This window comes from Delphinapterus leucas, chromosome 8 (assembly GCF_059928025.1).
Source record: "Delphinapterus leucas isolate spDelLeu-1000000601 "Yukka" chromosome 8, BTC_Dleu_Yukka2, whole genome shotgun sequence".
Taxonomy (NCBI): Eukaryota; Metazoa; Chordata; class Mammalia; order Artiodactyla; family Monodontidae; genus Delphinapterus; species Delphinapterus leucas.
This window is the reverse complement of record NC_143136.1, coordinates 14,486,891-14,590,056: the sequence shown is the minus strand read 5'-3', so window position 1 is coordinate 14,590,056 and position 103,166 is coordinate 14,486,891. Positions and strand designations below refer to the sequence as shown.

Below are 103,166 nucleotides of genomic sequence, written 5' to 3'. Positions count from 1 at the left end.
TAAATGTAAACTATTTCACCTTTCTTTTGAGAGTAACTGCAACTTCTAATAATTCAACACAGGGATAGAGGACCAAATCCAGTAGTAAAATGCTACTCTTATGCTATCATCCATGACAAGTAAACCTGACTTGATAAGCATCTCATTGACACCATAGGAGGAAAGAGATTATAGAAAGTTTCTGGGACGCAAAAGATGGTACCTGTCCTCCAACCACTTAGTCATCCAGCATGTGCAAAATGTCAGATTCCGGCCTTCCCTGGTGGCGCAGTGGTTGAGAATCCGCCTGCCGATGCAGGGGACACGGGTTCGAGCCCTGGTCCGGGAGGATCCCACATGCTGCGGAGCAACTGAGCCCATGTGCCACGACTGCTGAGCCTGCGCTCTAGAGCCCGTGAGCCACAACTACTGAGCCCGCGTGCCACAACTACTGAGTTTGCGCTCTAGAGCCTGCGAGCCACAACTACTGAAGACTGTGCACCTAGAGTCTGTGCTCCGCAACAAGAGAAGCCACCCGGGCATGGCAAGGAGGAGTAGCCCCCTCTCGCTGCAACTAGAGAAAGCCCCGTGTGCAGCAACGAAGACCCAATGCAGCCAAAAATAAAATAAGATAAATAAATTTAAAAAAAAAAAAAAAAAAAAAAAAAAAAATGTCAGATTCCAGCTAGAGCAGTGTTCTAATTTTATTTTAGTTGAATATTTTTTTGAAAAGTCTGGAGAACTCAGTTGCAGACTCAGTAAAATCCTTTTTCCCCCCCATAAATTTGTGCTGATATTTCTCCTGTTGAGGGCAGTTTGTAGGACCTTAATCTACAAGGTTGGAGGGGAACTATCCTCAGGTTTTCAAGCTTCTAAACTTGAATGCTTTTAGATTAACATGTGGAGCAAATCTAGCTCTAGTTCATGAAAACTGCTTTGCAAGAGATCCAAACGCCTTGAAAAAGAATGATTTCAACACAATTCTAAAGTCTTAGAACCTAAATTAAGTTACACCTCTTAAAAGCACCCATTAAAACATGATGGACTAGAACACAGAAAACAATATGCTTTTGAAACACTTCTGTGTGAAATAGCTTGAAACTTGGAACCAACCTGGACAATTACTTAATTTGCTGTATGAGAATAAATATTGCATAAGTTTGATGTGTGGGCAAGAGGAACATGTGGGTGTGAGGGTGTTGCCAAAGGGGGTTTGTACCCAAGAGCATTCAGTGACCATTCGGAGAACTCCTGTTTGACTAAAGTCTAATCCACGTTGAGAAGACAGTCGTTATGACCATAGGAGTTGGTGGGATATAAAAGCACTGATGCTTGACCTTGGCAGCAGAGACAGACATTTAAAGTCATTTGCTTTGAAATTCTGACACTTTCCCACCCTCCAGTTTCCTAAGCCCAAAATACAATTGCTCCAAAAAGGTTCCTTAGCCAAAAATGTTAAGATTGGTATCTACAGACTCAATTATACAAGGCTTATTCTTTTTAGTTCATATTATGTTTTTATTATATACATATGTAAAATAGGGCATATTATTCTCAAAAGTGTTTTATATGGCCACGAGAAAGTATTACTAGAAACTAGTAAGCTATTATCCCAAGTAAGAACGGAACAAATGCGGCTTTTTGTGTTCAGCATGTGTTAGATTTTGGCCACAAGGTGGTGCTCTAACCCTACTTGCAGTGAAGTAATATATAAAGTGCTATTATGGGGAGCACCATTTTCTCCCTATACAGGAAAGATTGATTACATTTGATTACAGTGAAACATGACTTTTCTAGGCCCCTTACGGCTATAATATGTTATGACTATTTCTGCAGAAGCTAGTTTACCTCTCCCTTCAGGACGTAAAGTTAAGAGTTTCATGTATGAACAATTCATTTCTGATGCCAAGGTATGGATGTTTGAGCTCTTTTATCTTTACTGGAAAGGGAGAATTGCAGGGCTGCCATGGATAAAACATTGAAAAGACTTTTTTTCCTCTTCTCTTTTTATGATGGCAGAAAATGCACTGCAGAGGCAAGGGAATCTCACTGTCCATCTTGACACTTCATAAAACCAGATGTGGACATTCTTCTCATGGGGGGGTGGTCCAGCTCACAACTTTCCCCAGCTGAGGGTGGCCCCATGCTGCCCACGTCTGCATCCTTAAGCCCACTTTTTCTCTTCCCGTCAGCCGACCCCTGAGTCTTCTCTCAGTTGGTAAAGCCCTCCACCATTGTTGCTAGGCCCTAGAGCTGCGGTTCGCAACTTTGGTTGACTATCAGAGCACTTGAAAGCCACAGTTCTCTCTGTAGGATACCAAGACTGATGGCTAGATTGAATCGCATCTTGCAAACAGAGAACAATTTTTCCAGGAGAAAATTCATGCAGTCAAAAATAATCACAAGCACACACGCTCCTGAAAAAAGAAAGCTGTCTCGGCATCAGTAGTGTCTGTGCTTTCCACTCAACGCTCATTTGCTCCTGTTCAATGATCCGGCTGCCTGTTAGTGCTCACCGATACCAGAAGACTAAGGGTTTTAAGAAAATTTTCTGAGAGAAAAATGATTGAGAAAATTAAATACATTAGCTTATTCCCCCTTCAACTGAGGAAGAACCCCATTAATTTGATGATCCACAGAACACCGTTTTACCATATCTGTCGTACATTAAAATTGCACAGTGAACTAGTGAGTTTGTTTTAATGAGTTTTGCAGGAGAGATGAGTAATGTCATTGTCAGCTAGAGAAGGACATTTCTAGTCAGAGGAGGAAGGGTTTATCTGACTTTCTGATAACACTTCCTCTACATAAATTATTGATATCAGCGCCTCCACAGCAAGAAAACATGTCAGCAAGGGCCAGGAGATACTTACCAGCAGACGTTACAGTTAACAAGACACATCCAGTCAAAAATTAGCTGACCATCCACAGATGAACTTGGCAATGGTGACCATTAGTTAGGCCCCAGACAACCTGCCACTAGGACTCAGGTTTTGGTCCTGGGATTGTTTTTTGTCTAGAAAGGACAAGCACAAGAGTCTGCCACCCTTCCCTTTACCTTTGGTAGCTGGGATTTTAAACTGCAGACGAAGGAGGTATAACATTAAGGGATTAAAAAACTCATTTCCATTTTACTGCCTCATATACAACAATTTAATCTGCAAACAACATACCTGATATTATGTAGAGCAGTGGTTTCTCATTTAGCAAATTTTTCCTTTAAATCACAACATCTGCATCCTTTTTTCTTCAAGGTTTGGAAGAGGGTCAAAGGGGCAGTTTGGGGAATCTTGAAAGAAACAGGGCTTTGGAGCCAGTGGTGTTGTCCACTCTTTGGCCACCCGAAGTGGACTCTTGGTTGGACACAGTGTCTTTCAGCATTCACGGGAGGTCAAGGACATAGAGGTCGTCCAGCAGCTCACCCAAACCTCACCTCTACCGGGCAGTCACCGCCGACCACATTCACTCTGCCGGCTCTGAGCAAATCCCTGCCCTTCCTCCTTCAGTTTCTTAAGTCCCTTAATGTGGAGCACATGTGTCCTTCAGTTTTTTATTTTCAGGAAAACAAAGAGCTGCGGGTACAAAAGCCACTCCCTTGTGTCTTTCTGTAAAGTTCTCTTATGATTGGCATTTTTTCCAGGTCACCTGTCATCATTTCCTTTTTAGAACAAAGACTCGAAGGCCAGCAAGACATAGCACTTTCAACTTATTTGGGTCAGTGCCTGCTCTTTGTTTTCATTGTGTCTCAGGCAGAATTGAAAGTCCCAGCACTTCCCTGGTGGTCCAGTGGGTAAGACTCTGCACTCCCGATGCAGGGGGCCCGGGTTCGATCTCTGGTCGGGAAGCTAGATCCCGAATGCATGCCACAACTAAAAGTTCGCATGCTGCAACTTAAGAAGCCTGTGTGCCACAACTAAGACCTGGTGCAGCCCAAATAAGTAAATAAATAAAAATAAATTTTAAAAAAAGAATTGAAAATCCCCATCTCATTAAGTGTCAGAGGAGTGAGTTTACTGGCCGTTGTCTTCAGCTTTTCCAGAAGTCTACCATTTTGTTACTTTAGGGAAATTGCAGTCTGTCTCCTGTCCGAACTCAGTATGACATCTAATCCACGTGTAGATTGTTTGCTTAAATATCTGCATAGCAAATAAAGATTCTGACACCCAATTCCAGTGTGTGTGGGTTTTCCCTACACCAGCTGGGTGTCCTACAATTCAACTCAATTCCGACACTATCTACCCGGAGAAGGTATCATCAGATTCCATAGGTTAAGGGCTCAGGCCAGTAGGACTGTCTCCCACCTCGGATGCCAATTGCAAGCCCAGGTGGTTACCTGGGCTTCTGACCCACTGGCTATAAATCAAAGGTTTCCATGACCCCCTCCTTGGGTTCGATGAGTTGGCTAGAGCAGCTCATACAATGCAGAGGAACATCTTATTTACTAGATTACTGGTTTCTTACAAAAGGACATAACTCAGGAACAGCCAAATGGAAGAGACAAATAGGGCAAGGTCTGGGGGGAAGGGCAAGGTCAAGGAGCTCTCAATGAGCATGCCGCTTTCCCTGTATCTCCATGTGTTCAGTTCACCAACCCAGAAGCTCTGCAAATCGTCATTTTGGATTTTCTCAGAGGCTTCATTTCATAAATACGACTGATTAGATCTTTGGCCGTCGGTGTGAACCCCTAGCCCCTCCCCCTGTCCCAGGAGGTCATGGGGGTGGGACTAAAAGTTCCAACCCCCTCCAATCACGCGGTTGGGTCTCCTGGCGACCAACCCCCATCCTTGGGAGCAGGAAAAGTTACCTTATTAACATAACAAAAGACCCCTTTTTTGTGTTCCTCACTTAAGAACTTCCAAAGGTTTTGGGAGTTCTGTGCCAGAAATGAGGATGAAGACCAAATATATATTTCTTATTATAAATCGCAGCAGCACAGCAAACATGATCTTTTACCCCAGGTATGTCATTTTTGTGGCAGTCTCCATATTTTAAATTTATTCGTTTCCCTCAAGTAAAGGAGTTTTCATAAACTTTATCATTTTTAAGACAAGGCCGACAGACCCACTAAGTATATCTAAAGATAAAAGTTGAATTTTAGAAAAATAATAATTTGAGAGGAAATTTTTCCCCAAGTCCAGAGATTATAAACAGGGTCTAAGAGTCAGCCAGGGTCAGAATCTGGGTGTTGACTGATAACTGTAAAAAGTTAATAAACAGAAACTGCAATAGAGGCTGGAGACCAGAAGGGGGCGCTCTCACGCCCTGTGAAGACAGTTGAGTCCAACAGGGAAAAGACAGACTCCTCTTCTTTCCCCGCAAGGACTCAGCCAATGGGAAGCCATGAACCCTTTGTTTATCACAGCCGCTCAACTTTCTTTTCTCCTCTATAAAAGCACTTCCTTCTCTTGCCATGGGGGTGGACTGTACGAGGCTCCCCAAAGTTGCAGACCCCGAATTGTAATTCTCTGCTGATCCCAAATAAACCCATCTTTGCTGGAGAAACACCTGGCATTCTATGTGTTTTAGGTCAACATGAGGAAAGGCTAAAGATGAGTAGGTTGGGAGGATCAAATGAAAAATAGGAGATATATATATATATATATATATATATATATATATATATAGTCTGAGAACCTTCGTATTATGAATTTTCCATGAGATGTTTCCAAGTTTTGTATATCATAAATTTGAAATGCTATAATCTATTGAAGAGGCATTCAGAAATGGGACCAGATACTTCAAAATTTAATGTGGCCAGTAAAATTTGACTAATTATTTTACTGGGGAGCAGACTACCTGTATCATGTAACAGGGCCACTATATTGAAAGGCAAACTCTTCCGGTCCTTTCTGGAATGAGCAGTGCTGGAGTCAAGAGCCCAGGGATCTAGTCTTGACCCTGCAGCCACTTTTATATCCTCTCTCCTGGACTAATGACCACTTGATCCTACTTCCACATCTTGTAAATACACTTGCAATAGTTAGATATTTTGCTGGGCTAGGATTCTCTCTTTCCCTTCCAAAATCAAGTCACTTAAGGAAAGGACATATTTGTCTTTGTACCGCCTGGTACTTGGTACCCCAATAGGTATATAAACGAATGAATGAATGAAGTGTATAATTCTCAAATTACTGCTAACACTATGCCTTTTTTAAACTGTTCAAAATAATATAACTGAATGGGATCAGAAAACTGGAAAACCAGTAAAACTACTTTAGAGGCATTAATAACTATACTAGCATGTTTGCTAGAATGCAAGTGGCCTCAGGTAACCCTTCAAAATAATTTTTGGCATTTACTCTTAAATCAGGAAAACAATTGCCCCCTTTCTCCATTCTCTCTTGGTTAACCAAGGTATCCACACTTAAATAGTTGCAAACAGCAAAACTCAGTCCACTTGACGAATAAAAATTACAAATGGCAAACTGGTGGAGAGCTGAACGTGAGGTTTAAATGTATAAAGAGAGACGAACAGAGCTCGAAGGTTAAAAAAAAAAGTTCAAAGTTTTGATAAGAAATATTTTTAAAAGCATTCTGATTTAGATAAGACTTCCCAAATCTTTAGGAAATTAGTAACAACAACAACAAAAAAAAAAACAGGCAAATAAAAAATGGTAACATTAGAATTGTGATGAGTTCTCCAAAAACACAAAAGACCAAAAGCTTGTCATTTCAAAAAACAAAAGCTCCGGCCTATCATCAAAAATGAAACAGTCAGGGCTTCCCTGGTGGCGCGGTGGTTGAGGGTCCGCCTGCCGATCCAGGGGACACGGGTTCGTGCCCCGGTCCGGGAGGATCCCATGTGCCGCAGAGCGGCTGGGCCCGTTAGCCGTGGCCGCTGGGCCTGCGCCTCCGGAGCCTGTGCTCCGCAACTGGAGAGGCCACAACAGTGAGAGGCCTGTGTACCGCAAAAAAAAAAAAAAAAAAAAAAAAAAGAAAGTCACTGTTCACTAGGTAACTTCTTTCTACTCTTGCTACAAAATCCCTACCTTTGCTGAGAAGCCTCAGCCCTCACCTGAGGAACCGCAGCTGACATCAGAGATGGATTTACTGTGACAGTGGCTCTCCGGAGTGATCTGCAAACTGGCGAGTGCTGGGGCAGGGAACAGTGTCTGATTGCTAGGTTTAGAGGGAAGGGAAGGGAAGGCCAGGGGTTTCTTGCTGTTTGCCTAAGTGCAAAGGTTTACTAGAAGAGGCTGAGGTATTTTTAAAAGGCTATTTCTTTTGTTGTATTTTCAAATAGCAGAGAAATGGCTTTTTTTTTTCTTCTACTACTCATAACACTTTATTTTTACTTTGTACAAAATACAAAAATGCAAATCCAAAGAGTACAGAACAGTAGCGACAGGCACACTGCACAACAGCAAACCTTGTCTAGCAAGACATTAGTTTTTTAAACTTTATTTTAGTGAATACATGCATTATATAAAACAACAACAACAACAAAAACACACAAAGAGCCTAGAGATTTCGCTATTTCTATCCCCAAAGTAATTCTTACTATCAAGACTTTGGATGAGACAAAAAAAAAAAAATTTAAAAGGCCAATAATATTTTTTCATATAACCGTAAGAGCTACCATAAAATGTCCTTTTTTCCCTCCCATCACACTGATTAATTTTTTTTCTGAAAAGCCACACATATAAACAAAACAAAACAAAGATCCTGAACTGGACAGTAAATACTCAAGAGGGTTGTTGACCTAGGTAACCACTCAGTAGTTTAAAGAATCTTTTAGACATTTTGAAGCCTTCTGTTCATTTCTCAGTACAGTGTTCCAGCCATCTTGCCCTTTTTTCCCTTAACGCCTCCCAGAACAGAAACACTGCATCACTGAGTCTCTGTTCCTAAGAACTAGTTTTTGAAAAGAAAGTAATGTACAAAAATATTTAACAGAACTATGAAAGATGTAGGAAAGGAGTCTTTTCTTCATAGCAAAGTAGTCTTTGCTTTGCATGGTTCCTTTTGTATACTCTTCAGGGTTTGTTTATCTGCCCCATGAATAAAACAGCACCTAGAGAATTAAAAGGAAACAACACATAACTCTATAAAAAACAATCCTTAAAATAAGATGGAAGGTATATTTAAGGGGAGGTTTCTGGGCTGTGTTTAACCCACTGCTCTTAAGCAGTGCTGTCCAATAGAACTTTCTGCAGTGATGGGAATGGAATGTGTGTATCTTCATCGTCCAATATGGTAGCCATTGGTCACATGTGCCTACTGAGCCCTTGAAATGTGGCTAGTGTGATTAAGACACTGAATTTTTAATTACATTTCATTTTAATTAATTAAAGTTAAAAAGCTAAGTATCCACATGTGGCTAGAGGCTCCCATATTGGACTGTTTGGCTCGGGAGCACACTAATTATAACAATGAAGATGCAATGAGATAAAAGGATAAGGAACTAGCTTATGTTATTGATTAAAAACAGAGTAAACGCTAGACTATGTTAGTTTCTACTCTGTACCAACATGACGACAACGTCTCCACAAAGACAGTCTTAATTATTCTTCATAACTGTATTAAGAGGTAGGAATTATTGTTATTCTAATTTTAAAGGTGAAGCTAAAGGACAGCCAATTTTGAACCCATGACTCATGGAGCTTAGACTGAATGAACAATTCTCAGGTCATAACCGCAGGGTGCCCTTACAAAGGTTGAAGACAGGTAGCTTCCTGCAAAATTTACCTACTGCATTTATAAAAACAATCAGTAGACGTCAAAATGCCCCAAAGGGTTGTAGAGCTCTCGAGATGTTAACAAAACCAAACCAAACCTAAAATCCTGTGTTTGAAAAATGCCATCACGCTCTGTAAAAACAGCCTGACTTTCCTCTCTCTGCGAGGGGCGTGGGTACATTACTGAAAGTGCTGGCACTTGCTGACACACGGGACAAGGATTAAAAGCAGCGCTGCTGGAGTTAACTAACAGCTAGCGAAAAACGGAGGAGGAGAATCACTTACCTGTAGGATTATGTCGGATGAAAAATAGAAAAGGTCTGTCTACTATGAACCAGGGAGGCGATGACCTTGCAATCAGAATCGCAGCTGTGGGAGGAAAAGGAAAATACATTGTACGCCCAGCATGAGGCCAGCAAGGCAGCACGTAATTCAAGGCAGGACATGATTCCTGTCCCACAGGCTAGCCATGTAATAACAGGCCCAGTGGTCACCACTGATTGCACACCTGCCATGGGCCAGGCCCTTTCCATCCTTCCTCGTTTAGTCCACATAAGCCCCATCTCCTTTAATAAACGTACTTACTCCTTGTAGGGTTTTTATTAGGATTAAATGAAACATATTACAGCTCTTAGAACAGTGTTTGCCACTTAATAAACACCCAATGCATATTCACCGTTATTATTAGCTGTTTTTCATTCATGCCATCTTCCTAGCTGATGCCTGGTCCCCTGGGCCTTTTAGCTTATCCAAATCCTGTATCAAGGACCCACTCACTTCTCATCCATTTTGTCTGTGCCTTCTTTGAGCACATCATCTAGACTGTCCTCTCACTGGCAGTGTAGACTGATCATCTGGGACCTACTACCTTATACTGCTGTTCAACTCATCTGGCGTAGACATGGGGCTTAGAAAGCAAACTTACTTCGGCTTGTGGTCCTACACACGTTTACTCTGCTGTTTACCAATGGCAGCTTTGATGTATAAGCCAGTGATAAGGCCTTGCAGGAGGGTAGTTATGGACTGAACTGTACCCCCTCAAAACCTGTATACTGAATCCCTAACCCCAAATGTGACTGTATTTGGAGACAGGGCCTTTAAGGAACTCTTTAAGCTTAAATGAGGCCATGAAGGTAGGGACCTAATCCAATAGGACTGGTGTCCTTATAAGAAGAGAGGGAGACGCCAGGGATGTGAGCACACAGAGAGAAGGCCATGTGAGGACACAGTGAGAAGGTGGCCGTCTGCAAGCCAAGGAGAGAGGCCTCAGGAGAAAGGAACCCTGCCAACACCTTGATCTTGGACTTCTATTCTCCGGAACTGTGAGAAATAAATTTCTGTTGCTTAAGCCTTCTAGTCTGTGGTACCTTGCTATGGCAGCCCTAGCAGGCTAATACAGCAGGGCTGACTTCAAGCGCACGTGACCTGGGCAGTCACAAGAGCCCCACACTCACAATGGCCCTGCACTTGGTTTAGTGCTCTGCTACTGCTGTCTTGAAATTCTTAATCAGCTTTGAACAAAGGGCTCCGTATTTTCATTTTGCCTAGGGCCCTGCATCTTAAGTAGTCAGTTCCAATAGTTATACCAACTGGCAAAATTGCTCAACGACTTCGGCAAAATTTAGATATCCCTTTCTAGGTCTTTGTTTTAAACCCTATTTTAAAGGAATAAAAAATAAATGTTTATTCTAGAAAGGCAATAAAATGTCTATTGTGAGTATAAATGATGCCTTTTAATGACCAGAAATACTTGACCTAGTTACAGGTATAGCTAAGACATTCACTTTATGAATTCACAGAGTTTGGCCAGATCTATTCATCCAATCTCATGTGGATAATTAGGGGGTACAAAAACCAACCTAAAATTGTTCTATTTTCTCTAGCTTAATTATATAAGCTATTGAGGAGAAAGCAAACGTGGATGCTCTAATTATCGAGGAAGGCTGCATCATAGTTGCTTGTTAATCCTTCACTTTGTCCTTCGTCCAGACCCAACTGGCTATGTTCCTATGAGTAGTTGCTATTATTTTATGTTTTAATGTGAAGATGGGTCTTTTCTGTCGATAAGAACACACAACATGTTTCATCCTTCTGAGAGCGGGGTCAGTAAACTACCATCCTTAGGCCAAGTCTGAGGGGCCCTGCTTTTATGAAGAAAGATTTATTGGAACACAGCCATGCGCATTTGCCTGGATAGTCTAGGCTGCTTTCACACTGCAAGGGTAGAGTTGAGAAGCTGTGAGCAGCCCTGTACAGCTCACAAAGCAGAAACTATATACTATCTAGCTCTTTATAGAAGAAGTTTGCCAACTCCTGTCCTAGAGGAATTTCTACTGAAGTGCTTTCCTTAATGGAACAGACTCTGAGCTTCGTGGGTGCAGATCCTCCTAAAGTCACCACTGTCTCCCAAGGATCAATCCACAGTGCTTGGCTAGAAATAGGGCTCAGGACACATTAGTTAAGTTGATGAGTGGACCAGGGTACACTTGCTCCCTTCACCAGGACCAGTCCTGCCCAGGGCTTACTTACTTGCTGACCCAGGGCTTACTTGCTGAGCCAAGGCTTACTTACTTGCTGACCCAGGGCTTACTTACTTGTTGCTGCTGAAGCTTTGGTTCCATCTTCACTGACTTCAATTTTCGCTTTTTGCAAGATGTGAGAAACATGAAGGTTTTCGGACCCTGTTTCCAGAAAATAAAACAAAAACGGCATTTATTTGATACGCAGGCCATCGGGTTAGTGGGGGAAGTAACCTCAAAGCCATGGCAAGCTCCAATTCTTAAAAGGTGTCAGAAGAAGTGACCTCTTACAGTCCTGGTGATTGAAGGCTGCATGTAGGGTGAGGGTCACCCACGGTTAATTTCAGTCTCTGCTAAGTGAACTGTGACATCATCAGTTCAGAGGAGGGAGTCCCGGACCCCAAATGTGTTAGTGACTCTACCAATTCAACTCTGATCACTAAGAATTTTATTAAAAAATGAAAAGAGCAGGGCTTTAAAAAGGTAGCCTAGTTTTCCAGAAGAAGCAAGCCAACAATATTATTTTTCAATTACAGAATGTCAGATCCAGAAAAAATATGGCACTTACAGATGGGGAAAGCGAGGACCAGAGTGTTAAGAAATCTGCCCCCAATCACATGGCTAATTAGTGGTGTGGTAAGTGCTGTCTTTTCATAACAAAAGTCACTCGTCTTACGGGCATATTAGTGAAGAGGAGGAGCAGAGGGCTTCCCTGGTGGCACAGCGGTTGAGGGTCCGCCTGCCGATGCAGGGGACACGGGTTCGTGCCCCGGTCTGGGAAGATCCCACATGCCGCGGAGTGGCTGGGCCCGTGAGCCATGGCCGCTGAGCCTGCGCGTCCGGAGCCTGTGCTCCTCGACGGGAGAGGCCACAACAGTGAGAGGCCCGGGTACCGCAAAAAAAAAAAAAAAGAGTAGGAGCAGAGTTTAGGCGCTCTGGAGGGCCAGGCTCAGAAATGCAGCCGTGCTTCCGGGACCTCCTAGTGAATTCACTTTCCTTCTCAGCAAATCTTACCATTCCAGCAACGCCCACTGGGGTTAGCATTCGAGGAGAATGCAAACAGAAGTTAATGGTGACCTTGATGGGACACAGGTCTGATGCAAATGGAGAAAGTGCTTTTTGGGTCATCTGCAATGGTCAATGCTCAGCTCTAATGTGACCAATCATGAATGAGAGGCACGTTCGCAGAGACCACATCACCTGCACGGTGAAACAGAACCTCTCAGGAGAATTTCTGGCACCTGGTCCTCCCTCTGAGCACCTGTGAACGCCCTGAGACTGATATCTAGTATTTAAGCTACAAAGCTAATCCTGAAGGGGAAAGGGCAGGTTAAAACAGTGCTTCTCAGGGCTTCGCTGGTGGTGCAGTGGTGACGAATCCGCCTGCCAATGCAGGGGACACGGGCTCGAGCCCTGGTCTGGGAAGATCCCACATGCCGTGGAGCAACTGAGTCCATGTGCCACAACTACTGAACCTGCACTCTAGAGCCTGTGAGCCACAACTACTGAGCCCGAATGCCACAACTACTGAAGCCCGTGCGCCTCGAGCCTGTGCTCCACAACGAGAAGCCACTGCAATGAGAAGCCGGTGCACTGCAAGGAAGAGTAGCCCCCATTTGCCACAACTAGAGAAAGCCCGCACGTAGCAGTGAAGACCGAATGCAGCCATAAATAAATAAATAAAGTTATAAAAAAAAAATCCAAAACAGTGCTTCTCAAACTTCATTGGGATGAGGAATCTTGTTAAAGCGAAGACGCTGATTCAGTAGGTCTGGGTCAGACCCAAAATTGTGAATTTCAAACAAGGTGATGCTAATGCCACTGGATGGGGGAAGAGAGTTTGGTTCAAAAGGGATGAGAGTATCAGAACATCCACGGAACTTCAGTTTCACCAGGGAAGTCACCTTAATCCCCAGGACAGGTACTCAGGTGTTCACTAGCAGGCAAGTGGGGTTGGTAATGAACTGTTTCCTTATCACTCAGGGGAAAGATACAACATGGAGCACAAATCATGTTTAAGCCATGCCTTTGGCAGGAGGTGACTATGCTCTAACTTAGAAAGACAAAGGACCGACCATTCAAATATGACTCTAGGAAAAAATTACATGTACTGGCAAATGAAGGGATATTATACCAGCTGTGTCCTAGATGGTTTGACAAAGGAAAGCTCTAATCAGACTCCTTTGAATTTATATTAGTTCAGATTAACGGGTGATGAGATGCCAAAATACCTATCTAAATATTGTGGTACCTGCTATTGTCTGGGGGAAGTAAGCATTTGGGAGCTCAAAAATCTTGATTTTGAAAATTTGAAAATACAGGGGAAAAGTTTGCATTTGGAAAAGGAAGAGACATATCTAACTAAGAGCCAAATGTTTAGGTAACAGAGGCAACACGTGAAATGCTTCTTTAAATGTGTGGGATCGTGTGGGCTTCACATGAAATGTGCATGTGAAATGCAGGGATGGATGACATGCTGATTTAAGGGATGAAGGTTCAACAGCATCATTGGGTGATTTTTCAGATTAAACCTTGGAGAGTTTTATGGCAGCACGTTCCTAAGTTTGACCTTTTCTTTCTGAACAAATCAGAGGCTCAATTTGTAACATATTCCACAAGTTTCAGAGCAAGTTTTAAATTGAACATACTTGTTATTTTTGCAAAATTTGCCTTTGATGGATCAAACATATCGGTGATGCCAAGGACCTTCAGCGGCTCCTTCAAATCTGTCTGTGCTACAGCTGTGAACCTAGCACGAAAGCAGAAAATAGGGAGAAAATCAATATACTATAAATGATATAAAATGATGTAATCAGTGCCAGTGGAAAAAAGGTGTACAAACAGATCCTCTTTAAAGTACACTCTGAACACCTAATATCTTTAATTTTAATCCCAAGATTTAAGTACCAGGTAAGTAGAGAACAACTCATCTCTCAAACACATACCTGGCAAAATAGCACAGTATCAGCAAGTAGGGGTGTCCTCACCCTCATGGGCAACAGGCTCCCCATTCCAGTCCTAGGAAGATCTACAGAAGCACTTTCTCTTATTCTGATGAGGAGATGCAGGGTTGCAATAGGGAAGAAACTTTGTATGCTATTGCAAGTTAATCATTAAAGGGATGTTGCCTATAAGCTTAAATTACACATAAATAGCCCATCTCTGGGAACCCTGCCTCCCAGGTAATGAGCATTAAGCTAAAATACTTCTGTTTAGCTCACAGTAACTATCTTGACCAGGCCCACCTGTGAACGACTGCAGGAAGGAAGAAATGAACACATCCCCTCTGGAGGCTGATGGGAACCAGGAAATGTTTGACTTTACTCCCTCCTCTTTTAGTATAAAAGAAGCCTGAATTCTAACTCAGGCAAGATGGTTCTTTGGGACACTAGTCCACCATCTTCTCAGTCTGCTGGCTTTCTGAATAAAGTTGCTATTCCTTGATATTTCTTGATTTACTGGTCTGTCATGTGGCGAGAAATACAAGCTTGGACTCGGTAACAGGGTGTTGATGAGTGTCTGGTATTCTGGAATATCTACTGTTCTTCCCCATACCCAACCACAGAGCCATGATCTTGGCTGCTGTAAGAGCCACCATACTTACTGGGATTGGGGATGGTCAAAAGAGAGGAAATACATTCCTGCTAGTTCGTGTTGGGATTCTGGAAGCATTTTACCATTACATTTTACCAAACAGGGGCAAACATTAGGAATGGTATTCATTTGGGTGTGATATGGATTTCTTGGACATTTGTGGACTATCTGGCGTTATAGCTATAGATATGTAAATGTCAGTTATTAAATCTATCATCAGAGGACGTTTTACCAGATTTTATCACATCCTGTGGGAAAGCGGCAAGGCTAAGTGAGCAGATTCTCATCACAGATGGGCTATTATGGTAATTTATATGGTAATTTACCATTATAACTATAATTTATTTACATCACCAGCTTCTTCATTTATGGCAAGCACTGCCTATGTGAAGGCTTATTTTACAACAAAAAGAAATACTCGGGCTTCCCTGGTGGCGCAGTGGTTGAGAATCTGCCTGCTAATGCAGGGGACACGGGTTCGAGCCCTGGTCTGGGAGGATCCCACATGCCACGGAGCAACTAGGCCTGTGAGCCACAACTACTGAGCCTGCGCGTCTGGAGCCTGTGCTCCGCAACAACAGAGGCCGTGATAGTGAGAGGCCCGCACACCGCGATGAAGAGTGGCCCTTGCTTGCTGCAACTAAAGAAAGTCCTCGCACAGAAATGAAGACCCAACACAGCCAAAAATTAATAAATAAATTAAGTAATTTTAAAAAGAAAAGAAATACTCTTGGGAGAATTACTAATACTAATAAGAATTACTAATACTTATTATGAATGTACTCTTCTGATTACTTAACTCAGTGGCTAGAGAATTAAAAGCTATTAGAACTGGAAGGTATTGCCACCACCACTGAGGCCTGGGTGGTTTAAAGCCCTGGGTACTGACAAAACAGTAATGCTGAAAAGTTTATTAAAAGGGGACATTCACTGCCTGCCTCACAGATCTGGGCAAAGTATTCTCTGACCTGTTAGAAATTTAGGAATCAGACAGAATTTGGGATTCCTTTCCCCTTGGTTTCAAGTCCTAACAGTTCAGGTTTCATTTATATTATACTTTTAGGGTATAATAGAAAAACTGCCCTAGATACTAATGTAAGAACTCTGCCTGGGTGGCTTCAAAATATTTCCTTATTACCTATCTTTTGGACCTTGGCCTTTAGCAACTTGCAGCTAAAACTTAAGTACCTAAGATGAAACTCCTTATCAAAACACACGGAGGGGCTTCCCTGGTGGCGCAGTGGTTGAGAGTCCGCCTGCCGATGCAGGGGACGCGGGTTCGTGCCCCGGTCCGGGAAGATCCCGCATGCCGCGGAGCGGCTGGGCCCGTGAGCCATGGCCGCTGAGCCTGCACGTCCGGAGCCTGTGCTCCGCAACGGGAGAGGCCACAACAGTGAGAGGCCCGCGTACCGGAAAAAAACAAAAACAAAACCAAAAAAAACCCCAAAAAAACCACACGGAGCACTACTAAGCTTTCTTGTATTTTCAGCATACTATCAGATGATGATATGCATCTGCCTTTCAGTCTTTTGAACAGTGACCTATATTAAAAGCCTTTGTCGTGGCACAAGAGCTGTAGTCTTGTGGAGGCTTAGAGACCAGGCTGCCTTCTTTCCTTCCCCATCATCACTATCCTGCCATATAAGAGGCACAGGGATTGAAAACCAACTTTCACAAAAGCACAGCCTTGTAGTCCCACCATGCAATTTCTGCAAAATAAGGCAGGTTTCATGATATGTCTATTTCAGCCTTCAGTTGTCCAGTAACTGACACAATCACTCCCAGGGATCGAGTAGTCCTGTTGTTTTCTCTTTTAGGGAAAGGGGCTACTTACTTGGGCAGGATGACCTGCACCCTCTTGGGCACCATGGTGCTCATCCAGCTGTCTATGGTCTTGGTGCTGATGTGCGGGATGATGGCTGAGAGTGGGGTGGAGCTCTCTGTCGGCAGCGCGATCAGCATGCTGATGCTTTCCCCGTGGTAGGGCAGCTCGATAAAGTTGTACCATAAGTCACTGGGGGTGCTTGTAGACCCTAAAGAAATCAGAGGCAGGTTCAGTGCATCCTTGGTGACTTCCAGAAGGGGCATGAACGGTTGCTGATCACCAGGGTGGCTTCAGAGGGAAGACAGCAATTCAGGTTGAGAACTTTCCTATTCTAAAAATAGCTTGCTTGAAATATCCTCAACAAAATACTAGCAAACAGAATCCAACAACACATTAAAAGGATCATACACCATGATCAAGTGGGATTTATCCCAGGGATGCAAGGATTCTTCAATATACACAAATCAATCAATGTGATAAACCATATTAACAAATTGAAGAATAAAAACCATATGATAATCTCAATAGATGCAGAAAAAGCTTTTGAAAAAATTCAACACCCATTTATGATAAAAACTCTCCAGAAAGTGGGCATAGAATGAACCTACCTCAACATAATAAAGGCCATATACGACAAGCTCACAGCAAGCATTGTTCTCAATGGTGAAAAACTGAAAGCATTTCCTCTAAGATCAGGAACAAGACAAGGATGTCCACTCTCACCACTATTATTTGACATAGTTTTGGAAGTCCTAGCCAAGGCAATCAGAGAAGAAAAAGAAATAAAAGGAATACAAATTGGAAAAGAAGAAGTAAAAGTGTCACTGTTTGCAGATGGTATGATACTATACATAGAGAATCCTAAAGATGCCACCAGAAAACTACTAGAGCTAATCAATGAATCTGGTAAAGTTGCAGGATACAAAATTAATGCACAGAAATCTCTTGCATTCCTATAGAGTAACAATGAAAGATCAGAAAGAGAAATTAAGGAAACACTTCCATTTAGCATTGCAACAAAAAGAATAAAATACCTAGGAATAAACCTACCTAGGGAGACAAAAGACCTGTATGCAGAACACTATAAGACACTGATGAAAGAAATTAAAGATGATACAAACAGATGGAGAGATACACCATGTTCTTGGAGTGGAAGAATCAATACTGTGAAAATACTACCCAAAGCAATCTACAGATTCAATGCAATCTCTATCAAATTACCAATGGCATTTTTTACAGAACTAGAACAAAAAATCTTAAAATTTGTATGGAGACACAAAAGACCCCAAGTAGCCAAGACAATCTTGAGGGAAAAAAATGGAGCTGGAGGAATCAGACTCCCTGACTTCAGACTATACTAAAAAGCTACAGTAATCAAGACAATATGGTACTGGCACAAAAACAGAAATATAGATCAATGGAACAGGATAGAAAGCCCAGAGATAAACCCACACACCTATGGTCAACTAGTCTATGACAAAGGAGGCAAGGATATACAATGGAGAAAAGACAGTCTCTTCAATAAGTGGTGGTGGGAAAAATGGACAGCTACATGTAAAAGAATGAAATTAGAACACTCCCTAGCACCATACACAAAAACAAACTCAAAATGGATTAAAGACCTAATGTAAGACCGGACACTATAAAACTCTTAGAGGAAAACACAGGAAGAACACTCTTTGACATAAATCACAGCAAGATCTTTTTTGATCCACCTCCTAGAGTAATGGAAATGAAAACAAAAATAAACAGATGGGACCTAATGAAACTTAAAAGCTTTTGCACAGCAAAGGAAACTACAAACAAGATGAGAAAGACAACCCACAGAATGGGAGAAAATATCTGCAAACGAATCAACGGACAAAGGATTAATCTCCAAAATATATAAACAGCTCATGCAGCTCCATATTAAATAAAACAAACAACTGGATCCAAAAATGGGCAGAAGACCTAAATAGACATTTCTCCAAAGAAGACATACAGATGGCTAAGCAGCACATGAAAATCTGCTCAACATCACTAATTATTAGAGAAATGCAAATCAAAACTACAATGAGGTATCACGTCACACCAGTTAGAATGGGCATCATCAGAAAATCTACAAACAACAAATGCTGGAGAGGGTGTGGAGAAAAGGAACCCTCTTGCACTGTTGGTGGGAATGTAAATTGATACAGCCACTTTGGAGAACAGTATGGAGGTTCCTTAAAAAAATAAAAATAGAACTACCACATGACCCAGCAATCCCACTACTGGGCAGATACCCAGGGAAAACCATAATTCAAAAAGACACATGCACCCCAATGTTCATTGCAGCACTATTTACAATAGCCAGGTCATGGAAGCAACCTAAATGCCCATCGACAGACGAATGGATAAAGAAGATGTGGTACATATATACAATGGAATATTACTCAGCCATAAAGAGGAACGAAACTGGGTCATTTGTAGAGACATGGATGAATCTAGAGACTGTCATACAGAGTGAAGTAAGTCAGAAAGAGAAAAACAAATATCGTATATTAACGCATATATGTGGAACCTAGAAAAATGGTACAGGTGAACTGGTTTGCAGGGCAGAAAGAGAGACACAGATGTAGAGAACAAAGGTATGGACACCAAGGGGGGAAAGCAGTGTGGGGTAGGGGTGTGGTGTGATGAATTGGGCGATTGGGATTGACATGTATACACTGATGTGTATAAAATGGATGACTAATAAGAACCTGCTGTATAAAAAAATAAATAAAATAAAATTCAAAAATTCAAAGAAAATAAATAAAAATAGCTTGCTTACAAAGTCAAAGATAAGGGCAGTTATTTCTTCCTTCCCTGGTAAAGAATTCTTTAGTCTAGACATGTCTTAACAGAATGCCTTTGGCCATCACTAAAGTCATACTAATTCTGTTGAGTAGAATTTAACTAGATCACACGGCACTTAGCACACAGTGCTTTGCAAGTTGACCCTTATCATATGGATGAAGGAATGAATCTGAGCTGCCTAAGAATGATTCTTTTGGTGGTGTCTCTGAATGCATGTGAAGAGGAGGGAGGAAGGGTGGGGGTAAACAGCTTCCACTGTTTAGGGTCCACTCTGTGCCAGGCCCACACCAACCACCCCAACGCAATTAGCCTCTACAGCGCCCCACGAGGTAGGTATACGCAGTCCTATTTTACAGCTGGGGAGGCTACAATTCGAGAAATTACGTAACTTACCAAGGGACACATGGCTAAAAGGTGGACCAGGACTCAGTACGTCTAATGGCAAAGATGATCCTCCTTCACTGCCTGACTTCCTACTCACTCTTCATTCATTCCAGTAACTACCATTAGGGCTTTTTGATACTTTATGGTACTTGTGCTTACTGATGAAGACACAAGAAGGATTTAAACCAGCATCTCTCAGAATGTCGTCTAGAGAACACACATCCCCGCAAGACGTCCGGTAGACAGAACAGATTCCACATCCCAGGAAGTTGAGGAAGCCCAGACACTCGATTCTTCCTGCAGATTCAAAATATACACCAATGCTAGAAAGGCTCTGGGATATCCCGAAGAAAACTGCTTAACTCTAGTTATTCTCAGGTTTCCAAAACTTATTTGATCTTAGAACCCTTTTATCCCCACTTAAAATGTTCAAAACATTTAGCAACTGAGCAGCACAGCTGAGCACTACCCGTCCGAGTGGACGCAAGTGCAGACATGATAGGCGCTGGAGAGAAGCCCAGGGCATGAGCATGGGGCCCAGAGGGGCCATGAACTCCCGGGAGAAAAAGCCTTCCACAGAGCATGCCTGAGGAGCCCACAGAACCTTTACATTAGACATGAGATGGGAGAGTTGTAAGAATTAACCGGGTGAATGGAAAACCAGCATTTCTAGATGACGGTGGATGTCTGAAATGTCTTCTGAAACACTTCCAACTTTTGAAGAAGACCTCGGTGATCTTGCTGAGGTTACTTAACCTCTGTGTGCCTCCGGGTTTGGAGCATGGAGAGACCAGGGATATTGCAGTTGTGATGATGAGATTAGAAGACATATGCATATAAGGTACTCAGCAGGGCCTGGCCCACGGTGGGTGCCCAGTGAACACTGGCTCCCTCTCCCTCCTCCCCTGAATGACCCAGAAGGACAACATATTTAAGAACGAGAGAAAAGAGAAAGTGAGTTTCTCTCATGATTGTCACTTGTCTTTTCTTTGGGGATGACTTTGCTAATCACTGCAACTGAGACAAGAAACTTCAGTAAGCCAGTTGTCCACAGACAGGGGTTGGGATGGAGGCACCGATGGAGAGAGAGAGAGAGAGACAGCGTACTGTGTCTTCGTTATGCAACAAACAGTTTTAGCTGTAAAATATGATAAGAATGGTGAAGCTCTTAGAATACATGACACTACAGGATGACATGACAGCTTCTCCTTGAGGAAGAAATACGCGGGCAATTCATGGGGGTGCTCAGTGTCTCAGGTCCCCATGTGCCGCCCTCGCCTGCAGGGCTGCTCAGGTACCCAGGGTGACTGGCCCCAGCTCCGGACACACGTGGACTCTCCTTCTTGCCCGGGTCCCGTCTTGGGGCTGCCTGAGGGTCCAAGATGGGAGTCTTCACCTTTACTATTACCCTGCATGATAAAATGGTCTCAGCAGGAACTGAAAAATTGATTGGAAAAGTGAGAAAAAAACACACTTCCTAATAAGCCCTTTAATCCTCAAAGGAAACATTAGGTTCCTACACTGGTAGAGCTCATTTTTAGAAACTGCGAAATAAGGGACTTCCTTGGTGATGCAATGGTTAAGAATCCACCTGCCGGGCTTCCCTGGTGGCGCAGTGGTTGAGAATCTGCCTGCTAATGCAGGGGACACGGGTTCGAGCCTTGGTCTGGGAGGATCCCACATGCCGCGGAGCAACCAGGCCCGTGAGCCACAACTACTGAGCCTGCGCGTCTGGAGCCTGTGCTCCGCAACAAGAGAGGCCGCGATAGTGAGAGGCCCGCGCACCGCGATGAAGAGTGGCCCCCGCTTGCTGCAACTAGAGAAAGCCCTCGCACAGAAACCAAGACCCAACACAGCAAAAATAAATAAATTAATTAAGAATCCACCTGCCAATGCAGGGGACACAAGTTCGAGCCCTGGTCGGGGAAGATCCCCCATGCCACGGAGGAGCTAAGCCCGTGCGCCACAACCACTGAACCTGCGCTCTAGAGCCCGCGCTCCGCAACGAGAGAAGCCACCACAATGAGAAGCCCGCGCACCACAACGAAGACCCAATGCAGCCAAAATAAATTAATTAATTAAAAAAAAAAAAAAAGAAACTGCGAAATGTGGGAAGTTGTTAATAAATGACTGCTCCGGGGCATGACAGCATGAAAGTCCCTTTAATTACCTTCTACTACAAGCAGTTTTGTGGATTTCTGAGTCTTAAGGAACTGTTCAGGCTATACTTAAGTAGAAATTGGAATATACATTTGAAAAAAAGAACCACAACAAGTAGACCCACTGTATATAGTAGTCTGTATTCAGGCTTCAGTGGAAAGGGAGTTTGGGGAGAGTTGATGGGGAAGGAGGAGTGATTTAAGCAACTGGGTGAGTGTTGGTGCCATTTGCTGGGTGAAGGAACACTGCGGGGAGAACTAGATGGCGAGGGCAAGAGTATATTTATCTGTGGAACCAGAACTTAATAGACAACTAATTAGAGACATAATATGGATATGTAGGTATGAGTTGGAAACTCAGAGAAGAGTAGAAGCTAGAAACATACTGTATATTCATAGATACACATGTATATACACATACATATGTATGTTTGAAATTCTTTGTGGTCTTTTTCAAAGCAGAAAAGTCTCTTAAATCTAAATCCATAACCATAAAAACAGAAAATTTGTAACAACTTTGATTCAGCAATTCCTATCCAAGGACATTACCTTTAGAAGTTCTGACACAAATATCTAAAGATTTATGTACAAGAATGCTCACTGTAGTGTTGTTATAGGAAAAAAGTAAATGGCCATCCCTAAGGTATTATGATACGTTTATAACAGTATGGGGTGTAATGTAGCTGATAAAGGATCAAGTAGTTCCACGAGGATTGACAATAAAAGGTTTTCCAAGATAGCCTGTCTAATGAATAAGCAGATTACAGAAGAGAAATTATGGTGTAACCCTATGTATGCAAAAAAGTTGGACGAATTTTACATATGCATAGAAAAAGCCTCAAATGATATGCATAGAAAAAGCCTCAAAACGCCTAGCACTTAATAGGGCTTTTTATGCTGGGAAATGGGAATATAGAGTGACATTTACTTTCTGCCTTATATACTGTTGTATTTGAGGACTTTGCAACGAATATGAAATACATTTCTACTAATTTTTAAGGCTTTTTTTTTTTTTAATGGAAAAGTCTCTGCCCTCAAAGTGCTTACACTTTATGGGGCTTAAGTCAGAAGAGTTTTCTCCTCCTATTTTCTACCCTCTCCCTTAATGTTATTAAGGAAATCCTCTCAGAGACCTTGATGATATCTTGGAGGAAAAGTCAGGAAGGCTGAAAAATAGTAAATGGAAGGACAATGTTTCAGCAAAGTGACCAAAGGTGGCGAGGCTTGGCTGAGGCCTCACGAGGCGCTGGGCAGGTGGCACCAGAGGCTGAGTGAGTGAGTTCAGGCAGCCTGGCCTGGCTCAGCTATCAGGACCACCTGCCTCCCATCCCTGGCTGGTCGAGTGGGCCATACTGCGATGAGACAGGACGAAAATGGGTGACTGGCTGTGTGGTCTATGCTCATGAAAACAAATGACTCCTTGGGGCCACCACAGGTGGCTGAGCTTTCTCCACAAGACAAACCTGCCTCGTCTTTCCATGAAAAACTGCTCTGCTGGCCAAAGAGGGAAACCTGGGGGCAGATGACATCACTGGACTCTGTCTCCTGGCCCACGAAGGAGCTGGGTTCCAATCCCAAGTTACTCAGTAAAAACCCATGACACCGTAGAAAGTGGGGGCAGGAAGGATGGTCCCAGACCACCTGCAGTGTTTACTTGGCAGGGAATGAGAGCAAGGGGACTTTCATGTTCTGTTCTGAATTCAGTACAGATCAATCAAGGTCTGACAGCTAACAGACAGGACACCAAACTGGGTCAATTCAGCAGAGTTTAATGAAGGGACCACTTATAAGGCAAGGATAGGGTACAGAGGAGCCATTAAGGATGGTACCCTGGGCTACAAACAGTGGGGCACCATTACCAGCTTTAGCCTTGGAGGGCCAAGGGTAAGGGCTGGTGGCCCAGAGAGAAAGAGCCCTTGGGCAGGTCCTGATGGCAGGTGACCTTGGGTGGAGGGATGCTGCGGCCCTGGCGATGCAAGGAGAGGGCTGGGAAGCCAATGTCCAAGCCCGCTCTCCTCCCTTACCCCATCACCTGCTGGTTCACACCACTAGCCAACCAACAGGAAGCCAGGGGAAAAGGGAGCCCACTGATGCAGTCTCCTGGGGGCTCAGAAGAGGGTGGAGAAGGGAGGGCATGAATCAGGGAAGGTGGGGGACGAGATCTCCCACACTGTGGAGCTGTAGAGTTTGAATCTTGGACCATAAGAATGTATTTGTGTCTTACTTTCCATAAGGCACACCACAAATTCTTAGACAAATCAGTTCTTAATTGAAAAGCCACCTGGATATGTAACTCCCTCTCTGGGAACATCCTATATACTCAAGAAAAGCATCTTCCATTCCTACAAATACAAACATTTTAATCTTTCATGGGAATGCCTATAGAAGCTTTGCTGATTTATTCTTTACTGACTTATTCATTATTTTTCAGCAACAGAAACATACAGTAAATGAGGCCTTCTCGCGTTTTGTTTTATTAGAATGTGTACAAAGATTGACCTAAAATAAAATAACTGTGCTTCGGATAGGAGCTGGTGGCCATGATAGCATTCCATGACGTCTTCCTGGGCAACGTAACCTGAGAATGAGTTCTGGACAAAAAGAGCCTTTCGTTGGTCTCAGTTGTTTAGCATGCTACCTTTCTACAGGACTTTTTTCTTTTTTTCTTTTTTTTAATATTTATTTATTTATTTGGCTGTGCTGGGTCTTAGTTGCAGCATGCGGGATCTAGTTCCCTGACCAGGGATCAAACCAGGGCCCCCTGCATCGGGAGTGCAGAGTCTTAACCACTGGACTGTCAGGGAAGTCCCTCTGCAGGGCTTTTAAATACATATTATCTTGAAAAAATTTATTGAGCGAATGACAAAATTCTACCTGGAAGTTAGATGAAAGACATGGGGGAAGGAAAGTGACTTTACTGTGTCCCTAGCATGAGTCATTTCTTAATTTAAAGAATTAGGCAGCTGGAGAAATGTTGAGCAATGCTTGATCTAACATATACTGTATATGCAAAGGGAATACTTGGGACCCACATGTCCACATATAGATTGGAGACATAAAGGCTAACTTATAGAGGAAAAAGAAGTTTAACTTAAACTGGACCACTGATACTTCAATGAAAGTAGGTTTAAAAAACAGTCACCAGCCTTAGTTACCTATGTGTGGTAATGACTACAGAGATGGGTCATTTTCTTTTTCCCCCAACTGTAAAACTGACACATGTTCCTTAAAAAAAATTTCAAACTCAAAGAAAAATAATCCTTTGAAATACTACCACCTAACATTTTATTGAACGTCCTCCAAGACGTGTCTGCATGAATATATAGAAAGTATTTTACATAAATGAGATGAAACAGCATCTGCTGTTCTGCAACTTGTTTTCTGAAATCAACCACATATTATATAACTTTCTGCTTATATAAATCTAATTATCATGTGTGTTCCACTACATGCACATATATGGCTTCTATTTATTTGCTAGTGTATGATTATCTTCATATTATAAATTCCTTGGCGTGAGACTGCTGAGGCGGGGCTTCTAGAAAGTCCTCCAGACCACGGTTCCCCACCACCAACAGCACCCAAGGGTGCCCACGTGGCCCCCACACCAGAGCCACGACTGGGCTTTGTCAATCTTCATAATTTTTGCTAATCTGATCAGTGAAAAAGAAATCTAATTTTTACTTTTATTTTTGATTTGGTAACGTAAGATTGCTAATGATGACTTGATAATGCATGCAATATGTTTCATGTCCATTTATACTTCTCATTTTGTGAATTGTCCTGTCATCTTTAAATTTCAACCTAAAAGCGTTACATGTGTTATACATTAATACATAACCTTTGTAAATAATGCAAAGACTTACCATGAGCTTTTAAAAAATCCTGCCGTCTCCTCCCTGCCCTTTATAAAAAATAAAAAGGCAGATCTGCTCTTGAGCTAAGTGGCAGCACCCGAGGGCCTTTCTGCGGCTGGCACATTCTAGGACAGAGCCTCACTGAGTGTGAACTTACCACACCGGAACACGGAGAGCTGGGCCAGCATCGGCACTTGGTAGGATTTCCCATCAGCTGGCACAAACGTGCGCTTCTTTGTGTTCTCAGGCTGAAAGCGTGATTTCCATAAGCCCTTAAAATACACTGCATTGACCAGGACCAGTCTGGTGAGGACACCGTCGAGAAGATCCGGGGACAGCAGATTGTCGATCATACCTGTGCAGTCAGAGAACAGACACAGAGGACACTCAGGACGGGCAGTCCGTCTGGGGGCAAAAGGCAGCTGCAGGATCGGGGGGAATGAAAAACCTGAGAAATTTTAAGATTCAAAGATTTGTAACATTTAAAAATTCAAAGATTTTTAAAATTTCAAAGATTTATAAAAGAACTTTTACAATATCCTGTTGTCCCTTCTAATTTTTTTCCTCACTAAAAATTAAAAGCTGAAAACAAGCTAAAAATCAGAGAACCAGAAAAGACTTCAGAGACCCTCTATTTAGGGTTAACAAACTTTTCATCCAGAAATTCTTTTATAGGGGCTTCCCTGGTGGCGCAGTGGTTGAGAGTCTGCCTGCCGATTCAGGGAACACGGATTCTTGCCCCGGTCCGGGAAGATCCCACGTGCCGCGGAGCGGCTGCGCCCGTGAGCCATGGCCACTGAGCCTGCGCGTCCGGAGCCTGTGCTCCGCAACGGGAGAGGCCACAGCAGTGAGAGGCCACAGCAGTGAGAGGCCTGCGTACCACAAAAAAAAAAAAAAAAAAAAAAAATTCTTTTATAACTAATTCCCCATAAACCCCATATTTTAAGAACATTTTGCTCCTCTGCATAAGCTATACTTAATTCATAATTAACTTCTCTGTTTTTGATAATAACTGACACGTATGACTGCCAGTGAGGGCTTTTGGTCGGCACAAGATAAACAGTTGTCGTGTTGCTTTGTTGTAACCACTGGGATGATTTAATCCCAGTTAAAGGAACACTTCAGCCTGTGTAATGTTATCAAAGGCAAATGCTTAATTTCTCTTAAGATTTTAGGAATGTTGAGCATTAGTTTGGAATCCCTGATTATTATATAGCTACTTAAAGAAGAGTTGAGACTAAAATCGGTATCTATATTTATGGGTCAGGGGTCCATTTACGCTCATATTATAGAGATAAAAAGAAACGGGGTCTCTCCTAGAATAATTAATTGTTAAGGAAGATGCTCTTCACAAGATATCAGGATGGTTCAGCTTGTTTGTGCAGGAATGAAGCACACACAACAGTTGCAATTTCAGGCTGTTCTTGTGAAGTCACAAAGGTCCTTCTAAAGTGCCACCTGTGCTTGAAGCTTTGAATTTTCATTTAGGTTCCTTTTGCTTGGTTTCTGAAGATTCAACTGTGTGTGTGTGTGTGTGTGTGTGTACGGGTTTAAGAGAGATCACTAACACTAAAGCTATTAAAAATTAGTTCAGTGTAGCTTTTAGTCCAACTTTTAAAAAATGTTCATAATGTAAATGCAAGTTACAATACATTAAATGGTGAGAATAAAACCAACAGCTTCTGAAGAAGCAAGAATATCTGATTCAGCAGAGAGAGCTTTAAGTTCTTTGAAATGAAACTCAAGAAGATTTGGAGGTACAATAAACAGATGTTTACGTCAGTCATGGTAAAGAAGCACACTTGGAGGATTCCCTGACCCACAGGGCGCCTGGCAAGTCAGTGTCATCATTGCTCATTACTTACACAAGGGGGCACCAACGCCACCTTACATCAGGATCTGGAAGGAAAATACATGCGATATAAATAGCCATCGCTCAAAGCAAAGCGGCATCTGTGCACAGACTCTGTCCTGCGGGAAGGAAGTGAGAACTCTGTGCTCCAGTGACAGCAAGCTCTTGAGAGTTGGTTTCCCAATAGCGAAGGCTGTGTTTTGCCTTTGCTGGGACCATTACCCAGTCCAATTCCTACTTGCCTTTGAGACATAGCTCAGTGGTCCCCTCTTCTTATATCTCTTCTCTGTCACTCCTCCCTATCTCCTGGAGTTTCCATAAAGCCCAATGCTCAGCACCACCGTTACACTGCGGTATTTTATTCTAGCCAAATGTAGCATCTGTCTCCCTCAACTAAACTGTGAGCTGCACAAGAGCAAGAACCCTGTCATTCATTTTTTAAAAATCACACCTAAGATTCTATGTTCACTATTCTGTTGTTGCACACCGAGAGTCTGAAGGAATCTCTTCTGCCCTTTTTTCCTAAGGTAAATAAAGCCTCTTATTGCCACTGGTAGAACTAAGATATAATAAGGGGGCACAAGGAAATAAAAAGAAAGGATAAAAGAGAAGTGTAAGAAATGCATGGTTTAGAGGCAAGGAGGCACATGGGGGACCTGCCATCCATAACTGCCATAAACATGCATCCATCACCCATCCACCCATCCATCCATCCATGTATCCAGTCTTTGATGTCTACCTGAGAAAACAAAACAAAATAAAAATAAAACCCGCCCTTCCAAAAGCTATAGATTAGAGGGAAGTGGAGGCTGATATAAGTGACTTAGAAATGCAATTGTAATAAATATCTTCAAGTGAAAGTACTTAAGGATGTGAGGGCAAATAAGAGGGGGATCTGATCTGGTGGATGAGGTCAGGGATGGATGGATTCCTTGAGGAAGTATTACTTGAGCCAACGGCTATAAAAATAGCTCACATTCGTTGAACATTTGCAAAGTGCCAACCACCTTGCTAAATGACTTATGCTTATTATTTATAGTCCCATAACAACCTTAATGTTATTATAACAATTCTAGTAGGTACCACTACTATATCTCCATTTTACAGAGGAGAATGCTGAGGCACAGGGAGGTTAAGTAACCTGCCTAATGGTACACAGCCAGCAGGTGGCAGAACTGAGGTTCAAACTGGGCACTCATGCTTGTAACTATTATTCCATTCATGACATAGTGTGAAATGAATAGGCAAAGGGCAACGGGGAAGGAAAGCATTCCAAGTAGCAGGATGCACCGGGGTGGGGGAGGGGGGCGGGGGGCGGGTTCTGTGATTGGAGAGAGGATGGTGAGTATGAGAGTTCGGAGGAAGCCCGCATGGTTGGGGCTGAGGCTGCAGAGAGGTGGCAGGGCAGCCCCAGCCAGGCCATCACTACATCTCTAGCACACTGGAAAGGCTCCCCCACTCTCTGCGGGGCAGGATCTGTCATCATGCAGCAGTCTTCCACACGTGGACAGTTTGATCACCAGGATCCTTCTGACACCTCACATATACACAAGCGCCTCTGAGCGGGCAGTTTGGAAATCTGTGGGAGTGTTTCTGGTTGCAAAGACAGTGGCCAGAGATGCTACACATCCTGCAGTGTTCAAAACAGCCCAAACAACGAACTATCCTGCTTTCAAATGCCCCGCTGCACAGTCACGTTCTTGAGAAACCTGCTCCTTGTCATCTGAGCCCAGAACCTTATTCTTTTTCCGGTGTAAACACAAAGTATCTTTTCTTTTGCATACTTTTAATGTATGCTGAATTTGTCAGGAATGTGACTACCACGCAAACCAAGTAGAGTCTGTTACTTGTTTTGCTCGGAAATTTACCAGGAGTTTTGCAGCATTTTAGAAAAAAACTGCCTCAACGATGGTAACACAGCCCGTGGTTTTTGTGTCGCCAGTGCAGTGTGCCTGTCTCGGTCTGCTTTTGTGGCTGTCAATTCACAGTCAATGTGAATGTCAATTCTTATTCTAAGAATCTGACTGTTACGTATTCAGGGGTGGCTGTACCCAAGGGTTTACCTACTGAACTACATCTATAAATAACTTTTGTTTTTCCTGGTATTACAGTTTGGCATTATATTAATTTTTTTTGTGTGTGTGTGTACATGTGCATAGGTTATATGAGCTACGAGTTTCATTTCAAGAGAGTAAACAGAGTGAAAATCTTTGTTTAACAGAGGGAGTTAGGTCTGCAGGGTTGAAAATCACTTTTCTAGCCTCGTCGCTTTCCCTTCCCCGGTTGCTGTGAGAAATGCATTGAGTCAGTGTGTGTTCAAGTGGTTTGAAATGGTCGGGCGGCATCCTGAGGGACTTACCACTCCCAGGACACAGCAAAGAAGAAGGCTGGGTGGGCGCTGACACGTCACATCATACAGCTACCAGCATCTGAGGGCCATCAGCTTCCTACCTCTGTTCTTAGCCCTACAGGCTCAGAAGAGCCCACTAACCCCCTCCCATTTGCTGGTCTCCTGCATTTCTGTTGTGAAAGGCCTGGACCCACTGACTGCTCCGCCCTTTCTCTCTCAGAGCCCCACGGCTCAGTCCGCCTGATCATTTTGTGGTTTCAGGAAGGGAGCCCAGGTTGCACCGTGCAGGATCCTGTTGAAAAGGGATTTCACAGGTTTACCAAAACCACACGCTGGCTCTCCTCCACCCTCCAGAGCATTCCCCATCCGGCTCTTCTCTAGCCCCTCACATGGTTTGCAAATATTCACATCTACAAGTCTGGACGGAGACCGGGGGAGGACTTACTTTAGTGCAGAATACTAGGTCCCTGCCTCAGAGATTCTGCCTCAGTAGATTGGGGTCCAGAGATCTGCATTCCTTTTTTTTTTTTTTCTTGGGATCTTAGTTCTCTGACCAGGGATTGAACGTGGGCCCTCAGCAGTGAAAGTGCCTAGACATAACCACTGGACCACCAAGGAATTCCCCAGAGATTTGCATTCTAAACACGCGCCCCAGGAACCACTCTTTGAGAGACATGACCCGAAAGGCCAGAGTTCCCCCAAGTTTTGTCTTTGGGCTTACTCTCCTCATTGAGTCTCTTTTGCTTCCACTCTTGTGACTTTAACTCTCCCCTTCGGTGAAAAACGGTTCCCAAATCTCTATTTCTAGCCTTAACTTTCCTCTGATGTTCTGGACCTACTTCTCCCTCTGAATGTTTCCGCCTGAACCTGAAGTTTACAACGTAACAGGCTAAAAACACTGATGTTAGACATTTCTTCAGTTTCGTGGAGGGAGAGATGCACGTACACAAGTAATCACATAGTGTGGATGTGCTCTAAAAAAGGGTGCAGTCGTGGATAAGCATATGCCCATCATAACCGGGGGAGCCACCTACTTCCTGGGAGGACAGAAGCAAGAGGTGAGGAAGGGGAGGGGAGAGGGAAGGGGGAGGGGCATCACAAGGGCAGGGGGTTCAGAGGAACAAACGATTAGGTATAAAACAAGCTACAAGAATGTATTGTACAACACAGGGAATATAGCCAGCATTCTATAATAACTATAAATAGAGTATAACCTTTAAAAATTGTGAATCACTGCATTGTACACCTGTACCTTATATAATATTGTACATCAATTATACGTCAATGTAAAAAGAAAGAGACAAGGAAGGTGTGGGGAGAGCTCAATCCCGAATCTTAAAGGCTGAGAAGCACATTCTGGGCAAAGGGAATGTGGATACAGAAGTAGGAAGGAATGAGCACTAAAACCTTCGAAACAGACAAGGGCCTGTGGGCAGGGGCTCTGGAGATGAGATGCTGCGAAGAAAGAAGAGAGTCTGCAGAGCGGTATTCCGCCCTGCTGCCCGAGAGCCACGGGGAGACAAGTCCCCAGGGGGCACAGGTGATGGCGGCAGGAAAAGGGTAGGAAGGCGGACTGAGCCGCGGGGCTCTGAGAGAGAAAGGGCGGAGCAGTCAGTGGGTCCAGGCCTTTCACAACAGAAGGGCCACCGGACACGCAGGCCCCAGTGACGGTCTCAGAGCCCAACTCACGCTTTCATTCACAAAGTGGAAAATCACACCCGCTCATTCCCGGGAGCCGTGGCCACTCACCCCTGGTCTCGTTCCTAACCCACACGTTGATGGAGTCACAGGCAGAGGCGGGGTCTTCGAAGTTCGCGTTCCGGACTTCACACTGAAACACGTCTTTGTTCCTCGTGACGAAAGGCACTTCCATCTTAAAGCCATTCTTCACAAACACGGCATTGGCCACCGTCACAATATCTTTATTCTTCTTGGAGACGATGGCTTTGTTGATCTTCTTTAATACTTTACCCACTCCTGAAGGAGAAAGGAGAAAATGCAGCAATATTTCCGCAAGAATGTAGGAAGGTTATTATTTTTTTTAATATCTTCTATATTATGGCAAATAAGAACAGTAGAAACAAAACTAGTACGCGTAGCAAGAGACTAAGTCATCTGCTTTCTCAGTGGCCTTCTGTTAAGAAAAGGGAGGGTGTAGAATGAAGTATAACTATTAATAGCCCCTAAAGATCAATTGCGCTTCTAGCCTCAAAGCAGGCATCTTCGAGGCCTTCTCCACAGCTTCCCCAAGTAGACCTGGCTCTCCTGGAAGACTTTCCTGGCGCCAGGTCAATAGCGAGACTGGAAAGCTCTTCAGTTATGTAGCCATGGGAGAATAAACCAAAGGACTCTTCCTAATGCCGTCTCTCTTTCTTAACAATCTTAAGCGCTATTTCCTTTCTTGCCAAAGATTTAACAACACGATTTTTCTCTATTTTGGGGAAAAAAAGGTATAAAGTTGAGCATCAGAAAGACTATAAAAAATGGCCATGTGCCACCATCCAAGAACAAGGTGATTTTTATTTGATACGAAGCTCACAATGTAAGGGAATTCGTTTTATGGCAACGTAAGCTTTATTTTACACAGACCATTCATACATGCTCCATTTAGTTTCAGAGCATGGAAAAGAGGGAAATAAGTTGTAAAGGATGAAATGTGTTCCTACAGAGAGCTCGAATTACAGATCTGTCTTACTCGCTTGGGGTCCTTTCAAAATGACACTGTCCTAAAACAACCGGCAGAGTCACCTTGACGGTCCCCTGGAGAGCTGACCTGTCCTTCTTAAATGATGGCAGGTAAGAGCCCCACGGTTTGGCCCTTTGTGAGGCCTCTGGAGACTGCACCCCTCACGGGTTCTGTGGGGGCAGGCCCAGCAGGAGTGGGCAGGCACGTTGTACAACGAAGGGACCAGCAGACTTCACAGCCCAATCCCGGCACTTGTCCCTTTCAGCTCCTCCACGCTCCCCAGTCTCCTGCCCAGAAAAGATCAGGGCAGATCCTCCTGTGCCCCAGACTGTCCTGCCTCCGCCCTCAACCAGAGTGCCGCTGTCTTAAGTTCTCAGAGTCTGAGCCCAAACCGGGGCCTGAAAACCCACCCGGGCTCCCCCAATGTGTGGGAGTTCACATGATCTCCCTTCATGTGAACTGAAGTCATTCCACAACTCGACTGCTAGTGATTTGGGAGGAAGAAGAGATGGGGGTTGGGGGGAGTTGCCAACAGACCAATATTGTCAAAACTTTAGAAACACTAGTGAAAATGAATGTGGTTCAGCGGGAAGACAAACAACGACAATCCAGTTGCTCTTTGGGAATGGTGCTGGCCGACACGGCCTGGATGGCGCTGGGAGAGGCCAGGAGCCCCGTAGGTGATTCACTATGAAGTTATAAATCACCAGGAGTTCTGTGGGCTTCCAAGCAAGGGCATAACGGTGTGTTCCAAATATTTAGTGTCCCAGTGCTTCCAACAGGTAAACAAACTGCAAACTCATGCAAAAGTTTAATGCCCTGTAAACAGAGCGGGGCGGGCGGGCATCTCGTGCTGGCAGCCCCCGGGGGCTACACTGAGAAGGATCGAACTGGGGCGCAGAGGGGAGCCCTGAAGTACGCACACCCCCATCTCTCCTCCTTTCCCAGCAAAGGCGTCAACGTGGTCAAGATTCCTAGAACTTTATGGCCAGTGGGAATGGAGGAACGTGGGTGGGAAAACGTCCTCGCTTCCCAATAAAGCAACTAAAACCTGGACGTCAGATGTGACTTGTCAAGGTCACGGCACAGGCTGGTGCCAAGGAAGGGCTCCAAGGCTGGCGCTGGCCCATGCCCAGCACTGTGGAGGGGGCAGTGGAAGGGGACTCGGGTGAGAAACCTGAGCTAAAGCTGAGTGACAGAACTAGGAGATGTAAGCTCTTAAGCTTAAACAGGTAATTACAATGGGGCTTTCTTTCAAGAAAACGAAACCATTCCTATTGGACCTTACTTTTCTTTTTTAATTTATTTAATTAATTAATTTATTTATTTATTATTTTTGGCTGTGTCGGGGCTTCCTTGCTGCGCGCGGGCTTTCTCTAGTTGTGGTGAGTGGGGGCTTCTCTTGTTGCGGAGCGTGGGCTCCAGTAGTTGTGGCTCGTGGGCTCTAGAGCGCAGGCTCAGTACTTGTGGCACACGGGCTCAGTAGTTGTGGCTCACGGGCTTAGTTGCTCCGCGGCATGTGAGATCTTCCTGGACCAGGGCTCGAACCCGTGTCCCCTGCATTGGCAGGAGGATTCTTAACCACTGAGCCACCAGGGAAGCCCTGGGCCTTACTTTTAAACAAACTTCCTTTATAGCTTTTTATTTTGAAATAATGATAGAATCACGGGAAGTTGCAAAACAATATACAAGGTGGTCCCGTATATTTCCACTTTTCACCCAGTTTCCTGCATGATGGTAGTACAGATCCACAACGAGAAAACTGCCACTGGTGCAGTCCCCAGAGCTCATTCACTTGTTTTACATACGTATGTGTGTGCGTGTGCGTGCGTGTGTGTATGGCTCTATGCAATTTTACCCCCCATGGAGATTCGTGTGTCTGCCACCTCAACTGAGACGCAGAGCGGTTCCATCAGCATAAGGCTGCCCTGGGCTGCCCTCCATGGTCACACCCACCCACCTCCCCAGATTACGGATTTAAAAGTACGTTCACAGCCATGATGCATTCTGAGCCCTGTACAACATAGAGGGGGGGCAGACGGGAAGTTTTCTTGTTAGAGATGAGAAAACAGGGGCATTCAAGGGGTCAAGTGACTGCCCAAAGCCCCACAGCTACCGAACGGAGACCAGAACCCAGCTCTCCTAACTCCTAGCATTGCCACTGTGCCTTAGAGGAGACTGGCCCTCAAGCCCAGGGGGCACCAGCAAGACCCCTCCCAGCTGCTCTGCTCCTCTGTGTGGTAAGCAAAGACCAAGCCAGGGGCCCTCCAGACTGGGACTCCTGCAAGTCCCGCCAGCCAGGCCCAGGCGCACGCACCATTCACGCCGTATCTCATCACTGTGGTGAGCTGCTTCTTGGTCCTGCCGTCGGCTCCCAGCTGAAGCATCCCCAGGACGGACGCAATCCCGTGGGGGGAAATGACGATGTTGTCATGAGGCCGGGACTTGACAATCTGATTGAACACCTGGATTCCTGTGTCCGAGCCTAGTTCCTCCAGAGACAGGGGGTTGAACTGGGAGCACACAGAGGGCAATGTCACGGTGGCCACGAGGAAAAAAGGAAAATGCCAATTCATGGTTCCTTCTGGCAAGGACAACCTGAAAAATGAAATCGAGAAAATATTTACATTCTACATTTAATGAATACTCAGCTAGATATGATTTACTATACTCAGTGTAACTGAATATCTTTAATATATTCAAGACATAACAGTGTAGATTAGATTGTTTTCCTTTATATATATTTTGTTAGGGGGATGCGGAGCGAGAGGAAGGAAACTTCCACTTGCTGGTCCCAACTCTGTGCCAGACACAATTCTAATCATTCCATCCTTGCTACCGCCCTTCATCCAATCACACCAATATTTACTGAGAGCCTACTGTGTGCCAGGCACTTGTCTAAGTGCTGAGCATAGAAATGTAAGTAAGATGGCCAAGACCCCTGCCCTCCTGGAGTTTATATTCTAGAGGGGAGACAGAAAATAAACCAGGAGGCAATAAAGCCATTTCAGAGACGGATCAGGCCACAGCAATAAGACACGGCGATGTGAGTGAATGGAGTGGGGGAGCATGGGACAGGACAGGCAGGGAGGCCACCTCTGCAGAGGGACACGCGTGCTGAGAGCTGAGTGACGAGAAAGGGGGGAAGGATGTGCCAGGCAGAAGGACGGCAGGGCGAAGCCCCTGAGGTGGGAACAAAAGTGGATTGTTGGAGCAATGTAAGGGACATGAAGGGGAGAGGTTGGGGAGGAGGTGAAGAAGAAAAAGGGGCCAGATCCTGAAGGGCCTGTCACACCAGGTATGGCTCTCGCATTTCATTCTAGGGGTCACGAGAAACCACTGGAGGGAGCTCCCCGCCGGCGCAGTGGTTAATACTCCACGCTCCCAATGCAGGGGGCCAGGGTTCGATCCCTGGTCAGGGAACTAGATCCCAGATGCATGCCCCAACTAAGAGTTCACATGCCACAACTCAGGAGGCTGCATGCCGCAACTAAGGAGCCCGCGAATGAAAACTAAGGAGTCCACGTGCTGCAACTGAGGAGCTGGTGAGCTGCAACTAAGACCCAGTGCGATCAAATAAATTAAGAAAAAAAAAAAAAGAAAGAAGGCACTGGAGAGTTTGAAATAAGGGAGTGAATCCCTTGGGTTGCTGTGATTATCTTATAACTACACACTTTCTTTTTCTTACCATATATATAACTTTCTTAATTAATGAATTGTTAATGAAAATAAATTTAAGTGACACCCTTAAATCTACAAGACGGCAGAACAATTGGCAAATTCATCAATTGTGAAGATGGCGTTGTTTACACTGATATTCTCAATTACAGTGATTTTTTTGAAATATGCTTTCTTCCTTGATTACCACTTACTGAGCTTTCTTTGGCTGTGACAAGCAAGAGGTAGGAAATTTACATGTGTTTATGGAAAAGCAAATACTTTCATTAAATAAGAACTTAGAAGCGGCAGCTGGTAAAACAAAAGCAGAATTTGAGATGTGGCTAATTTGGTTCCTCCCTTATAGACCCAAGCTTCTGATCAGCACAAGTTTCCCCAGGAAACAATTTGTCCTCCTGTTATGTGCATTTACATGGGGGAAGTTGGGGGTGTCTGCAGAGAACAAGAAAGAGGGGAGTCTTTTAGAGAGGAGACCTGGAGCGAGGGGAAATAACGTCCATGTGCTCCAGGGAAAGAAAGGGCACCAGGACAGCATCGGGCAAAACGGGCACGTGTGTTCCCTTGTCTTCCTCTCTACGTACTTGTCCTTCTTCCCACCCAAGTAGATGTTCAGTAAATATGTGTGGGATCAAACCTGATGGCTGATACACTTTCTATTTTTGTTCATTCTTTTTCATTGCATCAATATAAAGTTTACTGAGCGTGACTAATTTAGTCCTGAGCCTCAGTCACTCTTAGCTCCAAACACTTCTCAAGCAGAGTGAAATTCACTGGGGTGGGAAGAGGCCTGTCAGCAGAGGCAGAGTTCCCCGCCAGCGCCCTACCAAACACTCAGGGCCCCAAGGTGAACCATTAAGGCCATCGTTCAAGGTGATGGTGCAATTTTCTTATATGTTGGGAAAAAAGCACATTATAAAAAATTTAGAACATTCAGAACTTATCCGGCGCTTAGTTGTAAACTGATTGTATAAACGCAGCCTGTCTAAATTCAAAACATGTAAGTGACCTACATACACTCCCACTTGGGGCTTTCCTATGGCCAGAGTGGCCTGTTTTGACTTTGGCACCTTGGACTGTCTCTAATACCATGACAATCCCCTGAGTTACTTTCAGCCTGTTGGATAATGGAGAGCTTCCAAATCCTGAATGGAAGTTCTACTCATTTGGTCTAAAAATTAGACATTGTGTCCGCTCCCCTGCTTCTTTCTTTCTGGAAATAAACTTCCTCTTTAACGTTTAATATACTACCAAGGCATCATAAGTATAAAACAATTTGTACCTTCTTTGTTACAAATGGCCAAATTCGGTGACTGGCACCAACTTCATCACTCTGAACTGTTGACTCTTGCATTACGATGGCTTCTGGCATCTGCCTTCAGTATGCCATTAGCTATTCTCCCCAAGCTTCCCAAAGAAATCCTCCTGGATCAGCAAATGTTTGAATAAATATTTGAATCTGCATACTCATAATGGACATCATATTGGTTTTGCCTCTGATAGCTTAAAGTTGATTCACCCACATACTATAGACTTATGTAGAAGATTGTAAAATGGGTAGAAAACAACAGTTACAAGAGAAAGCTAAGTTCCAAGGTCTTGGAAATCACCAAAGACGGTCTCCCAAATAAATACCCACCTTATTTAGCAGAATTTTTCTTGGTTGTGAATTTTTTGCTAAAAGAACAGTTTCATTATAAAGTGAGGGAAGGCTGCCAGGGGTGTTTTTCTTAGCTCCTTGGATTTAGGAAGTTTTTGTGAGATGTCTGTGTGTAGTTTCACAACAGTGCATTGGGACAGTGTCAGGGGCTGTGCAGAACTCGGAATCTGAGCAGTTTTTCTTTCTTTAAATTTTTTTGAATTTTATTTATTTATTTATACAGCAGGTTCTTATTAGTTGTCTATTTTATACATATTAGTGTATACATGTCAATCCCAATCTCCCAGTTCATCCCACCCCCCCCCGTGGCTTTCCCCCCTTGGTGTCCATATGTTTGTTCTCTACATCTGTGTCTCAACTTCTGCCCTGCAAAACGGTTCGTCTGTACCATTTTTCTAGACTCCACATATATGTGTTAATATACGATATTTCTTTTTCTCTTTCTGAATTACGTCACTCTGTATAACAGTCTCTAGGTCCATCCACGTCTCTGCAAATGACCTAATTTTGTTCTTTTTATGACTGAGTAATATTCCATTGTATATATGTACCACATCTTCTTTATCCATTCATCTGTTGATGGGCATTTAGATTGCTTCCATGACCTAGCTATTGTAAATAGTGCTGCAACGAACATCAGGGTGCACGTGTCTTTTTGAATTATGGCTTTCTCTGGGTATATGCCCAGTAGTGGGATTGCTGGGTCATATGGTAATTCTATTTTTATCTTATTTATTTACTTTTTAAAATTATTTATTTATTTATTTATTTTTGGCTCCATTGGGTCTTCGTTGCTGCACACGGGCTTTCTCTAGTTGTGGTGAGTGGGGGCTACTCCTCGTTGTGGCGCACGGGCTTCTCATTGCAGTGGCTTCTCTTGTTGCAGAGCAAGGGCTCTAGGTACACGGGCTTCAGTAGTTGTGGCACATGGGCTCAGTAGTTGTGGCTCGTGGGCTCTACAGCGCAGGCTCAGTAGTTGTGGTTATGTGTCCCCTGCATTGGCAGGCGGATTCTTAACCACTGCATCACCAGGGAAGTCTGGTAATTCTATTTTTAGTTTTTTAAGGAACCTCCATACTGTTCTCCATAGTGGCTGTGTCAATTTACATTCCCACCAACAGTGCAAGAGGGTTCCCTTTTCTCCACACCCTCTCCAGGATTTATTGTTTGTAGATTTTCTGATGATGCCCATTCTAATCGGTGTGAGGTGATACCTCGTAGTTTTGATTTGCATTTCTCTAATAATTAGTGATGTTGAGCAGCTTTTCATGTGTATCTTGGCCATCTGTATGTCTTCTTTGGAGAAATATCTATTTAGGTCTTCTGCCCATTGTTTGATTGGGTTGTTTGTTTTTTTTAACACTGAGCTGCATGAGCTGTTTATATATTTTGGAGATTAATCCTTTGTCCTTGATTTGTTTGCAAATATTTTCTGAGGGTTGTCTTTTCATCTTGTTTATAGTTTCCTTTGTTTGTCATATATAACCTTTGTTATGTTAAGGTAGGTTCCCTCTATGCCCACTTTCTGGAGAGTTTTTATCATAAATAGGTGTTGAATTTTGTCCAAAGCTTTTTCTGCATCTATTGAGATGATCATATGGTTTTTATTCTTCAGTTTGTTCATACAGTGTATCACATTGATTGATTTGAATATATTGAAGAATCCTTGCATCCCTGGGATAAATCCCACTTGATCATAGTGTATGATCCTTTTAATGTGTTGCTTGATTCTGTTTGCTAGTATTTTGTTGAGGAATTTTGCAACTATATTCATCAGTGATAATGGTCTACAATTTTCTTTTTTGGCAGTGTCTTTTTCTGGTTTTGGTATCAGGGTGATGGTGGACTCACAGAATGAGTTTGGGAGTGTTCCTTCCTCTGCAATTTTTTGGAAGAGTTTGAGAAGGATGGGTGTTAGCTTTTCTCTAAATGTTTGATAGTATTCACCTGTGAAGCCATCTGGTCCTGGACTTCTGTTTGTGGGAAGATTTTTAATCACAGTTTCAATTTCATTACTTGTGGTTGGTCTGTTCATGTTTTCTGTTTCTTCCTGGTTCAGTCTTGGAAGGTTATACCTTTCTAAGAATTTGTCCATTTCTTTCAGGTTGTCCATTTTATTGGCATAGAGTTGCTTACTGTAGTCTCTTAGGATGCTTTGTATTTCTGCAGTGTCCGTTGTAACTTCTCCCTTTTCATTTCTCATTTTATTGATTTGAGTCCTCTCCCTCTTTTTTGTGATGAGTCTGGTTTTAAAGGTTTATCAATTTTGTTTACCTTCTCAAAGAACCAGCTTTTAGTTATATTGATCTTTTATTGTTTTCTTTGTTTCTATTTCATTTATTTCTGCTCTGATATTTATGATTTATTTCCTTCTACTAACTTTGGGTTTTGTTTGTTCTTCTTTCTCTAGTTCCTTTAGGTGTAAGGTTAGATTGTTTATTTGAGATTTTTCTTGTTTCTTGAGGTAGGATTGTATTGCTATAAACTTGCCTCTTAGAACTGCTTTTGCTGCATCCCACAGGTTTTGGATTGTCATGTTTTCGTTGTCATTCATCTCCAGGTATTTTTTGATTTCCTGTTTGATTTCTTCAGTGAACTTTTGGTTATTTAGTAATGAATTGTTTAGTCTCCATGTATTTGTGTTTTTTACATTTTTTTCCCTGTAACATTTCTAATCTCATAGTGTTGTGGTCTGAAAAGATGCTTGATATGATTTTAATTTTCTTAAATTTACCAAGGCTTGATTTGTGACCCAAGATGTGGTCTATCCTGGAGAATGTTCCATGTGCACTTGAGAAGAAAGTGTAATCTGCTGTTTTCAGATGGAATGTCCTATAAATATCAATTGAATCTATCTGGTCTATTGTGTCATTTAAAGCTTGTGTTTCCTTATTAATTTTCTGTCCGAATGATCTGTCCATTGGTGTAAGTGAGGTGTTACAGTCCCCCAGTATTACTCTCTTACTGTTGATTTCCTCTTTTATAGCTGTTAGCATTTGCCTTATGTATTGAGGTGTTCCTATGTTGGGTGCATATATACATATACATTTATAATTGTTATATCTTCTTCTTGGATTGTTCCCTTGATCATTATGTAGTGTCCTTCCTTCTGTTGTAACATTCTTTATTTTAAAGTCTATTTTATTGATATGAGTATTGCTACTCCAGCTTTCTTTTGATTTCTGTTTGCATAGAATATCTTTTTCCATCCCCTCACTTTCAGTCTGTATTTGTCCCTTGGTCTGAAGTGGGTCTCTTGTAGACAGCATATATATGGGTCTTGTTTTTGTATCCATTCAGTGAGCCTGTGTCTTTTGGTTGGAGCATTTAATCCATTCACATTTAAGGTAATTATCGATATGTATGTTCCTATTACCATTTTCTTAATTGTTTTGGGCTTGTTTCTGTAGGTCCTTTTCTTCTCTTGTGTTTCCCACTTAGAGAAGTTCCTTTATCATTTGTTGTAGAGCTGGTTTGGTGGTACTGAATTCTCTTAGATTCTGCTTGTCTATAAAGCTTTTGATTTCTACGTCAAATCTGGATGACATCCTTGCTGGGTAGAGTAATCTCAGTTGTAGATTCTTCCCTTTCATCACTCGAAGTATATCATGCCACTCCCTTCTGGCTTGTAGAGTTTCTGCTGAGAAATCAGCTGTTAACCTTACAGGAGTTCCCTTGTATGTTATATGTCATTTTTCCTTTACTGCTTTCAATAATTTTTCTTTGTCTTTAATTTTTGTCAATTTGATTACTACATGTCTCAGCATGTTTCTCCTTGGGTTTATCCTGCTTGGGACTCTGCGCTTCCTGGACTTTGGTGGCTACTTCCTTTCCGATGTTAAGGAAGTTTTAGACCATAATCTCTCCAAATATTTTCTCGGGTCCTTTCTCTCTCTTCTTCTGGGACCCCTATAATGCAAATGGTGGTGCGTTTAATGTTGTCCCAGACATCTCTTAGGCTGTCTTCTTTTCTTTTCATTCTTTTTTCTTTATTCTGTTCCGTGGCAGTGAACTCCACCATTCTGTCTTCCAGGTCACTTATCTGTTCTTCTGCCTCAGTTACTCTGCTATTGATTCCTTCTCATGTATTTTTCATTTCAGTTATTGTATGGTTCGTCTCTGTTTCTTTGTTCTTTTATTCTTCTACGTGTTTGTTCTTTAATTCTTCTAGGTCTTTGTTAAACATTTCTTGCATCTTCTCGATGTTTGCCTCCATTCTTTTTCCGAGGTCCTGGATCATCTTCACTATCATTATTCTGAATTCTTTTTCTAGAAGGTTTACTATCTCCACTTCATTTAGTTATTTTTCTGGGGTTTTATCTTGTTCCTTTATCTGGTACATAGTCCTCTGCCTTTTTATTTTGTCTTTCTGTAAATGTTGTTTTCATTCCACAGCCTGCAGGACTGTATTTCTTCTTGTTTCTGCTGTCTGCCCTCTGGTGGATAAGGCTATCTTGTGCAAGCTTCCTGATGGGAGGGAATGGTGGTGGGTAGAGCTGGGTATTGCTCTGGTGGGCATAGCTCAGTAAAATTTTAATCTGCTTGTCTGCTGATGGGTGGGGCTGAGTTCCCTCCCTGTTGGTTGTTTGGCCTGAGGCAACCCAACACTGGAGGCTACAGGCTCTTTGGTGGGGCTAATGGTGGACTCCGGGAGGGCTCATGCCAAGGAGTACTTCCCAGAACTTCTGCTGCCCATGTCCTTGTCCCTGCGGTGAGCCACAGCTGCCCCCCACCTCTGCAGAAGACCCTCCAACACTGGTAGGTAGGTCTCGTTCAGTCTCCTATGGGGTCACTGCTCCTTCCCCTGGGTCCTGATGTGCACACTACTTTTTGTGTGCCCTCCAGGAGTGTCGTCTCTGTTTCCCCCAGTCCTATCAAAGTCCTGCAATCAAATCCCGCTAGCCTTCAAGTCTGATTCTCTGGGAATTCCTCCTGCCATTGCCGGACCTCCAGGTGGGGCTCACAACCTTTACTCCAGTGCGTGAACTTCTGTGGTATAATTGTTCTGCAGTTTGTGAGTCACCCAGCCATCAGTTATGGGATTTGATTTTATTGTGCTTGCGCCCCTCCTACCGTCTCATTGCAGCTTCTCCTTTGTCTTCGGATGTGGAGAATCTTTTTTGCTGAGTTCCAGTGTCTTCCTGTCAATGATTGTTCAGCAGTTAGTTGTGATTCTGGTGCTCTTGCAAGAGGGAGTGAGTGCACATCCTTACACTCCACCATCTTGAACCAATTTCCAAATGAATCATTTTTGATTTATGTTCTGGGCATAACTTCTTCTTGGTCTCAGTTTCCTAGGCTAAATGCTCAGTGGTCTAAACTCACCTGGCTTGTGTACATGTCCAAGACTAAGCTTTCACTTCTCTCCAAAGTTCAGTAGCCAGGAAAGTGGGTATTAATCCATACATTATTATAGGCTGATAACATTCCTAATATTAACACATATTCATGTCCAAATAGATAGTCTTTTACATGAAATAACTGTTGGAGTTATCAGGCTTTGAAATGCTTATTCTCTAGAATGAAGAGATTCTCATTATGGGAAGAACATAATAACATCCTGTTTTATTTTTTAAGAGAAATTACACTTTAAACTTTCAAATAAGGGAAGGAATAAAGATGTTGCTCAAATGTATTATATAGCATTAATATGGACAATCATAATCTATATAATATTTCAATTTCTTGAATAATCTTTTCTTAACAGTGAAAAAGTCTCTACTTTAGGCCATCCTTGGAGGGAGATCATATACCTATAAATAAAGCCATTACCACAGGCATATCCTTCCATATGTGGGCTTCTCTTTCCCCATGGACTTCTAGTTTCTCTTACTCCAAACCTTTCCTTTCCAGTGTGGGGAATGTTTTTGAAGTATTTGGGTGCTGCTTTGAGCTTTAAGTAAGATTTAGTGTTATAAACAATGGGTTGGTAGCTTTGAAATGCCAGACTCAGAGAGCATCCCTACCACCTATATAAATGTACCACCTGCCAATGGCAGGCATTAAAGAAACACACTCTCTACAGGCCCCATGACTTCAACCATCACTTCTAGAAAGATGATACTCTGATCTGCTGCTCAGATCCTCAGCTGAGTTTCAGTGCCATGCTTTCCACTGTTTGCTGCCATTTTTACCTGATTGTACAGAACACAATCTTGTCTTGAAACATCCTTCATGCGTGGGCTATGGAGGGCCACTGCCTCTCCTCCCAAAGGGTTGGTTTCCTGTTGCTGGGCCTTGCTCTTGCCCATGTCCATGACATTGCTTCTCTCCCTGGCTCTCCACCTAGAACACCAGGGCTTCCCCCAACTCCTTCTGTGGCCTGTGGGAAGCTTTCCCTAATTTCTCCAGATGGGGTTAGCCACCCCCTTCTCTGAATTCCCATAGCATTTCCTATCTACACCTCTCATTTTGTTTTTCAAGTATGTTTTTTTTTTCCTCCCAACTAGACTGGAAGCTCACAGAAAGCAGGGCCAGGGCACTTTAGAATCCTGGTGCCCACAGGCTCTCATTTAGGGCCCTGCTATTGGGCAGACGCTAAATCAGAGGTCTAATCCAGCTGTGCAAGTGTTTGGTTTGGAAGACAAGGCATTGTAGAAATATTTTAAGCAACTAAAAGTTAGACAATGTCACATACAATCTAGATTTAGAGTTCTTCTCAGGAAAAAGGAAAGTGAATGGGTGTTCTGGTAACACAGGCCCTCATTCCCACGGCAGACATCCTGCATAGCAACTGCCCCAGGAGCTGGGCGCCTGCTTTCCTACATGCCTCCTCTGCTCCCCACCAGTTGCCATCACTCACATTACCGCCCCAGGCTGTGAAAAGCCCTTGTAGCCAGACTCCTGCACTGAACAAACGCTCATCGATTAAACAATGGGAGCCTAGTATAGTTGGTCACAAAAGATGAAGCTTATTTTCAACCTTATAAATTCTTTTTTTTACAAAACAAAATGTCTGTTACATAGAACCCATGAGCAAATGATAAATAATATGATATCTGTCAGCTCAAATGATAAATAATATGATATCTGTCGAGTCTATTTAGAATAACAGATAAGATGTATGAAAACAGCTTTGGGGGGAAAAAACACCGGAAAGACTCTTCTGGCACCAACTCTTAGCCAGATAATTCCCACCAGTTTTAGGAGGACCCAGGGGTGCCTAACAGAAAATACTCCATCCCTTCTTCTTCTCTAAAAAATGTTTAGGGCTTCCCTGGTGGCGCAGTGGTTGAGAGTCCGCCTGCCGATGCAGGGGACACGGGTTCGTGCCCCGGTCCGGGAAGATCCCACATGCCGCGGAGCGGCTGGGCCCGTGGGCCATGGCCGCTGAGCCTGCGCGTCCGGAGCCTGTGCTCCGCAACGGGAGAGGCCACAACAGTGAGAGGCCCGCGTAACGCAAAAAAAAAAAAAAAAAAAAAAAAAGTTTAAAGTGATATATTTTGTAAAATGTACATATTAAAATTTTTTTATGTCATAAAAGATTTCAAATATATGCAAGAAAAACCCTCAATACCCAACATCCAGAAAAAATAATTATCAACTTGTGGCTTATTTTATTTCTTTCAGAATCAAAGATTATTTTGAAGCAAATTCTAGATAGCATATAATTCAAAGTATTTTCAGTATATACTCTAAACCTAAGGAATACACACACACACATAATATCATTATCCCATTCAAAAATTAATAACTCTTTATTATGTTAAATATCTAGTCAGTGTCCAAATTTTCCTGATTGCCTTCTATTTTACAGTTTATTTGAATCAGGATCTAAATAAGCTCCAAACATTGTAACTGGTTGATATGTCTCTTGTCTTTTAAAAAATCTTCCCCTAGTTGCTTTATTTTTAACTGAAGAAACCAGCTTATTTGTCCTACAGAGTTTCCCAGTCTAGATTTTGCTAACTGCACTCATGTGATGCTGTTTAACAAGCTCATCTGTCTTCCTTACTTCCTGTAAACTGGTAGTTAGACCTAGAACAGCAGTCTGCAAACTCCTGGGCCAGATCTGGCCACACTTTTTGTTTTGTCTCTGGCTGCATTCAGGCTCCTACAGCGAGTTGAACAGACAGCTGCCCAGTTGGACTGCAAAGCCAGGAAACATTTACTACCTGGCCCTTCACAGGAAGTTTGCCAACTTCTGCTCTAGAGGCTGATCAGATTCAAATTTCTTTTTTGCAAGAGTATTTCACAGAGGTACTGCCCAGGGGTCTGGAATCAGGAAACAGCGGCTGTCTGTCTCTTTTTTGTGATGTTGGCAGTTACTCATGATCATTGCCTAAGTGTATTGTTTTATTATGGCTTGCCAAATGGTGCTTTTGTAATCCTTTCTTTCTCCATTTATTGGTTGGAATATTTCTATAAAAAGAAATTTCCCATAACCAATGATTTGGTTGTCTTGAGGTTCAGTTTGTATAGCAAAGGCAAGATCCATTCCCTGTATCATTCTCCAAATAATGACTTGGTTACCCAGAATTCTTAGTGTTGACCAGAGGGGGTTTCTTTGTTTGTTTGCTTAGTATAATTACAAACTCATGTTTTTCAACATATTTTAAGGGTTTTGATCTACTAAAATGTTACTACTTTTATTGATGCTCAGAACGAGCCTCTTCAGGTTGGCTCTTGAACCTTTTATGTGACTCTGTAGTCTCAATAGCTTCCTTGTTTCTGGTTTGGCAAGATGTTCCAGGCTCATTTTGCATACCCAGCTGGAATCAGACACTTCTCTAGGGAACTCTGGTTCCTTTCAGTGGGAGACAGTATTTAGAGACCACAATCTGAGTATCATGACCAAATAAACCCTAAGTTAACCGTGGGGATACTGGGCAACAGACATGCAGAAAAATCCAAAATCCACTTACATCCCTCTCTGGACTATAGCCGAATACTGAAATTCAAGTTATGGAAGATAGACTGCTACCCTGTGAATTGGTTTGCCTCCCAGGGCTGTATGGCACAGGGGAGGCACCCTAGATAATGAAAATATGGGGGAGTGAGCTGGGCATTAAAAGTTGGGCTAGGATAATCACAATGAATCACCTTCATGTGAAGGTACTGAGTCTCCTGGATCAACCCCATCCTGAGTGAGGTCCTAACAATGCAAGCTCCTGGAATGAACAACTGGCCCACAGCATGACAAGGAGAGAACCCCAGTTTATCTTGGTGGGGGGCAAGGTGTGACAACCAGTTCCCTCCCGTCAATGAAAGCTGACATGTTCTCAGGCCCTGAGAAACTGTTGATATCCTTCTGGTCTCTGTGTTCCTAGGATCCTGGTTCTTGAAAACTAAGATCCTTTATTAATCTACCTCTTGATTAACTAGTTCTTCTCGGGGGGGGGGGGGCGGGCTACAGGAGGAGGAGAAAAAATAGCACATCAGATTATATTAGAATCATGGCCTCTCCCAACAGCTTTCTTGACAGAGCTTCCCAAAGAAGTAAATGTGAAGGAAAGGCTGCCAAACTGAGACTTCTAGGTGGCCTTAAGTAGGACTGTGCTGCCCAGCAGTCAGGCCAAATGTTTCTCACAAACACTCTGCCAACAGGCAAAGGCCTAACTGTTAAGGGTGTTTGGCAATAGGCATTCTGGAGACCTTCAGGAGTTGACCTATGGAAGTGAAGGCTGTATCTGCAAAGTGACTGCAGTTGCTAATGAACAAATAGCTGTGATTAAGCCTCAGGTCTGGTCCTATAATGGAGAGAGAAGGACTCTAGTCCCTCTAGCCTCTGCAAACATTACTGAACTACATCCACCAGAACCTGTCCTCATTTCCAAATATCTACCACATTCTCTTAAGCCAGAAAATAAGATGAACAAGCAAAACTAAAGGGCCTCTTGATACCCTTGGGAAGTGTACAGAGTATTATCTGAATGACTTAGCATTCCTAAGACTTAAGAGAACAAACAGGAAATGCCAACTGATCAAAGTGACAGTAGCTTGGTGGTTCTAAAATGTCTTCTTTCAGGTTACTGGAGAGAGACTTAGAGACCTCTTTGGACTTTTTTCTTACATTTTTATCAGACTTCAAAGTATATGCTTGATCTATGACACTAATTAATTTTGCCAGAAAGGAACCTAAAAATACCCAGGAAAGAAATGTTCAGCTACTGAAATATATAGCAACAATGTCTAAAAGGTTCCTTCAACAAAGAGATATAAGTACACTCTAACTGACATCCAAGTGTCTTTCATCCACATACCATTCATTCTGAAATCTTTTTTTTTTTTTGCGGTACGTGGGCCTCTCACTGTTGTGGCCTCTCCCATTTCGGAGCACAGGCTCCGGACGCGCAGGCTCAGCAGCCATGGCTCACGGGCCCAGCCGCTCCATGGCATGTGGGATCTTCCCGGGCCGGGGCACAAACCCGTGTCCCCTGCATCGACAGGCGGACTCTCAACAACTGCGCCACCAGGGAAGCCCTGAAATCTCTTTTGAGGTGAAAGGGGAAGATTAGGAGGAAGAAGGCAACTGGGGCTTTGTTAGTTGTCCATCTTTTTTTTTTTATGGTCTTTTTAAAATTGAGAGTTGTCCATCTTTTAAAATATAAGATTATGGGTCATTTATTCTATTTTCCTCTAAGTGTCAGGGGAAATTCATGTAAGGTTCAAATCCCAATTTTCCCATCTACTAACCAAGGCAAGTCATGCCCTTTATCAACCTCAGCTTTCTCCTTTACTGTATTAGAAATCAAATTTCAGGGGTGGTCATGGGAATTCCATATTCACAACAGAAAGGCAGACAGGAACTAGCACAGTATCTGGCTCAGAGTAGGGGCTCAGTAAATGTCACCCTTGTCTTCCTCAATGCTCAGGACCCGAAATAGTCTTTGATTTTTACTTCAACAGCTATTTAGAAAGCCTCAAGGATCGAGCTAAGAAAACAGGTCAAACAATACTTCCACCTTGATATAGCCCTGTCTGTGTCTTTATAATTTCTTTAGACTATTTAAAACACAGAATAAGACAATGCTGGTGCGTTCCCTTACCCCTATAAGAGAAAGAAGGGGTTCTATTATGGCGGGGGTGGAGGTAGGTAGGTATGTTCCAAAAAACCTTTAATGGTTCTGAGATGTGCTTTTTAGTCTGTTGACTTGGTCATTAAATCTGCTTTATATGTATGGTGCCAAGTCGTATAGACTTTCTTACTGACAAATCTTTAAGACAAAACAGTTTATATGGGTGATTTTCTAATCAATAGTCAAGACATGTCCTAAGACATCTTAGTGATATTGACTCGTAGTTCTCAATCTTTAAAACAAGGTAGCACCTTTTTGAGACCTAAAAAAATGTATTACAGATGCTTCATGACTAGTTATATTTTTAGTACTGGTGAAAATACATGATGAAATGCTACCGTGAATTCATAAACGCTAATAAAATGCAAATGCTTTTTATCTATACATAACAGCATCTTGATACATTTCAAAACAATCATATTTTGAGATATCATTTATTCAGTCTCTACTCAAAGCTAGACCAGGAACATGACTTTTCTGATCCCTGAGAATAACTCTGATGTTGTCTACAGGTCTTCAGTTCATAGGTGAGAAATCAATGCTCTCTAGACTGTTGCTAAAAAAGAAAATGAACAGTAAGTGTTGGAAGTGTAAATTGATAAAAATATTTCTGGAAGGCAGTTTTTCATATGCATGTTTTTTAAAATGTATATACCTATTGGAAAAGTAATACTCCTTCTATCTGTCAATTCTAAGGTAATAATAAAAAGAAAGATTTGAGTCTGAAAATGTTCACTGTGGAGTTATTTCTAGCAGCAAAATCACTGCAATATTCTTTGCAATAGATAAATCGCAGTAACAATGATCACTGCAACCTAAATTTCCAATGAAGGGACACTGTGGGTGTCCTCCTATCAGCTTTGTGCACTTCTCCTCTAGCGTCTGTGTGCTTTGTTGCTAATCATTTGCACCTGCTATTTTCAGAGGCTTGCTGTTGTGAGTTGGAGCCCACGATCTTAGTGGGTTCTAAGTGGCTGGGAGTTTACATACAGCATTCTGCCATCCGGGAGGTCACCAGCCACTGACTACTGGTCAGGAGTACAAAAGCCCAGCTTCTGTGCCTCAAGGTGGCACAGACACCTGAAGGTGCAGTAGACTCTCTAGAGCTCCCCGTGGGATTGGGCTGATGTAGGGACTTCCCCTGATATTGCCCCTTGATAGGCTGCTTCCCTTTCTAATTCCCACTTCTTCCATTCCCTTACTGTTTCACTGGGAGCACTTCCTCCATGAATCAATTACACTTTATCCTTGACTCAGGGACTACGTCTGGAAGGGCACAACTTATGACACCCAACAGTAAAGGACAGTTCATGACATCCATCCATCATAACATCCATCCATCCACAGTATCGTTCAGAAGCTAGGAAATTATCCTTGAAGAAAACTTAAAGATATGGTAATATATTCCAGATAGCTCAGCTGAGATGTGTACTAAGAGGGAGCAGAGAAGGTTATAGAACACAGTTAAATCACCGTGGTTGAATCACAGGATCATAAAAACTTGAATAAAAATTGGTACTTATTGGGAAATGAGAGAGTTGAGAAATATGGTGGGATCCTTTTACCTACACTAAAATGAATGCTACACCCCATTACAACCCATGGACCATTTCGTGTTGAGCTTTTTCAGTAAGCAATGGCTTTATTTTGATGAACATGATTTGACCCATTTATGTGGCTAAATCTACATAGTAGATATTTAATGGCAGGGATTACAGTTAATTTTTTTATTCCCTGCATATAGCATAGTACCTACTATATAGTTGGAACTCCATAATGTTATTGAAATAAGCTGTAATTCTACGGAAATGAACTGTTCCCGTTACTATTTTAGGTAGCAGCAACAAATGCTATTGCTAACTCAAAAACAAATCCAATTTGTTTAAAACTTGTAAAATACATTCTTAAGTGCACGAGAATACTAGCCACCATTTACAGAATGCCTACCATATGCCAGACACTGTACCTGGAGCTTTATATATTCAATGTCTAGCTGAATCCTCAAGTGAAGAAGTAGGCATTAGTACTTTTATTTTACAGATAATGAAAACTGAGGCCCAATTAAATGACCTGCCCAGATCATACAAGGTGAAGAGACGTCTGAAAACCAACACTTTTAGTCAATATATCACGCTGACTCTTGTGCGGGAGTTTAAAGGGTCAACCAAGGAAAAAGTAAAGAAACACTGCCTTCTTTCTACCTCTCTGTCCTGTGCTTAAATCACCAAATACTTGGAGTAAACAAGTGACCACAGCTCTACAGGGCACAGGCATTGAACAGAAAGCTTGTTACTCTACTGCAGTGGTTCCAACTGGAAGGGGGAGCGGCACTGCCCCCCAAGAGACATTTGGCAACATCCGGAGGTGTTTTGGGTTGTCACACCTGGGATGGAGTGCCACCGGCTTCTCATGGGTTGAGGCCAGGGATGCTGCCAGACATCCTACGGTGCAGGAGACGGTCACCACCTCAAGGAATTATCCAGCCCCAAACGTTAGTTGTGCTGAGGATAAGGAAGGCTCTTCTAGAGCACAAAAAAGCACACATTTCCACTCTTCCCCAGTGCGTCACAACTGACTTTCCTTAACTTAGAATCGAGCATTCAGTCTGAAGTCACAGACCGTTTCTTGTCAAAGCAACAACTGTGCTGACACCGTCACAGTGTTTTTTTTTGCGGTACGCGGGCCTCTCACTGCTGTGGCCTCTCCCGTTGCGGAGCACAGGTTCCGGACGCGCAGGCTCAGCGGCCATGGCTCACGGGCCCAGCCGCTCCGCGGCATGTGGGATCTTCCCAGACCGGGGCACGAACCCATGTCCCCTGCATCGGCAGGCGGACTCTCAACCACTGAGCCACCAGGGAAGCCCCCTCCCTGGAACTTTTGACCCACGAGAGGGGAAGGGATGCAGCCCATCCCTTTTGTGAATCCCAGAAGGGAAGGTTTGTGGTACCAGTAGTTAAAGCTTTGGCCTGTCAGCCCACCTTATCAAATCAGGTTCTTCTACAGCCCGCGGACGTTCTGTGGCTGGAGTGGAGGATGCCTGCGTCATGCAGAGCCTCCTGCAAGAGATCGGCAGGGAAGGAGTTTACAGCAGGCCCAGCTGTTCCTCCACGGCGGGGGGAGGACCAGCCCCGGCCTCCCTCTACTGAGCCAGTGAGACCCCTCCCATAAAGCAGCAGTAGGGAGCCGAGGCTGGCATACCCAGCCATTACCCCCATCGGGCTCTCCTCCCCACCCACTGCCTGCTCCCCCATGCCCAGCAGCCCTTTTTTTCCCCCCCTAAAGCAAAGCCAACTCTATTATTCAGGGAACAAAACTGCCAGGTACAGAGAAAAACCTAAAATGCTCACACATCCCTAAGTTACTCTTAACGACTACTGTACTTACTCCCTGGGAACTTTCTGAACTAATTATATTCAGTTACATGCTTAGTTAAGCAAAACCGAACCCAAATCTCTCTTTTCCTCCCTTTCCTCATGAAAAGGGAGCAGAGGCCAGAGAAGGAAGGAGACTCAGCAGACGAATGCTGAATTGCATCTCCAGCAGAGCCAAATTACCTGCCAAATGCCACCTGCAGGAGGTTCCCTTTCTGCCGGCAGGGATGTTCAGAGATCGTGGGAGGCCTCCCAGCCCTGTGAATGATGGAGGTGCTCTGGCAGTGTTAACAGAGGATGTGGGCTTTAATCAGGCAGGAACTCGAAGACTCCTGCATCTTTATTTCAGGTAGCACGGGAAGAGGGCAAGGAAACTGTACTCAACTATGAAAAGAGGAACTCCAGATTTTGAGGCTCAGATTCACAATGAAACCCACTTGATTCTTTTGAAAGAATCAGGTGATCTTTCCAAGGTTACCAGGTAAAGAACTGTTGGATAACAGGTACTGTTCATCCATTCATTTATTTCACAAATATTAATGAAGCACTAGTGTGTCAGGCACAGGGCTGGGGAGAGAACACGGACAAATGGGCTTGGTGCCTACTCTCCCAGAGCTGAGAGTCTAGGGCCGTGGTTCTCCACCTGGGCAGTTTGTCCCTCAGGGAACATCCGGCAACATCTGGAGACATTTTCGGTTGTCACAACTGGGCATAGGGGGAGGGTGCTCCTGGCATATAGTGGATGGAGGCCAAGGCTGCCGCTCAACACCCTACGAGGCTCAGGACAGCCGTGCACAACAAGGACCTGTCACCTCCAAAATGTCAATAGGGTTGAGGTTGAGAAACCTTGGTCTAGAGGGAAACAGACTTTAATGAAATCATCACAAATACTGAATGGATATTTACATTCATTTTGACACATTTGCTTGCAAGTGGTATGACAGCAAGTGGAATTTACAACAAAGGGAGCCGAGACACACCTGCGGGGATGGGGGCAGGCAGGGGTTGATGAGGTGCTCTGAGAAAGGGCCTGGTAGGCCAGCTTTGGAGGAAGAACTTTATATGACAAAGCAGGAGGGGGCTGGGGGCAGGGGAGAGTGCTCCAGACAGATGATCTCATGTGCAAAAAGGCCTTGCGTTAGAAGGTACCATGTATGGCCCTGGAAACTGAGATTTTGAAAGTTTTGCTTTACACCATCATCATCTTACAGTCTTTGTAGGACCAGGTCTACCCTGGGGCCATAACCTTGAGCAACAACTCATCAGGACACACACCAGAGTCCAAACTAGACAGAGGCTGGAAGAACAACCCTTCACACTCCAGTGTCCATCCTGCCCCACTGCCTTCTTTCTCATGATCAGACACTGCACATTAGATGAGGCAGAAATCAAAACCCTACTTTGTCTTAGACTTGATACTAAAAGTCTGACCCCCCAAAAGGAAAAACTGATAAATCAACCTCATCAAAATTAAAAATATTTGCTCTACAAAGGACTCTGCAAAGAGGATGAGAAGACAAGCTACAGATTAGGAAAGAATATTTGCAAACCACATATCTGACACAAGGCTAATACACTATCTAGAATATACAAACAGTTCTCGCAACATAAAGTGAAAAACACCAAACAAGTCAATCAGAAAATGGGCCAAAGACACAGACTGACATTTCATTGAAGAGAACATACAGAAGGCAAATATGCCCATGAAAAGACGTCCAACATCATTAGCCGTTAGGGAGATGCAAATTAAAACCACAACTGGCTGTCAATACACACCTACTGGAATGGCTCAAATAAAAACTAGTGATAATACCAAATGCTGGAGAAGATGCAGAGAAACTGGATCACTCACACATTGCTGGTGGGAATGTAAAATGGTACAGCCACTCCAGGATAGTTTGGCAGTCTCTTCCATGCATTCAACCATATGATCCAGCAATCTTAGACATTTACTTCAGAGAAATGGAAACTCATCTTCACACGAAAACCTGCACCAATGTTGGTAGCAGCTTTATTTGTAATAGCCCCAAACTGGAAACAACCCAGACATCCTTCAACAAGTGACTGGTTAAATAAACCGTAGCACATCCATACATGGAACACACTCAGCAAGAAGAAGGGATGAGCTATTCATATATGTATCAACTGGGATGGGTCTCAAGGGAATTATGCTGAGTGAAAAAGGTCAGTTCCCAAAGGTAACATACTGGGGAATTCCCTGGTGTTCCAGTGGTTGGGACTTGGTGATTTCACTGCCGGGGCCCAGGTTCCATCCCTGGTCAAGGAACTAAGATCCCTGCAAGCCTTGTTGCACCGCCAAACAAAACAAAACACAACAACAACAAACCCTCCCCCCAAAAACCCAAAAGGTTACATACTGTATGATTCCATTTATAAAATATTTTTAAAATGACAAAATTATAGAGATGGAGAACATATTAGTGGCAACCAGGAATTAGGGGGCCTGAGAGGGAGGTGGATGGATGTGACTATAGAAAGCTTGCATGAGGGGGTCCTGGTGATGAAACTGTTCTGCGTCTTGACCGTGGTGGTGACACAAATCTACAGTATGATAAAATTGCATAGAAATAAGTACACATACACACACACACACACACACACACGAGTACATGTCAAACTGTTGACATCTGAACGAGGTGTATTATACAATGTCAATGTCCTAGTTGTGGTATTTATTGCTGTGTACTGGTTGTGCAAGATGATACCTTTGGGGGAACTGGGTGAAGGGTTATATGGGATCTCCCTCTACCGTTTTTTATTACTGCATATCAATCTACAACTACCTTCCCACTAGCCATCCATTTTACATTTGGTAGTGTATATGTCAATGCTACTCTTCCACTTCATCCCAGCTTCCCCTTTGCCCCGTGCCCTCAAGTCTGTTCTCTACATCTGCGTCTTTATTCCTGCCCTGCCACTAGGTTCATTAGAACCTTTTTTTTTTTTTTTTAGATTCCATATATATGTGTTAGCATACGGTTTTTGTTTTCCTCTTTCTGACTTACTTCACTCTGTATGACAGACTCTAGGTCCATCCACCTCACTATAAATAACTCAATTTCATTTCTTTTTATGGCTGAGTAATATTCCATTGTATATATGTGCCACATCTTCTTTATCCATTCATCTGTTGTGGACACTTAGGTTGCTTCCATGTCCTGGCTATTGTGAATAGTGCTGCAGTGAACATTGTGGTACATGGATCTTTTTGAATTATGGTTTTCTCAGGGTATATGCCCAGGAGTGGGATTGCCGGGTCCTATGCATAGCACAAGGAGATCAACTCGATGCTTTGTGATGACCTAGAAGGATGGGATAGGGAGGATGGGAGGGATGGGATATGGGGATATATGTATACATATAGCTGATTCGCTTTGTTGTACAGCAGAAACTAACACAACACTGTAAAGCATTTACACTCCAATAAAGATGTGAAAAAAAAATCTACAACTACCTTCAAATAAAAAGTAAAAAATAAAACCCTTTATTTAAAACTTTTAGTCAGCAAACAAATACACCTTAAGACAGATCTTTTTATTATTTACTTTCTTTTCCCAATTACTGCAGGCACATTAAAAATGTCAATGTTCTAAAAAAGATACCAAAAATATGTTTTTGCATAATTGTGCCTTTTAATAACTCTTTGAGAGAGCACCGATTCTTAGGCATCTTGGCCTCTGTAAGGCTCCTGAGACAAACTACTCAAGTTCAGACGAGGTCCCCCACCAATTCACTGCATGGCTTTTGACAAGCACTACACTTCACTGTGCCCACTGTACAACAGGTAAAACAGTAGTCCCTGCCTCAGGGGCTGATGTGAGGAATAAAAATGGGTGATACATCTCAGGTTCTTTTTTTTTTTTTTTTTTTTTTTTGCGGTACGCGGGCCTCTCACTGTTGTGGTCTCTCCCGTTGCGGAGCACAGGCTCCGGACGCGCAAGCTCAGCGGCCATGGCTCACGGGCCCAGCTGCTCTGCGGCATGTGGGATCTTCCCGGACCGGGGCACGAACCCGTGTCCCCTGCATCAGCAGGCGGACTCTCTACCACTGCGCCACCAGGGAAGCCCCATCTCAGGTTCTTTGGACAGCTCTCGAACACCAAGGGCTCAACCAAACTGGCTCTGCCATGACTGCCGTTATCACGGAGGGTCGAGGAGTCCTGGGGTCTCTCTCCTCAGCCTCTGAAGGTGGACTCGCCAGCCCATCCTAACAGTTTCCTCAGAGGCAAAATTTCCCCAAATTCCAATTTCTGAAAGTCAAAGGGAATTTTTAAGCTGCCTTTTCTATTTACTCTTGGTCTTTTTTCAACTGTGGCCCATGTCCTTCATGTTTCTGCTGCAGGTGGGCTTCAAGGGTCTACCATGTGACTTTATCAGAGTTTCACCTCTGGTCACAAGTCCTCAGGGAAGGTGACCTGAGTGGCCTTGTCCTGCCGAGGCAGCAGCTGGGCCCCATGCAGCCTCCTTGAATGGCCCTGGCGTTGGCGTCAGAAAAGGACCAATGGTTACTGAGGAACCCAGGAAACGGGCATCAGGCTCTGATGATTTCCTGGTGCTTCTTCCGAGACTGCCAGACTCATGAATAAGGAAAAGTGTTTCCTACCAGCTGAAAATGGAATAGGGCAGGATTAGACTATCACAATTTTTAAAAAGTTTTAGTGTGGCAAAGCCAGACAAGCTGTATCTCAGAAGCCTGGATGGTGTGCAGAGTCTCATTACTGTTTAATTTGCTTAGATGGAGAGGATATCTCACAGAGAAAATGCCTGATGATTGCCCAAGGAAGCCATTTAGAAATAACTCTGAGCTACGTTGGAAAGCCAATTATGATGGGAACTGGAGAGAAGAGGTAATCCAGGGAAATATCTTAGATTTTAGCTAACAGAGCTGACTCTAAAGCCCAATGCTTCTTTTCAAAAGAAACATTGGGTAGAAAGATATGGAGAAGTGCCCTTATCGGTTTTCATGGAAATTCTGTAATGGGAGGAAAGAGTATTCCTCCTCCCTAAACTTGCTGTTCCTCCAGGATCTACATCCCCGTAAGTGCGGCTCCCCACCCACTCAAGAATCTAAGCAGAAAGTCTGGGAGTCATCCCCCAGCCTCTCCCCGACCCCACTGAACCATCAACAAGCTCTATCTCTCCACCCCTGAGACGGTTCCTGAATGGTCTACTCTCTCTGCCTTCTTTGTGCTAAGCAAGCCACCGACATTCCTGGAAGAAGACATCAGTCTCCCACACTGAACCCACCGTCTGCACTGCCCAGTGACCTTGCTGATACGGAAGGCTGACCTTGACTTTTGGCACCAAGACCTGCATCAAACCTGCAGTGGCTTCCCTGAACTCTTACCCTCCCACAGCCTACGACCTGGCCAGCCTGCTCGGATTTGGCTTCCTTTGACAGATACACTCTCCCCCTGGCAGTTTGTAGAAGCTGCCAGGCTCTTTCTCACCTCCAGCCTCCATAATCCTGCTCTTTCTGACTGGGGGTGGGGCGGGACATTTTCTGTTCTGTTCACCAAGCTTCCCCAGTGTCCAGCGCAGCACAAGGGATACCAAGGGATTCTCTATGTAACCAGGGCATCGATGAAGAAGCCAGCCCTTTGGCGAGCACCTGAATTCACCTCACGTACTAATGTCGATTGCAGAAGCCACCATCTTACAGGCAGGTTGGGATCGAAAAGTCTTTGGGGAAGATATTTCTTTTTTTCTAAAGCAAGCTTTCACAGCTTGGCACTATTGACATTTGGGACTGGATAGCTCTGTGTGGTAGCGGCTGCCCTGTGTATTGTGAGACGTTTAGCTGTATCTCTGGCCTCCCCATTAGATACCAGTAGCACCACTCACCCAGTGTGACAACCAAATGTCTGCAGGCATTGACAAACGTTCCTGGGAAAGAGGGGGATAGCCCCTGGCTAAAAACTGTTGACCCAGAGAAAAATTAAAAATTGGTGGTTAGGATTTTAATTCTGCCCACAGAATGCCTAAGTAACCCATGCTTTGACTGAATCACAGGAGCAAGAATGCATTTTAATACAGCGTTACCTAACTACCATTTACAACATCCTTTCAGCGGGAACACGTATCCCAAATTCTTGGTAATGTTTATGAACCACCACGGAGGGGCTGGTTGGTCCATCCTGAGAGTCTCAAGCTAGCTTTCTGCCTTGGTGAGTTGGGTGACAGCTGATGTGAAACAGGGGGCAAAAGCATGGTAGGGAAGAAACAGGTAGTCGGTGAAGAATCAGGGGAAGGATGGGGCTCCTCACATATGATCGGACCTTCCATCTGTGTCTGGTACGTGAAAACAGGAGAGAGAGACAAGAGAACACCTTAGTGCTTTGGGTCCTTGCTGAGAACACCCTCTCACAGCATCCTTAGGCCAGGCGGTCGGTCTCTTTCTTTCCATGGTGTAGCACAGCCCGGGAATGAAATGGGAAGGATCGAATCTCAACACTGCTCTCACCCGCTGTCCACTGCCCGCCCCTTGGGCTAACATAGGCCTATTGAGCTTGGAGGAATGCAAAATGACTTCCTACTTTTATCTGCCACACTGCAATAATATTTTCAATTATTGGTTAAACTGCAAATGCCCCGTGAGTCATTTAAATAAATCTCACATGTATGAAATAGTTTTGTTTTCAGGGCAATTCCCAGCTGTAAAAATAGACCCACACCGAAGGTACTTTTTTCTGCAGCTAATTGAAAATACTGCACATATAATGCATGAGTTAAAGCACCCAGGAGGAATTTCAACGTGCATCCCCTGTTTTACAATGTACAATCAAGCGTTGTCACCAAGTGTTCTGCACACTTAGGTCAACATTGCTTGGTGAGCCTCAACCATGCCTAAGTTTTCACACTAGGAACTGAGGTTTTTAATGCTCCAAGTGACTTTTAAAGCAATGGATTTAAAAGGAATACAAACACTCCTAGACTTGACCCATTCAAACTTCTGTGGCCCGGAGAATATCTCCCAAAAGGAGAGCGAGATGAGTTTGTAAACAAATAAAATCCCAAAGGAATATTTAAGATGACCACTCTCTACTTACATGTTTTTGTTGTTGTTGTTTTTGGTTTTTCTTTTCCCAGCAAGCAAACATCTAACCAGCAAAGTTCTGCAAAGCTTAGAAACCACCTGAAGTTATGGGAAGCACAATTCCAAACTTGGCTTTAGTTACTCAAATACCAAGGTTCTTCCTTTAGCCTGACTTGATTTTTCTCACTGAGGTCTCCGCTGGTGCCTTCCGAAGGGATCTGGTAGGGGGAGGGGAGTTGCTCTAACCTGTGTCCACTTTGAAACGATGGTGGAATAGGATTGTCTAGCCCTAGGCCTGCCTGTGTAGCATAAATCCCTGCTCTGTGTCTCAGCTTCCTCATCTATCAAATCAGTGATTACCCCTCTCCCCCATTCTGTACCTCAGAAGGTACACACATGAAACACTGTCCTGAGAAGCGATATGACAACTCTCAGGTCCCACAGAACTCTTCCTCATAGGAACGGCCTTTATACAAAGCTCAGGTAGAAAAAGGATTTCAGGAATTAAAAATCAATGACTTACAACGTTGCATTAGTTTTTAGTTTCAGGTGTACAGCACTGTAAATCAACTGTACTCCAATAAAATTAAAAGAAAAAAAGAATCAATACCAGATATACAAAAAAAAAATCAATGACAATGAAAGTTCTCACCGTTGCCTAACCTCTGCTATAAGGCACTGCACTGAGGAATCCTTCGGGATAGGAGGCTGAGCTTCTCTTTGTCATGAAGCCACAGTTTGCAGGGGGAGAACGCCTCCCCCGTTTCTCAGGGCCAGTTATGGAGACAATGCTCACCAACAGTGGAGCCGGCGAGTCTCTGCACAGGAGACGGGAGGCTGTTTCTAAAGCTCTTCCTGTGTGTACAGCCCTGTGAGCACATCGTCTTACTAAATCTCACGTGAGCCGTTCGGGATACGGTTGAGGTAACAGAAATGCAGAGAGGTTGAGGCATCTGCCTCACATCACACAGCAAGAAAGAGGCGAGGACCACGTGGATATGCCCACCTCGGCGGGACGGATGTTGCCAGAGGTATCTTCCAGAGAGAGGGCAGAGATGCTCCCGTCACACTGTCAACTGCCTCCCCCTTTGTCCTATCCCTCCGGGTCTTCTTTCACCCATATCCGCCCCCCCCATCTCCCCCCCGTCAGAGCTCAGGATTGGCGTTGATCCCGTCCCCCAGCTTCGCCTCGCCTTCTGCTCCCGGTTGCAGAATGGTGCTCTGAGCACACCTGACGACCCTCTCCCAAGCTGCAAGAGGCGCCCCTTCTTCCATCATGAAAGTCTTTCTTTTTTACGTTCTAATATGTGCTTGAATATATGGTATCTCCCAAAAACGACAGCCCTCTTCCCCAACAAGAAGATCCTGACACCTCCTCCCCAGCCCAGCCAAGTTTTGGTCCACAGGACTAAGTAAACTTTATGACTAACACGTGAAAGCACGCATATTATGTGACTCTAGAAATAGAACCTTTCTTTCCATTGCCACCTTCTGTGAAGCAATTTAGTTCAGCATTTTCCCCAGACATCTTCTACATGCCTGTCATCGCTTTTTGTGTTGTCTAACGATTTCCCCGAGCACATTATCCACTTTTCTTCCAAGTTGCCTGTGATACCGCACTTTCCAAATCTATGTGTGACACTGCCATGGAAAAATCTATCCTAAGCCATAAGAATCCCTTCACAGAGCATCAGCGCAGCGGCCCTCATAGGTAAAAAATATATCTGTGATCCCCACAGCATATTACTGTGTTCCATTTTAAAATGACCCTTTGTGGTTTTGATAAAATTTCATCTGACAGAATAGCTACCTGCTCAGCAAATCCATTTCCTCTTCTTCTAAAGATAGGACTGTAGCCTGTGCTATGTGACTGTATGACTGAAATGCCGTCAGCGAAATGGGAGTGGAAGTGATGTATGCCACCCTCAGGCCTGGCCCATCAAGACCTGCCACGTGCATTCTGCCATGACCTTTCTGCTTCCACCAGCTTCTTGCTGACAAGCACCATGCCCTGGGAACCCACATGTTAAATGAAGTAGAGCCACATGATGGAAGGAGGCTGGGTCACTGAATCACCAGGTCCGTACCAGGAAAGTGACGCACCCATTTGGGGCTTTATGCAAATGGAGAATAACCTTCCATCATGTTTGAACCACGGTACACGTTTGGGTTTATTTGTTACGGCAACTAGCATGACCTTAACTAATACAACATTCAACATTTGGCGACTGTGAGTCATGACCTCTGCAGTAATGACTAAGTCTGTATTCCATTTCTCTGCCTTTTTTTTTTTTAACATCTTTATTGGAGTATAATTGCTTTAAAATGGTGTGTTAGTTTCTGCTTTATAACAAAGTGAATCACCTATACATATACGCACATCCCCATATCTCTTTCCTCTTGCGTCTCCCTACCTCCCACCCTCCCTATTCCACCCCTCGAGGTGGTCACAAAGTACAGAGCTAATCTCCCTGTGCTATGCGGCTGCTTCCCACTAGCTATCTACCTTACGTTTGGTAGTGTGTATATGTCCATGCCACTCTCTCACTTTGTCCCAGCTTACCCTTCCCCCTCCCTGTGTCCTCAAGTCCATTCTCTACATCTGCATCTTTATTCCTGTCCTGCCCCTAGGTTCATCAGAACCTTTTATTTTTAGATTCATATATATGTGTTAGCATACGGTGTTTGTTTTTCTCTTTCTGACTTAACTTCACTCTGTATGACAGACTCTAGGTCCATCCACCTCACTACAAATAACTCCATTTTGTTTCTTTTCATGGCTGAGTAATATCCCATTGTATATATGTGCCACATCTTCTTTATCCATTCATCTGTTGATGGACACTTAGGTTGCTTCCACATCCTGGCTATTGTGAATAGTGCTGCAATGAACATTGTGGTACATGACTATTTTTGAATTATGGTTTTCTCAGGGTACATGCCCAGGAGTGGGAGGCTGGGTCATATGTTAGCTCTATTTTTAGTTTTTTTTTTTTTTTTAAAGAAGATGTTGGGGGTAGCAGTTTATTAATTAATTAATTTACTTTTGCTGTGTTGGGTCTTTGTTTCTGTGCGAGGGCTTTCTCTAGTTATGGCAAGTGGGGGCCACTCTTCATCGCGGTGCACGGGCCTCTCACTATCGCGGCCTCTCTTGTTGCGGAGCACAGGCTCCAGACGCACAGGCTCAGTAGTTGTGGCTCACAGGCCTAGTTGCTCCGCAGCATGTGGGATCCTCCCAGACCAGGGCTCGAACCCATGTCCCCTGCATTAGCAGGCAGATTCTCAACCACTGTGCCACCAGGGAAGCCCTATTTTTACTTTTTTAAGGAACCTCCATACTGTGCTCCATAGTGGCTGTATCAATTGACATTCCCACCAACAGTGCAAGAGGGTTCCCTTTTCTCCACACCCTCTCCAGCATTTATTGTTTGTAGATTTTTTGATGATGGCCATTCTGACTGGTGTGAGGTGATACCTCATTGTAGTTTTGATTTGCATTTCTCTAATAATTAGTGATGTTAAGCATCCTTTCATGTGTTTGTTAGCAATCTGTATATCTTCTTGGGAGAAATGTCTATTTAGGTCTTCTGCCCATTTTTGGATTGGGTTGTTTATTTTTTTGATATTGAGCTGCACGAGCTGCTTGTAGATTTTGGAGATTAATCCTTTGTTAGTTGCTTGGTTTGCAAACATTTTCTCCATTCTGAGGGTTGTATTTTTGTCTTGTTTATGGTTTCCTTTGCTGTGCAAAAGCTTTTAAGTTTCATTAGGTCCCATTTGTTTATTTTTGTTTTTATTTCCATTTCTCTAGGAGGTGGGTCAAAAAGGATCTTGCTGTGATTTACGTCATAGAGTGTGCTGCCTATGTTTTCCTCTAAGAGTTTTATAGTGTCTGGCCTTATATTTAGGTCTTTAATCCATTTTGAGTTTATTTTTGTGTATGGTGTTAGGGAGTGTCCTAATTTCATTCTTTTACATGTAGCTGTCTAGTTTTCCCAGCACCACTTATTGAAGAGGCAGTCTTTTCTGCATTGTATATTCTTGCCTCCTTCATCAAAAATAAGGTGACCGTATGTGTGTGGGTTTATCTCTGGGCTTTCTATCCTGCTCCATTGATCTATACTTCGTTTTTTGTGCCAGTACCATACTCTCTTGATTACTGTACCTTTGTAGTATGGTCTGAAGTCAGGGAGCCTGATTCCTCCAGCTCTGTTTTTCTTTCTCAAGATTGCTTAGGATATTCGGGGTCTTTTGTGTTTCCATACAAATTGTGAAATTTTTTGTTCTAGTACTGTGAAAAATGCCAGTGGTAGTTTGAAAGGAATTGCACTAAATCTGTAGATTGCTTTAGGTAATATAGTCATTTTCACAATGTTGATTCCTCCAATCCAGGAACACAGTGTATCTCTCCCTCTGTTTGTATCATTTTTAATTTCTTTCATCAGTGTCTTATACTTTTCTGCATACAGGTCTTTTACCTCCTTAGGTAGGTTTATTCCTAGGTATTTTATTCTTTTTGTTGCAATGGTAAATGGGTGTGTTTCCCTAATTTCACTTTCAGATTTTTCATCATTAGTGTATAGGAATGCAAGAGATTTCTGTGCATTAACTTTGTATCCTGCTACTTTACGAGATTCATTGATTAGCTCTAGCAGTTTTCTGGTAGCATCTTTGGGATTCTCTATGTATAGTATCATGTCATCTGCAAACAGTGACAGCTTTACTTCTTCTTGTCCAATTTGGATTCCTTTTATTTCTTTTTCTTCTTTGACTGCTGTGGCTAAAACTTCCAAAACTATGTTGAATAACAGTGGCGAGAGCGGGCAACCTTGTGTTGCTCCTGATCTAAGTGGAAATGGTTTCAGTTTTTCACCATTGAGGACTATGTTGGCTGTGGATTTGTCATATATGGCCTTAATTATGTTGAGGTAAGTTCTCTCTATGCCTACTTTCTGGATGGAGGGTTTTTATCATAAATGGGTGTTGAATTTTGTCAAAAGCTTTTTCTGCATCTATTGAGATGATCATATGGTTTTTACTCTTCAATTTGTTAATGTGGTGTATTACACTGATTGATTTGCGTATATTGAAGAATCCTTGCATTCCTGGGATAAACCCCACTTGATCATGGTGTATAATCCTTTTAATGTGCTGTTGGATTCTGTTTGCTAGTATTCTGTTGAGGATTTTTGCATCTATGTTCATCAGTGATATTGGCCTGTAGTTTTCTTTCTTTGTGACATCTTTGTCTCTTTTTGGTATCAGGGTTATGGTGGCCTTGTAGAATGAGTTTGGGAGTGTTTCAGTCATGCAGTCTGCATTTCAGTCATACAGTCACTCCCATCTATAGCACAGGCTACAGTCCTCTGCTATATTTTGGAAGAGTTTGAGAAGGATAGGTGTTAGCTCTGTTCTAAATGTTTGATAGAATTCTCCTGTGAAGCCATCTGGTCCTGGGCTTTTATTTGTTGGAAGGTTTTTAATCACAGTTTCCATTTCAGTGCTTCTGATTGGTCTGTTTATATTTTCTATTTCTTCTTGGTTCAGTCTCAGAAGGTTGTGCTTTTCTAAGAATTTGTCCATTTCTTCCAGGTTGTCCATTTTATTGGCATATAGTTGCTTCTAGTAATCTCTCATGATCCTTCGTATTTCTGCACTGTCAGTTGTTACTTCTTTTTCATTTCTAATTCTACTGATTTGAGTCTTCTCTCTTTTTTTCTTGATGAGTCTGGCTAATGGTATATCAATTTTGTTTATATTCTCAAAAAACCAGCTTTTAGTTTTATTGATCTTTGCTATTGTTTCCTTCATTCCTTTTTCATTTATTTCTGATCTGATCTTTATGATTTCTTTCCTTCTGCTAACTTTGGGTTTTTTTTGTTCTTCTTTCTCTAATTGCTTTGGGTGTAAGGTTAGGTTGTTTGAGATGTTTCCTGTTTCTTTTATTTGGGGAGGGTGGTACGCAGGCCTCTCACTGTTGTGGCCTCTCCCGTTGCAGAGCACAAACCCGTGTCCCCTGCAACGGCAGGCGGACTCTCAACCACTGCGCCACCAGGGAAGCCTGTTTCTTGTTTCTTAATGTAGGATTGTGTTGCTATAAACTTCCCTCTTAGAACTGCTTTTGCTGCATCCCATAGGTTTTAGGTCATCGTGTTTTCACTGTCATTTGTTTCTAGGTATTTTTAGATTTCCTCTTTGATTTCTTCAGTGATCTCTTGGTTATTAAGTAGTGTATTGTTTAGCCTCCATGTGTTTGTATTTTTTACAGTTTTTTTTTTCCTGTAATTGATATCTAGTGTCATACTGTTGTGGTCAGAAAAGATACTTGATACAATTTCAATTTTCTTAAATTTACTAAGGCTTGATTTGTGACCCAAGATATGATCTATCCTGGAGAATGTTCCATGAGCACTTGAGAAGAAAGTGTATTCTGTTGTTTTTGGATGGAATGTCCTATAAATATCAATTAAGTACATCTTGTATAATGTATCATTTAAAGCTTGTGTTTCCTTATTTATTTTCATTTTGGATGATCTGTCCATCGGTGAAAGTGGGGTGTTAAAGTCCCCTGATATGATTGTGTTACTCTCTATTTCCCATTTTATGGCTGTTAGCATTTGCCTTATGTATTGAGGTGCTCCTATGTTGGGTGCATAAATATTTACAATTGTTATATCTTCTTCTTGATAGATCCCTTAATCATTATGTAGTGTCCTTCTTTGTCTCTTGTAATAATCTTTATTTGAAAGTCTATTTTGTCTGATATGAGAATTGTCATTGCAGCTTTCTTTTGATTTCCATTTGCATGGAGTATCATTTTCCATCCCCTCACTTTCAGTCTGTATGTATCCCTAGGTCTGAAGTGGGTCTCTTGTAGACAGCATATGTATGGGTCTTGTTTTTGTATCCATTCAGCCAGTCTATGTCTTTTGGTTGCAGCATTTAATCCATTTACATTTAAGGTAATTATCGATGTGTATGTTCAAAATACCATTTTCTTAATTGTTTTGGGTTTGTTATCATAGGTCTTTTTCTTCTCTTGTGTTTCCTGCCTAGAGAAGTTCCTTTAGCATTTGTTGTAAAGCTGGTTTGGTGGTGCTGAATTCTCTTAGCTTTTGCTTGTCTGTAAAGGTTTTAATTTGTCTATCGAATCTGAATGAGATCGTTGCTGGGTAGAGTAATCTTGGTTGTAGATTTTTCCCTTTCATCACTTCAAATATGTCTTGCCACTCCCTTCTGGCTTGCAGAATTTCTGCTGAAAGATCAGCTGTTAACCTAATGGGGATTCCGTTGTATGTTATTTCTCCCTTGCTGCTTTTAATATTTTTTCTTTGTATTTAATTTTTGATAGTTTGATTAATATGTGCCTTGGCGTGTTTCTCCTTGGATTTATCCTGTATGGGACTCTCTGCACTTCCTGGACTTGATTAACTATTTCCTTTCCCATATTAGGGAAGTTTTCAACTATAATATCTTCTAATATTTTCTCAGTCCCTTTTTTTTTCTCTTCTGCTTCTGGGACCCCTATAATTTTAAGGTTGGTGCGTTTAATATTGTCCCAGAGGTTTCTGAGACTGTCCTCAATTCTTTTCATTCTTTTTTCTTTATTCTGCTCTATGGTAGTTATTTCCATTATTTTATCTTCCAGGTCACTTATCTGTTCTTCTCCCTCTGTTATTCTGCTATTGATTCCTTCTAGAGAATTTTTAATGTCATTTATTGTGTTGTTCATCATTGTTTCTTTGCTCTTTAGTTCTTCTAGGTCCTAGTTAAACGTTTCTTGTATTTTCTCCATTCTGTTTCCAAGATTTTGGATCATCTTTACTATCATTATTCTGAAATCTTTTTCAGGTAGACTGCCTATTTCTTCTTCATTTGTTTGGTCTGGTTGGTTTTTACCTTGCTCCTTCATCTGCTGTGCTTCTGTGTCTTCTCATTTTTCTTAACTTACTGTGTTTGGGCTCTCCTTTCTGCAGGCTGCAGGTTCGTAGTTCCCATTGTTTTTGGTGTCTGTGCCCAGTGGCTAAGGTTGGTTCAGTGTGTTGTGTAGGCTTCCTGGTGGAGGGGACTAGTGCCTGTGTTCTGGTGGATGAGGCTGGATCTTGTCTTTCTGGTGGGCAGGTCCACGTCTCGTGGTGTGTTTTGGGGTGTCTGTGGCCTTATTATGATTTTAGGCAGCCTCTCTGCTAATGGGTGGGGTTGTGTTCCTGTCTTCCTAGTTGTTTGGCATAGGGTGTCCAGCACTGTAGCTTGCTGGTAGTTGAGTGGAGCTGGGTCTTGGCGTTGAGATGGAGATCTCTGGGAGATTTACACCATTTCATATTACATGGAGCTGGGAGGTCTGTGGTCGACCAATGTACTGAACTCTTCCACCTCAGAGGCAGAGGCCTGATGCCCAGTGAGAACACCAAGACCCTGTCAACCACACAGCTCAGAATAAAAGGGAGAAAAAAAAGAAAGAAAGAAAGAAAAAATAAAATAAAATAAAGTTATTAAAGTAAAAAAAAATTGTTAAAAATTTAAAAAGTAATTTAAAAAAAGGAAAGGAAGAGAGCAACCAAACCAAAAGACAAATCCACCAATAACAAGCGCTAAAAACTATACCAAAACAAAACAAAAACCAAACAAACAAAAAATAACGGACAGACAGAACCCTAGGACAAATGGTAAAAGCAAAGCTATACAGACAAAATCACACACAGAAGCATACACATACACACTCACAAAAAGAGAAAAAGGGAAAAATACATATATAGTTGCTCCCAAAGTCCACCTCCTCAATTTGGGATGATTCGTTGTCTATTCATGTATTCCACAGATGCAGGGTACATCAAGTTGATTGTGGAGATTTAATCCACTGCTCCTGAGGCTGCTGAGAGAGATTTCCCTCTTTGTTCTCACAGCTCCCAGGGGCTCAGCTTTGGATTTGGCCCCGCATCTGCGTGTAGGTTGCCTGAGGGCGTCTGTTCTTCACTCAGACAGGACGGGGTTAAAGGAGCAGCTGCTTCAGGGGCTCTGGTTCACTCAGGCCGGGGGGAGGGAGGGGCACGGAGTGTGGGGCGGGCCTGCGGCGGCAGAGGCCAGCGTGACGTTGCACCAGCCTGAGGTGCGCCGTGCATTCTGCCGGGGAAGTTGTCCCTGGATCCTGGGACCCTGGCAGTGGCGGGCTGCACAGGCTCCCCAGAAGTGGGGTGTGGATAGTGACCTGTGCTCGCACACAGGCTTCTTGGTGGCAGCAGCCTTAGCGTCTCATGCCCGTCTCTGGGGTCTGCGCTTTTAGCCGCGGCTCGCGCCCGTGTCTGGGGTCTGCGCTGATGGCCGTGGGTCGCGCCCGTCTCTGGAGCTCCTTTAAGCAGCGCTCTGAATCCCCTCTCCTCGCGCACCAAGAAACAAAGAGGCAAGAAAATGTTTCTTGCCTCTTCGGCACCTCCAGACTTTTCCCAGACTCCTTCCCGGCTAGCCGTGGCACACTAACCCCTTCAGGCTGTGTTCACGCCGCCAACCCCAGTCCTCTCCCTGCGCTCCGACCGAAGCCCGAGCCTCAGCTCCCAGCCCCGCCCGCCCCGGCGGGTGAGCAGACAAGCCTCTCAGCCTGGTGAGTGCCGGTCGGCCCTGATCCTCTGTGCGGGAATCTCTCCGTTTTGCCCTCCGCACCCCTGTTGCTGCGCTCTCCTCTGCGGCTCCGAAGCTTCCCCCCTCTGCCTCCCGCAGTCTCCGCCCGCGAAAGGGCTTCCTAGTGTGTGGAAACCTTTCCTCCTTCACAGCTCCCTCCCACTGGTGCAGGACCCGTCCGTATTCTTTTCTCTGTTTATTCTTTTTTTCTTTTGCCCTACCCAGGTACGTAGGGAGTTTCTTGCCTTTTGGGAGGTCTGAGATCTTCTGCCAGCGTTCAGTAGGTGTTCTATAGGAGCAGTTCCACGTGTAGATGTATTTCTGATGTATTTGTGGGGAGGAAGGTGATCTCCACTTATTCTTCTGCCATCTTCTCTGCCTTTTTTTAAAAAACCCTTTCTCATCATGCAGTCGCTAAAAGCATTCATAATAAGAATTGATACAGGGGATCTCAGGCTAATACGCCTTCCCCATGTGTTCTCATGAGTCTCGTCCATCCAGTGCTTTTGGTGAACTCTGACCAAAAACATATCAGGATCTTTGTAAAATGGAAGATTTTGTAAGGACCCTAATATATAGCAAATCTCTCTTTCTCTGAGGGACAATTTCAGATAAGTTTTTCACTTCATATTCATGTACACGGTTTTTAAACTAGGACACTCTCATTTTCACAGACAAAATTCCACCATTTTAGTGCTTTTCAGTGACTCATTAAGGCACCTCTCAGGCACCAATTCAGTGTGCATGCCTGACTCGGAAGAGGGCGGGCCTTACTGCAGCTCTGGACACTCCAGTGTCTTGTAGTCTTGAGTATTTAATGAAAGTAAAAGTTCAATGCAAGTAATGTTTCACACTTTCCAAAGCTGTGCACTAAAACTGTCATATTTTTTATGAGATCTGATTTCTCCTCCATGGGGAAGTTATCTCCACATCTTTAGGCATAGAGAGCACATGAGAGACTAACCGGCCAATTCATTATTATTGATACAAATCAGTAAATAGCAATTCTACACAATTTAGATCAAAATGGTTTTCATGGAGAGTAACATGAAAGAAAAAGAAAGGACTGCCTTACCCCCGAGGGCTGTCTGGACATTTGTGCTTATTAGCTACGAGCCAACGCTTCACACTGTGCACAGACTTACCTCTACACACACACACACACACACACACACACACACACAATCTGCGCGCGAACACGAACACACATGATTAGTAGTGACTGACATTTAAGAAACTCCTATGTGTAAAGGGCTTTAGCATCAGCACGGCTGAGCCTCCCAGGCTCCTAGAAAGTGGGCATCACAGCCCTCATTTCACGTGGGAGGAAATCGAGAACTGGACACCGTCCATCACTTGCCTGCATTCCTGACCCTCACGGAGGCTCCGGTCCCTCATCCATAGAACGACCTCGGGCCTCCAGCCTTTCAGGGCTGCCAAGTGGATTTAGGGAGGCAGTGCATGGCCGTGGCTTTGGGCTAGCACCAGTGGCCGCTCTGGTCACCAGGGCCACACACGGCGCTCCTAGAGTCCCTTCACACCAACAACTCAGCACACACCAACCAGTCCAGTGGGACATCCTGAGCATCTCATCCATGGCACTCATTACATAGCAGTGGATAAGTGACCCAGAACAGTAGTGAGGGGCAGGGTGATGGTCTGGTCCAGGGGGGGAACAGTTTATCACCATGGCACACAGTGATAATAAAAAGCAAACCAAGCCTGAGTTAACTTCCCTATTACGTTTAAATCCTCTACAGACAGTGCTTCCCCCGAATGCCCCTGCTGCCACCCCACTACGGTGTACCGCTGTTCTAGACTATCTTCAATTGCTAAAGTCTCATGGATATGCCTTTTCTACCTACATAGAGAAGATCCTCAAAGGTCAACCTATTTTGTGGCTACTTCTGTGTCTCTCAGAGCACCTATCACTGAGTAAGCGCTCAAAAAGTAGCTCTCACACTGCATGCCACCCAAATACAACAGAGCTGCCACATCGTGCTCCTTTGAAGTCCTGTGTGGGGCAGATTCATCAAGAGTAAGCATTGGGAAACCCTTTTTCTCTCGGGGAATAATCCTCTTTGAGAACATGGGTGTGAACAACAAAGAGAAAGGGAGACATGAACCAGCCAGTGGCCCTAAGGAATGAGTGGTAACAGTCCCCAGGTCAGTGGGGGTACTCTGGGGGCTAACCAGGGGTGAGTGACAGGTCATGGCGGCCTGTTACCAAACTGTACCTAGACTTGCGTCTGGAGAGGTGACAAGTGATAGGAGCAGAGAGGTGAATCCTCACTCGGCCACAGCCCTGACCTTGCCAAGTGACCTAAGTCACAGCCCTGACCCAGTGACTGACATGTAAGAAACTCCTATGTGTAAAGGGCTTTCGCATCGGCATGGCTGACCCTCTCAGGCTCCTGGCAAGCCAGGCATCAAAGCCCTCAATTCACATGGGAGGAAATTGAGACCTGGACACAGTCCATCACTTACCCATGTTCCTGACCCTCATGGAGCCTCTGAGTTCCTCATCTACAGAATGACCTCAGGCTTGTCAAGTGACCTAATTCATGATACTTCCTATTTCCCTGTGTGTAAGACAGGAACAATACTATCTCTGCAAGGAAGCTGCATCCTCATCACCTCCATTCTCTAGCTTTGGAAACGGAGCACACTGGGGGCAGGTAGTATTTTGCAGACACAAAACTACTAAGCGTAGAAGCACAGAATATTCATTTAAACCCAGGTCCATCTGACTCGCCAAGTCATTCTCCATCCGGCAATGGTCTGTGGTTCCCTGCACTGTTGCTCCATCACCACTGTTTAGCCTCAGTCATTCCCTGAAAAAAATGTTTCAGAATCAAAAATCTCCTCTGCAAGGCACCCAGCCCTGGAGAGAACATCCCCATGGGCGGGAATCTCAGAAGGGTACTCCACACACCTGAATCTCAGTTTTCTCACCTGTAAACTAGGACTAATTTCTACCTCACAAGGGCTGTTTAGATTCAACAAGATCATGTATAAAATGTGCCTCACAGCCCTTGACACCCTGATGATCCAATGATCTTGCACTTCATTCTCCCCTTTCAAGCGTCTTTTGGGCTCCTCTGTGTCAGGTACTGTGAAAGGAGCCCAGAGGAGTAAGAGAGACCACAAAGTCCTGGCGGTTTCCTAGTGGGGTGGATAAGACACACACATAACTAGAACACACGGTAGAGAGTAAGAGAAAAGCACATTTTTGCCATTGTATACATAAAAAATATACTGTTCTCAAAGAAATTTGACACCAATAAGTGATACACATGCACGGAACAACTCTGTTTTCAGCAATTGCTGAATTAATTCACATTATATGATTACCACTTTGATCGTCATGATTTACCACCTTGCTGCGCAAGAACAGGTTCACTACGGATACTTCGGCATCTCTGGCCAATCCTCCAAGTTGCTAGAAATGAACACAGGTTTGGCAAGAGATGATATGAGTCTATCAGGTAAATTAATTTCAAAAAGAAAATCCACACCTTTAGAAAGAAAACTCTCTTTATAATTAAGCCATCGCATAGAATCTCCCTGGCATCTCCCATCCCGTTGTCTGAGCCATAATTCACGTGTGGGCATACACTGAGTGCTGTATAAAGTCCCATATGGATATCTGCCAGTAAAATCCTAAAATAATCATACTAATGGCAGCAGAAAATACATTTCCTATCTAACGATGTTGGCAGTGGGTAATCCAACATTCATAGAACTCTTTTGTATATTGAAGGAATAATTAAATGTGTTTTAAATACATTCAGCGTGTGGTTAAAATGGTTATTTCTAGGTATATGGACATCACTGGATACAGTAGAATGACTTTTTCTCAATCGGAAAAATGAGAACAAAAAGAGAAGACTCTGGATGCTACATCTGCAAAAACCTAAATAGATTATTTTTCCTACTGCACAGACAATTTATTCATTCTTCATAACTAACAAAAAAACAAAACAAACAAACACAGCGCCCAGCCTGACAGGGCTAGCCTGCAATGTGCCTCTAGAAAGAACTTCTGGTAAACTGCTGCTTACATTTCCTCATAAGGTGGAGTAAAAGGGAGTTTACTTCTGGCATCAGCCATCCTTTGCTCCATGGCCAGTACTGGAGGAGCTGGAAGCCTGTGGAAAGGACAGATGACCAGCTGATCACTGGGAGTGCTACCCACTGAGAGTTTTACAGAAAAGGGGTCTGGCAACTAGGTATGCAAACACAGAGAGCAAGCCACTCATTCTTCAGGTCAAAGGCGCAATGAAAACACCAGTCCCAGAGGAGTTAAATGTTTGCCTGGAACCCCACTGCCACCTCGTGCCCTGGAAGTCAGCTCCATTCTAGACCCTGTGCTCAGCACCTAAAGCATACTCTCCACGGCACCCTCACAACACTTAAGATGTGGTTACCTTCATGCCCAACTCACAGATGATGAAACTGAGGCTTGGAGAAGTCCAGGCAATTGGCTATGGCCTTCTGGCCTCCAACTAGTAACCAATATAATCTAGATTCAGGCCAAAGCCCGTCGGTCTCTACATCCTCCATACTCTTAATTACTACACTAGACTAAGGAAGAGGGGGAGGAAGAGAGCACGTACCATTTGATGTGACAAACTTTGAAATAAAGTTAAATGTAAAAAAAACTATAGGGGCTTCCCTGGTGGCGCAGTGGTTGAGAGTCCGCCTGCCAATGCAGGGGACATGAGTTCGTGCCCCGGTCTGGGAGGATCCCACGTGCCGCGGAGCGGCTGGGCCCGTGAGCCATGGCCGCTGAGCCTGCGCGTCTGGAGCCTGTGCTCCGCAATGGGAGAGGCCACAACAGTGAGAGGCCCGCATACCGCAAAAAATTAAAAATTAAAAAATTAAAAAAACAATAAAAAGAAAAGTTAAACCTCCATGTTTTATGCTAAGTCTCCACACATTTGTGGAGTTCAATTAGACATCTTTTAAAAATCATGTCACACTTGTTCTTCAGTTGAGTTTTATCCAGCTCAGCCTAAGTTATTCCCCTGGACTCTGGGTATATGTACTCTACCTTTTCAGTCCAAAGGTCAGTACTAATTTTAGCATCTGAGTCCCAGGAAAAAAACAAGTATCTAAGGAACAACTGGGCCCAGGGGCCAAAAGGCATAAAAACATTACTTCAATCATAACACAAAAATATTAGTCTGTTTCCATCTCTGTTTTGGTTGTCTTACTGAAGCAGATCATACAGCAAGGTGAGAAGCTGGTCTCTTGAAAGGAGGCCCGTTGTTTGACAGGAATTTCCTTTCGAGAGGTTATAAATATTGACGAGTCGTAAATCTCTGACAGCTCATGGTACCAGCTCACAGCGCACACATTTACAGACCTGGGTGCAGGCTCTGGCATTGACACATACAGGTTGTATGAATAACCATGGACACCTGGGCAGCTCCACATTCTTCTCCACAACTGTCTGAGTGGGAATATTAGTATCTGTCCAACAAGCAAACATGAGGCTGGAGGAGATAGCACAGTGCCTCTATCAACTGCAAACAAATACTAATGACAGCTGAGCTAACTTGCCTGTCCAGCACACCCTCTCAGTACTCCCTCCTCCCCTGACTGCAGGCTTGAACATGTGACTCAGAATCTGGCCAGTCATAGCATCCCATTCCCCTGACCACAGCCATTGGTCCAGGGAAAGACACATGACCCAACCTGAGCCAATCAGAGCGCCTCCATACGATTTTTCCACTGGAACTGACAGGAAGTTCATCTTTCCTCTTTGATCCTAAGGCTGTAGGGAGATAAGCCTGAAGGTGCCTGCAGTCATGTCATGGTCCAGAGTCAAGAGACATGGAGGGAGAGAAAAGAGGCCCAAGGCCCTGAGTCTCTAGTTCCAGTCACCTCGAAGGCCAAAGCACCTCCGCCATGGCTCGGGCTCAGCAGCATAAGCCAGTAGTTCCCCCCATGCTCTCCGTGTTTCTGAGTCAGTTATTTTGATTGGGGTTTCTGCCCTTATAACCAAAAGATAAGACAGTAGTTAAAGCTCATATAATCCAATCAGTGACCAAATCCTCAATAAAAATAATTTCTTCCTAAGTGGATTCCCCAGTTAAAAAAAGAAAAAAAACTCTTTAGTAGAGGATGCAAACACTGCCATTATCTATATAGCATTTTCTCAAAAGAAAGAAAGAAAAATCTATTTTCATTTGCAGTCACCGTATACATTTTCCAGCGGGCTTCGTATTTGGGGTTAAACTCTCCTGCATACCCACACCCACTTTCAAGATTTGGTCCATAAAAACTTAGGCCAAAAACAAGTAGTTAATTTTTCTATAGCTGTATTAGTTGGCACTAAATGGAGCGGGGAAGGGAAGGGGGAGAAAGTACTGATGCTGTTTTTAGTATGTTCTTAGAAATTCCCCAGGTTACCGGACTTCTCACTGCTGCAAGGTGGGGGAAGGCATCACAAGAATGAAACAAAGTACATTCACCAAGATTTGCAGTCACTAAAAGAAATCCTTTCTGCCTTTTCATAAGAGTCTTTCTGTTTTATATTAAGACCCCTCCACATTATCTTTCTCCCAAGAATTAACTGATAAAAATAGAAAGGCACAGTGGATTCCAATTCTCCAATTATCTTCTGAGACAAAGGGCAAAGTCTGAGGTCAGACTGAAGCAGGAGCATGGGGTATTCCTCATCTGATCTTGAATTAGGGTGTCCACCCCAACCTGTGAAGGAATTCAAGGATGAAGTGGAGATGAAATGTTTGTCCAGATGCATGAATGGAATTACAAATAGAGGATTGCTTAGGCTCAGTGGCCATCCCCATGCACAAAAAGAGTCGCAGAAGGAACGCCAACTTCTGTGGGCTGGGCTTCCATCCAGACCTAGAAATCTAACAGCAGAATAAGGGGAGAATCATTTACTGTGTAAATTGACTTGTCCCATTGGGTGAAAGGTAGCATTTCTCAAAAGAGAAATAAAATTGTCCTAGTATTTCAGTGTTCTTAGACAAACTGTGAACTTATAGAAAAGAAATAACCTAAAGATGTAGTTTATTGCATTTCACTCCATTTCATACCTAAGGGTATTTTTTTAAAACCCAATATTGATTTTTAGATCAGGCGCGCAATCTACTCACAAGGAAAGATGGTTTTGGAAAGAGAAGACGGGCACATTTATGGTTGGAAACAGTGGTTTGCAAAGAAGATCCAAGTATATGGGACCCAATCTATTTAACATTTTTATAAATGCCTCCAAGTGGGAATACAAACTAAATAAATCTTCATGTTGGGCCTCAATGCTATTTCTAAGTCCTGAAGAACCAAACTGAATATATATTTCTTAGGTTTAAAAGAGAGGGAAAATGAAAGAGAAGAATTTCATGTAGATAAACATAAAACAATGCATTTAAGAAAAAATTTCACCTAGGCCTGATATTTATGAGAAAGCTGGATCAGAAAGGAAAATAAGCCAAGAAGTTAAATTGTTTTTTAAAATAAGGCAGGTTTGAGATCACTATTTCAACACACCCATTGTATAGGCAAGGAAATTAAGTTCTAGATAGTCAACTATGTAAATCGCTTGTGGCATAGCCCAGACCCTCTCCCAACCCAGGGCTCTTTCCACCAAACCCGGCTTAAGACATTAGCCAAAAAACTGCCCTGGCAAAAATTGAAAAACAAAACAAAACGAAAAACAAGGGTCAGCAAGAGTGCATGTATCACCCTCACCGAGAAGGTTAATGGAAATAAATCAGAAGGTATTCTCCTACCTTGCATAAACTGTGAAATACGAAGTACAGCCAGTGGACTTCAAGGAAGACAGAATGAAGCCAAAGAGGGTTCGGATGAGGGTAACTGAAGTGAACACAGACACAGAAGCACTTCTGTATTAGACTTCTGCTTTTTTCTAAGTAATGTTCTGTCTTTTAGAAGACATGGTTGATCAAAGATTTTTTTTTTTAATGTGAAGATATATATTAAATGCAGAAGTACCTGGCACCAGGGGTAGAGGTCTGGGAGGAGAGCTCCTCTTTAAGCCCCAAAGACAAGCTCTCTTTCATAAAGTGTGAAGCAAACTTATGAAAAATATGAATATGGTTTAGTTCAACATCCATTAAATGCCTTTGGGTCACGCACCACTGCTGGTACGAATGAAACCAGAACACAGGCACGACTTCACGGCACTAAGAATCTGGTGGGTAGAGTATGTTGCTATGACACAGTAACCGCCGTCAGAGAGGCATCCACTTGGTAGGATGTACATGTGTGTGCACACACCACACGGGTGCCACAGGGGACTGGGAGATACTGGTCTTCAGGAAAGACTTTTTGGAACAGGTGATACTAGACATGAGTCTTGAAAAAGGGGAAGTTGGCCAGACAATGAATGCAGAAGATGGAGAAAGAGAATTCCAGGCAGAGGTCCCATAGGAGCCAAGGCGGGGAGTAAGGGCACCGCCATGGTGTGAGGAGTCTGCAGGGAGTTCAGTTTTGCAAGAGAATAAAGTTTGCGGGAGGGTACAAGGCAGGGAGGTGGGAAAGGGTTGAAGAAAGCTTGGACTCTGTCATTACAAATGGAGCAGTCTGGGGAGTTGCTAGGGAGGAGAGCAGGGCACTGTGGAAAGTTCCCTGGCTGAGCGCTGAGGAATTCTGGGACAGGACTGCCCAAAGGCAGCTGAGTGACCTTGGGGACATACTGTATGACTCTGGGCACCATGTGAAATGGGCTCCGCCATGTTCCAAGGGCTGAGGTCTTCTGGGGCAGCCCATGCCTTGGGATGTGGAATCAACCCTGCCCCGTCTCCTTCCAGAGTGGTTATGAGGCAGTGGGAAGGTGGTGAGGCCTGTGGAAATGGTTTATAAACAGCAGAGACTGCATCTCAGTAAGGGTGAGCTAACACTGGAATTACATATTAGCGACCTTCCTTATAGAGGTTCAAAAGCATTTTGAGAAATGCAGGTACATCACCTTAAAAAGTCAATAGAAAGCTCACCTTTCTACCTGAGATACCTAGCTTGTGACGCAACACAGCTACTCCTTCAGAGTCGGGGTCTGTCCCCAAGGCAAGAGGGAGGCACTGAGTTTTTATCAGGAGGGGCACAAGCAGATTCGGATTTGAGGGCCCTGAGGAAGTAGCCCCAGAAGCAATGTGGATGATGGTTTGAAAGGGGTGCAGAGCTAGTGCAACAGACCAGGCAGGAAACGGTGCAGTCAGCCACTCAGCATTCCCGGGCTGTTGACGGTCCCCCAGCCTACGGTTGGAAGCCCACGGGAGCTAGGAAGCTGCTGTAAATGGGAACCGCGGGTGCAAGAGGAAGCGGAAAGCAAGCAGCCTCCAGCATGGCCAGGCACTGGGAGCTCCGTGCCGGCCAAGCACTGCCACGTGGGAACGTAGGCCTCCTGTTCCAGGCCTCCTGGTTTTTAAGAGGAGCTATAAATCCAAGTGATATCGTAACATTTCCAAATATTCACACGATTTTTGTATACTTGTGTTCAAGCCAGTAACACATCTGCCAGCTGGAATTGGCACACTGGCCACCATTTTGCCACTTCTGGGCTCTAAAGCAGGGCAGGGCCATGGTGACTAGAGCAGAGGTTTATGGGATTTCACAGCACGAGAAGGACTCGGTGACTGGATGCGGGCAGCGTCCCTGGGAGGGAGGTTCCTGCTTTAGCACCTCGGTAAACAGCCGAGTCACTAGCAAAAAAAAAAAAAAGGATAAATTTTGGTCAAGGCTGAAACAGGTACGGAGTGGGTGATGAGAACTAAAATCAGTTTTCGACTTACTGTGGGTTTTTCTGCCTGAAGGGCATAGACTGTAGGCAACTAGCTGCAGGTACCAATCTGGGACTCACTTCGTCCTGGTGAAAGTGGAAGCTGTGGGAATGTGGTATCCCAAACGTTCTGCATGAAGCTGAAGAGGGGTAAGAACAGAGCCCTGGGTCACCCCAGGAGGTAGTGGAGGTGCCAGGGTGGCAGAAGGCAAACCAGGAGGAGGTGGCAACTAGGGAAGGAGAAAAGCATCCATCAGAAAAAGAGGAAAGATCCGTATCCAATGCTGCAGAGAGGTCTAGGACACATGCTCAGGACCACTCATGCAGGAGTTGTGGGGTCTTCTCCTACTTTGGGGAGTCTCTGGCCAGCTTGCAGAGAGTTAAGAAAAAAGGGAAGCCTGGGGAAGTGTTAACTCATTTAAGAAGTCTGGGAGACAGGTGGTGGCTGTAGGTGAGTTGGGGATGCATTGACAAGGGAGGTTATGGCATTTTAAAAACACTGTTAAAAAAGAAAAGAGTTCACTGGGAGACATGAGGCACTGCCACAGGAAAGTCTTCTCTCTAACCTTCTCTAAGTCCCCGCCCCAACTTGATTTCTCTTCTATTATTCTGCCTTATTCTTATTTTATTAGAGCATAGTTAGGTTTCTTTGTGTCTGTTTGCTGCCACAGGAAAGACTGTTCCAAGAGAACAGCGACCGGCTATATTTACCATACACCAGGGCCTAGCAAAGTGCCTGGACACAACAGATGCTTAAGGAGATTTCTTGGATGTGGGTAAATCTGGGAAAGTCTGTAGGAGGCAAATGGGGTAGGACGTGGCGAGACTTCAAACCGGTGACCCCTACTTTCTCATTAGAGTGGGCCATGAAAGTCACCTGCCAAACTGGAAGGAGGGAAGGGAACAGATCTCTTGTGTTCAAGAAGAGTTGCCATGGGAGTACCAGTTTGCAACCTGGAAGGAAGGAGCCTGTGGTGCAGAGACACTGAGATGCTGATTTCAGAAGCTGAGCGTCTCTGGGTGAGGGCAAGACTTGGATGTAGAGGACCCAGTAGCTGGAGTGGGTGGGAGTCACTGGAGTCGAGATGGTTAAGGAAGCAGGAATCGGAAGCATCCCCTGCATGGATTGTGGGACTAGGGGAGGAGAGAAAGCCCACGGGCCAAAGTCTCCCATGCTGTGGGAGAGTGACTAGCTGGCAGAGAACGGCCACAGAGAAGTGTAGCTGGGACCTGGCTAGGTCACCACTCATTTCCCACTCTGCCACCTCAAACAATCTCTGACTAGTATTTAATCACTCGTGTGGAACTGAAAATTACTGTCCTTTGGAGACTGAATCATTTCTGTCCTTTTCAAATTACACTAATATGTGAAGTTCATGGGAGGCAGAAATTTTCTGCATAGATTCTTTTTTTTTTTTAAAGAATAAGAGATAGGCGACATCTTGATGACCTTCAGTAATTGCCCTGCACTGTACAATATTTTTGAACATGATTTTAAGAAAGCATCAAAACTTGGGGTTGAGAGAAGCCTTCGATGATTTAGGCTAACACCTTCATTTGCATAGCTGAAGAAAATTTTTTGCTGAAATACTGCAAACAGCACATAATTACTGATTTAGATATGCAGTCAGCATTGAAAGTATCTTCAATTTTTGAAGTGTGCTTTAGATATACAAATTAGCAACGCTTACATTTTTTTCCCCAGTTATCTGTGTTCAACTTTCCGATATAAAATCTCCGAAGCATAAAATTATCACGTAAATTGTTCCTGAACAGTTCAGAGGAGCAAACTGCTTCCTGGCTTGAAAGAGGAAGTCAAACCTTCAAACAGCTTTTTATGTTGATGCTAAATATAAATAATATAAATATAAAAACGTTCCCTGCGAAGTAGTCAAAGCAAGACACAGCAGCATTCGAGATTTCTCAAGAAAGACGCACACGAAGACTATTTTTCGCTCATTAAAATACTAAAACCTTCAATAGCATCTTCCATAATACCTGAAGGTGGAGTCCTGTCTTATGTAATAGAAGCCTTCCCTCCTCACTCAGTTTGTAGGCAAATTAAACACCTAATTCCGCCCAGAATTTCTGAGTACTTTCACCTTACCTGTAGGCACTGATCAGCATTGCAATTCCCACTTCTACAGACGATGAAAATGGCAAAGATCAGCTCCATGGGGTTACATCGGTTGCCAGAAGCCAATTTAAAGGCTCTCCCCCAAATCACCGGTTACCCCCAGCCCGCTCAGGCAGCGGTAACAAGTAGGAGTCCGTTTGTCTTTCGCGAACAGGCGGCGCACACGCAAAGTACGGGGTAGGGGACGCCCGCGAGTACCTGGGTATCCCAGGTTCAGGGTCACGGGCGTCCGCTAGGCTGGACCGGCGGCAGCAGCAGACACGCTGGCCCCAGGACTCCCGGCCGCGCGGACACCTGGCCCGCCGGCGCGGCCCCTCCGCGCCCCGCCCGGGTCCTATTCGGGCTCCCCGCGGGCCGGGCACGGGTGCGGGGCGCGCACGCAGCTTTGACCGAGGCAGCCCGGCCGGGGGAGGCTGAGAAAGTTCCTCCTCCTCGACACCGGCGCCCCCGGCCCCGCTGGCCCCGCAGCCTCCCGGCCCGGCGCAAGATCGCCGCGCGGAGCCGGCGGCGCGCCGAGCCCCGGGACTGTCCCCGGCGCGGCGGGCAGCGCCTGCTGCGCCCCTCCCGCCCCGGGCGCTCGGGATCGGCCGCGGGGCGCGCAGCCCGTACTCACCGCCCCTCGCTCGGGATCCCCAGGTGGCGGCCGCGGAGTGCGGCGCGGCCCGAGCCGAAGCCGGGTGTCGGTGGGGCGGGGGAGTCGGAGGAGGAAGAGCGGCGGCGGCGGCGGCGGCGGCGAGGAGGGGCAGCGGAGGAAAGAGGCGGCGACGCCTGCACACGCCGCGCAACCCGAGCAGCCCGGCAGCCCCACTGCGCTAGCGGGCCCGCCCCAGCGGCGGGGGCTTTATCGCGGCGCCCGCGGCCCCCGCCCCTTCCTGCCGCCCCCGCCCCCGCCCCGCCCCGCCCCGCCTTCCCGCCGCCTCCTTTGTGTGCCAGCGGCCGCCGCGTCCCCGCGCCCGCACTCCGGGGCGCCCCCGCTCCCGCCGCCGTCCCGCCGAGGCCGCCCCCCGCGGGTCCCCGTCCCGGGGCTGCGCCCAGAAGAGCCGGGAGACGCGCCGACCCCGAGTTGCGGCACCAGCCCGGCCCGAGCTGCACGTGGGTCGCCGGGCTCGGAGGCGGGGGGAGGGCAGGGGGGGGAGGTGTGGGAGGGGGAGGGACCCAAGGGCTCGCGGCGCGTCCCTGGGACGCAGGGCTGGTCGTCTGGGCTGCCCCCCTCCCCGGGAGAAACAGGGGGACGCCCCGGGACAGTGCCTACCGGTCCGGGTGATGGGGATAACGGTGCCAGGTCGCGACCGGGGAGGGACAGATCACCCCTCGAACCTCTTCGCCGGGTGCCCCAGAGCCGACTTCTCCCGGCCTCGCGAACAGAGGAGCCGCAGCTGGTCGCCTTAGGCAAAAGGCAGACCAGGGGATCCAGAAAACTGGATTCCTGGTTGCGGTGACAGCGTGAGGTACCCCGCAGAGACCTGGGAATCCGGCCCTTCCCAACCGGTTACTACAGCCGATGGGACCTCGTGCGCCGCAGAGAAGCACAGACCCCAGAGGCCGGCGGCAAATTACCGTCCTGCCCCCAGCTGTATGACCCAGATCCCCCGCATGCGGCCCGCCTTTGCATCAGCTTAGTTTTGTAGGTACCCAACTTTAATGGCATAATTTATGTTGCCCTTAGACAGTGCAGAACCCTCACCAGCAGGCCCACGGCCCCGACTGTGAGAAAGAAATATGGTAAATCTCCTAAGACACAGCCTTGAATTAAGCTTGCATCTACGCATTAGAGCAACTTGGAATCTTGGAAGGGTATTCACAGCGTCTCATATAGGGAAACATGCTATGGGAGTTTGGGCCCTAAAATTAAAAGGAATCACAGTCCACAAAAAGAAAACCCACTTCATTGCTTTACACTCATGCCCAGTATTCATATTCAGTTACAGGCAGGATAAAAATCCTTTTTCCTGTTGTTGCCTCTGCCTGAAATGCTTTGTTTCTCCCCACCATCTTCCTGATGACTGCTTCCTTTTACTTCAGGTCAACAACTCAAATGTCACCTTCTCTAGAAACCCTTTCCTGGTCACTTGAGCTAAAGTCACCTGCCTTTCTCCAACCCATGACGTTCTTCATGGTCCTCAGCATGATTTGATTTTTTTTTTTTAACTTGTTTCTTGACTAGTTTTTTCCACACTTCCTCATTAGAATGTATGCTCCCAGAAAGGAAGGAAGAGAAACCAGTTGAATGTGGTTTCTAACTCACCTGGTTCCTGGTGCCTGGAGCCAACACTCCACCTATAGTCTTTGCTCAAGAAATATTTGTGGACAAGTGCCAAGTGACTGTTAACATGGTAAGGACTGCTCCAGGGACAGTGTTATCATTTGGTCTCATCTGGGAAGGCAAGCTGGAGCTGGGAAGAATGAGGTGGGGATGGGAGAAGCTATAGGAGAAAGCCCAGAGGTGGGATTGAGCTTGGTGTGTTTGAGAAGCTAGGATCAGCGTCTTTCAGCTGGAAGGGAGTCATTCAGGGGACTAGTGGAGAAACAAACTATTATAGAACCAAGAAGTGGGTGAAGCCAGGTTATGAAAGCCTGCCCGATTCCCTGCATCCACTTCTATCTTTATCACTTTTTAAAATTGAACATTTTTATTGAGATAATTGTAGGTTCACATGCAGGTGTAGGAAATAACACAGAGAGGTCCCTTGTATGCTTTGTCCCGTTTGCCCCAAGGGTAGCATTTTGCAAGACTACTGTGTAATATCACCATCAGTATATCAACATGTATACATTGATTCATGTCTCAAACACCTTGGGTAATTATTTGCCATTTCAAATTTTTAGTAAAGTTACTCTAAAATTTTGAAAGAAATGAACAAATATTATTTTTATAAATTTATTTATTTTATTTATTTATTTTTGGCTGCATTGGGTCTTTGTTGCTGCGCTCAGGCTTTCTCCAGCTGTGGAGAGCGGGGGCTACTCTTCGTTGCCTTGCACGGCCTTCTCGTTGCAGTGACTTCTCTTGTTGTGGAGCACGGGCTCTAGGGCGCATGGGCTTCAGTAGTTGCAGCACGTGGGCTCAGTTGCTCTGCGACATGTGGGATCTTCCCGGACCAGGGCTCGAACCCATGTTCCCTGCACGGGCAGGTGGATTCTTAACCACTGTGCCACCAGGGAAGCCCAGAAATGAACAAATATTATGTTAAAGGGTTTTGGTCTCTTGTTTTATTGGAACCAACTTTTTTTTAAAGGGGAAGACTGTTTTATTTTCCCAGTTAAAGCATAATGAGGGTCCAGATTCTTCATCTGTAAAAGACAGTCAGAAATCTTTGGGACTTACCTCTGACTATTCACTTCCCTGCCCTACCCAGTACTGTTGAAGGAACATTTTGAGCATTCCTGTACATGACTTGTCAATTCTGAAATCAGACAGGATGCAGTGTTAACTAATATGCTAAACTATGCCTAACCACTAATGGGCCTTTCTCTCTCCTTGGACATTGGATGGAACTGCCACTGAGTGTCTCCCAGAGGGAAGTGATTCAAGACAAAGACCCATTCTGCCAGTGGGCTATGCTGGGAATACCAACTATGCTTGTTACAGAATGTGCACGGCGACTGCTGACCGGCCTTCCCGATGCCAGCAAGAGGGTACAGAAGCAATCTCCCAAGCTTTCCACGACATTCAAGTGACCAGGCACTTTGACCCCCATCATTAGGGGCTGCCCCAAAGAAGCTGTGTTCCTACCTCACTTGGTGCCCCTAAGCGGCAGTTCAGACACCAGAGGGTGTATGACCCTTGTTGAAATGGATTTGTCATAGGTGTGTGCTTTCAATTGGCATTTCCCTCCTATCTTGTTTGAGAAATCCAAATCGTTTAATGCTCCTACCTGCTTCTTTTTGTACAACTTCACATTCACAGCAGAATTTCATTTTGTCCTTCAATTGTGTGGCTTACCTTAATCCTCTGATAGAGCTTCAAATGGTTTATTCCTTAATTTTTTTTTTTTTTAAGTGACCTGGAGTTTAGCCAGCTCCAGCCAGTCTCTGAGTTTGGCTTTGTGTCCATAAGCCGCAGTTGGGAGAAACGCAAGAAATGCCCAAACAGAATAAAACAAATGATCTATTTAGTCTCATTTCCTCTCTTGGAAGAGGTCCAGCTTTGAGTGCTTTGGAAGAAGATGAAAATCCCCCCCACCCCACCCCCACTGCTCCCTCATACACCCAAACAGTATGACCTTGTGTTTAAGTAAAAGCTATCCTTAGCTCCCAATGGGTGATGGTGTTTTGTCTGGAAGAGCTACTGATGTTTCTATAATAAGATAATAATAGTTGCTCCTCTCCTATCTAACCCCTATTTAAAATGCATTTCACCACAAGACGACTTGTTACACAACTTTATAGATGCAAATGCTGTTTCGTAAGGTTGTTTCAACCAGGGGAAAGGAGACTGGTTATAACAGTTCACTTAGACAATTAGTTTCTGGGACTGTTGCATTGGTATGAATTCTTTTTTTAAGCTTATAATAGGTATTTTTTTGTCTTTTTATTTCCCTTTCAAGTTGGCTTTCAAATAATTCCAGTTTCCTCTTTATGTAACTTCTGAAACAGATTCAACCAGAGCATCAGTTCACACTTGCCCACTATCGTCGCTACTTTTCACCAAGGGCTTCAGAGAAAGGACGTCAGTAAGTGCTGGGCTGGGGATTATTTTCTACTTACATTTGCACCAAAGAAGGTGGGAAGCCCTGGGTGCTGAGGCCCACTGCGATGCTGACCCCTTCAAACAACAACCTAGCTCTTCTTCTCTTCTTCCTTTTACCACCAAACAAGGATGCCGCCTTCCTTTTTTTTTTTTTTTTTTTTTTTTGCGGTACGCGGGCCTACTCACTGTCGTGGCCTCTCCCGTTGCGGAGCACAGGCTCCGGACGCGCAGGCTCAGCGGCCATGGCTCACGGGCCCAGCCGCTCAGCGGCATGTGGGATCTTCCTGGACCGGGGCACGAACCCGTGTCCCCTGCATCGGCAGACAGACTCTCAACCACTGCGCCACCGGGGAAGCCTGCCTCCCTTTCTTTTATACTCTCTCTGCCCTCGCTTCTTACCTGCGTCACTGTCTCCTCCCTCTCTCTCTTCCTCCACTCCGCCCCCATCTCTCTCAAAGGTTACTAATAACTTCCAATGCCAGCCCCAGTGGTTTTTCATCATTCTTTATCACCCTTGATCTCTTGGCAGCATATAACTCTGGTGTTTTGCCCATTTTTGAAATTCCTTTGCCTGTTTTCTCTCTTCTCCAATTCCTTAGCCAGCCTTTGTCTTTCCCTCATCAAATCCTTCTCCTCCCATATGTGGGTGCTATATTATTGTCTGCCCTCAGCTCTCTCCTCTCCTTCACACACTCTCTCCCAGTGGAGTGACCATTGATTGGTTTGTGGCCACCAGCATCTATTCCCTGTCTTTTGATTGCCAGATCTGTTTTCCTTTGGAGAATCACGTCTTCTGCTTTATGTCACCCTGTTGGGAATGGATGACAAGGTGTGTTTACTTCTTCTAGCCAAGGGATGGGCATATGACCAAGCTCACTGGATCCCCTCCCAGGACTTTGAATACTTGAGGGGAATGGGGAAAGTAGTTGGAGCTGACTCATCCTAGCTTGATAAGATTGTTTATGAATCCTTCCCACCTGGATCCCCAGAACCACCATGGTCCCTGCCTCTTCTGAGTAGAAGTCCACACTGGACTCTTTTCTAGCCAGATTTGGTTTCTGTTGCTTGTAATCAAGAATCTTTAACAGATACATCCTACATGCATGTAACTTTGCTTAGTTCTGGATGAGTTCCAAGCCTGTATTTACAGATGGCCTTGACCTCTGTTCAAGTTCCTACTCACATATCTCCAAATGCTTGGCAGATAACTTCTACGTAATATCCCACTGTCAGGGACTTCCCTTGTGGTCCAGCGGGTAAGACTCCATGCTCCCAATGCAGGGGGCCCAGGTTCGATCCCTGGTCAGGGAACTAGATCCCGCATGCATGCCGCAACTAAGAGTCTGCATGCCGCAACTAAGACGTCAGCATGCAGCAACTAAAAGAACCTGCGTGTGCAATGAAGATCCCGCGCGATAAAACTAAGACCCAGCGCAGCCCAAATCAATAAATGAACGACTAAATAAATAAATAAATATTCCACCATCACCTCCTACCTAACAAGTCTAAAGCAGTTTATTATCTCCCTCCTGAAGCAGTTCTTCCTCCTGAACTCCATAAGGATTTTAGAGGGATGAGTGCCACCTCAGTCACTGAAACCAGAAGGATGGGAATGAGTTCTGATGACTCCTCTTCCCTTTATCCTATATCCAGCCATTGCCTGGTGCTATTAGTAGTTCCTTCCCTAAGTCCCTCTTATTCATCCCTTTCCTATTTTTTTTTTTTCAGATTAGTTCAGACCCTTATCACTTCATCCCTGGACCACTGCAGTATACCCTAACTATTCTTTCAGCTTCCAGATTCTATCCACCACTGCCAGCTTAATCTTTCTAAGGCACTGCTTCAGTTATGCCATAATTTCATGTTTATCACTAAGGTCTGAATTCATTGGCTTAGGCAGTCTTTTGTAGAGGTTGGGGTCACAGGTTCTGGAGTTAGATTGCCTGTGTTCAAATACCAGCCTCATCACTACATAATTTTTTTTCAATTAACTAAACCTCTGAGCCTCAGTTTCCTTATCAGTAACATGGGGGATACTAATCATATAACCTACACATAGAGTTATGTGACAATTAGTTAATCTGTGAAAAGGGTTTAGCTGAATGTAAATAGTAGGTGCTCAATAAAAAATTATTACAGTGAAAGCTTTCCACAGTCTAACTCTAACCTACTTGTTAGCCTTGTCCTCTCATTTTCTCTAATATGTTCATAAAGGCTTTACCAACCAGAATTACTCATCAAAATTTCTATTGTAGTTTTCTACTATTGTGCCATTGTTTAAACCATTCTGCCCCAAATATCCCTTCTTTCACTCCACCTGTATCGATATCTAGTCTTGCATTATAAACTATCCCAATTTTAATGGCTTAAAGTGACCATTTTATTTGTTCATGATTTTATGGGTTGGCTGGGCAGGGTTCAGCTGGGATGGTTCATCTCTGATTCACCCAGTGTTGTCTGACCTGCACAGCTGCAGGATTCCAGACGGCTCCAATCACATGTGTGGACCCTGCACAGGCATGGCTGGAACTCTGTCTTCTCTTTGCTCCAGTTTTTTCATCTTTATGGGCCTTTTCCCCCCTTGTCATATTTCAAACTGAGAGGCTTCTCTCTGCATTGGTTTTCCAACAATACACAGACTGCCTTTTTGTTTGTTTGTTTTAAATTTTTTGTTGAAGTATAATTTACATAGCCACTGTTTTATTTATTTATTTACATTTCAGCCACGCTGTGCAGCATCCCCAACTAGGGATCAAACTCATGCCACCTTCATTGGGAGCACAAAGTCTTAACCACTGGACCACCAGGGAAGTCCCTACACAGACTTCTTTACAGGATAGCTCAAGACTCTGAGACGGTAAAACCAGAACTTGCAAGACCTCTTGAGGACTAGCCTTGGATTTAGTATAATGTCATTTCTGTTGGATTCAAAGTAGGTCACAGAAGTATCTCAAATGAGGAAGGAGATGTAGTCTCTACTTCTTGATGAGAGATGTAGTAGTCACCTAGGGCTGCCATAATAAGACAACACAGACTCGGTAGCTTAAACAACAGACATTTATTCTCTCACAGTTCTGAAGGCTAGAAATCTGAGATCAAGGTACCCTTAGGGTTGGTTTCTGGTGAGACCTCTCTTCCGGTCTTCTAAGCGGCTGCCTTCTCACTATGTCCTCATGCAGTCTTTCCATGCACACATAGAGAGAGAGAACTCTGGTGTCGTTTCTTTTTATAAGGACACTAGCCCTACTGGAGAAGAGCCCCGCACATTTGTCCTCATTTAACCTTAATTACCTCCTTGAAAGCCCTATCTTCAAATACAGTCACATTGGGGGTTGGGGCTTCAACATATGAATTTTGGAGGAACACAGTTTATAACAAGAGAAGTAGAAAAATCGCATTGCAGAAGGGGCTGCAGGAGGGGAGGGATCATTGCACCAATTTTTGGACATAATTCACCACCCTTCTCTGCCACTGAAATAATAATTTTCATGCTTCACAGTTTTCCCCTCTCAGCCTCGCCAGTGTTGATATCTCCTCACTCAGCACTCCTGTAACTCTAAGTATGGGTTGTTTATTTCACATGACCACAGCCTTCCTTGGATGTAAGCATTTGGTTTAGGCTCTAAGCTCAAGGCAGTAGCCATTTTTTTTTCATATCTTTAAGTTTTCATGTGGTGCCTTGCACAGAGGAGGCCATAATAAATGTTTATTGAATGAAGAAAAATACAATTAATTTTACTGTTCCCTAAAGTGACAGCCACTCACAGATCAACTAGGTTTGGCACCTGGGCAGTTTGCACACTTCACTGCTTCTTCTGTGTCCTCAGTCCTCTACCTCTTCCGGTACCCTAGACAACTGCATGTGGAAGAACTAGAAGACGGGACACTGGGAGGCAAAATGCCTAGGTTACTGTCCCATTCTGTCACCTCTTAATTGTGTTTGTGAGCAAGTCATTTGATTTCTCCAAGGCTCAGTCTAATAGAAGAAGAATAATACTTTCCTAAGGCTGTCATGAGAAAGGAGTACGATATTTAGGTGAAAGCACTTTGTGAAATCCAAAGAGCTTCACAGATATTATTACTTGCATTAGTCTAGTGGGGCTGTCGCTAACAAAGTACCATAGACTGGATGGCTTAAAGAATAGAAATTTAGAGCTTCCCTGCTGGCGCAGTGGTTGAGAGTCCGCCTGCCGATGCAGGGGACACGGGTTCGTGCCCCGGTCCGGGAAGATCCCACATGCCGCGGAGTGGCTGGGCCCGTGAGCCACGAGGCCTGTGCGTCTAGAGCCTGTGCTCCGCAACGGGAGAGGCCACAACGGTGAGAGGCCCGCATACTGCAAAAAGAAAAAAAAAAAAAAGAATAGAAATCTATTTTCTCCCAGTTCTGGAGGCTGGAAATCCAAGATCAGGTTGCCATCATCGTCAGTTTCTGGAGAGACTCTCCCCTCCTCTGGCTCTGGATGGCCTCCTCCTCACTGTGTACTCACATGACCTCTTCTTTGTGCGTATGAATGGGAGAGAGAAAGAGAGAACTCTGATGTCTCTTCTTATAAGGAAACTAATCCTATTGCATCAGGGCCCCACCTGAATGCACTTAACCTTAATTTCTTCCATAAAGACCCTGTTTCCAAATTTTGTCACATTGGGGGATAGGGCTACAACAGATAAAATTTGCAGGGACAAATATTCATTCCATAACTTTGCTGTTGTTAATTCTGAGGGAACATAAACCTTCAGCCATAACACTACTATTGTTACTTCTGAAGCACACAATTGATCTTCATTGGTCTATCTTGGTTCCTTGCAGATTCTGCTCTATACCAACCCTTCTGGTGTGCCTTCTGTAGTGCTTGGCACATCATAGAAATCAATAGATAATAGCATTTATTATTGTTTTCCCAGTCCCTATGGACAGATGTTGGGGGAGTGGAAAGTAAAGATAAGTGTTCTGAGATTTCCAGTTCTAAATAGAAGGAATGAATTTGTCTGTTTAGGTTCCCAACTTCATACCAGGTTAGAAAGCTGTCTTCAAATGCTCAGGAAGACCCCCGAATTATCAAAGGCGGCTCAGATTGCAGAGTGAGAATAACCAGGCTTTGAAATCTCAAGAATGGCTTCTGAGTGAAAAAGAAAAAAAAAAAATTTTTTTAAATCACAGGTTGCTTAATCTTTTTTTTTTTTTTGCCACGTGGCACGGCGTGCAGGATCCAGGAATTGAACCCATGCCCTCTGTGGTGGAAGTACAGCATCCTAACCACTGGACTGCCAGGGAAGTCCCTGCTTCATCATCTTTGTGGTGGTTACGGGACAGGAGCTGATATGCTCTGCATCTTGCCTCCCCTTAGAGCAGTTCTCGCTGTTCCAGGCCCCCAATATCTCCATTGTGGGAAGGATCCTGTGTTCCACCCTCTCTCAGCTTCCCCTTATCACCTCTTCTTACACACCATTTTAGATTTAAGGAAGATAACCATGCCCCATCCTTATGAAACCTTTAGAAAAGACTGGTTATTATTAAAGAAAAAACCAAAGCCCAGACATAGAGATCCATTATCACTTTTTAAGCAATAAAGGGCCACTGGAGAACCCTCTTTAGTCTCTCCAGTCTACACTTTGTACATTTCTACCCTAAACGATCTAGGAACAAGTGACTGAACCTCGAAGGAATCTGTAAGTGTGAGCTTTGTCTAATTGTATCTATTAACACACGCTGTTCATGCCTGTGTCATTTTAGCATTGAACATCTCTTCAAAGATTTCTAAAGTGAGGAAGGAACCTTATAGATCAACAGCCCAGCATTTCTTAAAGTGTAGTGCAAAGATGGCCTGCAAGGTTATCTTTGAGATTCTTGTTAAAAGTGCACCTGGGAATCCATCTCAAGATCTACTCATTCGGCAGCCGTTTATTTCTCACGGTTCTGGAGGCTGGAAGTCCGAGATCAGGATGCCAGCATGGTTAGGCAAGGGCCGTCTTCCAGACTGCAGATGTCTTGCTGTGTCTTCACATGGTGGAAGAGGGTAGGGAGCTCTGTGGGTCCTCTTTCATAAGGGTACGAATCCCATTCATGAAGTTTCTACACTCATGACTTAATCACCTCTAATACCATCACCTTGGTCATTAGGATTTCAACATACAAATATTTTTTAAAATTTCTATTGAAGTATAGTTGATTTACAGTGTTGTGTTAGTTTCAGGTGTACAGCAAAGTGATTCAGTTATACATAAACACACACACAGATATATGTGTGTGTGTCCTTTTCTAGATTCTTTTCCATTATATTATAAGATATTGAGTATTGTTCCCTGTGCTATAGAGTAGGCCCTTGTTGGTTATCTATTTTATATACAGTAGTGTGTATATGTTGATCACAAACTCCTAATTTATCCCTCCCCCACCCCCGCCTTTGCCCTTTGGTAACCATAAGTTTGTTTTCTATGTCTGTGAGTCTATTTCTGTTTTGTAAATAGTTCATTTGTATCATTTTTTCTTTTTTTAGATTCCACATATAATGTGGAATATCATGTGATATTTGTCTTTCTCTGTCTGGCTTATTTCACTTAGTATGCTAATTTCTAGGTCCTTCCATGTTGCTGCAAATGGCATTATTTCATGATTTTTTTAATGGCTGAGTAATATTCCATTTTATATATATATATGTATACATGTGCCACATCCATGGACATTTACATAGCTTCCATGTCTTGGCTATTGTAAATAGTGCTGCTATGAACATTGGGGCAAATGTATCTTTTTGAATTATAGCTTTCTCCACATATGTGCCCAGAAATGGGATCACTGGATCATACAGTAGTTCTATTTTTAGTTTTTTGAGGAACCTCCATACTGTTCTCCATAGCGGCTGCACCAATTTACGTTCCCACCAACAGTGTAGGAGGGTTTCCTTTTCTGCACACCCTCTCCAGCATTTATTATTTGTAGAGATTTTGATGTTGACCACCCTGACTGGTGTGAGGTGATACCTCATTGTAGTTTTTTTTTTTTTTTGCGGTACACGGGCCTCTCACTGTTGTGGCCTCTCCCGTTGCAGAGCACAGGCTCCGGACGCGCAGGCTCAGCGGCCATGGCTCACGGGCCCAGCCGCTCTGCGGCATGTGGGATCTTCCCGGACCGGGGCACGAACCCGCGTCCCCTGCGTCGGCAGGCGGACTCTCAACCACTGCGCCACCAGGGAAGCCCCCTCATTGTAGTTTTGCTTTGCATTTCTTTAATAAGTAGCAATCAACATACGAATTTTGAGGGGCACAAACATTCAGACAACAGCAATACCCTTTAATATGAGTTTTCTGATGGTAATGACCGTCAGAAAATTTTGTAACGGAGAGAGTGAAGGCAGAGTAGCAACACCATTTGCTTCAGGAACCCAGGCAATCCAGTTCTTTGATATTGTTGCCTAATCCAAGCATAGATTTTAGAGCAATTGTTCTCAACCTGTTTCTTTAATTACACTTTAAAAAAATTAATTTTGAACTTTGGAATAATTTTAGGTTTACAGAAAAGTTGCAGAGATAATATGGAAAGTCCATCTTACATTTGTGGAGACATAGAAATTAACACGGGCACATTATCATTAACTAAACTCCGGACTTTATTTGGATTTCACGCGTCCCGCCACCTCCTCTTTCTGTCCCAGGATCCCGTGCAGGGTATCCATTGCATTTAGTTATCATGTTTCCTTAGTCTCTTCTGGTCTGTGACAGATCTCAGTTTTTCCTTACTTTTCATGACTTTGACAGTTTTGAGGAGCCCTGGTCAGGTGTTTTGTAGAATATACTTCTTCTTGTGTTCGTTTGATGTTTTCCTCATGATTAGATTGGAATTATGGGTTTGGAGGAAGAGGACCACATAGGCCAAGTGCCCTTCTCATCACATTAGATTAGGGCTGCGTTCTTCAATATCATCAGTGAAGTTAACCTTGATTATGTGGTTAAGGTGTTATTTGCCTTTTCTCCACTGAAAAGTTACTATTTTCCCCCTTTCCATGTACTATTAGGGTGCAATTCACTAAGTCCAGCTCGCACTCAAGGAGGTCAAAGTCCACCTCCTGGAGGTGGGAATGTCTCCTTATATTAAATGGGATTCTTCTGAAGGGAAGGTTTATCTCTTCTTCCCCAGGTATTTATTTAATTCATTTATTTATTTATATCAAGATGAACTTATGTATGTTTATTTTACATTTTGGATCATAATGCAATACCACACTAGTCATTTTGTTGCTCCAGATTTAGCTCCTGGGAGCTTTTCCTGTGTCCCTTTGATATGCCTCCATCTTTTTGTCTTTTGATTACTTCTTAGCTTTCTGGAACTACAGGATGCTATAGACTCATCTTATATTTTCTCTCCTCAGCCCTAGAATCAGTCATTTCTTGAAGGAGCCCTGATTCCTTTTATTAGGGAACAACATTTATTGTAGAAACCAAGATCTGGTTAATGTGTATGTTTGTTGCTACTGAGGCATGGGGCACTCCGAGAGCCCCTATGCTGAAGTTTTAGTGCATAAGTTATAACCATATGTTTGATCAGGCCACCCAGATAGCCGTTCTGTTGCTCAGTGTACATCCCCTGCTCAACCAGCCCCTGCTTCACCTACACTCTACTCTCTACTCACTTGACTGAACTTCGCTCTTACTCATAGAGCCTAATCAGTGAATGCCAACACACTTGCCCTTGACCTCAGCTAGTGATTGTTCTAATCTTTAGATCAGAACTGTCTCCACCAGGATAGTTTATCAAAGTGGCGTGCCTCTCTGTTGGTTTCCCTGGCATCAATTCTCTCTATAACTGGTACCTTCCCTCTCCCCCTTCTCCCACTCCCCAGCAAAGACTACTGCCATGTCCTGCCCACCATTTGCTGCACGCGGGTGGAGTGTCACTCCGAGACCTTGCTTCCGATGTGTAAGATCCTCCTTATCCATTAAAGTGTCGCTGACTCTGGCTCTTTGTTCGGGCTTGAGGCTGGGCAAGTAGAGCTTGCAGGCCTGTGGGGTGCAGCCCAACACCATAGATAGGAAATAATCCACTTGGTGCCTCTTTAGACCTATGCCTCCATTGTCCTGGACATGTACTCTGATTTACTCATGAGAAAAGGTTTTCATGTGTTCCAGCACACATATCTTTGTAACATTTGATGCCTCCTGACTCTTATTCATGTGAAAATATACCCTGTACCGTACCACAGCAATACAATTAGCTCAACGTAGCATTTTTATCTGACACCTATTAATATATCAAGATAAGTATTCATATAATACATTCTATATTCAGATCAAAATTTGGCAATACATCTGTAAAGTTGCCAACCAACGTGTAGCAGATATGGTTGTTTATCTGTTAATGCCATCCCTCTTTCTTGCTAGCAGAATCTGGATTTTGGTCAGACACCCATCCATCTATCTGTTACCTGTTTTAGGAGCAAATCCTTATTAATCTTGACCAGTAATAATAATTTTATTCTCTTTGCCAATGCTTGGTTTAGAGGTAGAAATGATCTGTAGGGAAGTCAGTTGGCAGGGAAGCATCTGAAAAAGGTTGTCTTGATGATAAAAGAGGTTCGTACTGAGAGAGGAGATCACTTCTTCTACTTGTTTCCCAGAACTACAGCAGCCACCTTGTGACTATGGGAGGAAATAAGCTACATGCTGAGGGTGGAAGAGACAAAAGATGGAAAGAACCTGGGTCTTTGATGATGTCACTGAGCTGCTGAATTAACCAACCCAGGAAGTCCCCTATCTAAGAAACCCTCATTGTATAAGATAGTAAATAGCCCATATTGTCTTGGGAATTTTGAATTGTTATTTCTTTTACTTGCAGCCAAAAGCATCATAATGAATACATCTTTTAGAGTACTTTAAAGCAATTAACTTTTTGGGGAATCCAAAGTCTTTTTCAGAATTTACCCATTCATTCATTCATTTTTAATAAATACAATATTGCTGAGAAATGGCAGCAAAAAAGAGAGAATGATTAAATAATCACATGCACATAGAGTGACAAACTACGATAAGTAATAAGAAGGGCAAGCATAAGAAACTGTGTGAGAATAACTGAAGGATACAATTTAGACTGGGAAGGAGTGGTATTAAGGTTAAGACTTTACTTAGCAAGTGGTGTGTGCGAACTGAGGTCTGAAAGCAGGTGTAGGAGGAGGAAGGTATTGGGATGGAGCACTGTGTGTGCAAAGCAGCAGCATAATGCCCTGGAGGAAACTGAAGAAGATCTATGGGATGGGGAGGAGAGACTGGGGGAGAAAGTGTCACATCTAAGACCAAAGATGTCGGCAGGGTCCGGATGACATAGGATAGATCTTGGAGAGCATAATGATTTTTCTCTTTCTCCTAAGAGAAAAAAAGAAAGAAAATAAAGGGCTCTAATCTGGGAATGACGTGATTATATAACCTAACCAGTCCCTTCTGGGCACCCTAGGGCTCAGTCTTGCCACAGCACCTCATTTAAATGCAACATACTGTCAATGAAATGCAACCAAAGGTCCTTCTAGTCATTACTTGTGCCTTTAAGGGGGATCTTTGGCAGAGCATTAGAGGTCATTGGGTATGCTCTCCTCCATTTTCCAGCCTGCCTTGCAGCTTGGTTGGGACCATGAGACTGGGTTTGGCAGTAATGATGGAAGTCATTTTCAGGTCTGGTTTTCAAAAACATTTTGTGTGATCTTTCAGTCCTCGCTTTACCAGCAACAATGATCTTGGAGGTCATCTTTCTGGAATGTAAGATGGAAGAGGGCTGGGGACCTGCCTCAGACTTTGGGTAAGTAAGAAATCACCCCCCTTTTAAGGCCCTGAGGCTTCAGGGTTTGTTTCTTGCCACAGTGTAATACGACTGTATTAGCTTCCTAGGGCTGCTGTAACAAAGTACCACAAACCCAGGGGCAGCAGGAATTTATACTCTCAGCTCTGGAGGCTAGAAGTATGAAATCAAGGTGTCAGCTGGGCCAGGCTTCCTCTGAAGGGTCTAGGGACAAATTCTCTCTTGCCTCTTCCCAGCTTCTGGTAGCTGTTGGTAATCCTTGGTGCTCCTTGGCTTGTAGTTCGCCACTCCAAATTCTGCCTCCATCTTCACATGGCCTCTTTCTCTGTGTGTATGTGCATCTTTCTGTGTCTTCAGATGGCCTTCTTATAAGGATACCAGTGCTGTATTAGAGCCCACACTAATCCAGCATGACCCCGTCCTAACTAATCACATCTGCCAAGACCCTGTTTCCTAATGAGGTCATATTCTGAGGTTCTGTGTTGACATGCATTCTGGGGGGACATTGTTCAACCCACCACAATGACTAACACACCGTGTAATTTATAACACACAGCAGCCCTTCTTAAAACCACCGTGTCTATCCTCCACAGTTCCAGAGCAGCTCTGGACCCCCTCACCTCTTCATTCCCCCTTTTTCCTCTTTCACCCTTACTTTTTCCCAGCTTTCAGCCTATAGGGCCATGGCTTTACCATGACCTCACCTTTTTCTCCTCCTCTCTATGTACCATCTCTCCAAATAGTCATCTTGTTTCAGGATCACAATAATCACGGGAATTAGGCTGGCAAAAGCAGAACACCCATAGAGGGTAGAGCAAAGGGGAAGAAATAAAGCAGCAAAAGCAAAATATTTTAGTGGATGACTGGGAGTGGAAGGATAGAACCCTCTAAGTTAACAGGCGGCTCCCATCAACTCTGCATTTTAAAACATCATTCTGGCCCTAGTTTGAGTCTGATGGTTGAGTGTGGGCAAGACCATAGGTCAGGAGGCCACTGGGAAGTTATTGTAGCAGTTTGTTTGTTTTTTTGACCATGCCACGTGGCAGGCGTGATCCCCGATCAGGGATCAAATCCATGCCCCCTGCAGTGGAAGCACAGAGTCTTAACCAATGGACCACCAGGGAAGTCCCTATTGCAGCAGCTCTGATAGCTTGGACTAGGGTGATGGAGAAGGAATGCAGGTGCAGGTGTAGTCCAGGAACAATATTGATAGGACGTAGGAAGGATGGGTGAGGGGGAGAATCTGATCAAAGCTGTGGACCCTATTTTCAGGAAAATGCACATTCAAAACATTTTATATAAATACAGTTATTCCTGTTGCAGACTCCTGAAACCCACTCTCATTTCTGAGGTTAACAGTCCTGGCTCAAGGGGAAGAGTTACAGACCTTTGGAAAAACTACTTCCTTCGTCTGAGCTTCTGATAAGCAACAGCCAAGCTGACGTTATTCTTTGTGAGGTTTGCCTGGAGTGGTTCAATGTTGCCTGACATGAGCGAAGCCATCAGCTTCAATAGCCCCGTGCCTGAAGTACCAGGGCCCCACCTGCGTGGAGACCCTGTCTAAGGGGACAGCCACAGAAAGGGCTTTCGTAACTATTTTTTTTTTCCAGAAACAATACTCATTGAAGAAATGCAGTTTCAAAATGGGAAAAGCCAGTGGGTATCTAGGGGACTTCTGGGCAAGGGTAAGAGAAGGCAGGTCCTCAATAAGAGAACATCCAGAAAAGATGCCAAGAAGTGGGAGGGCATGCAATAGGGAGTGAGGTCACGTGAGGCCCCGTGACTCCCAGCCCTGCTTCTGTGGAGCCAACTAGCTCACCATGGCCCTTATCCTGGTGACCTGTGCTTCAGGAGAGGGCATCAAACCGGGCTTCTGTTTTGCAACCTGTGTTATGATGACGTGTTCCAGCTTGGTTCCCAAGTATGTGGGGACCCCATCCATAGGCTGGTAGGGAAGGGGAGTAAGCAGACTCAGACTGGGCTAGAGCTGCAGGGACTGATACAATTGGGAGTGACCATTTGGGAGCTCCTGCCCAAGAACGTAGCCAGCCATCTTAATTACCAGAAAGACTGGGTCTAATCACGCCTGGCATCAGCAGCCAGCTGGCCCAGTTTGGGGACCGAGAGTACAGTAACAAGATCTCTGAGTAGTCGTGGTAACCAGCATCAATGGTTAGTAGTATGTTGAATCCAGGGGGGATGTATTTGGAATGAAACAGTGTTACTGACAAATAGATGCTGGGTTAAGGAACAGGGTTCAGCTCACTGGAGAGAAAAGAGGACAGGAAGGGGCTGAGCAGGTTTTTAGGGTTCTGGTCAGCAGGGAATGGATCGGGACCTGGCTGGATACAGTGACTGGGCACACACGGTACCGGCTGTGAGCAGGGCTGGAGGGAGTACATAGGTTCTGGTTCTGGCTCTGATCTCTTAGGTGACTGTTTATCTAGGCTCGGGGCCAGACACTGAGCATGGCCCTAATGGTTTGCAACTGGATATGTTGCCAGGCTCGTCTCTCATTGGCTTGTGAGCTTGGCTTGAACAACACCCATCAGGTAACAAGTCTCTGGTCTTCAACCTGGACTTGCCTGAGGCAGTCAGACATGGACCCTGGCATATGGATTTTTGCTGAGACTTAACACCAGGCTCCCAGCCATTTGACCCTCCTCCCTGCAGGATTTCCCATAGCCTGCCCAGTCCAGAAATACTCCTCTTGTGGTGCTGGCCTTTCACCTGCTTCCCCCAGAACCCTCAGGCAGCTGCGCGCCACAGTGGGCACTCCATCTCCACCTCCAACCTTGGGTATCACCCTTGTGGGGGCAGCCATTTCTAATCTGGGTCCTGGAGCCAGATTATCTGGTCTGAATTCTGGCTCTGATACTTCCTACAAAGTGTAATCTTGAATATATTTCTTCACTCTCTGAGCCCTAGTTTCTTCATCTGTAGGTGAGAAAAATAACCTGAAAGCCAGGGTGGATAAGAGAATTAAATGAGACCATGCATGTAAATCACTTGACCTGAGGTCCAGCACATGTGAATACTAGCTGATATTATTATTATATTTCATGATTGGCTGATTTGGTTGGGGGCTGCTTGCTGCCCTTGCCCCGGCTCCTTCTTATTATGGCTTCTGTCCTTTCTCCACCAAACTAGGATGCTGAGATGCTAACATATCTCAGGCTGAGATGTCTTAATGTGCTCTAGAGAAGCTCTGCCATTGCATTCGTGTGAGAGGATATTCACATGCATATATCTAAAAGGAAGGATGGGGATCAAATTCCATCAGTTCAGTATGATTCTTCCTTTCTAAAAAATCATTTCCGGGGCTTCCCTTGTGGTGCAGTGGATAAGACTCCACGCTGCCAATGCAGGGGGCCCGGGTCTGATCCCTGGTCAGGGAACTAGAGCCCATGTGCACGCTGCAACTAAGAGTTCACATGCCACAACTAAGGAGCCGGTGCAACCAAATAAATAAATATTAAAAAAACAATAATTTCCACTCTGAACGGAGAACAGATAGACCTCTGCCTCTTCTGAGAACCCAGTAAAGGTGACACCTCTTCTTTCAGAAAAGCTTGTTTAAGGGCTGAGTACATAGGACTGATGGGAGAATGTCGTTTGATCGTTTGTCTTGTTTCACAGCAGGGTTGGGATTGGTTTAAGAATGGTAAGCATATGAGGAGATGTTTATAGGAAGGGTAGTACCATATTATTCTCTACCATCACTAATAATAGTACAAGATTAAGTTAAATTAATTATAAGAGGAAAAAGTCAGTTTAGGTACAAAGAAGAGAGGACAGAGATAGCTCTAGGAGAATCAGTTTAGAAAATGCAAAACTCGTAGTTGTTCTAGGTATCTTTGAAGTCACATTTAAGCAGCAGAATGCAGCGATGTTACCACAGGCAAGCACCCATTCTGGTCTCATAGGGAAGGAGTAACTATCATGGCATTTTTTTCCCTCATAATGGATTTATTTCCTTCCACTCCACTTTTTAAAAATTAAATTATTTTTAAATTTAAGTATAGTTGCTGTACAATATTATATAAGTTACAGGTGTACAATATAGTGATTCACAGGTTTTAAAGGTTATACTCCATTTATAGTTATTGCAAAATATTGGCTATCTTCCCTGTGTTGTACAATATATCCTTGTAGCTTATTTTGTACCTTATAGTTTGTATCTCTTAATGCCCTACCCCAATGGTAACCCCACTTGCCTCTCCCCACTGGTAGCCACTAGTTTGTTCTCTATATCTATGAGATATAGAGTTATCTCCTTCACTTTTCATTGTTTATGTGTGTTTTTGCTTCCCCATATTCTCTACTCCCTTTTTCACTTTGCCTTAGTGACTAAAGCAAGATCTTTTTTATGCCCAATTAAGCTGAAAGCTAATACCCTCTCTCCTTTCAAATTGCCCTTAAAATATTATATCTCCCACCTTCACCCCAGGCCTTGTCTATGGAGTGTTTTTAACAATATTTGTAAGCCTCTACATAGAGCTGAAGAGGATAGAGCAATGGGGAGGGACCTTTAGGTTTTATTCAGCTTCCCAAAGTGTTTTAAGCATGGACGTCTGTGTAGACGTCTGTTGTTTGATCTCTCAGCACCCATTTTTTATTCTTCAGATTATGGAAACCCTGATGTTGCTTTGGGGACCTACCTCCTTTCCTTCTACACATACTCTGTCCCATTGGATGCAGTCCTGATGGGACTGTCAATTGACGTGGCCTAGCCCTCCCTTGGGCAAAATTGAGTAGGTGATACAAGTTAGGCCAAGTAGATACTCTTTTCCTGGAAATGAAATCATAAAGAAAATGGCACAAAAAGACAAAAACAGCCAGAGGTTGTTCATCATGACAATGGCAATTTGAACAGGTGACTCATTAAATAGTGCCTGACACCTCATACCGGGAGCCTACTCTGTTCCCTGTCCTTTCAGGTGTCTGTGGGGTTTTTCTGTTTGTTTGTTTTAGCTTTACTTTTGATTGTGAGGGTCATCCCATATTCTTCTCAACAAGTTCCTTTTTGCTTAATTTAGTTACAGCTGATTTCTGTGTTGTAAGCAAAGAACTCCCAAAGACACTCCGATACACTGTTCTTTAATAGATTATCAAATATTACAAAACAATTCCCATATGTCTCGTTAAAAAATCATCTTTTCTTGCTTTAAGGCACAATAAATTGTTGATTATTGGCATGGAGATAGTTGTAACATTTTGGGGACGTCACCAGATGGTGACATTACGTACCATTTTCTAATCCAATTTATCTTGGAATGTGTGTTTGTTAAATCTTGAGGAAATGCCTTATCATCATTAGTATGTTATAGCTCTGCTTTTTTTTTTAAAAAAAAAAACAGCTATAGAATATCTCATGGGGATAGAATTTGGATGTGATGGAAGCAGTCCTTTGGCAATATCTCAGAGGTATGTACCCTAACTTCAAAACAATTTATGTCCAAAATGTCTGAAAGCAAACAAATATCCTTAGAAGGGGAATATTTCCTAAGTGGATGCAGCCAATATGTAGATTTTATTACAGCTCTGCCAGGAACCAATGACTTATACATTGCTGTTGCTCACACATAAACCTTTCACAGATTATGATAAATGCTTCTTTGATATGTAGGCGCTACTCTCAGCAAAACCCTCAAGCAGTGGACTCTGACCAGAAGCCATGTGTGTGATAGAAAAAGACTTTTGCTTTGGATTATAAGGAAAATTGCAGATTAAATTGTTATGATCAAATGGAGGCTAGAGAAGATTTTTACGTTTGTAATAGGAAGTCCATGGATACTTTTTTTTTGACCAGAGTTATTTTGGTAGATTGGACCAAAAGAAGAAGAAAATGATAACACTGAAGCCAGTATCGCTGACTGTTAGAAACTCTCACAGATAAATATCAGCTTCTGCCAGAAGGAAACAAAATTTATTTATGAGTATTTTCTATTTCCCTTCTGCTTCCAGCTTTGATTTCCCTCTTTCACTAATGCATCAGTTAGCTATTGCTGTGTAACAAAGCACTCCAAAAGGCAGTGGCTTAAAGCAGCAAACATTAATTAGCTCATGAATTTGAGTGTTCGTCGGGTGGCTCTTCTGGTCTTGGCTGAGCTTGCTCGTGCGTAGGTGATGGGTTGGTGGGCTGGCTGCTGGCTGGCTTTGCTGATATTGGCTATACTGTCACATGTTTGGTGGTTGGTTGGCTGTATGTTTGTCTAGAATGTTCTCAGATGGAACAACAAGGCTCTCCTCCAGTCATCTTCCAGAAGGCTAGCCTGTGCTTGTTCACATAGTCATGTCAGGGCTGAGAGAGAGAGAGAGAGAGAGAGAGAGAGGGAATGGACAAGGTAATTTTTGAAGTCGAAACTTGGAATTGGCACACAGTCACTTCTACCTCAACAAGAGGAGCTACAAAATCACATTGCAACAGGTACAGATATAGAGAGGCATAAAACGTTGTGGCCAGGACTTCCCTGGTGGTCCAGTGGTTAATACTCCATGCTCCCAATGTAGGGGGCCCGGGTTCAATCCCTTGTCAGGGAACTAGATCCCACATGCCACAACTAAGAGTTTGCATGCTGCCACTAAAGATCCCACATGCGGCATAAAAGATCCCTCATGCCACAACTAAGACCCGGCACAGCCAAAGAAATAAATAAAATAGTTTTTTAAAAAGTTGTGGCTATTTTTAATTT

The 103,166-nt window shown here is 44.0% G+C and overlaps 2 protein-coding genes across 6 annotated transcripts; one reads left to right on the top strand and one right to left on the bottom strand.

Moving 5' to 3' along the window:
• Positions 1–7,098: 7,098 nt before the first annotated feature.
• Positions 7,099–82,343, bottom strand: SERPINE2 (serpin family E member 2). Of its 5 annotated transcripts, XM_030760410.2 has the most exons (10): positions 81,618–81,819; positions 52,035–52,112; positions 35,021–35,301; positions 31,767–31,994; positions 25,973–26,170; positions 16,605–16,803; positions 13,825–13,925; positions 11,252–11,338; positions 8,943–9,026; positions 7,113–7,993 (listed from the first exon to the last, which is right to left on the bottom strand). In XM_030760410.2, exons 2-10 carry the CDS (start codon positions 52,100–52,102, stop codon positions 7,956–7,958), a joined length of 1,284 nt encoding a protein of 427 aa, XP_030616270.1. In that variant the 5' UTR covers positions 52,103–52,112; positions 81,618–81,819; the 3' UTR covers positions 7,113–7,955. The 5 variants fall into 5 exon arrangements, with proteins under 5 accessions (XP_089772425.1, XP_030616270.1, XP_089772426.1 ...); XM_089916299.1 differs by lacking the exon at positions 25,973–26,170 and having other exon boundaries at positions 7,099–7,993; positions 81,618–81,821; XM_089916300.1 differs by lacking the exons at positions 52,035–52,112; positions 81,618–81,819 and adding an exon at positions 82,257–82,343.
• On the top strand, positions 81,018–85,116 carry LOC149748512 (uncharacterized). The gene is made up of 5 exons (XM_089915902.1): positions 81,018–81,174; positions 81,216–81,368; positions 81,473–82,096; positions 83,192–83,337; positions 84,521–85,116. Exons 1-4 carry the CDS (start codon positions 81,018–81,020, stop codon positions 83,242–83,244), a joined length of 987 nt encoding a protein of 328 aa, XP_089772028.1. The 3' UTR covers positions 83,245–83,337; positions 84,521–85,116.
• The last annotated feature ends 18,050 nt before the right edge of the window (positions 85,117–103,166 follow it).

What these genes read in the sequence shown, in the direction of transcription:
- LOC149748512 (XM_089915902.1), top strand. Translation starts at nt 81,018, where the DNA reads ATGAAAATGGCAAAGATCAGCTCCATGGGGTTACATCGGTTGCCAGAA. An exon ending in ACAGGCGGCGCACACGCAAA is followed by an intron (nt 81,175 to 81,215) that starts GTACGGGGTAGG and finishes TGGGTATCCCAG; the next exon opens with GTTCAGGGTCACGGGCGTCC. An exon ending in TCCCCGCGGGCCGGGCACGG is followed by an intron (nt 81,369 to 81,472) that starts GTGCGGGGCGCG and finishes CTGGCCCCGCAG; the next exon opens with CCTCCCGGCCCGGCGCAAGA.
- SERPINE2 (XM_030760410.2), bottom strand. Translation starts at nt 52,102, where the DNA reads ATGACGCAGGCATCCTCCACTCCAGCCACAGAACGTCCGCGGGCTGTA. An exon ending in GATGAGATACGGCGTGAATG is followed by an intron (nt 31,995 to 35,020) that starts GTGCGTGCGCCT and finishes TTTCTCCTTCAG; the next exon opens with GAGTGGGTAAAGTATTAAAG. An exon ending in GCTCTCCGTGTTCCGGTGTG is followed by an intron (nt 16,804 to 25,972) that starts GTAAGTTCACAC and finishes TGATTTCTTTAG; the next exon opens with GGTCTACAAGCACCCCCAGT.